Here is a 144,179-nt window from a genome sequence, read left to right as displayed (position 1 = left end):
ACCATGCGGTGGCACTATTCAGAGCCACGGGAGTGAAGGGAGAAGGGACCTCAGAACTCCAGGTGTGCAAAGGTTAGTCAGGAGGAGAGAGGCCCTGCTGGGCGCGTCCCCTGGAAGACAGCGTCCGTCCGCTTCCGGAAGTGGGCTGGCCCAGGGCTGAGGCACGAGTCTGGGGCTCAGCATTCAGGGAGACCCGGGAGCGAGGCCGCTGTCCGCCCCGCTGACCTGCTCTTTCTCCTTTTGCCCACTCCCAGTGGCCAACAAATGGATCCACGAGCATGGACAGGAGTTCCGCAGACCCTGCAGCCCACGTCCCTGAGGGTAGAGGCTTGGAGGAGAGTATCTGGTGATGCCTGTGGCTTTGCAGAGAAGCCGAAGCTAAGCGGGGTGGGGGGGGAGGGGACAGTCGGGTCACAGCCCGGGATGCAGCCCTGTCTGTCGGCTCTGCAGCTGGGTGCCAGGACCTGCTCTCCTGCAGGGGATGTGGGAGAATTGCCATCACTTATCCTCAGGGCACGAGAGCCTGAGCAGGATGGGTGATCCAATAGAGCGGACATTACAGAGGGAGAAGTTTCTGGAGCCCAGACCCTCCCTTGGCACCAGGCCCTCTGTCTCTGGCCATTCTGAAGCTGGCCCACAGTGGCCCTGAAGAGACCCGGAGGACACCCCCTGCAGCGGGCCCCCCGCCTGCCTTCAGAGCCCGTCTCCCGTCTGGCTTCTGAAGACCAGCGAGGACCCTCTCAGGTCAGGACTGTACCTCAGATGGCTTTTTTTTCTTTTAAGCAGAAAGCAACTTTTAAAATATAAATATATTTTTTATACAGTTCTAAAGTATGCTTATGAATTCTTTTCTTCAACCAAGAATATTGTTACAGGGGCCAGAGAGATAGGACAGTGGTCAAAGCAAGTCTTGCCTTGTTTGTGGCCAACCCAGGTTCAATCCCCCGCACCTAAAATGGTCCTCTGAGCCCCACCAGAAGTGATCCCTGAGCACTGCTGAGTGTGGCCCCCTCAACTAATAAGGATATTGTCACATTAAACACTGATTGAACAAAGCCAATCGTACCATTTGGTTTATGCTCTAATCTCAGTCTGGCTCACGCCCACCATACCCCTTCCTGCATTCTAGACACAGGACATTCCGCAGATTCCTCACACATATGATACACGGACTCGTGAGACCCTTCCGGTTCCTCAGACACATGCCATTCTTTCGTCCCTCATACACATGTCACTCATGTGGTTCCTGAGACACAGGTCATTCTAATTTTTCCTCAAAGTCAGGAAGCTCATTGCCTTCAGGCTCAGCCCTGGACCCCTGCCTTTGCGCCTGCTGCCCTCACCCCTACTTTGCCTGTGTTATCTTCCTCCCATCCTGAGTCCACATCACTTCCTGACACCCACCATCACCCTCCACCCACTTTCTCTCACATTGACCAATTTCATCTCCTTTGTGATTTTCTCCCATTGAAGTGACTATCCCTGTGAGTCATGGCCATTGCCCTCCCGGCAGGTCAAGTGCTTTTGCCCCCAGTAAGGGATGTCTGTCGATGCTTCTGGCTTGGCCCCATCACACCATTGTCTGTATTTGTGAATCTGCCTGAGACGCACCTCAGTGCTGGGCTCCCTGTTCTCCCTGGCATCCGCAGCAGGAAGTCTGATGCAAACACAGAGGCGTTCAGCAGATGCCCTTGGATAATGGATGAGAAGGCGTCCTTTGGGCATCTATCAGAGGTCAGGTTTGCAAAGCCAGAGATCGCGAGAAAGGTTTGTGCTCAGTGAAGTGGCTTGGCTGGGTGATGTGTGTGTTTGAGGACGGTGCAGAGAGAACATTCCCGATGACGTGGCTCAGCTTCATCAGCCCGGCCGGGCTGTGCCGCCCTCACAGAGAAGCCACAGCTCCAGGGCTGGGTGGGAGGGGCTGGGCTGCCTCACTCCATCCCGCCCGGATGGAAGCAGCATTTCTGCCGCAAGGATCTGAAGCCCCCAAGGATGTCTCGATGCTGTACTCTGACACTCAGTGTCTCCCGGAGAAGCCTCTGGTCAAATCTCCAGCATTTGTGTTGAGTGACCCAGGATTCTAGAAATAATCTTACTTGAATGTTACCGTGAAAAAAAAAAAGTCCTTTTTTCCTCAGAATTCTTCAGCTGAAACCCCGGTAATAAGAACACAAACAGACGTTTCTGAACATTTGCCTCTCTTAGGTGCTATCTCAGGGAAATGAGTCACTGCGAGTGAGTGGCTGAGAATTGAGGAATAAATCCCATCCTGATAGGGAAAGGGGAGAAAGATATGGGCCTCCTGGGAGAGGCTGATGACCAGGGAAGGTGACTGTGCTCCTTGTACCGAAGGGGCCTTCGGTAGTGTGTCACCTACCCCTCTGGGTGTGGCTGCCACCTGTGGTCTCCTCATGGACAAGGGTCCACTCCTTGCATTTGCTCTTCTGCTAGTACCTACGCTCACAGCCTTCTACAAAGCAGCAGTATTTGGGGGCAGCAAGCAAGCTGCCTCGTCCACCCGCAGAAGGAGAGGCCCTGACAGACAGCTGCTGTCTGTCTGCTCCCTTCACAGATGTGGGAACGAGCAGTGTGACAGAGAATTCCATGATGGACACTTGCGAGCCTTGTGTCAGTCATGTAGGGATTTCATGCTCCTCCTAACCCCGCCAGGGGAGGGGAGGAGAGGAGAGGAGAGGAGAGGGGAGGGGAGGGGAGGGGAGAGGGGAGGGGAAGGGAGGGGAGGGGAGGGGAGGGGAGAGGAGAGGAGAGGAGAGGAGAGGAGAGGAGAGGAGAGGAGAGGAGAGGGGGGGCTGGAGCAATAGCACAGCGGGGAGGGCGTTTGCCTTGCACGTGGCCAGCTCAGGTTCGATTCCCAGCATCCCATATGGCCCCTGAGCCCTGCCATGAGTAATTCCTGAGTGCAGAGCCAGGAGTAACCCCTGTGCATCACCAGGTGTGACCCAAAAGGAAAAAAAAGAAAAAATGTGGACACTGGGAGGAAGAGGAGCACCCGCAACTTAGGTGGCTGAAAGGGGGCACAAGCACCCCGAGGAGGGCGGGGAGCTGCTCCCCCGGCCTGGCGGGCAGAGCCCTGCTGAGGCCAGAAGTGGAGCGCTGCTCCGGGGCTGTCGTCCAGGGCACAAGCAGCTCTTTCATAGAGCCCCTCAAAGAGCCCCTGTTTGGGCTTGGCTGCCCCGGTTAGGAGAAGGGGTGAGGGGAGGGGGAGGTGGGGGGTGTTGGGGCCAGTGGCCTGCAGGTTACTGTCCACTCCGAGATTGAGGCAGTCAACCCCACACTGGGGATGGAACCCACTCTGGAGCCCACTCTGCCAGCCGTTTTAGTTCCTCTATCATCTGCCGAATCAATGTCTGTCCCTCTGGCAAAGGAGGAAAGGGGCTCTCCGAGGAAATAAGAACACATGTGCCTGGCTGGCGGCGAGAGGCGGGGCCAGGACGAGGACAAGGCCATCTCCTCTCTGCTGCTTCCAGCTGATCTGTCCCTCAGAGTTTCCTCGGTACCAACTGGCACAGGCTGGCAACTCCTGGCAGGTACTGCTACCGCCTGGCACTTTGGCACTGCCCGGCAAATCAGACCTGTCCTTAGTCACTCTGAGGAGTCTCCCTTGCAGGTGGACCAATCATCAGCAAGCTAGTGACCTTCACTTTCACCTTGTCCTCTCAGACCAGGCCTAGAAGCAAGCTTGGCATAGGCTGGCATGGGGCTGGCACAGGTTGGCATTGACGGCATGGGCTAGCACATGTTGACATATGGAACCACCTAGTAGATGCTAGGAGCTCCTACTTGGAGCTGCTGTCTTGGTCCACACGTCCGTCCCTCAGTCTCATCTCTTCGCTGCACTGGCCTGGGTGTCAGCTGGTTTGTGTTCCAGTGTCACCTGGGGGGACTGGAGTGATAGCACAGTGGGAAGGGCGTTTGCCTTACATGTGGCCGACGAGGGTTCGATTCCTCCATCCCTCTCGGAGAGCCCGGCAAGCCACCGAGAGTATCCTGCCCACACGGCAGAGCCTGGCAAGCTACCCGTGGCGTATTCGATATGCCAAAACAGTAACAAGTCTCACAATGGAGATGTTACTGGTGCCCGCTCGAGCAAATCGATGAACAATGAGACGTCAGTGCAACAGTGTCACCTGTGGCAAACCACCTTCCTTATCACCTTCCCTTTCCTCATCTGTCTGCCCTCCCCACTCCAGGGATGGGGAGACCTCAGAACGATACCACTTACACTAAGCGTCAGGGCCAGCCATTATCCTGTGGCATCATCATTGATGGGCGGGAGAAAGCTTTCTCCCCATCACGCGGTGACCACTAGGTGACTGTCCTCTCCTCCAGCTGTCAGTGGCCAGTTGTGGGGTCGACTAAGGTTCTGAGGCTGCTCCTGGCCAGGGCCGGGGCTTTCTAGAAAATTGCTGTGAGAGGAAGCCAGCTCTAGGAACGAGAGCCGCTTGTGTTTACCTAAGGCCTTGAGCCCCACACGCACGGCTGGGAATGTGTTGATTCTGGCCCTGTTGAGGCTGACTGGGGCCAAGCGCTGGCTTGGAGATGAACATTCTACCGTGTGGCTGCCTTCTGCCTTTTCTCCTCCTGCCGTCAAACTCACGGTGCTTTTCCTTGGTAAAGTCTTCACCACTTGACTCCCCATGACAGGTCCTTGAACATGGCTGAAGGGTCCTGGGCCCTCATGAGCCAAATCAGATCCATCTATCCTGTTCATTGCATTTCCAAATTACTGAGCCCGCCCCATCTGGCATCCCTGAAGCCCCTGTCCTAGGAAAGTGGACCTTTGGCTTTTCTCAGGACCAGTGCATCTTACACCCGTGCCCCAATCCATTGACATGGGATACCAAGGGACTTTTACATCTGGGGAGGGGGAGAAGGAGGTCTGGGGATTTAGCCCAGGGTCTCACACAGGTGAGGCATGTGATTTGACACTGAACCACATCCTGAGCTCTGTTATTGTTTTTGCTTTTTGGGTCACACCCAGCGATGCTCAGGGGTTACTTCTGGCTCTGCACTCAGTGCTGACAGTGCTCGGGGGACCATAAGGGATGCTGGGAATTGAACCTGGGTCGGCCGCTTGCAGGGCAAATGCCCTACCCGCTGTGCTATCGTTCCAGTCCCTTGTTATTGTTTTTGGACCACACCCAATGGTGCTCAGTGTAGGGGGTGGGGGTAGAATTCCTGGAATTGAAATGGGCCCTTGTCCACACTGGTCATGTGCTTTTTCACTTAAACCATCTCTCTAGCCTACTGCATATATTTAATACATGCATGTGTCACACAATAAGAAAGACATGGAAGGAAGGGTGCCCACCCATTCAGGATGAGGTTGGCTTCTGAGAAGTTATGGTCAGTGGAGCAGTACCCTTGATTCTTATTTTTTCTGTATTCACACCATTTCCTGTGTGACTTTGCATCTCTCCACACTAAGATTTAGACTAATATTCCCCCTCAACCCAAATCCGGGGAACATATTTATTATTAAAGCAGGCAGATAGATATGGGCATGATTGGGGACAGTGGCCAGCAATGTGGGTTAAGAACTACCTCCAGCTCCACCCTGAAAGCACAGAGGCTGGAATCCCATTGAGATGCAGAAATAAGGCTGCCAGCAAGAGCCTAGAGGCTGGATCCCTTAAAGAGACAGAATGTCAAGATGAGAATATGAGAGACCACTTAAGCTTCTAAGAAAATCTTCCCAGAGACAATACCAGAATAGGAATCTATCTATTTAGAAGGCACCTAGTGGGGGCAGTTACAGAAAAAAGGAGAAATAAGAAAATAACTTGGGGGGGGCTTAGGGTGGGGGGGCTAGGGGCGTGGGGGGGTTTGGGGTGTGAGGGGGTGGGGTGGAGCTATACTGGGATTCTTGGTGGTGGAATATGAGCACTGGTGAAGGGATGGGTATTCGAGCATTGTATAACTGAGATTTAAACCTGAAAACTTTGTAACTTTCCACATGGTGACTCAATAAAAAATTAAAAAAGAAAAAAAAGAAAATAACTTGGCGGGGAATGGAGAGTGAGCCCAGCAGGTTGATCACTTTCCTTGCATGCTGCCATCTAGGTTCCCTCCCCACCATTTACAAGGTCCTTTGAGCCCTCCCAGGAGAACTTCAGAGCATACAACCAGGAAGAACCCCTGAACACTTCCAGGTGTGGTCTAAAAAAACAAACAAAACAAACAAACAAACAAAAAACCCATAACGCTAATTTAGCAAGGACGGTGCCACATTCGCTTCTCTGGGGTTGCCCACCCCCCCAGGGATATATGCACACTACGGTGTCTGTACTCCGGGAAAGCTCATGTTCTCCTTGAACACGCCTTGCCCTTTCGCTCCCTCATGTTTCCTACATAAAGATGTTTTATCTCTGTGTTGTTCTCCTCCCTCAGATTGTCTCTGTGAGGTTGGACAATGGACCTGGACAGCTGATGAAGCTGGTCAGGTCTGACTTCCCTTTTCCTGCACAGAGCAATTCTTCTCTCCATCCTGAGGCCATGGGCCCCGGGAGATGGGGGGACTGGTTCCTGCACAGAGGAGATAAAATAGACCTCACGTGCAGCTTAGCAGCTGCCCAGCAGAGGGCAGCAGAGTCCACACTGTGCTTTGCTCAATGCTTGACTTGACCAGTTACTTTCATGAGAGAACAAAGTGGGTGAAGCTGGGGGCAATTACTCTTTCCCAGGTTAGTACCTCCCTCATTCTACACTTCACCCAAGGCACATACATCACTTGGTGAGAAATGCAAGAGTCAGGTGACCCACAATTCTCTCTTTAGTCGTTAAAATACCACTGTAGGGTGCTCTGGTTCTCATTTGGTGCCCTGACCAGGCATCTTTTGGGAGCACCTTGCACTTGCCTGCTGGGACACAGCAGCAGCATCCAGCCCAACATCCAGCCCAGCCTAGGCCATGGCCAAGTAACACAAACCAGCCAGACTGGACATGGAGCGCCATCAGCTAAGACCGGAAGAACCAGCCACCTGACCTCAGTGAAAATGGCCAAACTACAGACCCGCAAGACAGATGAAGAACTGTTGTTTGAAGCCGTCACACTCGGGGAGTATCTGTCTTGCAGCATTGGTTGAATGATGCATCTATGACCAAGCTCCCTATTTCAAGCTCTTAGGGATGGGCGGAGACTAGAAAAATGGCAGCAAACTGCTAAGTCTGGGAAAATGGTGAGAAAATTGATAGAGAGGATGAAAAAATGATTAGCTGTGTTTTGAAATGGCAATTACAATTGACCACAATCCCGTGCTAACTTGATGGGAGAAAATCTTTTGAAGACGGGTTTAGCTAAGGAGCTCTGTAGAGAAGAAGAAAGTTTAAAATCATGGATACTTGACCTGTATGAGAACAGGTGGGAGACTTGGGGGAAATTGTGAGGGGAAGATCACACATTGGTGGTTGACACACCAAAGTAGTTTTATCATTAACAAGTTTATAAATTATGGTGTTCATCTTTGTATGAGGGAAACATGAGCACAAAAATGTATAAATCTGTAACTGTACCCTCACAGTGATTCACTAATTAAAAATAAATAAATTTAAAAAATAAATTAAAAAACCCCACCGTATTATAGAAGTGTATGCGGCAATTATAGACACTAACCAAATGTTAATGCAAGAATAAATGATTGAATTTATTTAAAAAATTATGGTGTTCAAATAAAGTAAAAAAAATTTCCGGGCACAGTATCTAGTCCCCACGCTGTGTGGGAAACTGTGGCCACAGGCTGAGTGCAGAATTGCTCTTTGCGGGTTTCTCGGTCCATTATCTTCTTCACAGAGAGAATTTTAGGATGAGACTAATAATAAAATAAATTATCTGTATTGAGGAAGTATGAGGGAAAGTGAAACACACTGGAGAGACCCTCGGCTTCTCAGTGGGGGTAGGGCGGACTGAGCGTACTTACCCCAAGAGGAGGTTTGGGTGAGTCCCAGATAAGGCAGCACAGCCCATCTGACATTGCCAAGTAATGTTTTCTTTGGTTTACTTCTGCGTTTCCATTTTAAGCCATACCTGGCAGTGCTCAGGGCTTACTGCTTGCTCTATGCTCAGGGACCACTCCTGGCAGGCTTGGGAGCCACGGGGTGCCGTGCCCCAACCTGACATGGCAGCATGCCAAGTTGCCTTACCCACTATACTCTCTCCAGCCTCTTGCAAACTGAGTCTTGTAGATTCCCCCTTACAAAAAAACAAAAAATAGCTCCCCACACTTATGTACAAATAAAATTGTGTTAAGGTATTTTCAAGGGAAGTCCTTACAAGGTTGGGAGGTCTTTTTTGCTATTCCCAGCTGAGCCTTCTGTTGCTGCTCTCTGGGCTCTGCCTCAGGGCTGTGCTGCTGGCAGTCTGATTCTGCATCTCCAGGGGACTCCAGCCTTCATGCCTTTAGACTGTGGCCAGGCTTCCCTCCTTAAGCCACGTTGCCAGCCCCCCTCCCTAGACCATTCCGCATCTACCCATCTGGTTTAAGAGTAATAAAACCTTTCCAGAATCAAGGTGAGGGATACAGAAGTCCACCTCTTATTGTGAGAGATGCAAAGTCCCACAGAGAATGGAGTAAACATGGAAACGAACAAGAATCCTGGCTGTTCTCCCATCCACCTTGACTCACAGGGACCCAGCCCCCTGCTGAGAGTGGGGTATGCCCTTCCTGCCCACACCTTTCCTAGTTTCTAGTTGTCTGTGTAGGAACCCCAGAGTGGACTGGGAGACGCTCAATGGCAGGACGCTGCCTAACGCAGACCCGGCCCTGATCAGTCCCAGTGCTCACACCCACCAGCACTGCTTTCTACAGTGCTGTAGACAGTTTCCAGTCAGTTTTTATGGTTTTAAATATCCTTTACACACACTAAAGAGTTTGTGCAAAGAACAGATGTCAAGAATAAGATACTTTTGCTCCTAAACCACCTGGAAGAGAATTTTGACCAATGCATTTGAGTTATGAGACTGACTGGAGCGATAGCTCAGAGGGTAAGGCATTTGCCTTGCACTCGACCGACCAGGGTTCAATTCTCTCGGAGAGCCTGGCAAGCTACCAAGAGTATCCTGCCCACACTACAGAGCCTGGCAAGCTCCCTGTGGCGTATTTGATATGCCAAAAAAAACAGTAACAAGTCTCACAATGGAGACATTACTGGTGCCCACTTGAGCAAATTGATGAACAACAGGACGACAGTGCTACAGTGCTACAGTGCATTTAAGTCATCCCATGTTCCCTTCTCATGCAATAGTCACCACTCACCTGCAGTATCCAGTCACTTCCACTTAAAATTTATCCATTTAAAAAAATTATCCATTTAAAAAATTCGTTTATGATAATTTATTACATTTAACATTTCAATACCAATCTTGCCACCGTTGTACCTTCCCGCCACCATTATTTCCAATTAACCCATCCACCCCTCATCCCTGCCCCTATAGAAGGCACTGAATTTATTTTATACTGCTTGTTACAAATAATTTGCTAAAATGTTCAAAAATGTTTCCTTAAAAGAAAGTATATGAAGATTGTTTTATCACACCTGGAAGCCTTGTATAAGAGAATACAACATGTTGTTTCAGGTTAAACCTTGTGTGTTTCTATTTTCTTAATCAACATGGATGACCTTCTACTTTACATCCCATCCAATATGGTGTGCTACTCCTGGGTCAGAATGATTTTTAAAAACAAAAATGAAAAATGAAAAAATAAAAAAAATTAAAATTCAAACATTCTTTACTGTTTTACTAATGTTTTGTTTCCAATACATCATGGTTACTTGTCACTTGTCATCCCGTTGATGTTCGATTTGCTCAAGTGGGTGCCAGTAACGTCTCCATCCATCCTGTCTTGTGCTAGTGTAGACCAATGATATCTGCTCGCTCCAGGAACAGGAAGAGCCTCAAACTATTCATTTAGGATTTTGACAGAGAAGTCTGACCATCTAGATGGTGGGCGGCCATGCCATGCAGTCTTTTGACGTCCCGTGGAATCCAGTTGGTAACAGCTCTAGTCCAGCAGTCATCTCTGAATCGCATTACGTGTCTGGCCCATCTGATTTTTGATGCCCTGGCAAATGATACAAAGTCCCTGATTGAACTCTGGATTCCTTCTCTCACTTGAGTGAAACATGATACTTCTAGCATGGCTCTTTTGATTCCTCTTTGGGATACCCAAATAGCGTTCTCATCCTGTTTGCATAGGACCCAGGTCTCTGAGGCGTATGTTAATGTGTTAAATTGAAAGAAATTATATTGGGTTAAATGGTTGGCAGCCCACTCCTGACTTTTGTAATCTCGCTTTGTTCTGCTTCTGTAACCATGCTTATGCCCCTGAACTGTATATAACAATGTACTATGCCTGGGTCCTGTCACATACATCCTGACATCTGCCTGTCAGTTGGGCTGGTGTTCACGTACGTGCCTAAAAGATAGGGACCCACTAACAGGAGGAGTTCCTGAGAACAAGGAGCCCAGATGAACAAGGAGCCCAGATAGTGACTCCGGTCCCACGGCTCAGCAGATAGTGACTCCGGCTCAGCAGATAGTGACTCCAGCCCAGCAGATAGAGACTCCGGTCCCACGGCCCCTGATGCAGAGCCCAGATAGCAACCCCGGTTTCACGGCTCTACAGATAGTAATTCCTGACGCAGGGCTCCGGACACTCGGATCCGGAGATAGTGGCTCCAGACGAGGCTACGTGACTAACGTGACTGGCCCAGAGGACTCAAGCCCTATAAAAAGGCTGCCCTAACTAGCACAGACCGCTGCATCCACTTGAGGTGCAGCCCCAACATGTTGGTCTGAATAAACTTTTTCCTTGCAAGAGACTGCCCGGCTAGCTCGTCTCTCTTTCTTGCGGCCCCAGACCCAACAAATGCAGGAAGAACGGTGGAGTCGAAAATATGTGCCATCCTCCAGTGGGTAGGGCGTTTGCCTTGCATGCGGCCGACCCGGGTTCAATCCCCGGCATTCCATATGGTCCCCCAAGCACCGCCAGGAGTAATTCCTGAGTGCAAAGCCAGGAGTAACCCCTGAGCATCGCTGGGTGTGACCCAAAAAAGCAAAAAAAAAAAAAAAGAAAAGAAAAGAAAATATGTGCCATCCTCTTAACCACTTCTTTGACGCTCTTGAAGGCATTCCATGCCGCTCTCTTCTTCCTGTGCAGTTCTGGTGCCAAGTCGTTCCTCATGTTGAGTTCTCGACCCAGGTACACATAGCTGCTGCATTCGGAGATGTTTGTTCCATTGAGAGCAAATGAAACGTCGGGGACTAGTTCATTTTTCATGGACATTGTTTTGCTGAGATTCAGCTGCAGTCTGACCTTTCCACACTCGCAGTCGAAGTCGGCCAGCCTTCGTGCTGCTTGGCTAATGTTTGGTGTTATGAGAACAATGTCCTCAGCGAAGTGGAGGTGGTGTAGTTGCCAACCGTCTATCTTCACTTCCATTCCTTCCCATTCCAGTCATCGCATGATGTTCTCCAGGGTGGCACTGAAGAGTTTCGGTGAAATGGTATCACCCTGCCGAACCCCTCTCTTTACATCAATGATCACTTCCTTGTAGAATGGTGAGATCCTGGTGGTGAATCCATAATACAGCTCACAGAGGATCCTGAGGTACTGAGTTTGAACGCCCTGTTTGGCTAGGGCTTTGTGACCGCTTCAGTCTCAACAGAATCAAAGACCTTCTTTTAACTGATGAACGTTAGACAGAGCAGCACCTTGAACTCTCTCGAAACTTCAGTGACTTTGGTCACTCTGTGGATATGGTCAGTCATGCTGAATCCTTTTCAGAACTTGGCTTGCTCTCATGGTTGTTCTTCATCTAGTGTTCTGCCTATTCTATTCAGGATGACACGAGTGAAAAACTTGTAGACGACGGAGAACAGGCAGACTGGGTGATAGTTGCCGATGTCGTGCATGTCTCCCTTCTTATAAAACAGAACGGTCCTGCTGGTTTTCCATTGGGATGGAACCTTGCATTGGGACAGGTAGAATGTGAAGAGCTGAGTCAGTGTGTTGACGAGTACTGGCGGCATATTCTTCAGGTGTTTGGATCTGACCTTGTCTGGACCGGGTGCTGTACGTGTCTTTACCAACGAAATGGCTTGTCGGATTTCTGAAGGTAGGATGTTGGGAACAACATATCCATCCTGAAGAATTTGGTATGTGGGCAGATGGATGTGGCTGTCTAAGAAGTCGTGAATAATCCTCTCATGTCCAGTGTTTAGATTCAGCCTTCTGGAACTGTGAGTTACCATGGATGGTCTTGGTCGACATGATGAACTATATACATCATGGTAAGCAGATATAAGACAAGTACACTACTAAGTTTTATATGCTGTTTGTAACCAAGTTAGGTATTCACACATTTTACCATAGCTGCCAAAACTAACTTGAGCTCTATGACTTAACAAATATAGGAAAAGAAAAAAAGGAGAGTCTGTTGAGTACATTTCACGAATGAGATGACCCAGTCTGTGAATAACTTCAAGTTCCGCATGTCCAGTGTAATTCAGCAATTCAATACTCGTTCCCCTCAGAGGGAGTAGGGGTGTGGGGGCTCCTGCACCATCACCCCAGGAGACAATGGGCAAAGGGGTCAGAGCAACCCATGCTCTGGCCCACTCTAGGAGGGGTCTGGGGGCCACCAGGGCAACACCAGGACATGGTTGGGAGCCCCTGAAGTACCAGCACAGAGCTAGGGCCGAGCCAAGCACCGGCTCCCCCAGCAGGTAGCCCAATGGCTTATAGAGGGGAGGGGGCGGCTGGGTCCGCACATAAAGTTGGGAGAGTTGCAGTCCGGGGATGGGGTGGGGCCCCCCTGCCCCCCACTGACCTCCAGTGCTCAGGTGACCACAGGGCACCCAACACAGCCTGGAGGCAGGGCTGAGTGGAGGGGAGGGCCCTGTGCTGCTCTGACAGCCCTGGCTGCTCCCAGGGAGCCATCCTGGGGGAGGGGCTCTGGGCCCCAGGCAGGTGGGCAAAGGGCTTCCTCGGGCCCCTCCCAGGTCTGGAGCCCAGCAGCATCTCCGCCACCTCCTCCAGGCCACAGCGAAGGCGTCTCTCCTCATCCAGTTCCAGAACCAGAGTGCTGACCTTGTGTGTCAGGCCCAGGTGGACGTCCACCTCGCGGCAGTCACTCTGGGCCGGGGCCTGGAGCCTGGGCTCCCCCGGGCTGGCCTGCAGCCCCGTGTCCTCCTCCTTCAGGGCGCACAGCCCGTCCACGAGGCAGCAGCGCTCCTGGGTCAGCTGGGCCAGGCTTCCCACCAGCCGCTCCTCCCCTCTGCGCTGGCGCCCACTCCTCACACACGGGGCCGGCCCGGCCAGCAGCAGCAGCGCCCTGAGGCCAGCAGGGCAGACACACCTGCAGGGGCAGCCCACTGAGTGGACACCGGGGCCTCATGGCCCCTGGGGGCGGCAGCATCACCCGCTTTCTGAGAGAAAAGGCCAGAATCGAGAGCCACACAGGACAGGACAGTCCCTCCATGGCTCTAACTGCCCACAGGGACCAGCCAGTCACCATGGACACAGACCTGCCCCGGAACCCAGCAGCACCGACCATTCTGGATGGGCCAAGTGCTGTGGTCTGTGGGGGTGGAAGGAGGGGCAGGAGGGAATGGAGTGGGATTCCCCCATGGGTGTCCAGTGTCACCTGACCCTTAGAGTGTCATTCGAGATGAAATTGTCCCAGCACATGGAAGCCCCTGGAAGGGCCCAGGAGAGAGCCCAGAGGGGCAGTGTGGATGCTGGTGGCCCAGCTTCCACCCCATCATTTCACATTCTCCTGAACACTGCCAAGAGTGTCCCCCAAACACGCAGCTGGTGTATCTGAGTACAGAGCTGGTGTAATCCAGGTGTGGCCAATAACAAGCAAAAACTGTAAAACCCAGTGTTGCTTTGGGGCTATTCCTTCGCTGGGTGCACAGGGAACCATATGCAGTGTCAGTGTCCCCCGTGCTCTCCCTCCCTCTCTCCTCCAACACCATTTTGGGCTTGGGTTTTGGACTACATTCCTGCATGTACCTCTCAGACTACGTAGTTTTGTGGATCAATACCACATGCATGCAATAGGCACTAGTTCTTTTTTTTTTTTTTTAGGCACTAGTTCTTTGAGTCAGAAATCTCCTCTTCCCCTGAAAACAGAGATTTTTATTGTTGTTGCTGTTTAGTTTATTCTTTTGGGTTTTGTTGCTTATTTTGTTTGGGCGACGGGTAATGGAACCAAGCGCGTCATACATGTAAGGCCAGCACTCTACCTCTGAGCCAGGGATCCTGGGTCTCCATTTATTGTTTATTAACAACTTTATGTTGGCTGCCCTGTACCCATTAGACACACGCTCCATCTCAATGACTGTCTCATCCAAATTATGATTTCAAGATCTGCATACTTTAATTCAAAAAAAGCCTCATTGTATATTCTTCTGCTTCAAAATGTTGCCTCTTGCTGACTTCAACATCATGTGAAAACTCTAGCCGTTTCCCATTTCAAGCCTCTTTTTTCTTTTTTCTTTTTGGGTCACACCCGGCGATGCACAGGGGTTAATCCTGGCTCTGCACTCAGGAATTACTCCTGGTGGTGCTCTGGGGACCATATGGGATGCTGGGAATGGAACCCGGAACCGGTTGGCAGCGTGCAAGGCAAATGCCCTACCTGCTGTGCTATTGTTCCAGCCCCTCAAGCCTCTTTTTCAGGCAATCAGTGTCCCTTAGTATATGGGGTTTTTCTCAAAGCTGGTGATTAGGTTTTGACCCTTGACCCGAGAAGTGGCTTCTATCATTTCCTGCCCCTTCTCCCAGGTGGCATTTATCCCTCTTACTGCCAGATGTTTGCTCGTGTGTCTCTACTCTTGGAGAAAAGGACAAAGAGAGAGAAAGAGGCCATCTTCCTCTGCTGCAGGGACCATGCGCTGCTCCTGGCACCAACAAATGTCAGTAACTGATAGGGAATGCAGGAATGAATTTGGGCTCTTAGATCAAAGTGAAGGTGCACAAAAACTCATAGTCTAGGTGGAAGGCATGTAGCTAAATATATGGGTAGATAGAGGAAAAATATAGTTACTCACTACTAAATAATAAGTGCATGAAGATGGTGCATGAGAGTTAACTTCCCAATTCCATTCAGAAGGGAATGCTTCAGAATGCCCTGAAAAATCAAAATAACTACCCAACTTTCTTTGAACGAACATGTGATTGTCAACGTTGGTGATAATTTTGTTTTAAATTTTCATAATATAGTGAGACATTGTCTTAGACATGATTTATGGTCCCCTATCTAGATTATATGTACTTATGAAAAAGTTATGTGATATGCTTTTATAATAGACTTTAAGCAAACATTACTTCATTCTCTCCTCATAATTAGAGATAGTATATTACAATCTTGTATCATGGGCTCTAAAGGCGGACAGACCTGGGTATTATTCCAAAACAAATTAATTTCATATTCTATTTTGCATTAATCCTTCAGGAATTAATACTTCCCATATGATGAATGTTGTCAATGGAGAAACAAAATGTGTGTTGATGAGAATAATATTCTACCTTAAAAAATGACTCTCTCCCTACCATGTTCTCTGTCCCAGGGGGCCTGGTGTGCAGTGACGTCGACAGGAGCAGCCCCTCAGGAGTCCACAGCCCAGGGCTTGTCTGGGCTGTAATAAGGGACCTTGGAGACAGTCCCTTGCCATGGACATTCCAACCTTCTCTCTTACTGACCCAATCACAGTTCCAAATAGGTATAAGGATACCTTTAGAAAGCCGCAGGGTCTTCGTGTCTGTCTGCAAAAAAGCCCAAAAGAAGGACCAGTGACTGAGGTTCTGTGAAGGCCAAGTTCAGGTTTCCTGCTGCCAGAAGATCCACAGCTCCATAATTGGGGCTGGATCAAGTCCAACGATGACTGAAACGAAGCTCATCCGGGTGGCTGTGGGGGTCACACATATTCTGATCACAGGGCTCTGGAGAATGACGGACACTGCATGCCTGAGAGCTTCTGAATTGCAGCCTCTCCAGCCCTGCTCCCCTCCCCAGCACACACCACTCCGGCCCAGGATCACTCATCCTATGTTGTCTGGTTTAATACCAGTGGAAAACAGTACAGGATATGGAGAGCTCTGGGTCAACTGAAAACTGAGTGACCCTAGACCCAGCAATTCCACTTTGGGGTATCTACCCCCAGGACAAAAACCTTTCATTCAAAAGGATGTAAGCACCCCACTATTCACCGAGGCACTTAGTACAATAGCAAAGATTTGGAATCAAACTAGTTATTCAAAAACAGATCAGTCGACCATGAAGATGTGGTATAAATATACACAATGGAATATGACACAGCTGCAAGGAATGATGACATCAGGCAATTTGCGGCAACATGGATGGAACTGGAAAATATCATGTTAAGTAAAGTAAGGCAGGAGAAGGACAAGTACAGGATGATATTACTTATATGTGGTACTTAGAGTAACTGGTTGAGGAAAGGCAGTGGTTTTAGTGACAGGTGCCTAGATCACCCTTGGCCCCAGAGAGTAGGGAGATGAAGGACAGGAATAGAGTGAAGGGGAAAGGGAGAAGGGACAGACAAGAAGCTCTAGGAGAAGGGGCCAAGGGGACTCAGATCCATGGTGAGGCTAAGGAATGATAGAGTAAAATATTCAGAGTCAACAGCACTGAATTTGTGAGACCCAAATTTTGAACATCAAATTTAAAAGGTGCTTAACCAGATGGCAGGTTGGGACTGGGGGTCGGGGGTTAGAAGAAGGAATCTGGGAACACGGGGGGAGAGGAAAGTTGACACTGGTGGCAGGATTGGTGATGGAACATGGTGCGTCAAATATCCAACTATGAATAACTTTGTAATTCATGGTGCTTTAATAAAATAAAATTTTGGAAAGTGAAAAATAAATAAATTCTGCTTTTTTAACACACACACACACACACACACACACACATACACACACACAGGATAATTTTGCAAACCTTGCTCCCTGAAAACAGAGGATGCTCTGTTAGGTGCAATAAGCCAGTCACGAGACATTTCCCCTAGGGTTTCCCTTCCAGGAGGGGCATTGAGTGCTCAGCTGCATACAAACAATGATGGGATTGACTGGGAGAGAGCTTGGATGGTTGGGATGCATCCAAGCAGGCCCAAGGACCTAAACTGGATTCCTAGTACATGAAATCCTGCACCTCATAGGCAACCATCAGCAGCCACGGGCTGCACCTTGGTGCTGTTACCCTGACCGTTAGGCTCGTTTGCATGGCTGCACTGACGCTTACCTGGAGTGGCCCCCAGGTCCTATAGAACTGCCGGGAGACCTCCATCCCCTGCAACCCCCAACTGAAAATAAAAGTTGGAGGTTTTGTTATTTTTTTGCTTTTTGTTTTTGAGTTTGGAGCCAGAAAGCTGGCAGTGGCAAAAGCTACCCCGTGCATAGCACTCAGGGTCTCTGCTTGGCAGTGCTCAGGGAACATAAGCTGCGGGGGTTGAAAAGCCACAATTTTGAATACAATTCCGGAATTTAAACCGTTAAGATAATAAGGCTCCAATATTAAAATAAATAAGTATCAACAATCAATTGTGGGGGCTGGAGCAATAGCACAGCGGGTAGGGCGCTTGCCTTGCACGCGGCCAACCCAGGCTGACCCAGGTTCGAATCCCAGCATCCCATATGGTCCCCTGAGCACCGCCAGGGGTAATTGAGTGTAGAACCAGGAGTAACCCCTGTGCATTGCTGGGTGTGACCCAAAAAGAAAAAAAAAACAATCAATTGTGTTGAGTCCTTGTCTGGGAATGTATTAAGTGTTGTTTGCCGTCAGAGGAGTCGTGCGGCTGTATACGCCCCGACTCGGGCCAGAGACTTCAGGATCAGAGTCCGGGTCATTGTCTTAACGTGGTGGTGGCTGTGGGAGGTGATCCTGGCTGCCGAGTCATCCGGAAGTACGGGGAGTTGGAGGGCGGCGAGCCAACCCTACTCCAAACCACGCCGAGGTCTCAGCCTGGGCAAGGGGACCTGAAGTCACGCACAGATCAGCGTCTCTGCAGAGAGTATCCATGTAGTGGCGGAGTCGAGGCCGTGGCATGGTGGCAGGGGCAGGTGCGGGTCTGGCCTGCCAGCCTCCTGCGGCACTCTGGGCCTTTCAGCCGTGGGAACCAGTGAGTCCATCAGTTTTAGCTGATGTTGATAATTTCACATGGACAGTTCAGTTAAAATCATGGTGGGGATTTCTATGAATTTGATTACAATTTGGATTGTACCCTATATTTTCAATAATGTTCTTAAATTTCTCTGTCTCTGTCTCTCTGTCTCTGTCGTCTCTCTCTCCACACCCAGTTACTTTGAAATATGAATTCTTGGGTATGTCTCAGATTCCAAGGAGTTCCTTTGTCTGGGGTGTGCTAGACATCACTATACACTCCAGAAGTCCTTATGAAGTCATGTTTCAGTGTGATAAGGTGTCTAGGTTGCAGTCTTCTTATAAGAAACCTTTCCTGGTCCAAGGGTTAAGATACTTTCCTTGCAGCCTCGTTTTGACCCTGATGATCCCTAGTACCCTGAGGTTCCCCAAAAGCCTCTGAGCACTGCCAGCTGTGGCCCTACAGCCCTTCAGCCCTGCAGGGTCCGAGCTGCATCCTCAGCCCCGCAAATGGTGCAGTAGCTGAGGGTCACCAGCAGGGGTCTCTAGGCCTCCTGAGCACTCCCCGGAGGATCCCCGCTAATAAAAACACAAAGCCTACAAGGCCTCAAGGTGTGGAAAGTTTAAGGGTTTTTTTTTGTTTTTTTTTTTTTTCTAGGTTTCTTTGGTCGTGCCGGGAATCAAACCCAGATCTGTATACATGCAAAGAGAGTGCTCTACTGCTGAGCTGCACCCCAGCCTCGGTGAACTTCTAGTTTATAACCTAAGTCCTGCAAATTTCTCTTCTAATTATTTTCCTTTTTGGGTCATACCCGGTGGTGCACAGGGGTGACTCCTGGCTCTGCACTCATGAATTACTCCTGGCGGTGCTCAGGGGTCCTTATGGGATGCCAGGGATCGAACCAGGTCACTTTTCTCTCTAACTCACACTGCTCGTCCAGTTCCAATGTTCATCTATTGATATGATGACAATGTGATCCTCAGTCCACCATCAGAGTCATTCCTGAGCACAGAGCCAAAATGGTCCCTGAGTAATGTTGGGTGTTTGTTTTCATTATTATTTTTAATTTCTGCTTGTTTGTTTTTGGCCATATCTGGTGCTGCTCAGAGGATGCCTCTGGATCCAGGGCTCTGTGTTTGGGGGTCACTGCTGGCAGTGTTGAGGAAAGTGTGAGGTGATGAGAGTGGACCTCGGGCCACCAGCATCCACACTGTCCCTGTGAGTTCTTTCCTTGGCCCTTTGGGAGGCTTTCATGTGCTGGGACAATTTCATCTCGAATGACACTCTAAGGGTCAGGTGACACTGGACACCCATGGGGGAATCCCACTCCATTCCCTCCTGCCCCTCCTTCCACCCCCACAGACCACAGCACTTGGCCCATCCAGAATGGTCGGTGCTGCTGGGTTCCGGGGCAGGTCTGTGTCCATGGTGACTGGCTGGTCCCTGTGGGCAGTTAGAGCCATGGAGGGACTGTCCTGTCCTGTGTGGCTCTCGATTCTGGCCTTTTCTCTCAGGAAGCCGGTGGTGCTGCCGCCCCCAGGGGCCATGAGGACCCGGTGTCCACTCAGTGGGCTGCCCCTGCAGGTGTGTGTGTCCTGCTGGCCTCAGGGCGCTGCTGCTGCTGGCTGGGCCGGCCCCGTGTGTGAGGAGTGGGCGCCAGCGCAGAGGGGAGGAGCGGCTGGTGGGAAGCCTGGCCCAGATGACCCAGGAGCGCTGCTGCCTCGTGGACGGGCTGTGCGCCCTGAAGGAGGAGGACACGGGGCTGCAGGCCAGCCCGGGGGAGCCCAGGCTCCGGGCCCCGGCCCAGAGTGACCACTGCGAGGTGGACGTCCACCTGGGCCTGACGCACAAGGTCAACGCTTTGGTTCTGGAACTGGATGAGGAGAGACGCCTTCGCTGTGGCCTGGAGGGGGAGGTGGCGGAGATGCTGCTGGGCTCCAGACCTGGGAGGGGCCCGAGGAAGCCCTTTGCCCACCTGCCTGGGGCCCAGAGCCCCTCCCCCAGGATGGCTCCCTGGGAGCAGCCAGGGCTGTCAGAGCAGCACAGGGCCCACCCCTCCACTCAGCCCAGCCTCCAGGCTGTGTTGGGTGCCCTGTGGTCACCTGAGCACTGGAGGTCAGTGGGGGGCAGGGGGGCCCCACCCCATCCCCGGACTGCAACTCTCCCAACTTTATGTGCGGATACAGCCACCCCCTCCCCTCTATAAGCCATTGGGCTTCCTGTGGAGGGGAGGGGGTGCTTGTCTTGGTCCTAGCTCTGTGCCTGGTACTTTAGGGGCTCCAAACCATGTCCTGGTGTGGCCCTGGTGGCCCCCAGATCCCTCCTATATTGGCCAGAGCATGGGCTCCTCTGCCCCCTTTGCCCATCGTCACCTACTGGACATGTGGGACTCTGTTATTCACAGACTCGGTCATCTAATTTGCAGAAATGTGCTCAAAAGACTCTCCTTTCTTCTTTTCCTATATTTGTTAAGTCCTAGAGCTCAAGTTAAGTTTTGGTAATTCTGGTAAAGCATGTGAGTACCATATTTGGCTACAAGCAGCATGTAAGACTTAGAAGTATACCAGTCTCATTATCTGCTTACCATAATGTACTGGAATGAAAACCTTAATAGAAAAATAATAAATGTTGTTTGACTTTTCAAATTAAAAGTTTTTTGTTTTTAAAAGTCATTCTGACCCAGGAGTATCACACGACATTTGATGGGATATAAAGCAGAAGGAAACCAATGTTGATTAAGAAAATAGAAACACAGAGGCTTAACCTGTAACAATATATTAGTATTCTCATATTGAAAAAGCCTTGTTGCTTTTACAATACCAATGCTGTCACCATTGTACCTTTCCACCACCATTATTTCCAATTAACCTACCCACCCCTCATGCCTGCCCTATAGCAGGCACTGAATTTCTTTTACATTGCTTGCTACAAATAATTCGCAAAAATATTGAAAAAGTTTCCTTAAAAGAAAGTCACCCTGGCCCCACGGCTACACAGCACCATTAGCAAGGATCACTTTTACGGTAGAATATTATTCTGCTGGATAGACATTTTCTTCATTCACTGATAAAATTGATTCTTTGGGAAGGATTAATTTCTGAAGGATGACTGCAAAGTAAAAATATGAAATTTTGGGGGCAATTATCCAGATCTGTTTATGTTCAGAATCTATGGTGAAAGATTGTAACATACTGTCTCTTACTATTAGAGACAGAAGTAATTGTTTGCTTCGGGTATATTTTTTAAAATATTATGTAAGTTTTTGTTATAAGTATTGTCACTGTCATCCTGTTGCTCATCGATTTGTTCGAGCGGGCACCAGCAACGTCTCTCATTGTGAGACTTATCGTTACTGGTTTTTTTTTGGCATATCAAATACACCACGGGTAGCTTGCCAGGCTCTGCCATACGGGCGCGATACTCTCGGTAGCTAGCCGGGCTCTCTCAGAGGGGTGGAGGAATCGAACACGGGTTGGCCGCGTGAAAGGCGAACGCCCTACCGCTGTGCTATCGCTCCAGCCTGTTATAAGTATTAGTATGTAAATATGTTTTGGTGATAATGGCAATAACATAAAGAGACAGATATACCAAGTTTACTGAGTATATAAGTGTGACCATAACTTGTTCATAAGACAATGCCTCACTTTATTAATAAAATTAGAACAAACCTATCACCACCTTTGAAAACCAGATTTTCATTCAAAGGAAGTAGAGAATTCCTAGTTACTAAACTTTTAAGGAGCAATCTGAAGCATTCTTGTAGTACCCCCTATGGAGATGGGGAAACTAACTTCCTATCACCATTTTCATGCATTTCCTATTTAGCAGTGATTATCTATCTATCTGTCTGTCTACCTAACCATCCATCCATCAGTCCTCCACCTAGATTCAAGTGTTTGTGCACCTTCTCTTTGTTCTAAGAGCCAAAGCTTCACTGATGCTTCCCCTCAAGCATTACTGATATTGGTTGGTGTCAGGTGCAGTTCTTGGCCCAGGGCTACAGCAGGGGAGCAGGACGGCCTCCCTCCCTCTGAGCCCTGTTGCTTAAAAGGCAAGACAGACCAGCTAATAGCCGACAGCGACACTGATAGATGCCACATGGGAGAAGGTGCTGGAAATGAGGAGGGCCACTTCTTAGACCAAATCCCAATGACAATTCTGAGGAAAAAGCACAGCTCATCGAGGGGCAATAATTGGCCAAAACAGAAACAGGCAGCAATGGAAGCAGTTCAGAGTTCTGATTTGACACTGAAGTCAGTAGGAAGAGGAGATTGATGGGTACTGTATTTTGTTTGAATAAAAGTATGTGTATTGTTTGCCATAGGGGCAGGGGGAGGGTGGGGGAGAGGGGGTATACCAGGGATATTGGTGGTGGGGAATGTGCACTGGTGGAGGGATGGGTGTTTGATCATTGTGAGATTGTAACCCAAACAGGAAAGCTTGTAACTAACTCTCTCATGGTGATTCAATTAAAAAAAAACAACACGTATGTGGATCTTGAAATCATGACTTGTGGCAGGAGACAGCCACTGAGATGGACCATGTGGTGCATCATGGACAGCGAGTTCTGCCTCCACCGAGCTGGTGGGTATGAACAGAGGCCCAGGGATGCTGGTCGGGGAGAGCACTCGCCTTGCGTGTGTGAGGCCCTCTCGTCTATTTTCAGTATTGGAAACAAAAACCACCAAAACAACCAAAGAGCAACAATAAAAGTCCTAGTGGTCCTAGGGGCTGTGAGAGAACCCAAACGGCCAGAGCACATGGCCCGCATCTGGAATTGGACACAGGCAGTACATGGTCCATGGAGCACTGGGCAGGAATACAGCCCAAAAGCCAACCCCCAAATGGGGAGTGGAGGGACGAGGGACAGACAGCACGGGGACTCCTGACATGAAACATGGTCCTCTGTCCACCACCGGAGGCTACAGCTGAGCAAGGACCCAGGAGTAGTTCTGAGTAATTTTGAGGGTATGTTTATGTTTTAATTTTAATTTTTTGCTTTGGTTTTGGCCACATCCGGTGCTGCTCAGAGGATACCCCTGGCTCCATGACTCCGTGTTTGGGGTCACTGTTGGCAGTTTCAGAAAGAGGGGAGATGATGAGGGTGGAGTCCAGGCCATCAGCATCCACATTGCTCCTCTGAGCTCTCTCCCGGGCCCTTCCAGAGGCTTCCATGTGCTGGGACAATTTAATATTGAGTGAAAATCTAAGGGTCAGGTGACACTGGACATCCATGGGGGAATCCCACTCCATTCCTTCCTGCCCCTCCTTCCACCCCCACAGACCACAGCACTTGGCCCATCCAGAATGGTCAGTGCTGCTGGGTTCCGGGGCAGGTCTGTGTCCATGGTGACTGGCTGGTCCCTGTGGGCAGTTAGAGCCATGGAGGGACTGTCCTGTCCTGTGTGGCTCTCAAATCTGGCCTTTTCTCTCAGGAAGCGGGTGATGCTGCCGCCCCCAGGGGCCATGAGTCCCCGGTGTCCACTCGGAGGGCTGCCCCTGCAGGTGTGTGTGCCCTGCTGGCCTCAGGGCGCTGCTGCTGCTGGCCGGGCCGGCCCCGTGTGTGAGGAGTGGGCGCCAGCGCAGAGGGGAGGAGCGGCTGGCGGGAAGCCTGGCCCAGCTGACCCAGGAGCGCTGCTGCCTTGTGGACGGGCTGTGCGCCCTGAAGGAGGAGGACACGGGGCTGCAGGCCGGCCCGGGGGAGCCCAGGCTCCAGGCCCCGGCCCAGAGTGACCGCCGAGAGGTGGACGTCCACCTGGGCCTGACGCACAAGGTCAACGCTTTGGTTCTGGAACTGGATGAGGAGAGACGCCTTCACTGTGGCCTGGAGGGGGAGGTGGCGGAGATGCTGCTGGGCTCCAGACCCTGGGAGGGGCCCAAGGAAGCCCTTTGCCCACTTGCCTGGGGCCCAGAGCCCTTCCCCCAGGATGGCTCCCCGGGAGCAGCCGGGGCTGTCAGAGCAGCACAGGGCCCTCCCCTCCACTCAGCCCAGCCTCCAGGCTGTGTTGGGTGCCCTGTGGTCACCTGAGCACCACTCCATCCCCGGAGTGCAACTCTCCCAACTTTATGTGCAGACCCAGCCGCCCCTCCCCTCTATAAGGCACTGGGCTGCCTGCTGGGGGAGCCGGGGTGCTTGGCTCGGCCCTAGCTCTGTGCTGGTATTTCAGGGGCTCCCAAGCACATCCCGGTGTTGCCCTGGTGGTCCCCAGACCCCTCCTATATTGGGCCAGAGCATGGGCTCCTCTGCCCCCTTTGCCCATTGTCACCTGGGGTGATGACTCAGGAGCCCCCACACCCTCCACTTCCTCTGGGGGAGAACGTGTTTGAATTGCTGAAATCCACTGGATATGCAGGACTTGATATTATTCACAGACCGGGTCATCTCATTTGTGGAATGTACTCAACAAACTCCTTTTCTTCATTTTCAAATCTTTAAGTCAGAGTTCAAGTTAGTTTTGGTAACTATGATAAAAATGTGACCAGTTAATTTGGTAATATGGCATAAAGTTTGAAGTCACATTACTAGGTAATACTAATGACATTACCTGCTTACCATGTTGTATTAAAATTTGAAACTATTTAAACTAATTAAATTCAGTTGTCTCTTCAAAATACAAAATGTTCTGTTTTTGAAAATTGTTTGACTCCTGGGGCTGGAGTGATAGCACAGCAGGTAGGGCATTTGCTTTGCACGAGGCTGACCCGGGTTCAATTCCCAGCATTCCATATGGTCCCCTGAGCACCACCCAGAGTAATTCCTGAGTGCAGAACCAGGAGTAATCCCTGTGCATCACCAGGTGTGACCCAAAAAGCAAAAACAAAAAAATTGTTTGACTCCCTGGGTGCACATTAGAGAAAGCACAACTAGAGACAGGCAGTGTATCGGGAAATGGCTGTGTACAGCAGTAAGTGATGAGTGTTTGAAGAGGAGGGAACACAGGAAGACCAAACTGCATCGGTCAAAATTCCTTCCCTGTGTGGCTAGGAGTAAAAGTGTCTTATTCTTTACATGCTATAATTTATATCAAATTCTTTAGTACGTATGAAGTACATACTAGAACACTTAAAGATAGAAAAGTGATAGGAAAAAAACCCACTTTTTAAAAATAGGACCATATTTGGCAGTGCTGGAGGAAAGAGCTTGGAAGTGGGATGAAATATGGGATTGAAACCAAGGCCTTGTCCACATGAAGTGTGTTTTCTAGCACTGAGCTGACTCAAAGCCCACTCTGTATTTGTCACACATACATTTGTTACATAATTATAAAGATGTGGAAAGGAAGGATGTACACCAGCTTCAGGATGGTTGGCATCTGCTGAGTTATGGCCAACGGAATGGTATTTAGGATTCTTATTCCCTCCTGTATTCACACCCCCTGGTATGTGACTTTGCGTCTCTCCATACTGAGGTATACTCTATTACCCTTGCTGTGAAGTTTGGGAAATTGCATTACCTTGGAAGTAGGCAGGTATTTGGGGGAATGAGTTGGGGAGGGTGACAGGCAATCTGGATTAAAGAAGTTCATCTGGCACCAGCCTAAAAGCATGAAAACTGGAATCCCCTTGAGATACAGAACCAGCCCAGAGGCTGCATCCCTGAGAACAGCAACAAATGGCGAAGATGAAAATAGAAAAGATAACCACTGTACTTACTAAGCACTTCTCCTTGAAAATACCCCCACAACAGACTTTATTTCAGTACTTATTTTTTTAAAATAACTTTTAAATTGAATCACCATGAGATACACAGCTACAAAGTTGATCATGATTGGGTTTCAGTTATAAATTTTCCAACACCCATCCCTTTGCCAATGCACATTTCCCACCACCAATAATTATAGGTCTTACTCTACATAGAAAAACCCAGTGGGGGCAGTTCGGAGTCGGGGGGAAGCCATAAAACTAACTTTTCAGGAGGCTGGGAGCACGCACAGAGGGTTAGGTGCTTTCTCTGCATGCTGCCAAATCCAAATTCAACCCAGCCATCCCATAGGGTCCCCTGAGCTCTGCCAGGATTCTTGGACCCCCAAGTATTGAGCAAGAAGTAAGTCCCAAACACAGCCAGGTGTGTCCTCAAAGACAAATTAAAAAACTAGCGTTGCAATGACAGAGGGATGTATTCCCTAGCCTGGGATTTACCCACATCTCAATGTGGGATATGAATCTCTGCTGTCTCCTCTGCGAAACCTCATGTTCTCTCTTGAATGTGTTCTGATCCTTCTCTCCCTCATAGTTCCTGAGTAGAGCTATTTTTTATCTCAGAGTTATTTTTTATTAAATTTTCTCCGAGAAGGTAGATGATGGACCTGGAAGGCTGAGTGGGGGTCTGGACTGCCTTTGTTTTAGCGCAGTTCCTCACTCCAGCCTGCCAACTTCCAGGGAATGCTGGGGCCTGGCTCCTGAGCCCTGAAGGTTCAATGGACTCACGTGTCGAGTAAGGGCTTCCCCCTAGGTGACACTAGTGTCCACACTGTGCCCCCCATTACTTTCTTGGGGAGACAAAATGGGTCAAGCGTGGAGGCACAGCTCAAGGGCTGAGCTACTGAATATTGAAGCAAGATAGCAAGAAATAGCAAGAGATCTATCACTCCTTCTTGCTTCAGCCTTGCTTGTCTGCAGCTCTGGTTTTGATTAAGGCACTACTCAAGAAACCCAGCTAAAACAAAAAAAAGCTTAAAATTTCTCACTTTGAGGACTTCTGTATCCCTTTTTCATGGGTTTAGATCCTCCCAGGCCCGGGGACCCCTTGTGATGATTTCTTAGTCAACTACACCAATGGTTAAATGTGAGATTCTGACACGGTGCTGCTCAGGCCCCATGGGGGTGGGTATTACCCAGCCCACCCCAGTGATTCTGGAGGTCTTTAGGGACACAGCCAACAGTGCTCAGAGACTTCCGGATTGCACTTAGTGGTTTGCATGGAACCATGTGGTACCAGGGATCAAGACAAGTCAAGTCCATGCAAGAAATGTGCCTTAATGTTGGGGACTGTTCAGGACCCTGAACAAAAGAGGACCCCGAAAACTTTACCCTGGACAAACCAGAAAATTCCATTACCAGCTTTGCATAACCTGAGGCACAGGTGCCCTTGTGACAAAGGAAATAGCTAAACTCAAGAAGTAAAAGTAGCCCAGGGCAGGTAACCACTAGACCCCAAAAAGCCCGTAGAGTGCCTTCCTCTACACTAAAAGCCTTGTGCATTCCTCCTGACAGATGCTCCTGCCAGATAAACCCTTGCCTTCCTCTCCCCACTATTTCTCAACCTACTCTTGGAGAATGTTGTAAGCCCACCAAAGTACACCCCGAACCTTTCCTTATTTGGTCTGAGAAGACACTTCCCTGATGATTGACAACTTATGTACCAACCCCCTGCTAAGAAAAGTATAAAACCAGCATGGCTGTTAATAAAGTTGCTCTTGATCAGCATGTGTCGTCTTGAGCCCCCTATTTATTATCCTCACTAGTTTTATTTCAGATCGGGACGGCTCTTAGAATCCAACCAATTAGGAGCGCTTTCCACTGTTGTCTCTCCACGGGCCGGAGAGATCTCCGGGGGAACGCGCACCTTAACTCTTGTACTATTATTTTTCCACTTCCAGAGAAGTTTCTTATAGAAAAAAAATACAACCTAGAGATGTTATCACATTGAAAGTGCAGCTTTATAAAGACTTCTGAAAGTGAAGTCGGCACACTGTCAGCCAAATGAAGTTCTTGGAATCTTATCCAAGAAGAAGAGAAATTTCAAAGTAACTGATAAGGGAAACAGAAAGAGAAGGAGAAAGAGAAAGAGAAACAGAGAGAGAGGGAGAGAGAGATCAAAAACAGTTATGAGAATCATTTGGAGTATGAAGCAGACTCTAGTCATATTCAGGGAAATTTCACAAATATCTAAAATGAATTGTCCAATTCCATCCTGGACTAAGAAAGATGGAAATGATTCAGATTGTTACTCAGCTGCCAGCCAGCATAAGCCACATCTACAAAAGCAGCCAAAGAAGGTGATAGTCAAGGAAGGATGGTCCAGAGGTAAAGCCAAGAACTGAGCCATGAATAGCTGAGTCATTCCCTGGAATGAAGGAAGAAATATTCCCTCTCTTGGGGCGGGGGCATTGGACAAGCCTTGTCTGCTGTGGCCCAGAAGTGCAGTCTGAGGTAATCATCAGCCTTTCTTGATTCTCATTCAAGGCTGAAGTCCATTCAGGTCCTTCAACCTGTCTCTGTAGGAAATATGGAGGATGCACCTGGCTTTTCTTTGAATTCATAGGTGCCATGATCAAAAATATCATTTGTCCCGTCACCTGGGTTTAGAGCTGATGACACAGTGGCAAGTCCTGTAGGGGAGGTGAGCTTGTTTGGCCGAGGGGAGGAACATGAGTGTTGGTGGCAGAGAGGCAAGTGTGGGAAATAACACAGATGGGACACAATTTTTCAGTCCTCACTGAATCAAGCCCTTTGAGTTGTGACTTTACAGCAACTTCTACAGATGAATCAACAAAGGGTGCCCCGTCAAATGAGCCCTACCTGGCACTGGGATATGCTCCAACAGTGGGGGCATATGTCTCCTGTTCGATTCCTCTAACCAGTGTCCCCTGTCCCTCACAGGATGGGGCCCCAGAAGCCTCCGACAGTGCTGGGGTGCTGCTGGTACGCCTGCATTCCTGGGGCCCTCCCTAGCCGGTGAATCCTCCATCCTAGCTGGTGAATGCAAGGTTGGGCTCCTGGACCTCCTGGACACTGCCTCTGGCCCCATACTGAGACACCTGATGAGACAGTACAGGAGAGGAGGCTGAGTGCTCAGACAGGGGCTTAGAAGGAAAAACCCACAGAAGGACAAATGAGACAGTGTTGGCAAGGTTTTGAGTACAGGAGTGCTGTGTCGGATTTTCTTTATACTTTTCACTGTGAGCATTTGACTAAATTGTAGACTTACATTTACAATTTCTCTCCTCTCCACCCAGCCCTAGCCCAACCTCTGGCTGACACCCTAATTGTGATCTCAGAGACCTTGAGCTAAACTGCACACATTTCACCAAGCCACAAAATAGCCCACCTTCCCCACAGGCCACAGTGGACACTAAATGTCCACTTGCCAAGCAGTCCCAGGGTCCTGGCTGCTGCTGTGAAGCCCCAAGCCAGCCTTAGAATCAGATCAGGAGTCATTTCAGGTGGGAGCAATAGTACAGTGGGGAGGGTGTTTGCCTTACACAAAACGAACCTGAGTTTGATCCCCAGCATCTCATGTGGTCCCCTGTGCACCGCCAGGAGTGATTCCTGAGTGCAGAGACAGGAGTAATACCTGAGCACCACCATGTGGTGGTTCCAAAACCAAGAAGAAAAAAATTGTGAAGAGTCATTTCTATACAGTAAGACCCAGAGTCTGGCAGACAGACCCAGGTGGGACAACCCAACTCCCAGAACCTCATTGTGGTTCCATTACCCCAAAATCACAGGCTTTATTTTTACTCATACTTAATGTACAGATTTCTCCACCATATCCTATTGCATCAGAAGGGGATTTATTTCATGGGGCGAGGGGGAGCAATATTGGCAGCACTGGGGGCTTACATGTGGTGAAGGGAGAGTGATGAATTATGAGTAACTATGAAGATTTATATCACTGTATCACTGTCATCCCGTTGCTCATCAATTTGCTCGAGCGGGCACCAGTAACGTCCCCATTGTGAGACTTGTTGTTACTGTTTTTGGCATATCGAATACGCCACAGGTAGCTTGCCAGGCTCTGCCACGAGGGCGGGATACTCTGGGTAGCTTGCCAGCCTCTCCGAGAGGGATGGAGGAATCGAACCCTCGTCGGCCACGTGTAAGGCAAACGCCCTACCTGCTGTGCTATCACTCCACATGAAGATTTATAAACTTTAAAAAATTTTAACTGATATTCTATGGTTTACAATGCTATCAGTGATTCACCAGTATACCGACCTCCCTCTTCCAATGACCTGAATACCTCTCCCTCCCAACCCCTCCCCATAACTCAATTGTGTGGATATGTTCCCTCATGAAAGTTATTTGGCCCTTTATTGCTACCCTGTGGTGCATCTTTAAGTTCCACATATAAGTGATGTCATTCTGTAAGCATCCTTTTCCTTCTGGCTGACTTCACTCAGCACGATATCCTCTAGTTTCATCCGTGTTGCTGCAAATTGCATGATGTTGTTCGCAGAGCTGCATAGTATCAAACTTATGAAGTTCCTAATGAAGAATTCAGCAAGCATGTCTGTACACACAAAGGCTCAAGCTTGATGGCTTTAGTGGGGGAAGTCAGGGGTGAGAAAGAAAACAAGTACAGGCTAAATGACTTGAATACAATTTCCAGAGAAAGATGACCTGCCAGCTGCTGGGAGGAGGAGAAGCCGGGAATGCAGCTCTGGTCTGAAAGACCAGAATCGAGTTTTTCAGTTTCTGAGGGAGCACTGGCCTTGGGATATGTCACTGAGGAAAAATGAATGGTTACAAGTGCCTTGTTGGTACAAACATTACCTAATTCAGCCTCTCTGGAAAAGAGTATGGAGATTTCTCCAAAAGATAATATTGCACTGTAGCACTGTCGTCCCATTATTCATCAATTTGCTCGAGCGGGCACCAGTAATATCTCCATTGTGAGACTTGTTACTGTTTTTGGCATATAGAATACGCCACGGGTAGCTTGCCAGGCTCTGCCATGTGGGTGAGAGACTCTTGGTAGCTTGCCAGGCTGAGAGGGACCGAAGAATCGAACTCGGGTCAGCCACGTGCAAGGCATACGCCCTACCCGCTGTGCTATCGCTCCAGTCCAACCAAAAGGTAATATTAGAGCAATATGACCTGGAAATTCCTCTTCTTGGCATCTCTCCACAAACACAAAAACAGTATTTTGAAAAGATATAGGAACACCAACATACACACTCCACATAAACAGTGGCCCAGCTAGGAAGCTGTTGTTTTTTAACCCCTCCTCATTACATCTACAACAAAATACAGGAGTTCATGAAATAACTTGTTTTGTTCATGACTGTTTCTTTATATTGATAAGAAAAACTATACCAACCAGTATCAGAGCGAACAATGCCATTCAAGGACTTGGTATCTTATGTGTTGTTTCACATTTAAAGTAAAATCTCTGGGGGCTGGAGCGATAGCACAGTGGGTACAGCGTCTGCCTTGCACGCGGCCAACCTGGGTTCGATTCCCAGCATCCCATATGGTCCCTCGAGCACTACCAGGGGTGTTTCCTGAGTGCATGAGCCAGGAGTAACCCCTGTGCATCGCCGGGTGTGACCCAAAAAGCAAAAAAAAAAAAAAAAAGGAAATCTCCAAGATCCCACATACATAACTGAGGACTTACTGTACCTACGACCCTTCTTAGCTCTACTGAACAACAGTAAAATGGAGACAGGCTACAGTAGTAAAATGGGGACAGGCTAGGTGAATATGGGGCTAATATGGTTCTCAGAACATTCCAAGTGGACGGGGAGGCCAGGAGTACAGTGCACACAACCAGCCCCAATCACACTGACCCACAGACAGATGGTTAATTTGAGGGATTTCCAAGCCTTTAGCTTTTTGTTATGTTAGCTAATGTTAACATCGGCAAATTAAGTCAACTGCAAGAGAAAAATAAGATGGAAAGAATGTTTTCTCCTGGGACGTTGATGAACCAAGAAATATTTATTGAGTACTGGGCTAAATATTCACTTAGGCTCAAAGTTGATTCTTTGAGCAGAAATTTCAAGAATATATTTCATTTGGGTAGCAAACTGAACTCCCACAGTCTCCAAGATAATAAAATGTAGGCAGACGCTCATGCATATGAAGAGACCTGTTTATTACTGATAATACTTCACTTGGCTAAAACCACAAGAAATTCACACAGATACTTAAAGTGCAAATTCTCACAGGCAGTGCTTATGTTACACATCCTGGTGTTTTCATAGGGAAAAAAAATGAGATGTTGACAGAAACAACTAAAATAAGGGCACAATTTTGCACTACTGATATATATTAAAACAATTAATTCTTAACTGCACATATTTCATCTGGCATATTCAATGATGTAGAAACTGTTCATTTTAGCCGAGAAGGCCTCACCGTAGAGATGCAGACTGCTGTTAGAGGAGCTCTTAAAAGATGTGATGAGTCATAACACTGGACAAAAATATACCCAATAATATCAAATTAGTCGTGACTCGCTATGAAGGCAACACTAGCAGGCTCAAAATGGCACTTTTACTAGTGATCTGAGGTTCACCTTTTTCCTTCCCAAGCCTTCTTGGCCAATGCCTTGCTTTGTGTGTTAAATACTAGGCACTGCACACAATTTCTAGAAAGGAATATGTTCAGTTGTTGTCAAAGATAAATGAGTATTTAAAGTGGGAGTGCTTCATAAATATTATTTGCTGTAAATTTTAGTAATGAGAATTGCTTTTATAAAGCTGAATTAGAAAATTTATGTTTGGGTTGGTTCTTAAACCATTGGCTTTAATGAAGTCCCTTGTTCTTGCTGCAACCAATTAAGCACTCTCGTAACACTACTGGTGTAGTAAGTGGTCTGAATATGCATAGTAAGCTTTGTTCCCTCCTCTCAGGGAGCTGAGAGTCGGTATCCTGCTTCAAGGAATGCCAGTACATACAAGAGAACAGACTGACCGATGCCTCTGATGGTATACTATAAGGGTTGATTGTAGCCTGTTTGTACTTTCGAAGGTCAACTTTTAAAGAGCAGGGGCTATCCTAGATACTGCCATTTCTCCTTCTCACCTGAAGATCAGTGTTCTTCCTGGGATACGCATCAACTGAAGGGTGCGTGGGAAAGAAAACTAAGAGGCCCTGTGACAAACACTGGGTTCCTGTTTGAAAACATCTTTTTTTTTCTTTTTTGGGTAACACCCAGTGATGTTCAGGGGTTACTCTTGACTCTGCACTCAGGAATTACTCCTGGCGATGCTTGGGGGACCATATGGGATGCCGGGGATTGAACCCGGGCTGGGCAGTGTGCAAGGCAAATGCCCTAGCCGCTGTACTATCACTCCAGCCCTGAAAACATCTGTCTTAAGGGAGACTGAGGCATCATTTTGCTACGAAGCCATTCTTCTGGAGAATGTAAAAGCCAGTTGTATTTCTAAGTCAACCGAAATTGTCCTGTGAAAGAGAGACACCTCTGATGTCACTATCGGCCCCCCTCATCACCTCGTTAAGTCATGCTCCTTCGCTTCAGGGGGAGGCAGGCGGAAAAATCTGACACAAAATTGAGAGATGTCACTTTCGCCCTGATCTTGGGCACTGTACTTATGTATGCTCTCTTTGAGTTCCTAGTTATGAATTACCAAAGAGAAGAGGTGGCTTAGAGACTAGAATAGTATAGAAAGTAATTCAAAGTAATCAATGATAAACACTAACATTTTAAAGACTCTTGTTTTTGTAATTAAGACTTAAGGGACAAATTTCATGAAAGAAGATTTCCTCATATCTTGTGCTCCGGTGCCCCAAGTATGCTAGCCCAACCAGCCATTCATTTTGGTTAATAGGACTCTTTCCTCATCAGTTCCTACAGAAATTTCAGGAAACAGGTAAATTATAAAAGCCCATAATAAATTAACATATGGTAGTATCCAGAACAGTGTATTTGAAATTATTTCCTACAATGTCTTAAATAATCTCACAACAATAACAGAAGAACCAGGAGTCTATACACGAACATAGTTTAAAGCATTCTGAATGAATCCAGTAAAGATTTCTTCTTTATGAGGTAATAGGACAAAAGTTTTCACAGTAACAAAAAGTGGGGTCACCTAGGCAAAGAGGGAGGTAGAGAGAAAAAGGCAAAAAATTAAATTTATGTAATTGGAATTTGGATTTCTTGAACATCACGCACGTCAATGGAAAATATCTGAGATAAATACCAATAGCAGCAGCTCATCTCCATTCAACGCCACTGAGTATCTTTGTTGCATCAATTTTGGAAGCTTAAGATGTAGGAATTCTACTTCTTATACAAAGATTTTCCAAAAAATTCAGTCTTAGAACCTCTGCTTGAAGTAACTACATCCAAAAACCAATACTTTATATCTTAAACAAATTCCTCAAATGCCCAATAAAGCTATACAGATCCTTTAAGATGAACAAAACAGTGTTCAAGTCTCACTTAATTTGCCAGGATAAATTAAAAATAACATCCAAGGGGCTGGAGCGATAGCACAGCGGGTAGGGCGTTTGCCTTGCACGCGGCCGACCCGGGTTCAAATCCCAGCATCCCATATGGTCCCCTGAGCACGGCCAGGGGTAATTCCTGAGTGCAGAGCCAGGAGTAACCCCTGTGCATCGCCAGGTGTGACCCAAAAAGAAAAAAAAAAAAAAAAAAAAAAAAAAAAAAAAAATAACATCCAAGCAGGCCTTTGTCTGCTACACTCATATCTACTATACAGCATGTACAAAACTATCTTGTGAGCTAAACCTTCCTGATATGAAGTGGAACTCAAATGCTGCTTTAAGTGCTCTTTAACATAACATCTTTGTTCCAGCCTGAGTTTTGAAAGAACACATATTGGGAGGAAAAATTTAAAAGCCATTTACTCTATTAAATTTTTTCTGTGTGTGGTTTTGGGGCCACACTCAGCAGTGCTCCAGGCTTCCTTGTGGCTCTGTACTCAGTGATGGCTCCTGAGGGGCTTAGGGGATCATGTGGGGTGCTGAGAGTCCAACCCAGGTACACTATATGCAAGACCAGTGCTCTACTCGCTATGCTATTGCCCTAGCCCCTACCATTAATATTTCTCATTTAAATTTTTGTTTTGTCTAATTCTTTTATTCTGTCTTCACTGGATACAGAGTAAAATTTGTCATCTTCTTTTTATGAGTTCTTCAACGAAACTCTCAATAACAGCTTTCTTAAACAATCTCAACAGGTTTCTCCACTGGAGTTCAGTGACCTCGATTTTTTTTTCCTTACAGGTCTTATTTTTATCTATCTTGTGTTATCTTTGCTATATCCTCTCGCCAGTTCCACCTGACCCTAAGATAGACTACCCTATTAGGAACTGAATCAGTAAGAGGAGTACTTTTTCTCACTTCCTGAAAACTAACCTCTTTTTTAGTGGCCGTTAACAAAGGAAGACAATAGTTTGAGGGCCCATTTATCACAATAATATGTAGGCAAATGGAAACAATTTGCCCAGAGCCAGTTTATTCTCTGGATCTGGGGTAGGAAATTTTCCCTTCACAGGAGCATTTCCTGTGCGACCTTACTGACCGACTGCCCTTTCTATTTTTGGTTCATTTCTTTCTCAGGGATGCTTTACTCTTGTCCCACTAATTCTTTCCCTGCTGCACCCCCCCCCCCCCCCGCCGCAGGCTGCAGAAAATCCCAGTTTTGGTTTATATGCTCAGTAAGAATGGATTCTTTCCATGATATTGTTCTTAAAGAAAAAGATAATCAATGCATAGGCCAAAGTGAAACTTTCTGGCTAGTAGCTCTTTCTCCTGGTAGTCTCAGGTTATATCAAGGTATCTGGTAGGTGGGTGTAGGCAAGTGTCACGTTAAAGACAGGGTAGACACCATGGCTGGACCCAAATGATTTCCTACATGTATCCACTTTGGGAACACCAATAACATTCTGTTCATTTTAACTCTGGACTTTAGAATTTTTGAGTTAAGTATTTATGTTTTTAATACTGTTTCACCTTGAACACTGAATGACTTCAGTGTTAACGTTCTATCAAAGCATTCAAATAAAGGTGTTGTCTTTATAAGACAGAACAACAGTCATGACCTGGCTTTGGTTAAGTCTGAATGGGTTATTATATGGTTTTAGCTCCATTTTACTCTTTAGTTACTGTTTCATAGACACTAAAACCGGACATACATATTTTTATATATAGTATTGTTCATATAGACCATTTACTAAATTATAATCCACAGTCCTAAAAGCTAATACATAAAAAAAAAATTCTACCTGTTTCTTCTTCAGTGCAAAACCTTTGGAAGCAAACTCATTCAGAAATATGTTCTACATTTAGTGAACACTATTACCTAAATAGAGTCAAATATAGTTATACATGATCCTGCTATCAGATGGCAGGGAAGGAATGAACACATTAACAATAGTGGTAATATAATCAATTAAAAACTATATTTGGATTATATGGGTTCTACGCAGGTTAGTTGATAGCTGCCACTAATAAAATTATGGTTTTAAAATATCTGAAACCATTAACACTTTATTACTTGTTAGAAAATAAATTCTCGAATATTAGTTATCCTCCATAGGCAATTTTTTCAGTATGATTACACCCAAGGCCTTGTTATTATTGCCTCTTAACTATATCAGAAGAAATATTTTGTGAGCTATACAGTACAGAATGTACTTTACTCATCTGAAATTCTACACCAACCTGAAAGATACTAAACTGGGCTTTAAAGTTAGAACATGCAGTGTTGGTGTTTATAACACCTTAAATCTGTTAGTTTCATTTTTTAGTAAACCTGCCATCACTTCATCTAATAGAGGAATAAATACACTTATACACTGTCATTCGAAAGTTAGATTTTTGTTTGGTTTTGCTTTTGTTAGGAGGCCACACCTAATGGTGCTCAGGGCTTACTCCTGGTTCTGTGCTCAGGGACCATCCCTGGTAGTACTTAGGGGACCATATACGGTGCCAGAGACTGAATCAGGGGCAGCCATGTGCAAGGGAAGTGTTTTAACCCCTGTATCATTTCTCCAGCCCCTGAAAAGTCAGACTCTTTATAAACTCAGAGCTTTCTTTCTGTTCAGATTTTTTTCCTCAAAATTTATGATAAGTGACACTTAATTCTATTATGAAAAGTCTTAACTACAGTTACCTTGAGCTGATTTTATTTATTCATTTGGGGTCACACCCTGTGGTGCTCAGGGACTACTCCTGGCTCAGCACTCAGGTGTAACCCTTACTGGAGATTGAATCAGAGTTGGTTATATGCAAGGCTAGTATCTTACCTCCTATACTATCTTTCAGGACCAAGCCTACTTTAAGATTTTTTAAAAAAATTTATACTTATGATTTTAAAATCAATAAATCTGTTATGGTGGGGAAGCACCATATAGTCTGAAAGATTTTCCTTAGCTGTCTGACAATTAACTGGTTAAATTAGATTCACCACTGGAACACTGTTTGGATTCACACCAGGCCCTAAGAAGGCACTGAGAAATTTGACAAGAACAAAGCCACTAAGGAGGTGCCACTGCTGTTTCATGTTCAGGAAACATCAGAATTTTAAATGCACACATTTGAATATTGTTCAGCACATATGAGACACTTACACTAAACCAAGAGCACCTGCAAGAGAGTATACTGACACCATGTATCATAGTGTGCCCTAAGCTAGAAATGCTAACTACCCTAATTCAAATACTACAATCTGTAAATTAACACTTGCGATGCAAACAATAACACTTTTATACAGTGAAATGGGAACAGTATCACTTATTTGTCCATTTTTATAGACTAAATTCCTTAACTATATAACTATAACATTGATCTTTTTTTTAAACCGTGCTATAAACAATGATAAGAACATGGATGTAAGCTTAATCATACTTTAATACGAGAACCCACTTTTGCTACTGTTTGGTTTCTGTGGAAGGAGGAAAGATGTGCTACCATAATACTCTTAATGCAGTGACTTTTGCTCAAATGACTATTGGGAAAATAATGAATTCTTTCACTGCAGACCACATTATTTCAAATACGCAGTCTGTTTAGTCAGCCAACCAAAAAGAAATAAAAATCAAAGGAAACAGACACTTGTATAGATGAAGAAGAGGATGCTAACACAAGTTCACTTTCCAGAGTTTCTGCTTGCTCTGTGCCACGTGCCAGGGCAAAGTACCGCCACCGTTAACATTAAACAGAACGCCAGGACAGTCCATTTTTGCTGGGCTCAAGAAAATTCTCGATGAGAGCGTCAATGAGTTTCTTCAATTCCTCTTCTAGTAAGGCAGTATCACTGAAGAAAAAGATGAAGAGTTTTCAAATCCTCACTTTTCACAGCTTTAAAATTTCTTTAGTTATTATGTTTGGAGAGCATATATCTGATGGAGTAAATTTAAGCAACTGATAAAAACAAAAGACCAATTCACTCAGTTAAAATAGAACAAAGCCAGGGATAGAACAAAACTAAGGGCTACAATGACACCCAAAGAAAATGCTACTATCATAAACTGAAGTTGCCCTGCCCTAAAACCAGTCTCTGAGTAGGTGACTTATCACCATATATCCTCGGCCAACATCAGGCGGTTCAATCACTTAGAACACCAAATCAAGGAATTAATATGCAACAGTTTCCTGAAATACTTTGAAGAATCCTCAGGATGGATATTGAAGGATGACAGAGCCTAACTTTCAGGGGGCAGGGAGCTACAATGGGAAGAATGAAATTAAAAAAAAAAAATTAAATAAACAAGTAGCACTGTAGCACTGTTGTCCCATTGTTCATCAATTTGCTCAAGTGGGCACCAGTGACGTCTCCACTGTGAGACTTGTTACTGTTTTTGGCATATCGAATACACCATGGATAGCTTGCCAGGCTCTGCTATGCAGGCAGGATACTCTCGGTAGCTTGCCGGCTCTCCGAGTATAAACTTCAAACATTTTTTACCTGGAGAACTGCTGCTGCTCAAGACATTTGTCAGAAAAGCCTTTTTACAACTCCCCCTAACTTCATTTTGATTTATTACATACTTGTTTAGGGGAATTTGGGACCACACCAGGTGGTGCTCAGGGTGTCCTCCTGGCTCTGTGTTCAGGGATCACTCCTGGTGGTATTTAGGGTAGCAGGGTAGCACAGAGAGTGAGGAGCATCAGACGCAGTCGGTCACATGCAAGGCAAATGCTCTCCCCACTGTACTCTCTCTGGCCCCTAGCCTTTGTTTTAAACCAAATATAGCACTACCCAGCTTGGCATACTCAGAACTTTGTTCTGAATGACTTTAAGATGTCATCTATTTCCCGCCAAGGAAATAAAACCTATCCTTAAACGCAAATATTTAGCAAAATGCAAAATAATAAACTTTGGGTTGTAAGGGCTATTCTGAAAATTCTTCTATTATTTACTGGAGTTACATTTGCACAAACTCTGCTAACACTAAAATCCCTGGGGCCAGAGAAATAGTACAGGGGTAAGGCGCTTGCCTTGCATGTGGCCCCTAGTGCAATCCCTGGCATCACATATGGTCCCCTGAGCACTGTCAGAAGGGATCCCTGAGTACAGAGCCAAAAGGAAGCCCTTCACATTGTTTCTACTCGCCATCCTCTACGTGCCTTCAAAAAAAAGAACAAACAAAATGAAACACCTGTGGAATTGTGTATAATAAAGGGACAAAATGTATGGCATATAAGCTCTATCTTGATAAAGCACGCACACGCGCGCGCACGCACACACACACACACACACACACACCTTAAAGTTGAGTCTCACCTCTGGTCTGGTGATGCGCACATCTCCGCATAATACTTGATCTTTGGTTCTGTCCCACTCGTGCGCAGAGTAGCAACACAGCCGTTTTGAAAAGTGAAAGTGATCATCTGGCTGTTTTTACTCACAGGCAGCACCTAGGAAAAATTATAACAATTGTTGAATTACACTTCCTGTCTTTTCACTTTTGTTTGGTTTTGGTTTTGGGGGCCACACCCCGTGGTGCTCAGGGATATTCCTGGCTCTGCTCTCAGGAATCACTCCTGGTGAGCTCAGGGGACCATATGGGATGGTGGGAATCAAACCTGGGTTGGCTGTGGAAGGTAAATGCCCTACCCTCTGTACTATCTCTCCAGCCACTGGCTTTTCACTTTCAAGAGCTGTACAACACGTGATGCTGACATGAGGCATCCATAGTCCACCTCCAAAGACATGTAAGTGGAACTGTGGTTGCCAAGATCTGGGGAGAGGGAGAGGTGGGAAGATGCTACCTGGAGACAGTTTCAGTTTTGCAGGATGAAAAATCTCTGGAGATCGAGAGTCCTAAGAATCGAGATAAAGTTAATACTACCAAGCTACATTCTTCTGAAGGGCCTTGATGGTAAATTTTCTGTTAGACTCTCTGTTGTTTGTATTTAACCACAATTTTAAAAATAATTTTAAGGAATTATAAATATAAAACATTACATATGTACTAATTCAGAAAGGATTAATTTATGCAACAATTACAATAGTACAAGCACTGATTATATAACTTACAAATAGGATCTCTGGGTCTTAACAATAATCCCACAAAGCAAATATTGCTGCCAATTTATGGCCAAGGCTCTCAGCAGCAAACCACCCACACAAGGCGATCAGCTCAGAGGTAGAATCTGAAGTGGAAGCAAGGGCGACCAGCCCCCAAATTCAAATTATCTACATCTGGTGTGTGGGGAAGGGAAGAGACCCCAAGCAGTACTCAAAGGGTCTGAAGGCTACTCCTGGCAATTTTTGGCCAATCACTGTTGACTTGCCAATATTCCCATGGGACTCAAGTGCAGAAATGCTGTCTCTCTCCTTGCTGGGTCGCCTGTGTGCGTGTGCCTGTTGGCTCCAAAGCATTCTGATGTCCCAGGGGTGACTACTGGTATGAAGTAGAGAAGAACTTTGGAAGCCTTTGACACTGTGCGCCCTTAGGGGACATTGTATATCTCCTGAAACACTGTTGCATGGGGAACAGCCAACGGAGCCCTGGGAACCATAAGGATCAGGAAAGGGAGTTAGGGAAAAGGCATCGAATAACAACTATTCTGAGCACAAGCCCTTACAGAAATAGGAAGTTTCAGTATTCTGTCAGGCGCTCCTGCTGGGCTGCCTGTGGCACACTGCTGATGGAAGGGCACGGGGCGGGCACAGGGCGGCAGCAGCAGCTCCTGAGCTGAGGCAGGAGCTTGGAGGTGACAGCTGCCAACGGCGGTTTCACAGGCTGTCACAACAGAGAGGTCTGTACCCCACTTAGAGAGAAACCTTGAGACAGACCACCCCCCTGGATATGACACGGGATTTGTCAAAGCACCCACAGCACAGCTGCCTTTGGTTTCCTTTAAAAATGGAACAGAATTGGGGGCTGGAGCAAAAGCACAGCGGGTAGGGCGTTTGCCTTGCACGCGTCCAACCCGGGTTTGATTCCCAGCATTCCATACGGTCCCCTGAGCACCGCCAGGAGTAATTCCTGAGTGCAGAGCCAGGAGTGACCCCTGTGCATCGCTGGGTGTGACCCAAAATGAAAAAAAAAAAAAAAGGAACAGAATTGTACTATAAGGTTTTGTCCCTACACAACTGTACCCACCAAGCTTAGTACATTCAAGTACTTTCTTTGGGGCAGTATTAATACAGGTACACACACAGATACTGTTTTATATATTCTTAGCTCATTTGAAGAGAAGCCATGTATACTGTAAATGTGCTAGTATTCAGAATGACCAGTAAACAAGTTTAAAGAAATAGGAAGGGAGGGAGGGAGGGAGGGAAGGAGGGAGAAAGGGAGGGAGAGAGGGAGGCAGGAGGGCAGCAAAAGGTTTTTTATTCCTCTTCAACTATCTCACAAAAGACAGGAGCAGACACATGCATATGTGCACATACACGGAATAGCAACAACAGGAAACTGATCCTTGCTGATGGGATGGATGTACACAAATTGAGTACGTGCAGCATCCTAAATCAGACAGAAAGTTTTCCAAAATATAGTATGATCTACATTCTGGAGACAGCACTGTTTTGTTGTTGTTCGTTTGTTTGGGGGACTAGAGTTGGCGATGCTCAGGGGTTACTCCTGCCTCTGCACGCAGGAATCACTCAGATCACATGGGATGCTAGGGATCGAACTGGGGTGGCCACATGCAAATGCCCAACCCACTGTATTAGCACTTTGGTCCCTCCAGAGCATTTAAGTATTGGTTGAGCACGTAGAAAGTAGGAGGTCCATCAGAAATGGATCCTCCACACAGGGCCCAATGCTAACATATGATACAAAGTGATTAAGGACTTGGGGGTGGAAGCTCCATGATGAAACCTCAGAAGATAGATCTCTGAGGTTTCACTGATTTGAGAAGTGATGAGGGCAGGATCATTGTCACTGGATTTTGAAATGATTCTGGAAAACAAAAAAAATCAATGGAACCTCTCCTCCCACTGCCCTATTTTCAAGAAACTCTCAGCTGAAATGTTGACAATTTCACTAAAGGTTGCATTTACCATACTATGAATTATTATTACAAATTTCTAATAACTTTCTCTAAAGAGTAGAAACTTACTGATTTCTTATCAGGTTGGCTGCTGTCGTATCCGGTGGTAATGTCCCGTATATGCAATATTGCAAATGGCCCGCAAAGTTTTGGGTATTCTTTTGGAGAATCAAAATTACGCAGTCTTTCAAATATACTTTTGATGGTAGTTGGATCATAACACAAGAAATACGAAGTTTTCGAAATGTGATAGCCATACCTGCACAAACATTCAAAATGTTAGAATCAGATTTCACCAGCCTTTGGGGCGCTTAAGCCAACTGGTATTTTGCAGAAAAGGGCACTTGCCTCAAAACTGACTTAGAAATCTAGAGTGGGACCACAAGATGAAGAACCTAGCATGTGAGGCTCCTCATCGCAGAACTTACTTCTTGTAAACCCTAACCAGCTGCTGTGTCAAGGTTGTGTTCGTGGTTTCCAGGTAAGATGCCATCTCAGCAATGACGGCAGCTGCACTCACCCCATCTTTATCCAAAACCGAGGTTCCACACTGAAAACCTGGGAATTAAACAGGCTCTTGAAGAAAAGAGGAAAACTTACAACAATGTCATCAACTTTACATTTTAAATTTAAAAGGGGAACAATAAATGAAATTCACTGAGAGCAATTTAGAGACCTTTTGTGTTTCTTTCCCCAGCCCCCACCCCTGCACCCCCCATGAGAAATGCATCTCTCTGCTTCTTTTTGACAACTCAAAAAGTGAACTGAGAAGACAAGAATTCCTCTTTATAAAATACTGTGTGTTTTTAGGTGCTATGGCCAGATTTCAAAGATTTTAATATTAACTACATACCAATAGATTCTTCAAATGCAAAAAGAACTTCTTTCCCATTTTCCAGGAGGTCTTTTATTCTACTTCCAATCCATTTAAAACCTGGTAATGTTTCCTGAAATGTAGAGATCACTCTAGTTACGTGACTCTCATAAACACATATTAAAGAAAAAAACCCTGTCATTAAATGTACATAACATTTAATAATGGTCTGCATTTATCTTTGGTTTGCAAAGATTTTTACAGTGGCAAACTTAGTCACAAAATCAACATATACATGAAGTTCATGGAAACAAATTAATGGATTCATCAGCCATGACAACACTGAGCAAATTAATAGTTTACACCAAATATAGTCCAATACTTATAACTGGTGATGTACAAAGTCACAAAAATACACACATATATTATGATTATCATTACCAACCTTTGTAACATGCGTTTTACATTAGTATTTTTAAATGGTCATAAAAATCTGTACTTAAAACAGATGTTAAGGGGAGTCTATAGGTTTGCCTAAGATTATACTCTTGTAAGAGAGCCAAGAGTCAATTATACTGCTTCTCAGAAACTGCCCCTTAAGAGTCATTATAAGTAATATGAAAGTGCCTTTAAAGATTGAGATTCAGTACTTGAGTAATCAAAGCCTTTTAATAATTTATTTTCAACACTTTTGCAACATATGGCCGAACTCAGTGTACCTTATTACAATAACATTGTGGCCAAAATGATATCATAATTCTTTTATCATCTGATTTGAGAAGGCATGAACTGTTTTAGAGACAAAGCCCAAAATTTCCACTGCTCCTCTTTCCCAACAAAAGACAAGGAAGAAAATGTTTAATAGTAGCCTATACAGGGGGCTGGCGCGATAGCACAGCGGGTAGGGCGTTTGCCTTACATGCAGCCGACCCGGGTTCGATCCCCAGCATCCCATATGGTCCCCTGAGCACTGCCAGGGGTAATTCCTGAGTGTAGAACCAGGAGTAACCACTGAGCATCGCCGGGTGTGACCCAAAAAGCAAAAAAAAAAATAAAATAAAATAAAATAAAATAAAATAAAATAAAATAAAAATAAAATTTGCTTTAAAAAAAAAAATAGTAGCCTATACAATCATCTCCCCTCTTATGTGTTCATGATACATTGTTCTTGTCACAGCCACAAACCATTAAAATACTAAAATTATTGAGATGCAGAACCTTAACCTTGAATAAATGTTACCTTGAAAAAATGTTTCATTTCTTCTGCCTTGTTATTTGTGTTTTAAATGCTGAAACTGAAAGCTCTGGCTCATTAAGACAACTATCATTTTCTTTTACTCCACCAAGACTTAAGCTCTTTGGTACAAAGCCCTTAGCAAGTGTAAAACTTGACTATGACTCAGAAATAAAAACAAGCCTCAGAGGTTGAGCATTTTCACAGAGAAAAGCAATTTAACTAGCATCTGTGCCAGCAGCTGCACCATGGTCAGCTCCATTGCTAAGACTCATAAAAGCTAAACAGTCAGAGTCTCTGTGGGTCAGTATAAAATTATTGGGTCTTAATTGCAATTGAAGTGACTACTGAAAGCTTAAATCTGAACCTGAACCCAAATAAGACTGATGACAAATACAATCTTCTGGAATACCATTTGTGTGACTGATGTGATCGTCTACAGCCAGATTTTCCCAGAAGAAAACCAGAGACTGGAATATAAAATAATAAACATTTGTGCAGTTTTATTGAGTTTTTTAGTCTTTGGGACACAGCCGGCAATATTCAGAAGTTACTCCTAATTCTGCACTCAGGAATCACTCCTAGCAGTGCCTGAGAGGATACCAGGGATGGAACTCGGATGGGCCATGTGCGAGGCAAGTGACCTACATGCTGTACTATGGTTTCAGTCCCATCATTTGTGCAAATTTATTTTATTTTATTTTTTCTAATTGTGTGTGTTTATATTTTTAAATGAATCACCATGAGATATAGACATAGTTACTTACAATCTTTCATGATTATGTTTCAGTCATACAATGATCGAGTACCCATCCCTCCACCAGTGCCCATTTTTCACCACCAATGTTCCCAGTAGCCCTCCCACTACCCCCACCCCATCCTGCTCCCCTGCCCCCCACCTCTGTGGCAGGCACATTTGTGCAATTTTGAAAGAACATTTCCCTTAGTTTCAGAAATTTATGTTCAGATAATTTGGTTCAAGGTCTCTAAGCTACCTAAAAGATTAAAAACAAGTGTTAACAAAGGTAGAAAAAATGGGAAAATTACCAATAAAGTAAAAAGTTGTTTTGGTGGGAAGATGGTTTTATAAAAATAGATTTAGGAAAGGAGAACATAGATATTATCTATTCTTACTTCAAAATGAAATCCTTCCTTAAGTGCAATTGCTCTCAGAATTTTAGACGAGACTGTCGTGGCCAGCATATAAATGTTCTTCACATCAGCAATTCTGGACTTATTTTTCTTCCAGCAATCAAACATCCACCACCCAAACAAAGCGGCCAATTCGTTCCCTGTGAAAACTTTCCAATGACCACTGCAGAGAATAAAAACTGAGGTTAAGACCTCCACAACTTCTCATTGAAAGTTCTTGACTTCAAATTTCTACTCTTCTAATAGGAAAATTCAAAACCAAACATATGTTAAATAAAATGTTAGGAAACATTTATTATGACTTTTTTAAACTGACCAGAAGTGAGCTTAAAGTAGGATGTTAGAAATGTCCTTTGAAAAAATTATTGCATTATTATTCTCCTACCTAACAAGAACAATTATTCTTGTCACTAAAAAGAAATGAAATAATGTGAAGTAATGGCTATGCTGCAGTGATTGCTGTGAAAAATAAAAAATCACATTATAATAAGTGCTTCATATCAACATAGTGTAGACCTTAAATTTATATAATGCAGTATTGAAATACATGTAATAAGTATATAGAAGGGATAGGGGGCCAGCGAGATAGCTCAAGAGAACAAGCACAGGCTTAGCCATGTCCGTGGCCCTGAGCTGGACCCCTGCATTCACCCCTCCACACCACTGGGTGACGCTGTTGGCTCCCGGGCACCAGTAGCGGTGAACTTTGTCACAAGTGGCCCTGGACACCCTGCTGGGTATGACTCCTTTCAAAAAATGAAACAAAAAATAAGAGATGAAAGAATGTCCTCTCAATACATGGAGAGTTGCCACATTATAATGGTAAATACACCTCAACTAAAGGACCAGGAAACAATTCTCTGGATGAAGCAGTATGTTAGGATAGCTGCCATTTTAAACATTAGTATTTTCAGTGCCAGGGAACTAGCTCAGGGGCTGGAGCACCTGCTCTGCATGCATGAAGCCCTGAATTTGATCGATGGCACTGTATCCCCACCGGCACCAAGCGCCACTGGCTACAGCCTGGTGGCACTGAGCAAGGCTTGCCTACCTACTGCCAGGAGTGGCACTGGGGCACCATTAGGGACTAGGGCACCTTCTCCCCTTAACACTGTCAAGGAATATTGAAGGACAGGGAGAAATGCTCATGGTATTATGAAAAATTTTCACAAGTGAAAATAACATAAAATGGTGATTATTAAGATGACTTTTATGGAAACTATGTCTTTAATATTTTGAGTATAAAAGATAGGAAGGAAATGCCAAAATATCGACATGAAGAGTGTGCTTATACACAATGCAAATTTTCTTAATAAAAAAAAAAACTATTTCCAAGGAGCCAATAACACTTCAAATCAAAATGGTTTTTTCAAAGTCTTAAGCTTTTTAATCAATAACAGGTTCTATTTACTTCTCCTGGAGTTCTGCCACTGCCAGTCGGTCTGCATCAGGATCTGTGGCTAGCACTATCCGGGCATTTTCTTTCTCTGCCAGTCTCAGAGAAAGTTCCTGAAAGAGTGACCCAAAAAGCTGGATTGTATTAAAGATGTTAAATTCGGTGTTAACATTCTAAATGTAGACACTATGTGAGTGATAAGACTGTAGAAGGAATTTAGTTGGGCTAACTTTAAAATAAGAATCCTGCAAATCACTTTATCAACCATAAGAGACTCCGAACACAACAGAAACGCAAGGCTTCGACATGATCGAAAAGAGAAAAACTAGTTTGGGTTCTTGTAATGACCTTGGGATTATCAATGAACTCCACCTATTCTGATGAATCTGACACACAGACAACACTTTAAATACAGGGGGAAAGTATATACCAGCACAGATTCTCCTTCCTCAGGATTTGGGCATTTAACCGTAGGGAAGTCTGGGTCAGGATCCTTTTGTTCTGGTACTGGAATTGGAGGCTTAAAACCAAATGCTTGAAAAGCCAACTGCACGTAGTCATGCCCAACCCCGTGGAAAGATGTATGGACAAACTTCAAGGTCGTCTTTGAATTCAACTCTCTGTGGGGGGAAAAAAAAATCAACAGAAAATGTGTTAAAGTGACATTCTGAGAAAGCCTCATCCTCAGGGTTCGGCCAACCTAACCCACCCGGCATGAAAGCTTCCTTCAAGTTATTAGCTACTGGTCTCAGGAACCCTGGATAACATAATCATTATTTTAAGATTTTGAAGAGGCTGCCTAACAATGACTTTCTAATTCTACTATTCCTTCTCATTTATTAGCTGAAATTTGTCTTTTAGAAAACATTTCTCTTTCATCAACCGCTTAGCTAATGCTAAAATTCAGTTCAGCCAGAAGAGGTAGGAATACTTAAGAGAAAGACTTCAACATTTATCAATTTCCAGACTACAAGATTGCCTAACAACTCCCAACTTCATTAATGCTTCATTGGTCAACGAAGAGCTTTTGTAGTATTGCTACCGTAGGCTTTTTAGATCTATGTGTTAGTAAATGCCAGTGATTATTCCTTTTGGAGTCCAGCTCATGGCAGGAACCCTTTAAGTGGGTTCCTGTATCTCTTTCATATGACCATGATATCCTGTAGGATTACATAGCTTCAGGTAGTTCAGGTTTATTGGGTTACTCCCGTCACAGGCTCCCATTCCTGTGTTTATTTGTAGCTTCTTTCTTAGTGTTCTGTTAACTTGTAAATAATGTTTTTCTCTTCTCCTTGAATCCTTTGCATAGTTTATTCAGAGCAAGTCCTTTTTGTATGGACAAAGAAAGACATTTAATTGGCCTTGAATATTATTAATTCCCGGGCATCTGCTTTCTTGACTGTAGCCTCAGCTGCCCTTACTTCCTAGCATCCCCAAAGCAGGGTCCCGACGTGGGACAAGACGGACCCAGGGCAAGCGGTAAGTTATGTGCTACCCTGGCATCGAGATGGGCCTGGCCAAAGTGCCTCATTCTTAGCTGTAAGTTAAGAGTCTGATCATGGACAAGTGCTGTCATGATCTTAAAGTAATGATGAGACTAGGACCCTGCTAGGGATAGGAAAGACTAATCTGGCCTGGGCACTGTAGTCTGAGATTGAGATGACCCCAGGAGAGCAATTCTAAAAGTTTAATGAGTCTCTTGCTATGCCCATACAAAACTCATATGTTTGTTGAACAAGGAGAAGAGAAACACAACCATGGGATTTCATCATTGATGGGTCCTGCTGAAAGCTTGAATTGTTACATTGTAGATTCCAGGCTCTGGCCCAGCCTGGTCTTTGGGATGTAGATTTCAGGTGCTGCCTAGTTTGTAATTGACAATGTAGATTTCATGTGGCAGCCCAGCCCAGTCTTTGGTATGTAAATCTGAGTGCTTTTCAGCCCAAGGAAGGCTTGGGGTTTGGTTCTATATCTTCTTTCCGGAGGCCTAGATTACTGGCCTGCAGATACAAGAGAATAATGTCGCCTCAATGTTCTTCCTGTAATATCTTTCGGTGCCTTTGTATTGCACCATGAGCAAAAAGGGGGGGAGGGGGAGGGGGAGGGGGAGGGGGAGGGGGAGAGAGACATGGGGAAGGAGAGCCTAGAGAAAAAAGCGCGGGAGCTGGGAGTGCGGGAGATGAAAGTTTAAAGATTGAATAAACAGTAAGAAGTCAGCAACCAACTGGGTCCTCATCCTTCCATCGCCTTTCCTTGACCACCGGCCATCCTGTTCCAGTCCTGGCGACCTTTAGTTTTTTACAATATCCTAACTAGTATTTTGTTTCTGGGGGCTGGGGAGAAGATATCCCAGGATCTCTACACTCTGTCCCAATCTTTGAATCATCAATTTCTCCAAGAAGCCTAGTTTTTTGAAATTTAGAAACTCAATCTTATTTTTAGGGATATTCAGGGTCCTTTTCTAGTATTTAAAAGTAGGTCAATGAACCATAATTTCACAAGAATATTTCAAACTTCAAATTTACTTTCTTTGATTTCATAGCCTTTTTCTTATACTAAAACCTTAGTTCCTAATGACATTAACATAATTACTCATTTGGTTATATATATGAATCTATATTTGTATCTCAATAAAAACATTAATATTACTTTTAACAGTAAGTCCATAGAATTTGGACTTGAGTATCCGTAGAATAGGCTTGAGTATCTTTGTAATCCTTTATCCTTAGGCTATTTCTCACTAGAAATGTACAATAAGTAACTATATTTTGAAGTTAGCACTGCAGCACTGTCATCCCGTTGTTCATCGATTTGCTGGACAGGGCACCAGTAATGTCTCCATTGTGAGACTTGTTACTATTTTTGGCATATCGGATACTCCATGGTAGCTTCACCAGACTCTGCTGTGCAGGATTTTGAAGTTACTTGAAGTTAATTATTTTCTGTGTCATTACCTCCACACTCATGTACAGTTAGGCTCATTTGTTTAGGCTCATTTGTTTGTTTGCTTTTGCCTGTCCATATACTGTTTCCAAAACAAAATGGCAGAGGGAAGTCAATGAGCTGGATATATGCTTTGGACACAGGATGCCTGGGTTCAACTCCTGGCACTGCATGGGCCCCCAAACACCACCGGTGGTTACATCCCTGGCCCTAACACTAAGTCAGGAGTATCTAGCCCCTGCGCATCACAAGGTGTGGTGAAAACCAAAGCAAAATAAAACTGCATCTGAGAAGCTGGAGAGATGGGCCAAGCACATGCTTTGTTTGCATGCCGGGGACCAGGGTTTGATCCCATTACCACATGATTTCCCCAAGCAGAAAGCTGGGAGTAACCCCTGAGAACTACTGGGTGTGGCTTCAAACTAATTAAAAAAACAACAATAACAAACTGCAGATAAGCAAAGGTAGAAAGATTTAAAAAAGGGGGCTGGAGTGATAGCACAGCGGGTAGGGCATTTGCCTTACATGCGGCCGACCCGGTTTGATTCCCAGCATCCCATGTGGTCCCGTGAGCACCCCCAGGGGTAATTCCTGTGTGCATGAGCCAGGAGTAAACCCCTGTGCATCGCCGGGTGTGACGCAAAAAGAAAAAAACAGAAAGAAAGATTTAAAAAAAAAGGACCAAGTCTATTCAGACTTACTGAAACTAGCAATGATGCTGTGTACTTCTTTCTCATTTTCAAAGACACTATTAAGAGGTTAATGCATGTACCTTTCAACATAAAATATGCTAGAGGAAAAATGCTACACTTTTATTGTAGGACAGGAAAAATATTTTTAGTAAGCCAGGATACTTTTTAGAACATTTTAGCTATTTATTAAAAAAAAAAAAGTCATGTTACAATATAAAAATAAAAATTTAGAGGAAATCTCCCAATATTACATATCCTAAATATATAATTTAGCTATAATATAATGAACATATTATAACATTACATTAATATTTTAGACATATAATACATTATATAATTTAATAAAAATATAATTAACATAACTTTTAATTAATAGTTTACAATTCCCCCATCAAATTGTATAATCCATTGGATTTTATCATATTCATAGTTGTTCAATCACTGCCATAATCAATTTTTGAACATTTCCATTTTTCCCCTAAAAGAAAGTTCTTCTCCTTCTTTGCATATCCAGTGGTTCTCAGGGCTTACTCCTGGCTCTGCACTTAGATATTATTGATAACTGGGCTCAAGGGACCATATAGGGTGCCAGGGATTGAACCTGGGTCATCCATGTCAATGCAAATGCCCTGCCCTCTCTCTGGCCCCCAATGCGAAGTTTTGATGTTTGGCTTCTTCACTTAGAATAATGTTCTTCATGTTATAGTACGCATTGATACTTCATTTCCTCTTATTGCTGAGTAATATTTCTTCATATGAATATATCACATTTTATTCATTTATCAGTTGATAGATATTTGGGCAATTTCTACTTACTATTATAAACAATTATTTGGTCTATTATTTCATTTCTCTTTTTCCTTATTTTCCTTACTTTTATTTTCTTTTGAGCTACAGCATTAATTCAATGAGTGGTCAATACATTTTTAATCCCATTTCTTTCCCTTAACGTGTTCACCATTAAGGTAACATTGTCCCTTACTCCCTTTGGGGTACCTGTAGAAGCAGATCTTTTTCAGATCTTCCATGTACTTCCTGCAGATGTCCTGCAAAGGATCTCTCTTCAGGGGACTGGTGTCCACTAAATTATCATTCCAGGACCCATTCCAGGGTTCCACACATTCTTCTATACACTTCAAAATTTCTTTGTCATGAGGAGATGTGATCTGGGTGCCGGTTTCCCAATAAACCTAGAGGGTGGGTAAATACAGCAGCAATTGTCGGAAATGTAGGTTAGATGTTTTACTAACTACAAGGAGATGTAGATATTTAAGCTCGTGGAGAAGTACAGCGAGGCAGCCCAGAAGAAGATGTCAACACGGAGCCGGCAGCCCAGAAGAAGATGTCAACACGGAGCCGGCTACAAAAGTACCAAAAGGTACTGGTGGTAGTGATTCCATAGGGGTTCTTCAATAAAATGACATTCAATTAAATAACAGGCTTTCTTATCTTTTGGGAAGTGCATGTTCATGATAAGAGAGTATAAGCAGAACATTGGCATATACCATAGATACAATAATCACCTTAGGTCTTGCACTATTTACTAAAGATAATGGAACCATTTAATATCCACTTAACTTAATATTACAAAATTCTGGCATTATAAAACATTTGTTACGCAGTATAAATGAAATTATTTTTCAGTGACAATGTGGAATAACAAGTCACTTTATATAAATACAAGTCACTTTTATTTAAAAATATAAACTAGAAAAAAAATTAACAGGGTAGTTATTCCATTTATATTTCATAGATGTGTTTTCGAATATACCGAGAAATATATAGGGGAAGGAGCAAAAAAAAATAAAAAGATAACAAAGATGTAGTTAATACAGAAAGCTATAAATTCTGTGACGGAAATAAGCAAGGATACAAATGAGCAAGGCTTTATATACAGATGGCCACAAAGAGTATCATGCTGAGTGAGATGAGTCAGAGGGATAGGGATAGACACAGCAGGATTGTACTCATTTGCGGGATATAAAAAACATGTATGGGACTAATACCGAGAAAGAGTAGAAATGAGAGACAAAAGACTGGTCCATGGTTGGAAATTTTGCCACAAAGATGGGGCTGGGTGATGGAGGACATTTAGGAGAAGGGACCACTATAACAATGACAGTTGGAAAGGATCACTCTGGATAAGAACAGAATGCTGAAAGGAGGAAAAGGGATATACATGATAACCTTTCAGTATTGGTACTGCAAACCACAGTGACCAAAAGGGGTGAGGGGAGGAGGTGGGATGGGGGGGGGGAGTGGGGGAGAAGGAGGAGGGAGAAGGAGAGAGAGAGGGAGAGGAAGAGGGGGAGGGAGAGGGGGAGGGGGAGAGGGGGAGAGAGGAAGAAGGGGGGAGGGGGAGAGGGGGAGAGAGAGAGAGAGAGCGCGCACCTGTCAGAGGCGAGCTGGCGGGGTGGGGGACAGCGGGAAGGAAGGGTGGGAAATGGACACTGGTGGAGTCATGATGGAACACTGTATGACTGAAACCCAATCAAGAACAACTTTGTAACTATGTATCACACTGTGATTCAATATATATAAACAAATGAGCAAGCAAGCTTGGGAGAGTTAAGGAAGAACAATCCAAACAGAAGCAAAAACAAACACAAAGGCTTAGGGTGGGCCAGGACTTGAGGTGAACAGGAGAAATAGGAGGGGCAGCAGGGGGAGTGTGGCCCTGAAACACAGCACAGGAGAGGAATGAATGAGACAAGCCTCAAGAGGAAGGCAGGGGACAATCCTGCGGTGTCTCCTGCAGAATACTGCGACCAGCTGAGCCTACACACAACTCATACTTGATAACGTCCAAAACAGAACTAGCCACGCTTCTTCCTTTGCTCTGCCTGGTGTCCTACCTATCCATTAGAGCACGCTATGGCCAAAAGCTTAGATTCCCATTACATCTCCTTTCCTCACGCAACAGAGCTCAGTATGGAACCTTCCTATGTAAGAAAAAAAAAAATCCAAGATGATGGGCCAGCCGCCCAGAAGCCTTAAACACCGGCTCCGCACTGTAGGGATCTCTCTGTTTGCCCCACCAGAGATACTCTCCAGCCTGGTCACCTTCTTCTTTGGCACAGAGGCATCAGGTGGAGATAGGAAAGTGGAGACCCTACAGTTCCTGCTTCTCTTCCTGCCACCAGTGACTCCTCCTCCGAGGGTTTGCTTTAATATGACCTCATCTCTGAGATGGTCGAAAGGACGGATCTGGGATACGATGGGGAAATCAACGGCAGGAAGATACCAAGAGTAAAAAGACCAGTGAAGGGACTTTTGTAACAACCCGTGTTCCAGAGCAATGGGGTCCCCTGGGGCTACTCCATCCTCGAGGATCAGCCTCAGTACTTTACCCTTTCTGTCCTTGATGGAGTCATGCACCCCAGTGTGGAAAGCAGACTCAGCACACAATTAAATGAACTAAAAGAAGTAGGAGTGATAGCGCAGCAGGTAGGGCGTTTGCCTTGCACGCAGCTGACCCGGGTTTGATTCCTCCGTCCCTCTCAGAGAGCCCGGCAAGCTACTGAGAGTATCCCGCCTGCACGGCAGAGCCTGGCAAGCTACCCGTGGCATATTCAATATGCCAAAAACAGTAACAAGAAGTCTCACAATGGAGATGTTACTGGTGCCCGCTTGAGCAAATTGATGAGTAATGGGACGACAGTGATAGAGTGAACTGAAAGAAGCAATGGTGAAGAATTCAAGCTTTACCTTGTACCCATTGTCTTCTTTGCGGTTGTGGGATGCCGTGATCATCACGCCGGCAACTGCTCTGAGCTCCTGGACTGCATACGGCTGAAAAACACAGGAACGCCGTAAATCCCGTCTGCTTCCAAGCTACATACACATTCAATGGAACACTGTCTTTGATTAAATAATAGGAAAAGACATTTGGATATAAACTGCCTGAAGCCCCAATTGTCAAACCCCTGGTTTGGGAATGAGACTCATTTCTAGAAGGTCATCAATAGCCACCGAGTTGGTAGGTTTTTATCTCTGTAGTCTCACTGAACTATCCTGTATTATGATTTTGTTCATTTAACAAATATTTAATGAATGCCTAATACATATATGAATATATATATGACAGACATTCCACCAGAATATGGAGATATAAGTGATGAATATAATCAAAATGTTATAGCTGGCAGTAAATTTGGAATGTTCCAACCTGGGCTTCTTAAATCTTTTCCACTTATGACACCTTTGTGTCATAAGTGAAAATTCAACATGGGTAAGTACTTCCAAAACCACTTTGAATTCACTGATGTTGAGTTACTTTTTGGCTGTGGTGCATTCAGAAATCTTCCACGGCTGCTGAGCTATTGGTGATTCCACTGAATCACAGCCCACACTGTAAAGAAGCTAGATCTCCATCCACTCCACATTTTAGCTATAAACACTAAAAATGAGCTCAGAACAAAGTTTCTTTTCCTTTGGTCTGTCACATCACTTAGTACAGAACTATATGCATGGCAAAGATTAGAGTTATAATCAAATAATAAAAACTTGCTGTAGTTTGTACCCCCTTTCCTTATTATCAAAGATGAGTCTGACTTTTTTTTTTTTTTTTTTTGCTTTTTGGGTCACACCTGGCGATGCACAGGGGTTACTCCTGGTTCTGCACTCAGGAATCACCCCTGGCAGTGCTCAGGGGACCATATGGGATGCTGGGAATCGAACCCGGGTCGGCTGCGTGCAAGGCAAATGCCCTACCGGCTGTGCTATTGCTCCAGCCCCAGATGAGTCTGACTTTCTAAGGTTAGGGAAGTAAAAACCATGCTGGTTGGGCCAGAGAGACTGCAGGGATAAGGTGCCTGCTTTGCATGCTGCTGACCCTTGTTCCATCCCCAGGACCACTTAAGGTCCCCTGAGCAACATCAGGGGTCACTTCTGAGCACAGTCAGGACTAGCTCCTGAGGATGGCCGAGTGCGGTCCACAAACAAACAAACAAACAAAAACCCAACACTGGCTGAAAATTTGTAGTTTAGATAATATGACAACACCTCAGGGGGGACATTCTTTGGGTTTTAGGTGGACCACTCATTACACAGACATTTGTGTGATGAGAAGCCCAGTCCCCCTGACTGGACAGAACTGGTCTATCATGGACACTGTGTGGTGGAGCCTCCTTGCCCGAAAGCCATTGCAAACTACAAATAAAATTCCGCCAATGCTTCTTCCCATTTCTGCATTTGGGTATATGATTCTATATGTCCACTGTTATGTTCATCTGCCCATTCTAACCCTTCTCTGTCATAAAGATGGATATTTTTCCTGAGAAAGGCCTAAATATGTATAGACTTGTCATCCTAACTCTGCTTTTTCTTGAACCAGACCTCCACTTCCCACTCTGAAGCTTGCTCTTTCTGATGCCTTTGCTGGCCAGATTAACGGCCCAATTTGTATGTTGTTCTCTAGCCAAGAAACCCTTCTTTTCTACTTAGCCGTCTGTGATTTTTGGATGATAGAATTCTGCTTGAACAAAGAAATTTTCCCAAGAGCAGTAAACTGTACAATCAATAACACAACACACTTACTACAAAAGGTGTAGGAACGTATCTTGAAAAAAGGTACACAGGAACATCTTTGGCCAGTAAGACAGCAGCAGTGAGCTTAGCAAGTCTAAAAGAGAAAGAGAGCTTTCACTTAGACCTAGGCTGGCCATTTAGCTAGCCAAAACAACTTTCCACAGAATTATAAAGGTCTGATGTGAATATAGCTTAGCTACAAAACCCTGAGTCCAATCCCAACCACTGTGACAAATGAAAAAACAAAACTTTCATATTATAATTGTTATGAATATATAGTAGCCAACTGGTTGTTTTAGCATCATGCTCCAACTTAAAATCACTAACTAGAGGGGCTGGAGAGATAGCACAGCGGGTAGGGCGTTTGCCTTGCATGCGGCCGACCCGGGTTCAAATCCCAGCATCCCATATGGTCCCTTGAGCGCCGCCAGGGGTAATTCCTGAGTGCAGAGCCAGGAGTAACTCCTGAGCATCTCCAGGTGTGACCCAAAAAGCAAAAAAAAAAAAAAAAAAAAATCACTAACTAGATCTGGAGATGTGACTTAATGGATTGTATGTGGTACATATGTGGCCTTCAACCTCTGGAACCATCTCTACCCCCAACACTTTCAAAGGAACTTAAAAATAAACAGAATTGATTTTTCTGAAGAAAAGATCAATTTCTTCCTCCTTTCTTATTTATCATATGGCAATTTTCCTAAGAAATAAAACATGTCAAGGCAAAAAAAGCAAAGAAGGAAGAAAGTGCAATGAGACTTTGATAAAAACAGCACGCAAAACTACTCCTTAAGAGAAAATATCATGGGCTGGAATGATAGTACAGTGGGTAGGCATTTGCCTTGCACGTGGCCGACCCAGGTTCGATTCCCAGCATCCCATTTGGTCCCCTGAGCACCGCCAGGAGTAATTCTTGAGTGCATGAGCCAGGAAGTAACTCCTGTGCATCTCTCGTCGGGTGTGACCCAAAAAGGAAAAAAAAAAAGAGAAAAGATATCACTGTACAATGATTAACGATTATCTAGGTGTAAAAACAACCTTCATCTAATCAAAAAGGACTTCAATGAGAAAACACAAATCGTATAATCACTTTTGTCCTGTGTCTTTGCTAAATGTTAAAATTATAACATAAGTTAATGTCATTCCAAGTGCTAATTCTGAGTCTTTAAAAGACCTGACTCCTTCCTGGCAAAGCTAAGACTTCTCTTGGAAATGCTCCATTTCTGCTCTGTGAGCACATTCTATTTGACCATTCCCTACTTCCAAAATCCACGCTGGATAAAGATGCCGCCATCCGGCGGGGCCTGGGGACCCATCTGCACGGTACCTTTGGCTGCTGCAGCTGCTCGTCACTTGGCCCCGGGTGTCGTACCCAACGACAAAGCCTCTCTGCTTGAAATCCGAAAAGCATCTCTCCAGGTACTGGTACATGCCCTGAAGCAGAGCCACAGGGAAGATGAGTCCCGACCCACACTTTTCACGACATCAAGCCTCTTGATTCTCCTGGCTTCTCAGGCTCCATCTTTAAGTCCATGCTTACTAATGTGAGACCAATACTGTTCAGCTCACAAATGTGAGATGACAAAGATGTATTTCTGGAGTTTTCAAATACCACAGAAATGTCACTTAATGTAGCCATTAAGTCCAATATGACACATAAGACATTAGGGGAAATAGAAGATGGGACAAGAGAGTCAGCTCGATTTGAAACAAAAAAACCAAAAACACTGTTAGAAGAGCCAAACTTTTCCCTGCCTTAAGGCCCGAGAGAACAGAATTTGACCATTTATTTCCTTTCCAGGTCATAAGACTCGAGAGCTAATTAAATGATTTGACTTACTCATGACACAAAATTAAAGTCAGAAACAAAAACCTTCACTAGAGCATTTCTTTCCACCCTCCCTCCATCCCCCCCTTAGTTGTAGAGGGTGTGGAATGAAGGGTGGGGATGTCCCATAAACTTGGCCATTGTGCCCACCAGTAGTTCTGTATTTCAGCCATCGTGCTGGCACACCCCAGGCTGCAGTGGACCAGAGACTGCATAAATTTGTTGTGGCACAGGGCTCACAAAGGGCAGCATGTGAGGTGGTGCCAGGAATCGAACTCAGACCTGTCAGCGATGCCGGGCCTCATCCCTAGTCTTGCCACTAGAAAATCTCTTAGCCTGGTCGATCCTATTTATAATTTCTTGTTTTGAGGGTTGGGGGCAGGGTGGGCCAGCAATGCTCTGGCCCTGTGCCATGGTACTTGAGGGCCACCAGGTCTTTACCCAGTAGTACCAAGGGGCTCAGTTGGTGCACAAGATTGAACTCAGAGTCCTGCACATATGGGGTGTATGCTCTACCACTTAAATCATGGCTCTGGCACAATTCATAGCAGGAAACTTCCCCACATTCCTGCATTAGCCTGTCACTTTAGAGAATCCCCTCAGGGCAAAGCTAGATGGTTTATGGTATCAATTAAAGTAATGTCTGAGAGATGCTCTAGTCCTGAATTAGTTTCGGTATATGGTACATGCATTATTGGCCTCAAAAGTAAAGCAACTTCGGGGCTGGAGTGGTAGCACAGCAGGTAGGGCGTTTGCCTTGCATGCTGCCAAACCTGGGTTCGATTCCCAGCATCCCATATGGTCCTCTAAGCACTGCCAGGAGTAATTCCTGCAGAGCCAGAAGTAATCCCTGTGAATTGCCGAGTGTGACCCGAAAAGAAAAAAAAAAAGTGGAGCAATTTCAAAAAGTAAGGATGAGTCACTGAGAAGTAATCAGTTTCTAAAACAAGTTGCAGTAAATTGGGGAGAAATAATACAGGCTGCATCATATCACACACTCCTCAAACCTTTCAAAGGAATATACAGAAAATATGGGGAAAGATTTTCAAATACTGATTAATTTTTATTAATAGACATAACGCCAAAATAGGTAATAAACTTCTTGAGTTTGTTTCTTTATGCTAATTGGGCATGGTAAATCCATTTTCCTGTTTCAAATGCAAAGTAACATTGTCACTTTGTGAAGCATCAGAGGTCATCGAAATGACCCAATCAGAAAGTTAGTCTGTGACATTAAAAATACATCATTTCCAAGTTAAATCCTAAATAAGAGCTTTGAGTCAGAACTTATTTTTTTTTACTTCAAAGAGATCACCTTCCCTGGCATATAAAATTGTTTTAAAGAAAGATACTATCTAATTTAGAAAGGGGACAATAATGATTAAAAAGCAGATCACATACATAATGCTTTATACTACTCACCTGAGTCGACTGTATAACTGTTAGGTCGTTAATATAGCAAAATCCTGCCCCCATAGCTGAGCGAAGCCCTGCAGTTCCAAAAGTCATACGGCAACAGAGACGATCTCTCAGCTCCTTATTCATCCCATTCCGCAACAGATTTTCAATCTGCTCTTTTGTTTTGGGATTCTATTAAAAAGAAGCAGCAACAATATTAAATGTAACCAAGATCACAAGCAGAGTTCTACCGGAAACTCTGCAGTGGAGGCAGTAAGTACTGTGTACTCATCACACCTACATCTGCAGCAGGGCTCCAGATGATACAATACCTGCCACTAAGTTCCCAGAGGAGCCAAGCCCTACTGAGGAAGATGTAAGTAGCTCCCATTGTCAGATTTGACTTTAAAGACTAAACTGAGGGCCAAAGAGATGGTATAGCAGATACTCTCTCTTTGGTCTCCTTGCTTGTTATGCACACGGCCAACCTGGGTGCGAATCCAGAGCACACCAGTGTATAGCCCAAAAAAAAAACAAAAAAAAACCCCAAGGGGCTGGAGCAATAGCACAGCGGGTAGGGCGTTTGCCTTGCACACAGCCAACCCGGGTTTGATTCCCAGCATCCCATATGGTCCCCCGAGCACCGCCAGGGTAATTCCTGAGTGCAGAGCCAGGAGTAACTCCTGAGCATCGCCAGGTGTGACCCCCAAAAACAAAAACAAAAAGAAAACAACAACAACAAAAACCAAACCCCTGAGTTATGGAAGCAAATGTAAAGTTCTAGTGGAAACAAAAAATAATTCATTGTTTTTTTTGTTTTGTTTTGTTTTTTTGGTTTTTGGGTCACACCCGGCGATGCACAGGGGTTACTCCTGGCTCTTCACTCAGGAATTACCCCTGGCGGTGCTCAGGGGACCATATGGGATGCTGGGATTAGAACCCGGGTCGGCCGTGTGCAAGGCAAATGCCCTACCCGCTGTGCTATCGCTCCAGCCCCAGTCTTTTTTTTTTTTTTTGGTTTTTGTCACTGTTTTAAAGTAAATATAGACACTACTACTTTGATGCCATCAAAACATGTCTACATAAACATGAATTCAAATAGCCAGATAATCTTCATTTAGAGTAAAAAAAAAGACATTTAACTGATTCTAAGGAAAAATTGGACTCTAAAGTTCTTAGGTGTTAAATGTGAACTTTGCTAAGAATGAAAGTGAAATTCACCAAATGTGGCTTAAGAAGCAGCGCCACATAGGAATAATAATGAAAGTAAGTTTCCACAGCCCAATGGTTAAGGTACTGGCATCCTAAACCAGGAACATTTAAATCCTACCTGGGGTACCAAAAGAAAGAAAAAATATTTTCTATATATCATTTATATGGATCTATGTAATCACATGTACATCTATATGCATACACGCATGTGGCCATGCACCAACATGCCCCTCACCCACATGCTGTTCAATGACCAACTGTATATAACTTAAAAAATGATTTTTTGATTATAGTAGAACTTAAGGTAACCAGTATCCATATCATACATAAATTAGTGGGAATATATGGAAATTGTGATTGAAGTAATTTGCTTACATTATACACACACACACACACACACACACACACACACAAATATATGCCATAGGCATAGAAATCTACACTGTATCACTGTCATCCCATTGCTCATTGATTTGCTTGAGTGGGCACCAGTAACATCTCCATTGTGAGACTTGTTGTAACTGTTTTTGTCATATCAAATATGCCACGGGGAGCTTGCCAGGCTCTGCCATGTCGGCAGGATACTCTTGGTAGCTTGCCGGACTCTCTGAGAGGGGTGAAGGAATCGAACCTGGGTTGGCTACATGCAAGGCAAACGCCCTACCCGCTGTGCTATCGCTCCAGCCCAGGAATCTACACACACTAACAAATATATAGCCTATGTAAAAATGTAAATTGAAGAGGCTGGAGAAATAGTACAGTGGGTAAGGCACTTGCCTTGTATGTAGCTGACCTGGATTCAATCTCTGGTACCCCATGTGGTCTCCTGAGCCCACTGGGAGTGTTCCCTGAGCACAGAGCCAGGAGTAAGCCCTGAGTACCACATGTCACCCCCAAAATATGAATTGAGAGAGAACCCCAAATAATAATCCCACACAGTAACCCTGGGCTACTATCATATTATTTCAATGTCTAATATACCACTAGATTTGATACAGAGGTCAAACAAACTGGGAGGATATTAGAGTTAGAAACTAGACATTAAGAATAAAAATTAAAAAATCCAACAAACCAGGGGCTGGAGCAATAGCACAGCAGGTAGGGCGTCTGCCTTGCATGTGGCTCCCAGCATCCCGTATGGTTCCCTGAGCACTGCCAGGGAGGTAATTCCTGAGTGCAGAGCCAGGAGTAAGCCCTATGAATCGCCAGGTGTGACCCGGAAAAAAAAAAAAAAACAGAAAAGACTGGAAAAGCTGCAGTACTATAAGTGATCCATGGCAACATCAGAGTTAGCAACAATGAAACTGGAATCGTCTTTTGTAAAGGGACTTCACAGCAACTCTCAACATTTAAACTGCCTCTGTCTTTTGGCCCATATATTTCTCTGCCCACAGCAATCACTGAACAAAAAGATTTATTCCTGGGGCCGGAGCGATAGCACAGCGGGTAGGGCGTTTGCCTTGCGCGCGGCCGACCTGGGTTCGATCCCCGGCATCCCATATGGTCCCCCAAGCACTGCCAGGAGCAATTCCTGAGTGCAAAGCCAGGAGTAACCCCTAAGCATCGCTGGGTGTGACCCAAAAAGCAAAAAAAAAAAAAAAAAAAAAGATTTATTCCTATAGAATACTCATGACAGTATCTGATAAGAGTATTCACAAGGAATTAAGATGTAGAAAAGGGCCCCAGCAACACCATGCTAATATTAGATGTCTAAACAGGATCTGAGGATTCCCGACTAAATCTCACAGGAGATGCATGCCAAGGAGCTAAAATTCATGCAAACACTTATCCCTGTAGCAAAACCTCCAGGGTGCCCTCGGGAGGCAGGCAGGCCAAGTACCACCTTGCTGAAGGTGCAAGGTGCACCTCACTGCAACCATGCCCAGGTCTCAACTCCGCCACTTCACGAATACTCTCTGCAGATGCCAATCTGCGAATAATTATGGGTACCCCAGTACCTGGGCTGAGAACTCTGGTGTTTCTCAGAGTCGGGGTGGACAACCTCCGCACACCCGTACTCTGGAAGCCCTGGCAGTCCACCCACCTCCCAGGTCTGCCACCATGTCAACTCATGGGCCCAGACTATAGATCCTAACACCTCTGGACCACGGGACACCTCCTAATTCCTCAATACTGAAATTTCAGTGGGAGCACACTAAATTACACGGGAAAGTAACATAGAAGCCCACTGAACTCAACAAAGAGAAACAACACAGATGGCTCAACTAGCAACAAGCAGTTAATAAATTCTTAGGCAAGGACTTAACAACTCTGTGACGAGACGTGACAATTCTCACATAAAAAATGATTTTTATACTTGATTTTAATATTGCAGCCTTATTATCTAGTCAATTTCAACTCTTGAGTTGTATCACATTGTGGCTTTTGTCTACATTAAAATAAGTTTAAAATTCAGAGAATTTTTTGAAAATAAACAGGAGTTGAATACAGATTTGTGTGATACTAAAGCCAATTCCATCTCATTATAAATAAAGTAATTGTGAAGGGCAGGTTAACAATGCTTTTAATAATAACAATCACTCCTGATTACAAAGCAATATTCCTGGGCTGGAGAGAGTCCAGGGGTCAGGTGCTTGCTGGCATGGCATGTATTCGACCCCGTTTCCATTTCCGCCACTAGATACAATGGGTCCCCTAAACGCTGCCAGGAGTCAAAGCCTGAGCACCATCAGAAATGACCCAAAGCTCACCCCACCCCCAAATTTTTTTCTCATAGGTCAATGAACATGATTCACCAGACACAAAGGCTATTAGGTTCAGAGTTTCATTGCTCGGCATGTAAAGCAGGGCCCAGAAACCCCATTCTCTATTAGGATACTGCACCACTGCACTAGTACACTGGATTGCCAGTTAGTTCATCCCTGTTAGTACATTGCAACAAGCACATTTGGAATTCCTGATTCTGAACAAGTCTATAAATTAAGATAAAAACAAAAATGGGAAAAGAATTATGATGCATTAGATATAGTATGGCAAAAACAGTTGATTATAGTGACAGGCATGGGCTTTTTTTTTGGGGGGGAAGAAAGGGGTATACCCAGTGGTGCTCGGGCCTTACACCTGGCTCTGTACGCAGGGATCACTTATGGCAGTGCTCAGGGGACCATATGGGGTACCACAGATTGAACCTGGGTCAGCTGTGTCCAAGGCAAGTGCCTTTCATGCTGTACTGTCACTCTGACCCACAGAAGGCAATTTAAATCTTTTTAAAATTCAAACTTTGCCCTGTTTCCTAAGCAGGCATTCAATTAAAAGTTGACGCTACACTTACAGCTATAACTAAGAGGCGATCTATCTCTCCATCACATATTTTCCATTCAGATGATGAAATCACACTTATATCTTATTTACTCTTAAAAACCTTCAAATAATGAGCTTCCGTGCCTGACCTGGGCCAGATAAATGGGTCACAGCTCCTGACCGGCTTCAACATCCCAGGTGAGGCTGCCTCTGGCTAATATCCTGGGCCTGTTCTGAAAGTGGAGGCAAAGCCCCTTCCTTCTGGCGAGGGCCCAGCAGCCATAAACAGGTCACACCACAGCTCCTGAAGTAGCCGCACAGGAGACCTACTCAGCAAACGACTTGCTGCTCACGGCAACGCTTCCCGGCACTTGGTGAGGACCAACAGAGAAGAAAGCGTAAGGGCAGCCTAAGCCCTCAGCATCTTCAGGGGTCTAACAACAAAGACTGCTCTGAGCACAGCAAGAACATCAGAAAACCAATGGGGAAAACACAGAAGCCCACGACGCTCGATGAGCAAGAACCGTATCGCTGAAGACATAACACCGGTAAGCCCTCAGACGGTGTCTTTAGTGACACTACGACGAGGATGTTTAATGAGCTCAAGGAAATGATGGCACAGGTAGTCAGCAAAGCACAAGAACGTGTTTAAGAGTCAAAATGAAAATTTAAAATAACCAAACACACACACACACACACACACACACACACACACACACAATATCAGGGAAATCAGAGGTCGCGCCTGAGGTAGAAAAGTATAGAAAAGTAACTAATTTCGGGGCTGGAGCATTGGTGTTCGCCTTATACATGGCGGACTAAGGTTCCATCTCTAGCATCCCATATGGTCCCGGAGCCCACCAGGAGTGATCCCTGAGCACAGAGCCAGGAGGAAGCCCTAAGCACTGCTGGGCATGACCCCAAAACAAAGACTCCAAGAAAAGCAACTAATTCCTATTATATATTTGTGTTATTGTTTGGATATTTTATTACTCTGAGAAACCACCACTATGTGTACATATGAATACTTTTTACCTCACAAACTTTTTGTTGTTGCTTTTGGCCCACACCTGGCAATGCTTAGTGGTTCCTCCTGGCTCTGCACTTGAATTACCAGGGGCAGGCTCAGGGGACCCTGTGGGGGGCCGGGCTGGCTGTGTGCAAAGAAAATGCTCTACTCACTGTACTATCACTCAGTCTCCTTTCACAGACTATTTTTTACCACCAATTTCTAAGATTTTAATCTCAGGGCCAGATTCGATATGACAAAAATAGTAACAATAGGGTTCGTTCTCCTGACCCTGAAAGGCCTCCAATCGTTGGGAAAGACCAGTAGGTAAAATCTCAGGGCTGAGTGTAATAGAGACGTTACTGGTTCCCCCTCGAGTAAATCGATGAACAACGGGATGACAGTGATACAGTGAATCTTGGGGCCAGAGTGATAGTATAGTGTGCAGGACATTTGCCTTGCACACGGCTGACCTGGGTTCGATCCCTGGCATTACCATATGGTCCCCCAAGCACTGCCAGGAGTAATTCCTGAGTGCAGGGCCAGGAGTGACCTCTGAGCATTGCCATGTCTCTCCCATCCCCCCAGAAGACTGCCAATTTTATGGAAGGAGTTGGTGTCTCTGTTACCAATCATCCATAACATTTTAATTAATTAAAATTTTTTGTTTTGGGACCACACAGGAGAATGCAGGATACTTGTCTAATTTATAATGGATTACAGGGTAGCCGGCAGTCGACCTCCACTACCCAACCACCGCCATGCTCTGGGCCACTTTCCACATGCTCGGGCTGAGCCTCGCGCACGTGAGCGAACATATTCCTGGACACATCATAAGACATTCCTTACCCATTTTCCATAATTACCACACCATATTTGATGGGATTCAGACAGTAGGCAACAAATCATAGAGGGAAATATATATATATATATATATATGTGCGCCTCTTGGAGAGCCCGGCAAGCTACCGAGAGTATCCCACCCACACGGCAGAGCCTGGCAAGCTCTCCATGACGTATCCAATATGCCAAAAATAGTAACAATAACAGGCGTCATTCTCCTGACCCTGAAAGAGCCTCCAATCGTGGGGGAAAATGAGTAAGGAGAGGCTGCTAAAATCTCAGGGCTGGGATGAATGGAGATGTTACTGGCGCCCACTCAAGTAAATCGATGAACAATGGGATGACAGTGATACAGTGAAAGGGTAAAGAGCAGAGTCAGGGAAAGCTAACTGGATAAACTAGCATCTGGATTAAAAATGAGCAGAAATTGGAGGGTGGAGTGAGGAAAAACTTGGGAGTGAAGAAATCATGATTCAGTATTAGTTTCATTAAGTTTGAAAGCATGTCATTACTTCCCTGACTAATAGCTTACTCCGAGTTACCAAGGAAACGAAAATTAAAACAAGATCCACATTTGGGCTGGAGCGATAGCACAGTGGGTAGGGTGTTTGCCTTGCACGCGGCCAACCTGGGTTCTATTCCCAGCTTCCCATATAGTCCCCTGAGCACCGCCAGGAGTAATTCCTGAGCATCACCAGGTATGACCCAAAAAAAAAAAAAGTCAAAATTTGGGCCCTAAAATGCTATTGAAAAGTATGAAAACTCTTAAGCCTTGGGAGATAGTGCTAAGGGCTGGAGCACGCACCAGGCCCCAGGTCTGACCCACAGGTCTACAGCCTGCTGAGTAGGCAGCAGTGTGGCCCTGGGGGACCCCCAGCCTGCCAGGTGAGGGCAGCACATCGCTGAACCCAAGCACAGCCAGGCCAGGAACTGCCCGGAGTATCTGCATCCCCCCACTGAGGGAGCACCCCTCCATATGAGAGCACCACTGAGGAGCACCGCCCCAATGAAGCCCGAGTGCCAAGCAGGGAGATCTAGTCATGACTACAGCAGGGCTAAGACCTCACTCCGAGTTCAGCGGCTTCGAGCCATCAGCAGGGACTATCTTCTGGTTGTTTCTACAGGTCACAGCCTGGGATTAGGGCCTGCTCTCTGATCTTTCTGGAGGGGATGCTGGCTGTCAGCTGGGACTGGGCAGGGGCTGTCACCTATTGGGCCAGGCTCCCTTACAATATTCCACGGGAAAGCGTCTCCAGAGTGGGCAAGTCAGGTGAAACTCGGTGACCCAGCCGGAGTGCTTAGGAAGCTGCACTTCCACAGCACTGTGTTTACAAGACAGTTACAAGGCTCTGCCGGGCTCCAGAGGACGGAACTGCCTCTCAACCGCAGCGTCCCAAGGTTTCAGTGGAAGAACAGCGTGTGGGCTAGGACCCGGCAATTCCACTCCTGGCATCTAGCCCCCAAGCACAAAGGCATCAACTCGGAAAGACAGATGCACACCTACAGCTCTCTGCAGTGCCGAGGACCGGAGTCAAGACCTGAAAACAGCCCAAACGCTCAGTGACAGAGGAGAGGGTAAAGAGGTTGTGCTTTATATCCACAAGGGGATGCAACTTAACTGTAAGAAAAGATGCAATCTTGCCTTTGGCTACAATGCGGAGGGCGTGAGAGGGCATCATGTTAAGTTAAATAAGCTAGAGGAAGGAGGACAAATAATGATGCTCTCGATCCTACGTGGGACATAAAGAAACAAAAAAAAAAGGTCTGGACAGTATTTAATGACAACACGCCAATGTACCTTGACGACAGAGCTGAGGTTATCAACTGGGGGTGGGGGGTGGCCAAGGAGGAGGAGGATTAGAGGTGACATAAGGACAGTGGTGGAGGGGCAGCCACTTAACCTCAAAAATGATAAAAAAAAAAGAATTTATTAGAACCTCTTAAGTATGTGCTCAATATTCTAGAATTGAAGGATTTTGGCGGAGGAGTCCAGAAAGACTGTACAGGGATCCATGTGCCTGCCTGGCGCCTGGCCAACCCCAATTCAATCCCCAGCACCACATCTGGTCCCAAGTACTGCCGAGTGATCCCTGATCAGAGAGCAGAAGTCAGCCCTAAGCAACACTGGGTGTGGCCCAAGCCTCCTCCACCGACCCATGCCCTCGAAAACTCCCTCAAAGACTGCTTAGCAAAAACAAAACAAAACAAAAATAACTGTCTTGCTGGAGCCCAAAGATAGAGTAGATTCTCTCAAGTATTTAAGTTGACAGAGAAACACGGAGGGACGTGGCCACCAGCACACCATCTGCGGTGAAGCATGTGCTCAGATACAACCTGCAGGACCGCTCTGGGAGATAAGGCTGGACACACAGAGTCGAATATATGGAAGGCTGAGTACATAAAGGTGAGTTTTGTACGTAAGACTGTGCTCTTTAGGGAACGACAGTTGAGAAGAAAGATTGCCGGGTCTAGTAATGACAGACATCTGGGCAACTTTCCTACAATGACTAGAAAATAAAATACAGGTTTTAAAATCTGTCTGAAGATACTGAAGACTCAACTTAGTCAGGAATCTCCAATTCGGGGGCTAGAGAGGTAGTACGGAGGGTACGGATCTTACGTTGGTGAACTGGGCTCAATCCCTGGCAGCCCATATGGTCCCCAAGCTCGGCCCAGGAATGATCCCTGAGCACCACCCATCAGACGTGGCCCATAAACAAAAACAAAAAATGAATTGCCAATTCAAGATCCGAAAGTAGGGGGCAGTGCAATAGTAAAGACCCAGGTTCTATCCCTGGGTCCCCCAAACTCTGAGCACAGAGCCAGGGGTAAGTCCTGGGTGTGGCCCAAACCACCCCCCATCAAAAGGAGAAATTAATACATTTCAGTCTTATTATTGCTTTCTTAGAAGACTTATAAACTTCCTTATATAAAAGGTCTATATTTATATCTCTAGAAGGGTCTCCAGGCTACCTTTCACTAATCTAACCCATTTCATCCTAATTACATAGTGAAGGGAAATTAATCAACCGAGAACCAACAGTCCAATCCCAATTACAGTGAATGCAAAGGTTTAGAAGGGTGGGATCAGGTGACAAAAGGGCACAGAAGCTCAGCGCCTTTGAGGTTTGGGATCCTCCTTATCTGAGCCTGACTTTGTGCACAGGCTGAAAAGTGAAACTAACGACCTCAAACAATTCTTAGACAGATCAAGAAACTTTTTACATGAAAGCATCTAGCTCCTGCCTGGCATATGACCACTCAATAAATACTGGTTTAATTTACCTTCTTAAGGCCACAGCTCTCCAACACCCATCCGAGACTTGACTTAGAGAACAATCTCCTCATTGTTCTCGGGCACCCACTCTTCGGTTTCACTTCCCCGATCAGTTTCATTTCCCATTTTAATTTGCACTGGCCATCAGTTCTCTGCCCTCATCCCAGATCTATTCCAATCCTGCTTAACCACTAGGGCCCAGATCAAATTCTACTGCTTACATGGTCTTCCTGACAGAACGTATTTCACTCTCAAAACCCACACCCCTCCTTTGGGAAGCCAGTATTGTTGGTGAGGTACCTGCAGACCTTTACCTGCATATACAAACTAAGAAGTGGTTTTGCTTTACCTCCTTTTAATATGTATAATCATGCAATTATAATACATACATGATTGATTATATGTGTAAGTATAAGATATTTTACATGTGTGATTACACATGTATATATCATACATATGTATTATGATCACATATGAACAAATACCTATTTGTATATGTATGGTTATGTACATATACACATGTATTAAATACATATGTATTATTATCAAATTATAGATATTATAATGTACATGTGTGTTCATACAATAATAAAATTGCACATGATGTTTTACAACTTTTCTATTTTTGGTTAATATATCTTGGAGGTTTTTCCATACCTGTAGATACGTGATTTACTTCCCCCTCATTTTTCCTTGCATAACAATGAAATACTCCAGAGGGAATATGACATGAGAAAAAGACCCACAAAATTAGATCATGGCTTAACACTGGAGAGATTTAAGTGTTAACAAGGAAGGTTCTGGTTAGCTGAAATCCAAAAGGCCTTTGTACCTGAACAACAGAATACATTGAACTTACATTCTCACATTCTCTTGGGCATTAAATATGATTTTTCCTAGCTTGGTTGGGTGTGGCCTAGTTAGTCTCCACCGGCACCAATTTTTTGCTCCACTACCTCCCAACACCAGAGGGCAGTATATTCACCACTAATGCACAGAGCACTTAACTAAGGTGAGGGGAGGGGAGAAGGGGAGGAGAATATTCCTGTAGTAAAAGCTGTACCACATAACTAATGTACCTTTTACTTTGGGGAAAAATATTTCTAGGAAGAAAAACGAAACAGACATATGAAGTAGGTTATCAAAAACAAACAAACAAAAAGCAAGCAACTAGCCAGGGCTGTAGAGCGCACATTATGGGCTGAACACTTTGCATGGGGGAGGCCTGGGTTTCATCTCTAGCACTGGATACCCCGAGCACCAGGAGTAGCCCCTAAGCACAGAGCTGGGAGAATCCCTGAGCACCACAGGGTGTGGCCTAACCTCACTGCAAACCAACCAACCAATCACCCACTGCAAACTCAACACACTCCCCTTGTGGGGCCGTCGACAAGGAAAGATGCAAGAAATCGGATGTGGATTAGACAGCAAGAAGCTGTGACCATCTGAGCTAGTGAAACAGATTATTTCCAATTCTTCCAGTGTATCACATAAATAAAACCTTCCAGTGTATAAAAAATTAAAAGAGGACAAAAATTAAGTTAATTTTTTAAAAATTTAAAAAAAAAATTTAATTTAAAAATTAAGTTAATTTTTTAAAAAATTATATTCTCCACGCTCTCAGATTTTGCAAATGGGAAGAAAGGGAGATATAGCGGGAGTAGTGTTAGATGAGAAATATATGCAAGCAGACTTTCTGATAGTCTTATAGTAAAAATGAATGTATTAAACACAAAACTCCTTGATATAAAAGGACAGCAGCCAAAGAGATGGTACAGTGATCCCTGGCACCCCGTAAGGTCCCCCCAAGACCACCAGGAGTGATCTCCAAGCACAGAGCCAACAGCAAGCCCTGAACACAGTTGGGTGTGTGGCCCAACCTCCCCAAATCACTAAAACTCTGGATAGATGAGAGTTTCGTGTGTGTGTGTGTGTGTGTGTGTGTGTGTGTGTGTGTGTGTGTGTTTCAACCTAAAACAGGATATTCCAAGTTACTTCGGGTTTCAATTTTAATTTAAACAAATAAAAGAACAGAGATTTAGTTGAAGATGAAAGACTCGGGCACTTGTGTCGTCTGAGAATTTATTAAGCTGACAGTAAAGAAAAAGACTAAATCTATAATGCAAAAGAAAGAGGTCAGTGGTCACTGATGAGTGGATGAGATTTCACTTCACTAAACTTCTGAAAGATATTTAGAAAGAAATCAGCATGAAACACTGCACAAGAAGACAAGTTTCAATAACACTTTGTTCAGAAATATACATCTATCTACATGTTGTTTCAACAATCCCATTTGGTATAGATAGCTAAAAGAAGTTAGTTTTTTGTTTTGTCTGGGGCCACACCCAGCAGTGCTCAGGGCTTATTTCTAGCTCTGTGCTGAGCCTCAGCTGGCAGGCCTCAGGGTGGTGTGGGGGACAGAGTCAGGGTCAGCTGCATGCAAGGTAAATGCTGTACTATCTCCCCAGCACCAAAAGAGAGCTCTTGAGGCAGTATTTATATACTCATTTCCATAGTAGCACTGTACATGACAGAAGGTGACCACAAACCACTGATAGATGGAGAAACAAACTATGACACATACAATTCAATATTAAAAACAGAAATTTGGGGTTTGAGACAGTAAAGGGGTACAGATGGCACATGCCTTGCATACAGCCAATCCCTGTTCTGTCCAACTCCAGGTGCAGCCCTGGAGGTTCTGGGGCACCACAGGGATGACCCAGGTTATCCCCAGCCCTAGAGAACTTCAACAGTAACACAGTGAATAGTCAGTTGGCCAAGAATCGCTGGGAGGGGCCCTGGGGCTCCTGAGAATTGCTGGGAGGGGCCCTGGGGCTCCTGAGAACAGCACGGGAGTTACCTCCCCCCCAAAAAAAAACAAACAAACAAAAAGGAAATCCTGTCATATGCTACTTGATGAAACTGGGGGACATGATGTTGAGTGGGAAAAAAAGGCAGTCACAAAAAAGACAATTACTATGACTGCACTTCAATGAGGTTTCTAAAATAGTCAAGGTTAGAGGAACAGAAAAAATATTGGTAAAACATGGGTGGGGGAACTGGCCCATATAAGAGGACAGTGGGACAGTTTCAGAGGTGCAAGATAAAAAAGTTATTTTTCATAAAACTCAAACAGACTTTGTTACTCAATTGTACGCCTTAGAACCACAATGAGAAAAATGGAATCTTGTGGCTTGTCATCAGGGCGATCCTCAAAACAGAAAACCATGGAAGCACCTAGTTAAGAACACATCTGAGCAATGAAGAACAGGAAGTGGGCTTGGTCAAATCATTTCCTACTCTGCAGGTCTACCTGGTCTTTCCACAGGGTATCAAGAGCTAATGGGGTTGGTTTGGGGGGGGGGGGCAGTTTCCCCTCAGGACCCCCCAGCCCCCAGCCTGCTTCTCTGGCACACTTTTCTTCCCCCATTTTCTTCCCACACTCCCCTTCTCTCTTTCCTTTAAGGCACTCTGGTTTGCAGTGCTATTACTGAAAGGGCACTGTACATTTCACTTTACCTCCTTTCAGCATTCAGTTCTTGTCCAGAGTGATCATTTACAGCTATCATTGTCATAGTGGTCCCTTCTCTATCCTAACTATGCTACCCCTCCCCCTTGGTGGCAAACTTCCTACCATGGACCAGGGCCCATGGTATGACTTTTCTTTTTAAAAATGTATTCTGTTTTCCTTCCCTTTTGCATGCCACTTGTTTTTACGCAAGTTGATTTCTTGACTATTCGCTGCCATCCACAGGTCCTTCTGGGAAGCTGGCACGGGTTAGCTCGATGTGTACGTAAAGGCATGCGTTCCATCCGTCTGCTGTGTTTGAGAGCTGGGCTTACCGTCCTGCAGAGTTCCTTTGTGCTAACTGCACTATTTACGCTTTGCAGAGGGCACAGCAAGTCAGTAGTATTACCAAAATATGGGAAGGGCAGTGACGAGAGGGAGCTGCCATTTTTGACTACACGCACTTGACAGGAGATCTGTGTATGGATTCCCATGCTCCCCTTCCCTTTGTCACTGTCACTGTACTTAGGAGGAGGGGAGCAGGTGTGACAGACACCTGGCAGTGGAGTGCTCATATTTAGCTCACGTGTCAAGGTGCGCTGCTCGCTCTCTGCCACGGTGCTCACTGCAGGCTATGCTCCTTGGGGGTCCTGGCCCTGCTCGCTGGAGGGTGTACTCGTTGCGGTGCTCACAGGCCTGGGTTACAGAGAGCTGGATGGCTTGTGCTCCTGGGATTGTGGACAGCAGAACAGAGACACCAGGACTGAGCTCGGAGCACACCGCAGCACCCAGATTTGAAGCTGAGAGCGCTGCGTTGCCAGGGAGACATTCTAAGCCACCGAGCCTCTATCTAAAAATCAAGAAACAGCAGTACTGAAACCATAATGCCCAATGCAGGGCAGGGGGAGAGAGAAAAAAAGTGCCTGCCACAGAGGCAGGCTGGGGGACGGGGTAGGGGTGGAGGGAAACTAGCGTCATTGGTGGTGGGAAATATACACGGGTGGAGTAATGGGTACAGAATATTGTATGACTGAAACTCAATCATGAGCAGCTCTGTAACTGTAGATCTCACTGTATCACTGTCATCCCGTTGTTCAGATTTGCTCAAGCGGGCACCAGTAACGTCTTCATTTGTCCCTGTTACATGCTAGTGTAGCCCAACGGCGTCTGCTTGCTCCAGGAACACGAAGAGCACGTTCTTATATCTCAACATGACTCAATTAAAAAGAAAAGAAAAGGGGCCGGAGCGATAGCACAGCGGGTAGGGCGTTTGCCTTGCACGCGGCCGACCCGGGTTCGATCCCCGGCATCCCATATGGTCCCCCAAGCACCGCCAGGAGTAATTCCTGAGTGCAAAAGCCAGGAGTAACCCCTGAGCATCGCTGGGTGTGACCCAAAAAAAGCAAAAAAAAAGAAAAGAAAAGAAAAAAGTAAAGAGAAAGAAATAGCATCTTATTTAGTTTTTTCAGGGCCAAAACAGGGGGCTACTCCCAGCGCTGTTAGACTCAGTAGCGTGAGTCTGATGGCTGAGGGCTTGAGCCAAGGGCTGCAGGCTGAGCTGTGCCGAGGACATCATGCACACCCAGCAGAGCTGGGGATGGGGGCGTGTCGTGCCAGGAGCTAAGCATGTGCTCTGCCCCTTTGAGCCACATACCTGAACCCTATCCAGGAGAATAAAGAAAACAGCTTCAAACGAGGAAACTGAGGGTGAGAAGAGGCCATCAGGAACAGTGCTCTCCATCCTGATCCCTTTGGTATTGTATTTCTATCACGAGTGTATACTTATTTCAAACATAAGAAATCTGGAAATAGAATGTGAATTTTCTTCTTGGGAATAGAATCCAAACTCTCATTTATATGTACTAAATTTCATGGCCAGACAGAGAAATACAGTTGCCAAGGCGACCAAAGCAATGGCTGAGCAACAAATTCAGGTCTGTGAAAAAAATCCCACGGCAGTTTATTCTGCAGAATCTAACATTAAATCCTAGTTTTTGACAACAGCCAATCACATGCCTGCTTTCTGTCTGCATGTTTTTTTTTGTTTGTTTGTTTTGGGGGCCACATCTAGTGGTGCTCAGGGCTTACTCCTGGCTCTGTGCTCAGGGATCATGCCTGGCAAGACTCAAGAGACCAAATCAAGATCAGCCACATTTGAAGCAAGCATCCTACCTGCTATACATTGTACACTCCTGCCCTAATAACATGAATTTAAAAAAAGGTCTCTGAAACTTGATGATATCTAGCATTTTCTAAATATTCAGTCTATTACAGGAATGAGAAAATTGGGGCTGCAGAGAGAGAGAGAGTGCAGTGGGCAGGGTGCCTGCCTGCAGCTGACCTACCAGCACTGCATGTGATCCCGCCAGGAGTAATCCCTCAGCACAGCCAGGTGTGGTCCCCACACCAAACAATGACAACCTAGGTTCTAGTCCCAACTCTACTACTGAAAAGTCATTTGTCCTGAGCCAGTCACCTTCCTTTCCTTTGTTATCCCTGTCCCCCTACCACTCCATGCTGAGAGACTGATAATGTTTCAAAGTTTAGAATTTATACAAATAAATATTAGTGTAACAAATGTTAGCAATATTTCCCAGAATTAATAAAGCCATGCATATTCTGTACGTCCACTGAGTAAATACCAAATTAAAATATTTATTTAATGTGCTAGAGCAGTATTATAAAAGTTGGCTCAAACTAGAGCTGGAGATAGTACAGCGGGGAGGGTGTTTGCCTTGCACTCGGCCAACCCAGGTTCAATCCCAGGCATCCCATATGGTCCCCTGAGCCAGCCAGGAGTAATTCCTCAATGGAGAACCTGGAGTAACCCCTGAGCATCGCCAGGTGTGGCCCGCCCTCAAATAACAGAGAAAAAGTTGACTCAAACCATGTGGCAGATTTAAGTTCTGGTACAAAGTCTACGCTCAACCACAAATGGATAATTTCCACAACTCCTTTGGGCCTCTACACAATGAAACTGAGGTAAAATCAACTTTGTAGAGATGTCTCAAGGGGGCATTTTTGAATCACACAATGCTGTTTTTTAAAAGAGACTTTGTCCACCCCTTTGCTGCTGATGATATATTTTTTCTGGAAAAATTGACTTAGCTCTGAATGTCTGAACATCACTCTTAAGTTTCCACCCACTATTTTCAGCATTTGTCTTCACAACCCTAATGTAACCTACTCTTTTACATTCTATTCTTTCTCCATACAGACCTATCTTCAGAGACCCTCATGAGGCCACCCACTATTTCTCAAAATGCCACAGTTAATTCCTGTCCCCACACTGATGCCACGAGATAGCTGTTGTTCTAGCATCTGTCCCACATCCTGTGCCATAGCCTGCCCATTCCCCACTGTATCCTCTCTTACACCCAAACTTCATGCCTACATCTTGAATACAAGACTCCCTCCATCAAATTAACACCTGGACTGAAGAGATACTAGAGCAGGTTGGGTATTTGCCTTGCCTGAGATTGATCTGGGTTTGATTCCAGCACCCCAGATGGTCCCTTGTCCTGCCAGGAGTGATTCCTGAGTGCAGAGCCAGAAGCAAGCCCCTAGGACCACCAGGCACGGCCCAAAAATTTAGGGGTGAAAAAATACTGACAGACGATCAGAAGCAGAAATGAATTTTGGTTTCAGAGAAGCTTGAGATTTAAAATCTGTCAAACTCATCTGTTATTTGAGAGAATGCAGGAAGACATCTAAAGAAAGAAGTTCGAAGGAAGGAGGGACTTTAGGCAGGACTAAACGGCAGTGATAAAAGAGAATGATCACTGTATTAGTTAGCTGTGCATTGTTGGACTTCATGTATTTATTGAGTTTCAACAGTAAATTATCCCTTCTATCTGCCATCAGTTCATGTGATTTTCTTGTATGATCAATAAAATTCTTCGGATTTTTGTATAACACTCCCAAAAGGAAAGTCTTACTTCCATTACCCAGAAAATGCCTTGACTAGAAACAAATCCATTGAGTTATCATATCTATGCCACAAATAATGAAGATAGCACCCTGAACGCAGACGTTAGTTTGCTGGCTTTGAGTGGGGTGAGTCCATGTTGAGGCAGGGAGAAATTCTTGCAAAGGTTCTGGCTGCAGAGAAGGCCATGCCAGGGAAACCCCACCGAGTCACCCCCCATTGTTATCTCAATGAACATCCTGTCTTGCTGAACTGATTTTTGCAGGGGAGGCTCCCCAGAGGTGCTGCAGGAGCACTGGGGCCACTCCTAGTTATTCTTGACCAAGTGGTGCATCATAGTTGAGAGCTTGGGATGGTGGGGGGTGGGGGAGAGGTTTGCTACCAGGGCCCTGGGGGGGACGGGAACATGCAGATCTTGGGAATAAACTCAGGGCCTTATGCATACCCAGCATGTGCTACTTGAGCTATGGCTACTTTCTTTTTAACACTGACACTTTTATTTATTGGAGGCTACTAGGACCCAGTTGGTCTCTATATGTATATGTCTTTCCAATAATTTCTCCACGAGAGAAAAATGTTCCAAAAACACACATTCGAGTTTCTTTTCATCTCTGTTTGACAATGATCCTGTACTCCATGTTGGCTGTCTAAACTTAAGGAATTCTAAAGGTCCAAGACAATACTTTGAAAAAAGTGAAGACAGCAAGGTACACCATCCCACCAAGGTGAAAACAGCAATTTGGGTAACTGGAAAACAGCAAACTGCCTCAGATTAGTAACTTATTAAAATATGCCTGATCAGAGTCATTAAACAGGAGCAGCATTTGGTAGGTTGCTTTTCTCCTTTAAATATTAATCACACATTAAACTTAGTTTCTTCATACTAAAAGGCTATATATATGTTGTCAACATTCAATAAATGCTATAAATCAAATTATTTTATATTTGTGCAACCTGAAATTCAGTGCCCTGTGCTTATGTTTGCACTTTACTAAATAAAGGTCGTTTACTTCTAGCTTGCTAAGAGATTTTATACATTCTCAATAACAAAATAGTGTTTCATTGATGAAACAATCATTGATAAAAATGATGTTTGATCATTTTCTATATTCATATATTTTTTTAAATAAATTTATTTATTTTTAATTAATGAATCACCATGAGGGTACAGTTACGGATATATACACATCTGTGCTTATGCTTCCCCCATACAAAGTTCGGGAACCCATCCCTTCACCAGTGCCCATATTCCACCACCAGTAAACTCAGCATCCCTCCCATCCTCCCCAATCCCATCTCCCCCCCACCCCACCCTGTCACTGTGGCAGGGCATTCCCTTCTGTTCTCTCCCTCTAATTAGCTATTGTGGTTTGCAATAAAGGTGTTGAGTGGCCACTGTGCTCAGTCTCTAGCCCTCATTCAGCCCGCAACTCCCTTCTCCCACATGGCCTTCGACTACATTATAGTTGGTGATCCCTTCTCTGAGTTGCCCTTTCCCCAGAATGTGAGGCCAGCCTCCTAGCCATGGAGTCAACCTCCTGGTAGTTGTTTCTACAATTCTTGGGTGTTAGTCTCCCACTCTGTTATTCTATATGTCATAGATGAGTGCAATCTTTCTATGTCTGTCTCTCTCTTTCTGACTCATTTCACTTAGCATGAAACTTTTCATGCCGATCCACTTAAATAAAAAATTTGTGACCTCCTTTTTTCTAACAGCTGCATAGTATTCCATTGTATAGATGTACCAAAGTTTCCTCAACCAGTCATCCGTTCTAGGGCATTCGGGTTTTTTCCAGATTCTGGCTATTGTAAACAGTGCTGTGATATATTCATATATTTTTATTACAATCTTTTACTTTTTAATGCAGACATTTAAGCAAAATCTAAAATATTTTTTTAATATAAAGCCAATATGCCCTTTTTTAGGATAATACACACTTCAATACTTGTATAGGCCTATTCAGATTTTCCTCTTAAAATTTTCATAATTCTCTTCATTCTTACTAAGTTTTACATGAGTAGGATTTACCTATTTTGTATAACTTGTATTAGCACAGAATATTAACATTAATTTTAGAATATATTTTTAACAAAATATAAATTTTGGAAAAAATGAAATAAAATTTTGAAAAATAATTTAGCAACTTACACTAACTTACAATTCTGTGGGATTTCAGATTAGCTATATTAATCTATATGTGTGTAGGTGTCTCCACCTCTACAATTAAAAAAAAGAAAGATCTCTTCCATATGCAGGATAAAAGTAAATATAGAAAGGGAAGAAAAAATGGTCAAAAGTCATTGAAACTCAAGATTTTGTCTACAGAACTGAGCTTATTGGGGGTGCTATTTGGGGTTCTTAGGACACTGGTGGAGGGAGTGAAGTGGTCTCCTTGGTGATGCTATTGGAGTAAGCATGAAAATGCAATTAACAATAACTCCAGTACCTCAATAAGAGGGCTGGAGCGATAGCACTGCAGGTAGGGCGTTTGCCTTGCACACAGCCAACCCGGGTTCGATTCCTCCGCCCCTCTCTGAGAGCCCGGCAAGCTACCAAGAGTATCCTACCCACATGGCAGAGCCTGGCAAGCTCCCCGTGGCATATTTGATATGCCAAAAACAGTAACAAGTCTCACAATGGAGACGTTACTGGTGCCCACTCAAGCAAATCGATGAACAACAGGACGACAGTGCTATAGTGCTACCTCAATAAAAAATGGTTAAAGTTGGGGCTAGAGCAATAGCACAGCGGGTAGGGCGTTTGCCTTGCATGCGGCCAACCCAGGTTCGATTCCCAGCATCCCATATGGTCCCCTGAGCACCTCCAGGAGTAATTCCTGAGCGCAGAGCCAGGAGTAACCCCTGTGCATCGCCAGGTGTGACACAAAAATAAAAAATTTTTTTAAAAATGGTTAAAATTTTTTCAGTGCCCCTAACCTTGCCTAGCTAACTTACACTGTGAATCTATAGTAAATATACCTTTGTTTATCTATTAAGCGCACTCTCCCTTATTAAAGATGCAACCACACAGCTGCTTCATCTTTGTATCTCCCACAGGCTTCAGTCAGTGCCTTTTGTGCAGAGCCCACATTAAATATAAATTCAGAATTTCTCTTCTTTCTCTCTGGGGATATGACTCAGTGGCAGGGCACTTGCCCTGTATATGTGAGGTCCTATTTTCCCTCTCCAGTATCGCACGGTTCCCCAAGTGTCACAGGGAGTGAGTGACCTCCATGCAGAGTCAGGAGTCACCCCAGAGCACACCTGGGTGCATATCAAACCCATAAAAATTAATTTTATTTTCTTTCAGTGAAGGCTCTCCTTGCTTTTCAGACGCACCCCTTCTTCTTACAAAGTTTCCACTGACCATCCCAGTCCACAGGTCACATTAACTTTTGAACTCCTATAAAACTGTTTAATTGCCACCAATATTATAACTGTGTTATCTTTATGTACACGTGCATAAAGATTATCTTATATTTTTGTATATCCCAATAATATATTGGCAAGCATGGCCAATTAACACTAATTAATTCAACCAATCTTTCCCAAAGAATGAGAAAAAGGATATAGACAAACTGGAACCTAAAAGTGATCTCATCCCTGGCCATGAAAAACGCCTATTGTTGAAGGGCCAAAACCCCTGACATGCATGATGATAAAAGTAAATTGCACCAGAATTCTCTAAATGGTCTCGAACTTCCCAAGTCTTCCTCATTCAGGGAGACCTAAGTGCCTAACCAATGAAAGCAGATGGCTTGAAACAAAAAGTAATAATAAATTATATTACACTTACAAAGCCAAGATTTCACTTTTTTTTTTTTTTTTACCTAGTTTTCCCTGCCGAAGACATTTCTACAGTGTGCAGTATCTACCATTCTACTGGGAGCCAGCCTTGTCTCTCTTATTTCTATTAGGCTTCCTTCTCCCTAATGGACCAAAAGGAGCAATCTTTGAATCTTCACTTCCTTGATATCCTTCCACAAAAGGAACTATATTCATTGCAGACATTTCATAAAAACCAGCAGAAGAGCTCTCAAGTCATTGGCATTTTACACATCTTCATGGCAATTAGTGAGCTTAACCATGGTATTTGCACACCCATTTTCAATCTATACATTTAAGTCAATTCAAGGCCATTCTATATACAATACAAATATAAAATACCGGTTTAAGGGAACAAGGGGGTTAGTTCTCTAGTAAGTATCTCAATCAGAACATTCTGTTAGAGTCTGCCTACTAGAGCTGAAGACAAAAAAAAAAAAAAAAAAACAGAGATGGGTCACTTGCCTTGCACACAACTAACTCTAATTAGAACCCTGCACTGTATATGGTGCCCGAGCCCCACTAGGAGTGATCCCTGAGTGCAGAGTTAGAAGTTCTGAGCACTGTTGACTGTGGCCCCCGAACAAAAGAAGAGTCTAGCTATGCCAAGTGGGGTCTCCAGGTCAGCAACATCCCATGAAGACCACTCTGAGGCAGAATCTCAGGCCCCACCAAGGCCTCCTAAATTAGATTTTCCCAATTAAAGCTACCCCAGGTGATCTCTAAGTACTTTATAATTTGAGAAGCCATAGTTTCCAATTCAGACAGAAGAATTAGAATGTATAAGGCACACCTGACCAAGTAATCCTAACTCACTGTACCTGATAATGTGTGGGTCCTTCTCTGCTACCTGAAGGCTTGCTGGCAGCAGGAACCCTTTCTCTCCCATCACCAGTATTCCCTGGGCCTAAAAGAACCTGAGATATGACCCAGGGCTCAGTAACTTTTTGCTGAATGCATGAATGACTGAGCAAAGTAAAAATAAAACTTTTTCCGGAAAGCTAATCTCATAGAAAATTCCTTTGTACATGATTTCTACATACGACCCTACTTCATTAAGTTTGGTGTTAGCGATTCCATTCAAGATCAGCCGCCTTCCCTCCTTCCACAATGCACCTGACAAAGCTAAGGCTTAGGGCTTCCACAACGCATCTGACAGCGCTCAAGCTAGTCTCTCTGTTGGAGACACGGGGGGGGGGGGGGGGGGGGGGGCGGGGGGCTTCCTTAGCAAGTGAGGTGGCTGCATGCTAATTCTGACTCTCAGAGACCCGGTCCCTCAGCTTCCACAAGATGAAATCACCACCCCCTGAAAGGGGTGGAGGGGACAAATGGATAAAGCAAAACCCATTCCGAATCAGGACATCATGCCACACCCGGACACCGGGCTTCTTTGAGCTGGATACTTCCAGAAAACAACTCTCAGACAGGGAAATCGCACCCTCACCTTTCTCCCGAGCAGAAGGTGATACTAGAAAAGACCGAGGAGGGATGAATAGAACAGCGACTGCCTAGCGAGCTAGGGACAGGAGGAGGAAACCCGGCAGAGGGGAACGCCAGCGGCTAGCGGAGAGGAGGATGCCAAAAACCACTTAGAGGTCTGCAGAGCAGGAAGTCCAAGGAGAGGATCGGGGAAAGGAAAATGCTCTAAGCACTGACGATGGTGAAGATTAATTGTTTTTAAGAGCCATGACATGCACAAGGAAGGAGGGGTGGGGAGAGGAAGGGAGGCTGCAATTTGGCGCACTGCAAAAGGAAGCCACTGCAGACGTCCCTGCCCAGCTCAGCCTGCCCAGGGGAGGCAGCGCTGGCATAGGTGGGTGACAACGCCCGCCGTGGCCTGAGCCATCTCCTCTGCAGCCTCCGGGGCGCGGGTGGGGACGCGGGGAAGGGCGTGCCGTCTGGGGGAAACCCGAGGGCGGGGCGCGCGGATGCGGGGCTGGCCGGGCAGGTACCCACCTTATCCCACCGGAGCCACTGCCCGATGGCCGTGTCGAGCTGCGGGTCCCCGGTGTGGTACGGGGGGGCGTGGAGCACGTTAGAGTTCATGTCCCCCTCCGCCTTCTCAGCCATGGCACAGCGACGGGGTGCGCGGGCCTGGGGGGCCCGCGAAGACGCCGAGTTGCGGGGGGCTGAAGGCGCGCTCACCAGGGTCCCGCTGCCCCCTCTTCAGGGCAGGGCATCGGGGGCCGACCGCAGGCAGCCCCGGGCACGCGGGAGCGGGCTGGTTAGCGGCTGTCCGCGCCCCGGCCGCCCGGCTCCGGTCTCGGGGCGCACGGACTGCGGCAGTCCCAGCACGGAGAACAACAGTCCCAGGTGCCGGGTCCCCGCTGGCGCCGCCGCCGCCCAGGCCCCGCCCCCGCCGCGGCCGGCCACGCCCCTTCCCGCCCCCGCCCGGCTCAGGGTCCGCGTGCGCGCGCGTGCGTCGGGGCCCGTGGGCCGCGGAGACGCTGGCGGGCGGTAATTGGCGGTCGGCGTACTGTATTTATAATTTTCTCGCCCGCGTCTCCTTTTCTCCTTCAGCCGCCCCGGACCAGCACCCCGCCGTGGGCGCCCGCTCTGCGGCTCCCGGGCGCGCCCCCGCGCCTTCGGCCCCGTGTCCGAGCCTCGGGCTGGGAGCACGCGCCTGGCGGGAGGGCGCGCCTGTGGGGCCCCGCAAGGCCTCACGGAAACTGTAGTTCTTTTCATTCGCGTAGGCCTTGGGCGATCGGCACAGAGACTACAACTCCCGACGACTCCCGTTTCTTCCTTTTCTCAAAAGGGAAAGATCTGCCTCGAGGCTATTCCCTACGGGCATGCCCTGCCCCTGTTATTCGGCTGTGTGGTCTGCCGATTAATTGAAGCTGATGCGTTAAGTAGTATTCATTTAGTGCGTTACAGTTGACGAATCGCATACTGTCCTTTCAACCGGAGATGAGCGTGATGCACCCCCTTTTTACGCACAAAGAAGGAATTTCCTCTCTTTTCAAAAGGAAAGAATTGTTAAATGATGGAACCTAGGTTCTAGCTTCTTTCACATCTCTCCTAGCAATTCTTGCTGGACTGCAACAGTGACTAGAAGGCAGGGAAAGAAAACAAGATGACTGAAAGCAAGAAGTGGCAGAGGATATTTAATCTTAATATAACAATGTATGAACGTTATTATGAGAGATCCAAAAAGCAATGTTAAGAAAGATACAGCGAAACAAAGATCACTGAAGCAATCATTTCTTCTCATTTCTCATTTTCTCAAAATAGGAATGCTCTTTTTTTTTTTTTCAAATCTGGGAGATGCTGACATAAGAACTGGACTATCCTGAGTTTTTCCTGAGATCTCAGTATTGGGTCTTACAGGGAAGCTACAAGTTTTGACCAGGTACATTACAACTCTTAACCTTACTCAGCTTGTTTGTAAAAAGGATATAATATTTGTATCGTGATGGAACAGTTACCTGATAAATGGCTTTAGAGCTCTTTGAGGCTCATAACTGAAAGATCTAGTAAATTCAAAGTATTATTTTCTTTTATTTAAAGGTACCTTTACCGTAATAAAAATCCGAACTACAAGGAACAAAATAATTGTCCAGTTAGCTCCTAATTCATAGCTTGAGGTAAATATTTGGGGGGTTCCTTTATGAAGTCAGCAACTTCTTTTAATCACTCCAGGCAAAGGAAACAACCATATATCCTGAAAAAGAAATTAGTACTTCTCTCTTATTACATTTATTTTGAAGACCACTATTAATGATATATTGGTCTACTCTACACTAAGCATTATGCTAGGAGCCAATACTATCAGAAAGTATATCAAGTAACCATTCCTTTCAAAAGTAAGATCTGTCTTCTGTGACAGGATATATGCAAGAAAAGATTGCCAGACAAAGGCTGGCGATAAAAACCTGTTAAGGACTTTAAAGTCAGGAGCTCAGTAAAGCAGCAAATGAAAAGGTACTAGAGGAAAATTCCTAAGTTGAGAAAAAGGCATTTCAAGCTCATAGATCATTGGTTCTCAAATCTCTATAGGGGTTTATTTAAACTGTATATTCCTCTGGCACAAGGGATAGTAGGGTGGGTAGGGCACTTGCTTTGCGTGCAGCTAGCCTGGGTTAGATTCCCAGTACTCCATATGGTCCTCAGAGCCCCACCAGGAGTGAGCCCTGAGCAAAGAGCCAGGAGTAAGCCCTGAGCACTGCTCTGTGACTCAACCCCCCTCCCCCCCAAATGTATATTCCTGTGAAATGTTCCATAAATTCAGAATCAGTACATAGTGACAGGGCCTATGTTCCAACACAGCTAATAAGTATCTATTGGTTGTAACATAAGTGGCCACAATGCTGCTGCTCTCACTGTGTGTTTGGAGACTCAGGGAATTGTGCCCTCCCGCAGATTATTTAAAAACACAAAATGTCAGGACCTACTTCAATTCTGCTGGATCAGAATCTATATTTCAACAAAATCCAATGATAACTTACAGGCCTATGAAAATTGAAGGAAGAGTTTTTTTCAAAACTATTTTGTATGGGGCTGGAGTGATAGCACAGTGGGTAGGGCGTTTGCCTTGCATGGGGCCAACCCAGGTTCGATTCCCAGCATCCTATATGGTCCCCTGAGCACCACCAGGAATGATTCCAGACTGCAGAGCCAGCAGTCAGCCCTGAGTATCGCCAGGTGTGACCCAAAAGCCAAAAAAAAAAAAAAACTATTTTGCGTATTTTTAACATTGATTTACATCACTGCCTAAGTTTTAGGAATGCTTTTCACACCTCTTTAAAAGTACATATCACATCTATCACCCAATGACAAATCCCTCCATGACAATTTATTGGACCCTCTAAACCCTTTGTATATTCTCCCATTTCGCCTGAAAAACTCAATCCATCAATCCAAATGCAAAACTTGGTTTGAGTTTGGTTTTATCTATTCCCCTTGTTTCTTTATATCCTTCATGTGAGTGAGATCACCTGTATTTGTCTTTCTCTGACTTATTTCGCTTATTTTCTCCATCTGTGTTGTCACAAAAGCAGCAAGACTTCATCTTTTATTGTAACTGAGGATTATTCCATTGTAAATATAAACTGCAATGTCTTTATACACTAATTCATCATGTGTACTGGGTTGTTTATGTATCTTGGCAATTATAAATAGTGCTGCAACAAATACAGGAGTACATATATAATTTCAAATTAATATTTCTATATTCTCTAAATGGATACCTAAGGAGGTATTGTTAGATCATATGGTAAGTGTATTTTTACCATTTTGAGAAAACTTCATACTGATTTCCAAAAAGACTAGACCAGCAGTTTCCATTCCCAGTAACAATGTGAAGGGCTCCTTTTATCTCCACACCCTGGCCAGCCCTTGTTTCTGGTCTTTGTGATACAGGCCATTCTCACAGGTGTGAGGAGATAGCACATTGTAGTTTTGATTTGCATCTTCCTGATAATAAGTGATCATGAGCTTTTTTTTCATGTTGGCCAGCAGTAATGGTATTTTGGGACAGGCACACCCAACTCCACAAGTGCAACTCCCAGCTCTACTCAGTGGCTGCTCCTACCGTGCTCAGGGGACCAGACTGTGCCCGGGGAAACCCCAGGCCTCCTCATGCAAAGCATTTGCTCAGCCTCCATGACTATTTCTTGGGCCCCACCAGTGTGTTATCTCTCTCCTCCCCCACCTTTGTTTGTTTTTAGGGGGTTCCACACTTAGAGGTGCTCAGCACTTACTTCTGACTCTGCAATCACTCACTCTTGGCAGGGCTCAGGGGGTCATATGGGGTGCCGGAAATTGAATCAGGGCTGGCCATGTGCAAAACAAGCTCCCTGCTTGTTGTTCTGTCTGTCCAGCCACCCTGCCATTAGTATATTTTCTTTGGAAAAATGTCTATTGTCTCTTCTATTTGTGTGTGTGTGTGTGTGTGTGTGTGTGTGTGTGTGTGAGAGAGAGAGAGAGAGAGAGAGAGAAAGAGAGAGAGAGAGAGAGAGGGTTGAATTTTGAGTTCTTTATTTACCTTGGATATTAACCCCTTGCCTGATGTATGAAGTATTCTCAACCATCTGTGGGATGTCTTTTTATTTTACTAATATTTTCTTTCCATACGCAGATGACTACACAGTGGCTTTTTAAGACGATTCTTATTCAGTGCTGAGAAGGAATGATAAATCCACAGAAATTTCAGGAGATGGAATTAAACAGGAGAAGAATAAAATCCAGGAGAAATCCAAGTGTAAATTTAATTCCAGAGTTAACCGGCCCTCATACCAACAAGGTCATGATAGATATAAACTAGTTCTCAGACTATTTACCCAGGTGTCTTTAGTTTGTTGCAGAAATTGAAAGGTAACCACGGAGACCCAGAATTCAAGAAATCTGACAACAGTATCTAAGTGTGTCCAGAAGAGGGAGCATAATAGTTTTGCTGGTCAGGTAAAGCTCAGATGCTTTCATCTCTGTGGGAATTTGACTAAGCTCTCCTATATTTTAATTTTATTTGCTAAATCTAATAGCCCTAACTGTGGTCTTATTTTCTTGAGCTATCTACATGTGTGTGTATAAAACCTAGTACTTTAGGATCTTAATATAATGATATGTATAACTTTCTTTTCAAATGGTTTAAAATATTCTATATTTACTTATACAAATATGTAATATATACAAATGTGCATAAACATATAGTCATATAAGTAGCAAATAATGAAGGAAATGGAGAGAAATTTTGATATTATAATAAATTAACATTTAAAATTTAATATTCACCTACCATTATGATAATATTAGAATATTATCATAATATAATTACTATATCATAATAATATGATAATAATATTGGGATATGATATCTCATATTAAGGATATGAATAGTTTGTGTTATTTCAAAGGTTTCTACTTTGTTTAAAATTATTTTCAAATGATTTGGGGCTGGAGCGATAGCACAGTGGGTAGGGTGTTTGCCTTGCACGCAGCCGCCCTGGGTTCAATTCCCAGCATTTCATATGGTCCCCTGAGCACCGCCACGGGTAATTCCTGAGTGCAGAGCCAGGAGTGACCCCTGTGCATCGCCGGGTGTGACCCAAAAAGAAAAAAAATTTTTTTTTTCAAATGAAAACTGTAAAGAAAAAACTCTGGTGTATAGGAATTATCCATTCCTTTAAGGTTTGAAAAATCTAGGAGCTGCAAAACTCTCATTTTATCAGTTTATCATGAAATTATACTTTCAGCACTATTTTGGGTTCTCTGATCCACCCATTTTATATGAAATGGGGAACAGAAAGCATTGATTCATGGAAGTTTCACTCCCATCTGTTGCCCAGGGTCCTGGTGATCTCTCAAGACCTGATAGGTTTCTCCATACAAACCATTCTTAAACTCTGGTCAGGAAACCTGGTTGAGTTTACAACCCACAAAGCCTCTCTCTAGGTTTTCCACATGCCCATTCACTCTAAAATTTTAATTTCTACAAGTGCTGCCACCAAATAGAACTTGGGACTCTTTTTCTCATCACCCTCCTATTTGAAGACTTAAATTCTTGACAACTCTCTCATTTTGTTCCATGAGTCTTCTGAAAAGAGAAATATTTTCTTGTTGCTCAACAAAGATGTTTAGCAGAAACCCTGATGAACTCTATGGAAACAAACAAAATAAATGAGGAAAGGAATGAGCTTGAAAACAGCTTTCTACTTTTATCCCTATTTCATAGAATCTTGGCAGAGACAAGGGGAGACAACAAGAAATAAAAAGAGGCTGTGTGGGGCCCCACTGGTGGTAGCCCAGTAAGTTGTGCACTTGCTTTGTATGTAGCTGCCTGGGATTTGGTCCCTGATACCACATACAGTGCCCTGAGCCCACCAGGGGTGATCGAGGAGCTGAAAGTCAAGAGCAAGTCCAGAGCACCACCAGGTGTGGCCCCAAACAAGAACAAAATAGGAAAAGGGAGAGATCACCAAGGGTTAGGAGAAGCAAGGCAGAGAAGCAAGGCTCTGAGCTGAGGGGCGTCCCTTGCCAACTCTGGGGACATGCAGGATTGTTGTCTGACAGGGAGTGAGTGCCTCACCACAGTTCCAGAACCGTTCATCAATATGCAATCCACATATTAAACAATTTGCCCGTTCATCTAGAATTGCAGGACAGCACTCCGTTCATGTTGTGGCATCAGGATTGCAGTTGTGAGCACATGCTTGCAAGGCATGCATTCTAAATCACCAAGCTACTGCTTTGGGTCCTAAAGTATCACCATCTTAAGAATAGTCATTCTTTTGATCTATGAATATAGGATGCTTTCCATTATAGATCTTCCTTGAGATTCACTATCTCACTGTCACAGTCATCCCATTGCTCATTGATTTGCTCGAGCGGGCATCAGTAACATCTCCATTGTGAGATTTGTCGTTACTGTTTTTGGCATATCAAATACGCCACGGGTAGCTTGCCAGGCTCTGCCATGCAGCCAAGATACTCTCGGTAGCTTGCCAGGCTCTCCAAGAGGTGTGGAGGAATCGAACTTGGGTCAACTAAGTGCAAGGCAAACGCCCTACCCGCTGTGCTATCGCTCCAGCCCTCCTTGAGATTATTCAACAATATTTTGTGGGTTTTAGAGTATGAGTTTTACTCTTCTTTTGTTGGATTTATTCCTAAGTATTCTCTTCCCTTTGATGCTATTGTAAATGAAATTGTTTTCCTGATTTCTTTTTTGTTTGGTTTATTATATATAGAAATATGACTGTTTTGTGTAATGACTTCATCCTGCTACGTTACAGATCTCATTTTTCAGTTTTGTTCTTAGTGAATTTATTTGGGGCTTTCTGTATATGAGATTATGTCATTTCTAAATAGTTTTATTTCTTCCTTTCTAGTCTGAAAGTTTTTCTTGGTGAGAACCTTCAGTACAACATTGAATAGAAGTGAGAAAAGAGCAGGCATCTGTGTCTTGTTTCTTTTTCAACATAGGATATTATCAGTCTCTTGCCATTTAATATAATGCTGACTATGGGACCTTGTCACTGTATCTCTGTCATCCCATTGCTTATCGATTTGCTTGAGCAGGCACCAGTAACATCTCCACTGTGAGACTTGTTGTTACTGTTTTTGGCTATCGAATACACCATGGGGAGCTTGCCAGGCTCTGCTGTGCAGGCGAGATACTCTTGGTAGCTTACCGGGCTCTCTGAGAGGGGCAGAGAAATCGAACCCGGGTTGGCTGTGTGCAAGGCGAACGCTCTACCCACTCCAGCTCCGCCCCCCCATAAATTCTCTTTATGTAAATGAAGTTCCCATCTGTTTCTCATTTGTTAAGCTTTTTTATCATTACAAAAAAAAAGCAGAGGCTGGAGTGATAGTACAGCGGGTAGGGCATTTGACTTGCATGCAGCTAACCTGGTTCGATTCGCAGCATCCCATATGGTCTCCCAAGCACCACCAGGAGTAATTCCCGAGTGCAAAGCCAGGAGTAACCCCTGTGCATCGCCGGGTGTGACCCCCAAAAAAAAAACAAACAAGCAAGTAAACAAAAAAAAAATGGCGTGGTCAGAGAGATAGTACAGCCAGTAAGGCACTTGCCTTGCATGCAGCTGACCCAGGTTTGATCCCCACCACCACATATGGTCCCCCAAGCACCTCCAGGTGTGAGTGATGTCTGAACCCAGACCAGGTGGAAGCCCTGAGCATCCTGGGTGAGACTCAAAAGCAACAACAAAAAAGTAAGATTTTTCATACACTTTACTTATCTATCAAGACAGTTCACGAGTTATGTTTTTTTACTATGTTTCTATAATATATTACATTTACTTTTATAAGGTAGGCCAAACTTGCTTGCTTTCTTTTTTTTAATGTAGGAGAACTGCTACTTATTCAATCTTGCTTTCTAATTGGTCATAGTCTGTCATTGCTTTTATATATTGCTAGATTTGATTTGCTAGTATTTTTTGAAAACTAATTTGTCTAAATTTGTAACAGATTGTGAACTGTGGTTTTTTTTTTTTTCTGGTTTAGGTATCAGAGTTTAGGTATCAGGGCTGGACACATAATGTGATTTAGAGACGACCGCTGGACTAGAGCTATTACCGACTGGATTCCACGGGACGTCAAAAGACCGAGTGGCCGCCCACCTACAAGATGGTCAGATTTCTTTGTCAAAACCCTGAACAAACGGTTTGAGGCTCTTCATGTTCCTGGAGCGAGCAGATACAATTGGGCTACTCTAGCATGTGAGAGGGACGAATGGAGATGTTACTGGTGCCCGCCCCGCTCGAGCAAATCGAAGATCAGTGGGATTAAACGTGATACAAGTGATACAAGGTATCAGAGTAATCCTGGCTACATAAAATAAGCTGAGAAATATTTCTTCCTCTTAATTTTTGGAAGAATTTTCACTAATTCTTCTTTAAATATTTGATAGAATTCAGTGGTAAAATGAACAGGGTTTGAATTTGGTAAGTAGTTTCTGGATTTTTAACTCAATTTCTTCACTTGCTATAGATAGTTTTATCTATTTCTTCTTTAGCTTATTTCAGAGATTTATTTGTGAAATTTTTCCAAATTGCTGGTGTCATTTAATTTGTGGAAACACAATTACTTAGATCATTCCTGTCTCATCATTTTTCTTTCTGTACAGTCAGTAGAGAGTCCATTTTTCTTTCTTTAGTCTGGTAATTTGAGTCCTCTCTTTTATTATTCCTGATTTAGTTTGTGAAGATTTTATCAATTTTGTTACTCTTTTTAAAATTTTTTTCTTTTTTTTTCTTTTTGGGTCACACCCGGCAATACTCAGGGGTTACTCCTGGCAGTGCTTGGGGGACCATATGGGATGCTGGGAATCGAACCCAGGTTGGCTGCATGCAAGGCAAGCACCTTACTAAAAATGGTGGTGTTTTTTTAAAGCTCTCCCACTTATTGTGTCAATCATTAAGTATGTTGACAGCCATTGTGTATTAGATGGGAACATTGTTCCTATAGCCTATATGTATTCTATATCTCACCTATATAAGCTTTCTTTCTTTTTTTCTTTTTTCTTTCTTTCTTTCTTTCTTTCTTTCTTTCTTTCTTTCTTTCTTTCTTTCTTTCTTTCTTTTCTTTTCTTTTTCTTTCATCTATTTATTGCTTTTTGGGTCACACCCGGCGATGCACAGACGTTACTCCTGGCTCTGCACTCAGGAATTACTCCTGGCAGTGTTCGGAGGACCATATGGAATGCTGGGAATCAAATTCAGGTTGGCCACGTGCAAGGTAAATGCCCTACCCGCTGTGCTATTGCTCCAGCCCACATACAAGCTTTCACATCAGTTCTCACCTATGTAGTTTCTCCTCATCTTGCATTTGTGGTCTGGCCCAATCGCCAATTGCCAGGTGGAGTTCGAATAGGTGAATAAACCTGGCTCTCCCTCTAACCTCTCATTGTTTGCACCTGTTTCTTGGTCAGATTTCTATAACACAGCATCTGAAATAGTGATCTGTTTCTCTTGTCTATAGTTTTTGCTAGTTCTCTGGGAACCAAGCTCCTTTGTGAACCTTGTGTTGGTGCATATTATACATATTTGACAATTTTTGCGTGTAAGAATAGATTTAAAGTTATAATGAAAGTTGAGTTTGGTTTAACAGAGAATCTGCATTTGCATCTGCCAAGTGTGAGCCAAGTTCAACTACTTTAAGGCTTAAAATTCTCAGGCACCTCTGTGACTCTTTAGAATATACTTCCATGTGAAATATTTTCTCATCTATTTCATTCTCATCTTGGGTGTACAGTATTACCATATTTGGGGGTCCAGCAAGTTACAAGAAGTTGCTCCTATTAGACTCACCTTCTTAAAGACCCTGGTCTTTTTTTCTCTCTCTCTCTTGTCCATAAGCATTTGAAATCAAGATGAACAGTTTCCAGATTTCCAGACTGGCAAATTTCTCAAGGTTGAAACCACATTTTGCGGCTTCTTCTCTCAGAGATATTTTTCCTCAATTTTTGCCCTGATAATTTGTTTATTTATTCATTCATTTATTTTTGGCTTTTGGGGTCACACCCAAAAAACTCAGGGGTTACTCCTGGCTCTGCACTCAGGAATTACTCTGGCAGTGCTTAGGGAACCTTATAATATGCCGGGGATCAAACCCAGATTGGCTGCGTGCAAATGCCCTCTCCTCTGTGCTATCAGTCCGGCCCTGCCCTGGCAATTTCTTGCTGTTGTATCACCTTTCTTCTGTAAAAGTTTTTTCCTTTGAATTTTTTTCTTTCAAAAAAAAAGAAGGAAAGAAGAAAGAAAGAAAGAAAGAAAGAAAGAAAGAAAGAAAGAAAGAAAGAAAGAAAGAAAGAAAGAAAGAAAGAAAGAAAGAAAGAAAGAGAGAGAGAAAGAAAGAGAGAGAGAGAGAGAGAGAGAGAGGGACGGAGGGAGGGAGGGAGGGAGGGAGGGAGGAAGGAAGGAAGGAAGGAAGGAAGGAAGGAAGGAAGGAAGGAAGGAAGGAAGGAAGGAAGGAAGGAAGGAAGGAAGGAAGGAAGGAAGGAAAAGAATGGGGCTGGAAAGATAGCACAAAGGACTGAGAACATTGCTTTGCATGCAAGAGGTCCAGGGTCCATCTCTAGTGAAGCACCATCAGGAGTGGCCCGAGAACACTGCTAGGTGTGACCCTCCCCCCCAAATTATTGAAAGTAAAATTATGGGCAATGTACTGTCAATGTTTAGCAAATTTGATTTCCAAAATATTGAGCTTTTTTTTGGGGGGGGTCACACCCGGCAATGCACAGGAGTTACTCCTGGCTCTGGCTCATGCTCTCAGGAATTACTCCTGGCGGTGCTTGGGGGATCATATGGGATGCTGGGAATCAAACCTGGGTCAGCCACATGCAAGGCAAACGCCCTACCTGCTGTGCTATCGCTCCAGCCCTTGAGCTATTTTTTTATTAATTAAATTACACATATAGTCTTTTCAGTCCTGTCACAGTAGTAGTAATATGTTTGAAAGCCTATCTTTTTACTTATATAGCAAATAAGCTTTGAGGCATATACAGAGCATGACAACCATGTAGCACTGTAGTACTGTCATCCCATTGTTCATCGATTTGCTCGAGTGGGCACCAGTAACATCTCCATTGTGAGACTTGTTGTTTTTGGCATATCAAATATAATACACCACAGGTAGATTGCCATAATACGACACAGGTAGCTTGCCAGGTTCTGCCATGTGGGTGGGATACTCTTGGTAGCTTGCTGGGCTCTCCGAGGGAGACAGAAGAATCGAACCCAGGTCGGCCACATGCAAGGCAAATACTCTACCTGCTGTGCTATCACTCCAGTCCATGGTTAACAGTACTATATTGTATATTTGAAAGTTTCGAAGAGTCCATCTTAAAATTTCTCATCAGATAAAATAATATAACTGTATAATGGTGGTAACTGTACTATGTGGTGATCATATATAAGAGTCTTTATTAGAGATATATTTGGAGAACATTTTCTCCCAGAGTTAAAAAAAGTGTTTTTTAGCCAATCTGCCGTATTCAGGGTTTACTTCTGGCTCAGGGATCGTACCTGGCGATGCTTGGGGGAAGATACATCATGCGAGGAATTGAGCCAAGGTTGGCTGTTTTCAAGGCAAATACCTTACCCTCTACACTATCTCTCCAGCCCTAAAATGTATTTTTTATTGACTTTAACTGCAATGACCAGAACATCCTTAATATTGCTTAAACAGAAAACAATTTGGCCTAACTGAGAATCTAATTAATGTCACTGAACCATAACTTAAAAGCGGTCCAAATGATACATTTAATGTTAAGCATATTTTATGACTACTCTGGAAATTGAACATATTGACTTACGTATCTGTGAAAGGAAGAAGAACTAGCTCCAATCACCTCTGGATCCTGACAAGAAGACTCATTCTCCATCTTTCCACGCCAGTTTCTCCTCAGTCTTTCCTATGAAGGTTACAAAAGAAAATAGTTATGACTACACACAGCTCAGGTAAACATCATCCTAGCTAGTAACATAGGAGGTATGGCTCTGTTTCCATAGATACAGACTTCAGGGGCCCATGAAGTTCTGTATCTATTGGATTCTGTATCTATTCTGGTGCAGGAGAAAGAAAGAACGATGTGATTGGTCCCTATAAGAGTCCATTATGAGTGGATATTGAAGGTTAGGTTTCTGTTACCGGAAGAAAGGAGAAAGGATCACTCAACAGAAAAGAGAAAACACAACCATATTGATTTGGTATCTCTTCCCCAACTTTAAACATGCTATTTGCCATCTGCCAGCCCTCGATTTTTTATGAAATATTTTAATTTTATTTGTTAAAATCAATTTTATTTGTTCAATAACTTTATATCATGTGCCATGTATTGTACCATCTCTTTTTCTAGGCAGCAGGGATAGAGTTTTGGACCACTCACAGCCCCAGAGCCAGACAGCATGAATCATTAGCTCTTGGAAGGAAAGAGCTGTCAGGTCCTCAGCATGGGCATTTCAGACATGCCAGGAAAGAAACTGATTTTTCCTCTTAAAAGAAAAATGTTAACTAGTTTTGCATTGTTTTGAAAGGTTAAAGATAAGTCCTACCACTTTTAGTAAGCATATACTTTAATGTAGAACGGTTTTGTATATATACCTTTCTAAACTTAAAAATCATGATATATCTCATATTTATTTGTTCTAAGCCACCATTTTCCAAATACATATATATTTTTCTGTATACTAGATAAGTATATTTTGAAAAAAATCACATTGCTAGCTAATTTATCAGGATACTGGTACTGTGGATGCTAGATAATTTTAAAATGTCTCCTTCTCCTCTATTCTTATTCTGCCTTTCTTATTCCCCCTTTCTTATTTCTTTTTTTACATGCATTTATTATTTATTTCTTTATTTTGTCTTTATGGGTCATACCCGGCAATGCTCAGGGGTTACTCCTAGCTCTTCACTCAGAAATTACTCCTGGTGGTGCTCAGGGACCATATGGGATGCTGGAGATTGAACCCAGGTCAGCCATATGCAACGCAAATGCCTTACCTGCTATACTATCACTCTGTGCCCACTCCCCCTTTCTTATTTCTTATTCCTTTTTTCTTATTGTAAACAAACTAATCACCTGTAGTCAAATTTCTATCACTAAACAGTATTTTGTTTCCTGATGAAATCCAAGCTCCTCCTTCAATTAGAATAAGCAGAGGGGATACTGTACTGTAGCCAAAGGGAAGTAGATCTGTTGAAACCAGAGACACTATGAAGAGACACTATGGTTTTATGATGCAGGAATTCTACCTAAATTCCTGGAAATTTGGGGGATTAGAAGAAAATTATATCGTTTAGATTCAATCTAATCAGCAGGTCTGGAGGATGAGGGGGACCCCCACATAATTTGGGAAGGAAAGGAAGAAAAGAAAGAAAGAAAGAAAGAAAGAAAGAAAGAAAGAAAGAAAGAAAGAAAGAAAGAAAGAAAGAAAGAAAGAAAGAAAGAAAGAAAGAAAGAAAGAAAGAAAGAAAGAAAGAAAGAAAGAAAGGAAGGCAGGTATTATTTTCTGAGGTTTTCATTTACTAAAAAATTCTAAATCACAAACTGAAACAAGTGAAACATACATACAAAATATACATAATCCATAATTTAGTTAGGAATATCAGTGAAGAATGAAATGCTTCTCCTACCCACCAAGTGGTAATGGTTGCATTCAGGTAATGGTTGCATTCAGCGACATGTAGTGAAAACCAGACTACTGCAGCCTAAGAAGTAATTTTTACTTTTCAAATAACAAGTCCCAAGGCAGATCGTCCAGTGCAAGTCAAAAATATCATCAGTGTTCAGCATCCCTTTTCCTTCCTGCTTGGCCATCCTTAAATGTGGTTCTCTGCTTCCGGTCAAGTGATGACTGCTGGTTCTCCTTTGCCTGTTTGCATTAGGAAACCGGAAGTCACTGCTGTCTCCTGACAAGTGAAAACACCAACAAACGGAAAAATCCACACCCCTTCCTGGTGCCCTCAGAAAAGTGAGGTCACAGTGGACACTCCCCAACTGGAGAGACAGAGAGGCCTTTAGATAGAATCCCAGATTTCCAGAGCCACACACAGATGCCACACAAGGGTCAGAAAGCCCAAATTCATTGCTGAAGGTTCAGTGAGCAAGCTTGAGAGTCCAGATCTGCTAATCTGCAGAATAGTCAGTCATATGGGACTGTGGGTGTTACCAAGATTACCTTTGAGACCATAGCTAAGCTCCTCAGGTGAATACTGAAGAAAAATCCCCAAAAGGTTCTGTCAGGGGAGAGGGGAGTAGCCTTTTGAGATGGCCAGAACATCTGTTTTCTCAACGAGGTGTGTCTCAGGAGAAGTGACTAACTAGACTTAAGGGTTTAACTAGAACCCAAGCTGCAGGATTTAAAAAGTCTAACTTTCCTAAGAGAAGGGAAATACCCAGGGTTGGAGAGATAGTACACCAGGTAGGGAGCTTGCCTTGCACACAGCCCACCCAGGTTCCATCCCCAGAATCCTGTATGTTCCCCATAGCCCCCCAAGGCTGATTTCTGAGTGCAGAGCCAGGAGCAAACCCTGAGCACTGCCAAGTGTACCTCCCACCCCCAAAGAAGGGTAATATCCAACCCTAGGTAGCTCTAGCTATCCACAGGGGAGAAGGAAATAAGCAACGTCTGTTCCTTTAGACATCCTGAAGAGTAAAGAAGGGTCTAAGAAGACTGAACAATATTAACGAAATTCCTACTTCAGAGGTGTAGCTCATTAAATGGCAGTGCCTAATCCAGAAAAAACAGGAAATTTCTTGCACACCTTACTGTCACATTGCTAAAGGCCTATTGACAGGAGTTCTTTTACCTGACATATCATGACCTTCCATCCTGAACAAATGAGAAAATGTGGCACAGAGGTAGAGCACATACCTTGAATGAAGCCCTAAATCTGATCCTCAGGGACAACAACAGAAGAAAGAAAGAGAGAGAGACAGAGAGAGAGAGAGACACAGAGAGAGACAGAGACAGGGACAGAGAAAGATACAGAGAAAGAGAGAAAGGAAGAAAGAGAGAGAAAGAAAGAAAGAGAAAGGAAAGAAAGAAAGAAAGAAAGAAAGAAAGAAAGAAAGAAAGAAAGAAAGAAAGAAAGAAAGAAAGAAAGAAAGAAGGAAAGAGAGAGAAAGAAAGAAAGAGAGAGAAAGAAAGAAAGAGAGAGAGAAAGAAAGAAAGAGAGAGAGAAAGAAAGAAAGAAAGAAAGAAAGAAAGAAAGAAAGAAAGAAAGAAAGAAAGAAAGAAAGAAAGAAAGAAAGAAAGAAAGAAAGAGAAAGAAAGATAGGAAGGAAGAAAGAAAGAAAGAAAGAAAGAAAGAAAGAAAGAAAGAAAGAAAGAAAGAAAAGAGAGAAAGAAAGAAAGAGAAAGAAAGAAAAATTATACAGCACAAGGCATAGTAAATGGCAAAAACATAAACATCCCCCAGTTTATCTATTTATTTATTTTCAATTTTTTATTAATGAATCACCGTGGGGTACAGTTACAGATTTACAAACTTTCATGTTTGTGTTTCAGTCATACAATGATCGGGTATCCATCCCTCCCCCAGTGCGCATTCTCCACCACCAATAATTCCAGTATCCCCCACCCCACCCCGCCTCTGTGGCAGGGCATTCCCTTTTGTTCTCTCTTTCCTTTGGAAACACCCCCAGTTTAATGGAATAACAAAACATGAGAATCAGATTCAGATATAATAGGAGGTAATAAAATTATTAATGGAAAATTAAAAACACTGATTTGTGAACTAAGTCCTATAGTGGATAAAGTAGGTAGCATGCAAGAGCAGATGGACATCGTAATCAGAGAGGTGATTCTAACAAAGAATGGGAGAAATACCAGTGACCCAGGACACTATAAAAAACATGAAGAATGCTTTTGTTTTGTTTTTGTTTTGTTTCTTTTTGTTCTGGGAACCACACCCAGCATGTTCAGGGCAGACATGGAGAAAGTCTTTGATGGGCGTCTTTAAGCTTGAGAAGACAGCAATGGAAAACAAATTATCAAATGCTTTCTTTTCAGCAGGTCGACTTTAGGGGGGAGAAACTCCAAATCAGTGAGTTTTTTGTTGAAATATTGAATGTAATCAAAGTAAAGTGAAAGTAAAGTGAAATGTACCAGTTACACATGTGGGGTGGAGGGCAGGGGAGGTGGGGGGAAGGGAGGGAGGTATACTGTGATTCTTGGTGGTGGAATATGTGCACTGGTGAAGGAATGGGTGTTCGAGCATTGTATAACTGAGACTTAAACCTGAAAGCTTTGTAACTTTCCACATGGTGATTCAATAAAAGAATAAATTTTTAAAAAACAACAAAAACAACAACAACAAAAAAAAACCTATCACCTCCCCGCCAAAAAAAAAAGCTTGAGAAGAAACTTCCAAAGCTTAAAAGCAAGAGAAAAAAAAAACAAAAAAACTAAAGACAAAACAAAAAGTAGAACTTCCAAGAACTTCCAAGAACCAAAAGCATAGCAAACACTGTCATGGAAGGACTAAAAGAAGAAACAGTCCAAATGAATATTTTACACACAAAAACCCCCAAACATTCAGAACAAGAATCACTGAGGATCTCTCCAAATTAATGTCAGACACTACTTCACAGATTTAGGAAGTCCAGCAAACACCAGGCAGGGTAAGTTTAAAATCCCTTACACTGAGGTCTGTCATAGCCAAATGACAGAAAAGCAAAGATTTAAAAAGAAATCTAAAACAACCCAGAGGAGAGTCATCTTACCTACGGGGGAGCAAAGGTGAGAATTACATCAACCTTCTGGGGCCAGAGAGATAGTAGAGTGGGCAGATGCTCGCCTTGCATGAGACCAACCTGAGTTTCATGCCCGACATCCCATCGGATTGTCCCATTGGTCCCCAGAGCATCACTAGAAGTGGTTCCTAAGTGCAGAGCCAGGAGTAACCCCTGAGCATCACTGGTTGTATCCGCTTTCCCCTTCAAAAGAATTATGTCCAACTTCTTTCCCCAGACCAGACAGGTTGAATGAAAATTAGAAAATATCTAAATTTAAAAAGAAGGGGAAGAGTGGAGCCAAGCGCTAACCCTGAACTCTGCAAAGTTCTTCAAAAGTGAAGGAGGGGCCAGAGCGATAGTTCAGTGTGTAGGGCTCTTGTCTTGCACGCAGCTGACAGGGGTTCCATCCCTAGCACCCCATATGGTCCCTTGAGTCCCCCAGGAGTGATTCCTGAGTGCAGAGCCAGGAGTAATCCTGAGCACTGCTGGGTTGTGGCCTAAAAACAAACACAAAAGTCATGGAGAAATAAAAACTTTCTCTGACTAACAAAAGATGGAAAGAATTATTGCCAGTAGACCTGCCTGTAGGCATTTTAAAACGCTTTGCTGGGCCAGAAAGATGCACACAGGAGCCCAGCCTCCAAGTGGTCCCGGCCGCCGAAAGTCATGCCCTCGACCCACCCTCGGCTCCATCTTGCCACATTCAACAGAGAAGTAGCCAGGCATTCTGGTGAGCAACGCGGCCGGAGAATGCTCCGGACCCGAAATGGGGCCAGCAACACCGGGGATCCAGACGGAGGCGGTGCAGCCATCACACCTTCTCCAGATGGAGCCCCGGCGACTCTGAGCAGCAACTAACACGGCTCCGGGATGCGGGACTGGGACACATCCGAACTGCGTGGCCGCTAATGAAAAGGCACGACCTTTAGAAAAGGCACGACCTTTTCTAAAAACTGAAAACATACAATCTTTTAATGGAAAACTAATCAAATGCTTCCTTAGTAGGGCTGTCTTTCTTGGGGGGAAACTCCAACAACAATAGTGAGTTTTGTGTTGAAATATGGAACGTAATCAAGGTAAAGAGAAAATGAAGTGAAATTCATCAGTTATACATTTGGAGGTGGGGGGCGGGGGCGGGGGGTATACTGGGGATTTTGGTGGTGGAATATGGGCACTGGTGAAGGGATGATGTTTGAATATTGTATAACTGAGACATAAACCTGAGAACTTTGTAACTTTCCACGTGGTGATAAAATAAAAATTAAAAAAATAAAAGTTTTATGTGTATCCAAAAAAAAGATGCACACAGGGTTCTTTGGATATTTTCAATATGTTAATTCATATTTCAAATTACTGGGGTGTGTGTTGTATGTGCGATGCGGGAGGTATTGACAAGCAGGGAAGTGCTAAACATATGACAGGGATTATATGGAAAATCTCTATACTTTCTGTTATAATTTTCCCCTGTGAACCTAAGGCTGTTAGTATAATATATATATATGTTATATATATATATAATTCACTGTACTACTGTCTGGAGTGATAGCACAGCGGGTAGGGCGTTTGCCTTGCATGTGGCCGACCAGGGTTCAATTCTTCTGCCCCTCTCGGAGAGCCTGGCAAGCTACCGAGAGTGTCTCCACCGCTCAGCAGAGCCTGGCAAGCTGACCTGGGTTCATTCCCAGCATCCCATCACTGTAGCACTGTCATCCTGTTGCTCATCGATTTGCTCAAGCAGGCACCAGTAACGTCTCCATTGTGAGACTTCTTGTTACTGTTTTTGGCATATCAAATATGCCATGGTTAGCTTGTCAGGCTCTGCCGTGCGGGCGGGATACTCTTGGTAGCTTGCCCAGCTCTCTGAGAGGGACGGAGGAATCAAACCTGGGTCGGCCGTGTGCAAGGAAAATGCCCTACCCGTTGTGCTATCCCTCCAGCCCCCATTTTATACTCCTATATATAAAATTAAACAAAAAATTCTGACTACCTTAGCATTGCACCTGAATTCTATGCAAGATGGAATATAGGTACATTTTAGTCTTATCTGCCAGCCACAGTTGCATGCATGCCTTCTTTTATTTTTTAAATCAGAACAGTAATTGCTTTTTTATGACTCCTACAAAAAAAGATGACTCTTTTTTAAATACTTTTTCTTTTTTTTAATTTTTAATTTTTTAATTAGTGAATCACCGTGAGGGTACAGTTACAGATTTACACATTTTCATGCTTGTGTTTCCCTCATACAATGTTCAAGCACCCATCCCTCCACCAGTGTCCATTCTCCATTGCCAATGAACCCAGTATCCCTCCCACCCCCCAGTCCCATCCCCCCACATCTCACCCCACTCTGTGGCAGGGTATTCCCTTTTGTTCTCTCTCTCCTTTTGGGTGTTGTGGTTTGCAATAGGGGTATTGAGTAGCCATTGTGTTCAGTCTCTAGTCTACTTTCAGCACGCATCTCCCATCCCGAGCGGGATCTCCATCCACATTTTACTTGGTGTTCCCTTGGGCTGGAGTGATAGCACATTGGTTGGGCTTTCGCCTTTCACTCGGCCAACCGGTGTTAGATTCCTCTGCCCCTCTTGAAGAGCCCAGCAAGCTACTGAGAGTATGGAGCCCACACGGCAGAGCCTGGCAAGCTACCAGTGCGTATTGAAAAACTACCCGTGCGTATTGAAAAACAGTAACAATAAGTCATCTCAATGAGAGACGTTACTGGTGCCTGCTCAAACAAATTGATAAGCAACGGGGATGACAGTTCCCTTTTCTATCTGAGCTACCTTTTCCCCAGCATGTGAGGTCAGCTTCCAAGCCATGGAGTCAACCTCCTGGTATTTATTTCTACTATTCTTGGGTGTTAGTCTCCTATCTCTTTATTCATTTATTTATTTATTTATTTATTTTTAATGAATCACCGTGAGGTATAGTTACAGACTTATAAACTTTTGTGAGTACATTCCAGTCATACAACGATCAAATACCCATTTCTCCACCAGTGCCCATTCTCCACCACCAATGTTCCCAGTATCCCTCCCGCCACACCCCCATTCCCCTACTGCCTCATGGCAAGCATATTCTCTTTCACTCTCTCTCTCCTTTTGGGTGTTATGGTTTGCAATACGGGTACTAAGTGGTCATCATGTTCAATCCATAGTCTACTTTCTGCACGCATCTCCCATCCCAGTGAGCACTCCAAGCATCCTTTACTTGGTGGTCCCTTCTCTATCAGCATGTAAGGCCAGCTTCCAAGCCATGGAGCTATCCTCCTGGCCCTTATCTCTATTATTCTTGGGTATTAGGATGATTCTCTTTAAAAAAATTACCCTGTGCATTTCAATCAATTTAATTTTATGCAATAATTATAATCAGGGTCCAGAGAGATAGTTCAGTAGGTAAAGCATTCGCCTTGCACACGGTTGACCAGGGTTTGTTCCTCAGCACCACGTATGGTCCTCCGAGCTCTGCCAAGTGTGATCCCTTGAGCACAGAGCCAAGAGTAAGCCCTGAGCACTATTCAGTGTGGCTCCAAAACAAAACAAAATTGTTCCCAGCAATGCTTATTAGAAATTGGATAGAAATTTGGTAGCTGGTGAGAAACATCTACTGTTATAATGTCTTGAAGTTGGAGCTGGAGTACAGCAGGTAAGGGGCTTGCCTTGCACATGATGGACCCGAGTTTGAACCCTGTCACACCATAAGACACCCCCCCAAACCCAGTCAGAAATGAATGTCCAAAACCAGGAATAAGCTCAGAGCACTGCCAAGTATGGAAAAAAAAAAAGAAAGAAAGAAATGGAAGAGTGTTTTAGAAGCATGTAGCAACAAACTGAATTTGGCTGGTTACAACCATAATTTCTTTTACTGTTTCTCATAAAACTTTTTTTGTAGAGCCAGAAAAATAGTACAGTGGGTAAGATGCTTGTCTTGTACATTACCATCTCCATTTCTATCACTGGACCACAGATGGTTCACTGAACACAGCCAGGAGTAACCCCAGAACACAGAAACAGGAATAAATCCCGAATACCATCAGGTATGGCCAAAAAACCCAAAAATATTTGCATTGTGGATCTGGAGTAGAGAGTGTGTCCATCATGTTGAGACCCTGGGTCCCACCCCAGGGTCCCACAATCATGGCTGGGGATGGGCTCCCCTAGCATACAGCTTGTAGTATATACCAAACCCCCAAACCGGAAGTCTTTCCCTGGATGGAATCAGGAAAGATTCCTCTATTCTTCAGTGCAGAATTGGGCTATCCTCAGTGTATCACTCTTGTCCTCATATTTATGAGGGAGGCCATCATTTCCCACAATCATATCTGAATAAAACTGTGTCTGGGACAGAAAAGCAATGTCTCTTTTTTTATTAACCTGAGAAATATCTTCCAGAGTTCCTTGGCGACTTTCTGCTCCCTGCCAACTGCACAAATGAGATGCATGCTAATCAACCCCGGGAGAGGAGAATCAGATGCATGCCTGATCAACCCCAGGATAGGAGAATAAGGGTTCTGGGAGCTTCCATCTGCCTCCACCCTCTCCCAGAGGGGCTGAGGCTGGGGAGCCTGCAGCAGGAGGGGGGAGGTGACTCCCAAGGGGAGCTCTGCCAGCAAAGGGGGGGGAACAGGAGAAAAATGGCATATGGAGAAGCTCCAGTAATATCTGGTGAAGACAGAAAAAAAAAAAAGAAAACAGTAGGAAAAATTGGAGAGGGGAGAGGAGAAGAGAGTGAAAAGAGGGGAGAGGAAAGGACAGGATAGAGACAGAATTTCACACGCGCATGTGATTCTCTTCCCAGCTCTGCGTTTCTTCCCTGGCACCTGTGTGTAGCATTGGTGGCCCCTGAGCATTGCCAGGCAACACCAGAGTGTCACCCACAACTAAAAATATGGAGCTGGAGAAGGCCACTGTAGAGAAAGCTGCTTGACTTTCTTTGTACTTATGCATTTATTTTTATTTTATTTTTTTCTTTTCCTTAAATTGGATTCTACCAGTTAGACAGCACCTAACTGCCAGCATTCCAAAGAAACCAGCAAGAACAAGGCACCTAACTGCCAGCATTCCAAAGAAACCAGCAAGAACAAGACCAACCTGCATGAAAGGAATTTTACTTTGTGGCACCTGCTCATGACCATTTTGCCTTGTGAGACTTTCACCTGCCCATTATTCGTTCAGTTATTGCCTTACCTTTCATTTTCCCTCTGGAAGAACTCCTCCCCCTGCCCCCAACACACTCTGTCCCTCTGTCTCTGTCTCTGTCTGTCTCTCTCTCTTACTCTCCCTCTCTTACCCTCGCCCTCTTTCTCTTCGGGACACACAGATTTTGAATTTCTAACCTAAACCTGTGCTTACCAAATTGCAGTTCTCTACTATTCACAAGCAGATGCATTTTGAATCTCCCCTAATCTCACTCTTCTCTTCCTAAAAGTTAACAAGTCCAAGGGTTGGAGCAATAGTATAAGTAGGGTATTTGCCTTGAAAGTGGCAAAGCCAGGCTCTGCCGTGCGGGCCGGATACTCTCAGTAGCTTGCCAGCCTCTCTGAGAGGGACAGAGGAATCGAACCCGGGTCGGCCGCGTGCAAGGCAAACGCCCTACTCGCTGTGGTATCCAGTCATGTGAGTAAGGATGGGAATGTGCAATTGGACAAGTCTTGCCTTCAGTCAGAGAAGCAGAGCCAACTCTGAATAGATGATCATTTCATAACCTGATATGTGAATCCACTGTTGATATAAACTGGAACTAGACATCCTTGTTCTCGAGAATTATTTATCTGCCCCATTCTTTAAGGTTCCATGTGACAGAATTGTCTAAATATGGAAGGGGAAAGGAGAAAGCTGTGATGGCATTTGTGTATCCGTGTTCACTAATAAAAGCTCTGTTCACAAACAAACAAACAAACAAACAAAAGAAAGTGGCAAACCTGGGTTCATTTCCCCTGCGTCCCATATAGTCCCCCTGTGTCCTATATGGTCCCCCAGCACCTTATATGGCCCCACAGCACTGCCAGGAGTGATCCCTGAGCATTACTGATGTAGCCCACAAAAACAAACAAACCAAAAAAATAGGTTTTCAAGTCTGATGGCCCATGTGGCTCAGTGATAGAGCACTTGCTTGGCGAGGATGAGGCCCTGAGTTCAATTTCCAACATCATATGGTGCTATGGACTGGCTGCTTTATCTAGATGGGGGGAACAGGTGGCACAAATGGGATTTAGGGCCTCAGGCATGCAAGTCCAGAGCCCTACCACTGAACCATACCCCCAGCCCTACTTAGAGCTTTCTTTATCATCAAGAACAGGAGAGGGTTTGTCTGAAGAGTAGAATTTCATCAAATGCCTTTGGGAATCACTTTTAAAGTTTTCTCAGGGGATCTTTACAAACCTGAGGCAATTAAAGACAGTGCCCTGGCAGCTGGCAGGGAACCTCTTTAAACAGGTTGAGCTGGTTCCCTTCTCCTTCCCCTCCCCCCAGCTCCTTTCCTTAATAAATCCAGTTAGCCAGTTAAAATTAATCACCAGGATAGTAATTTGTTTCTTACAGGTCCCCAAGATAAAGAGACCTGAAGTGGTTTGGGCCAGTCAGCTGGGAGCAGCTGTGAGTTTGAATGTGGTGGATCTCTGAGAGGCTGCTTTCTTGGCACCTGGCTTTGGGTTACCATGACGACCGGATTGCTCAGTGGGAGAAAGCAAGACTGTTGGGGCTGCTGGTCTGAGAGGAGGAGGTGGAGTTAGAACAGGTGTAGAAACATGGGTTTAGGCCAGGAAGCAATGAGATGGGGGTAGGGAGGGGTTCTGCAGTGGGGAGTCGGGTTTGTAGGGAGATGGGAGGTGATGCTCTGATTGGATTCCATGATCTCCTCTGGGAGAAGGGATCTGGGGTAGAGCAGCAGACGGCCCTGGCAGGCCCTTCACACCAGAACACCAAGCAATGGTGGAAATGTCCTTTGTTTTCAACAGGGCTGGCAACTGGGGTGTTTGGGGGGAGGATTGGGATGGGGGGAGGGAGAAGGGGGAAGGGAGGGGAAAAGATTGATTTATTTCTTTTAGAGAGAGGTGTTTAGGCCACAGAAGGGCTTTATTCCTTCCTCCTGGCTTTGTGCTCAGGGATCACTCCTGGAAGTGCCTGGAGTCAAACTCGGGTTGTCCGTTGCAAGGCAAGCCCCTTAACCCCTGTACTATATCTCTGGCCCCAATTGCTAATCCTGATTCCATGTAGAATTAGGACAGGGCCCTCATGAGAACCCCCTCTCTCCCCCCATAAGAACTGAAAAAATTTACAGCTTAAAAATCGATGATGAGTCATTTGACCTCCAGGACCTATTTTTTAATGAAGCACTGACTTGAATGAGGTCATGCATTTATTTGAAATCTGCCCCTTTGTTTTACTTCCTCTATTTCCCAGACCTCCTGTTGTTGAACCGGGAGGCTGTGAATAGTAACCTTTGAAAGTGCATTTATTCAGGTTCCCAGTGCCAAGTCATTTGAGCAGTATAATCCTGGCTTTTTATGATGTTACTTTTCCACTGGCACCCAGGTTTTTCTTTCTTTATTTGGGGGGTCACACCCAGTGATGCACAGGGGGTACTCCTGGCTCTACACTCAGAAATTACTCCTGGTGGTGCTGGGGGACCATATGGGATGCTGGGAATTGAACCCAGGTCAGCCGCATGCAAGGCGAACGTTCTACCTGCTGAACTATCACTCCAGCCCCCAGGTTTTTATTTCTGAATGTTCTGTCATCTCTCTTTATTGCATACTTAAATTACAAATATGCAGGGGTTGGAGTGATAGCACAGCAGGTATGGCGTTTGCCTTGCACATGGCCGACCCGGGTTTGATCCCCCGCATCCCATATGGTCCCCTGAGTATCGCCAGGAGTAATTCCTAAGTGCAGGAGCTAGGAGTAACCCCTGTGCATTTCTGGGTGTGACCCCCCAAAATTACAAATATGCACAGAAGAGGTGAATTTTATTACATGCTGCCGTGATGAGGTTATGTTCTGACTGTGCTCTCAGACCACTGGGGGAAATCACTTCAAAAAGACTGGATAAGTTCTACTTCAAAAGAGTTTGCCAATTAAATTTTGGATAATAGGATGCCTAACAGTAAATTCTTTGACCCTATCACATTTTAAAAGTTACTTCTTAGATATATATTCATTGTGTGTATGTGTTTCCCTATTAAGAATTCATCTGCAAATAGTCAATTAAAATGATAAAAAAAAAGTCAAAAATGTCTGTATAGCAGCCTTTCCTCTATTTTATTATTTCTTTTGGTTTCTTTATGTCCTACTAAAAATGATTTCAAATTTGCTGGATCACATTGATGATTCACACTGACTGCACACTGAGATATGTCTGCATGGCGGAGTAGCCTGCTCATCTGCTCTCCTTCCTCACCGCCTCAACCAGCTGCTTCTCGCAGAACAACCCTGCTTATGTAACAGTCACTTACTCATTTACTTAATATCTGCAAGGTCCAGGACACGACTGTAGACATTGCAATCAGTGTTAAAAGAGAAAAAAACAACACTCCACCGTGGAGGAATGGATGTTCGATCATTGTATGACTGAAACTCAAACATGAAAGTTTTGTAACTATCTCATGGTGATTCAATAAAAAAAAAAAGAGAGAGAAAGAAAGAAAAAGTAGTGCATTTTATGTTATTTACAGCGGATAGGCCTTGCATGTGGCCAACCCGGGTTCAATTCCTCCTTCCCTCTCGGAGGGAAGCTTGCTGGCCCCAACTGCTAATCCTGATTCCATGTAGAAGTAGGACAGGGCCCTCATGAGAACCCTCTTTCTCCCCCCATAAGAACTGAAAAATTTTACAGCTTAAAAATTGATGATGAGCCCTCCGCTGAGATGTGACCCCGGGGGCCATACGCATGTGCGGTTCCTCTGCAACTGCACAAGCGTGAATCCAGACCCAGCTGAACCAAATTCAACATGGGCAGCTACTTGCAGAATGTCTCCAGCCTGAGAACAAAGCCGCGACCCCATGCCCGCCCAGGAGGGGAAAGGTATTTCTCTCTCTCGCCTGTCCCTTCCCGGGGATGAAGGGCGTGGGGACCGCCATGTTATGACGACCACAGATGGGGTTTACAAGCTTGCAATGATCCAATATCCGGAAGAAATCTTCCCTGGACTTACTTGTTAAAGTACAGAAATCCAAAACCTCATTTCCCTTCACAACAGGTCTGACTCTAGTGGGGTGCTCCTAACAATAATGGTGAGAATTGTGTTGCAATATTGAATGTAACCAAAGTAAATAGAAAGTAAAGTGAAATTTATCAGTTATAAGGGGGGGCCCGGGGGTGGGCGGGATGGGAGACGTACTGTGTTTTTTTTTTCCCTTCGGTGGTGGGATATGGGCACTGGTGAAGGGATGGTTGTTTCAGCATTGTATGACTAAGACTTGAGCCTGAAAGCATTGTAATTTTCCACATGGTGATTCAATAAAATAAATTAAAAAAAAATCGATGATGAGTCATTTGACCTCATCAATTAGCTTCCATTAATTAGGGGCCAATTAGCTTCCCCGCAAGCTACCACCCGCACGGCAGAGCCTGGCAAGCTACCCGTGGGCATATTCGATATGCCAAAAACAGTAACAACAAGTCTCACAATGGAGATGTTACTGGTGCCTGCTCGAGCAAATTGATGAACAATGGAACGACAGTGCTACAGTGTCTTAAATGCTACAGTGACTTAAATGTAGTTTTTACACTGTGAAGTGTGTGGAATAAGATGAGCCTGGTCCTAAGAGGGGAAGACAGAATATGTTGAGGGAAGAAATTTGTGGAGTGATGGCAAATAGGGAAGGTGTATCCTTGTTGTTCCCACCTTGCTCCTTCTTTGGGCCAAGGCTTCTCCTAGCACATCTCCCTATTCCTTATTGGAGTGCGAGCTGCAAGCTTCATGTCTGCAGAGGTTCCCAGTTTATTTGTTTTCAATCATTTTAGTTTGCTGCTGCCTGTTCAGCACCAATAAAGCCTGGTAACGTATTGATGCTAAGCATTGGGTTACTAAATAGATAAATGTACGAGTCAAATGATAACTAGCTGTAAAGTTAAAGGTGTCTAGTCTTCTAGAATGTCATTTAGCGCATTTCCCCTCCCCTTAGATCTTATCCAATACAATTGTCAAACCTTTCAGTTTCAAAATCGTGATTGAGCTGGCATACCTCATATGTTTCACAGGTAGTTTTGGTTTGCTATTGACTTCTGCTTGTGTCGTTTTCCTTCTGGGGAGGGGGGCTCTCAAGCACGACTCAGGAAGTCCCAAGGGCCCCCTGCTAGCATTCTTGGCCACCTTGCAGGTATTTCACTGCACAGCCCTGAGGATGTGGTGCTGCCTTGGCCCTGCAGAGCCACTGATTCCCCAGGCCACCCAGCTGTAGCTGTGCGTGGAAGCTGCAGGACCACACCCACCGTGCTGGGTGGGGAGTGACTTCTGAGCTGTACCCGGCAATATTTGGAGGGGCCATATGATTTGGGGGATCAAAGTCAGGTTGGGGCATGCTAGGCATGGGCCCTAACTGCTATACTATCTTCTGATCTTTCCCATTAAAACAAACAAACAAACAAACAAACCTGGTTGTCCCTCTCTTATTGTAAGAGCTCCTCACATATTCACAATCACAATCATAATATCCCGTTTATCCCCGATTTCTCGGGCAGGCTCAGTAACATCTCATTTCGTCCTTTCCCTGAGATCTTAGAAGTCTATTTTGACTTGGCCCTCCTAACGATGTTGCACTGGGGGCTCTTCAGGGTCAGGGGAATGAGATCCAGCTTGTTACTGGATTTTTGCATATGAATACACCATGGGGAGCTTGCAAGGCTGTCCCATGGGGGCAGGAAACTCTCAGAAGATTGCCAGTTTCTCCTAGAGGGAGAGGTAGGCTAAAGATAAGTCTCTGGATGTTGACCACTGATGGGATTACAAACACCTGGGTTCCTCTGCCGGTACCTTCATGCATGAGGCCTGTCCGAACGTGTAGAGAGGGGCCTCCAGCATGGCTGCAGCTAGGTTCCGGTGGTCTTTGGCCGCTGGGAGCTCTGCTTGGGGTGGGGAGGGAAGCTGGAGCCCATCCCCTCCGAGGGGCCCTGGGGAAGACAGCCAGGCGTGCGGACAAGAGACTCTCTGCCTCACATATTAAGGAAACCATTTCTTTGGCTGGCATATATTGCAAATATTTCTCGGTTGGTCATTTTTTGGCTTTGTTTATTATATTATGTACTATGTATTATTTTAAATTTTGATAGTCATCTATGTAAACGTTTTCTGAGTTTCTCTTGGATTGTTCAAGAAACACCATCTAATGATTTCTCTGATTACTTTAAATTTTGGCCTTGTTTGGTTCAGGGACCTGACCTGGCAGTAGTTGAGAGTTATTTCTGGTTTTCTACTCAGGGGTTGCTCCTGGTGGTGCTGAGGGCCCCCTAAAATACTACAGATCTAACCTATGTCTGGATGCAAAACCTGCACATCAGCCTTTGGGCTATCTCCCAGGACCTTGTTTATTTTGAGACCAGATGGTGCTCAGATTTTACTCCTGGCTCTGTGCTCAGGATCCACTCCAGCGGGGCTCAAGGGACTGTATGTGGTGCCAAGGATCAAACTGAGTTGGCCATGAGCACAGGAAACACCTTAACCCCTGTTCTATCTTCCTGGCCCTTCCTGGCCATTATTTGGCATTCTTACACACACATATAGTTAAGGAATATATAGGGTCTGCACACCTGGGTTCCTATACCGGTTCCTTCATGTGTGAGGCGCGTCTGAGCATGTGCATGAGGGACTGGGGCTGAGATCTCCAAGCCTGCTCAGATCAGGATTGGGCCTCCTCCACCCAGATGCCCCATTTTCCAATAGCTAGGCAGTCACATCCACAAACTGCCCCCAGCCCATGTAATCCCATCACAGCCAAGATCCAGAGACTATAAAACAAAATTAAGAGTATTGGATTAAATATAATCCTCAATTTATCATAAACGTTGTTTCAATGCCAAGTCCGCTTGCATCTACTCATCTGCACTAATAACAGCAGATATTCATGAAGCTGCCATGGAAGACAAAAGCAATGTCGTAAATCTTCTTATGTTTTCCATTCTTTCGTCTCTCCCTAAAGGCACCTCTCCTCCTCGAGGGCTGGAGGCCCAACCCAGGGCCTCATGTCTGCAAAGCTGCCCTCCACCACAGGTCTAAATCCCTAAGCCCTGGCACTCACCCTCTTGAACTTTGTTTTTATCATTTTTTGAGGAAAGGGGATATCTTGTTACATATGTTTTTTTAATTTATTTAAGGGCTGGAGCGATAGCACAGTGAGTAGGGTATTTTCCTTGCACACAGCTGACCAGGGTTCTATTCCTCCATCCCTCTCGGAGATCCTGGAAAGCTACCGAGAGTATCCCGCCCACATGGCAGAGCCTGGCAAGCTACCCGTGGCATATTTGATATGCCAAAAACAGTAACAAGTCTCACAATGGAGACGTTACAGGTGCCCGCTCGAGTAACTCGATGAGCAATGGGATGACAGTGATACAGTGATCTTTAACTAAATTGTGTCGCATTAATATGGACAGCCCAGTAGGAGCACAGCAAACTAGATGGGAAAGTGGCATAGAAGCCCACTAAGCTCAATAAGCAAAAAGCATAACACACCAGGCTCACCTAGCAACAAATAGCTCGGTAAATGCTTAGACAATGACCGAGGACAATAACCCCATGGTGAGATGTAACATTTTTCACAAATTTTCTTTCACTGAAGTATTTTTCAATGGTTCCATTAACCATTTATTTGTAACACATTTCATTGAGTACTATCAGGAGTGACCCCAAGAGCACAGAGGTGGGAGCAATCAATTCCCAAATTCCCAAATATAAGATCAATAATTTTGTGCCTGCTAAGGGGGTAGGCTTGGGGGATGGGTGGGGAGCTGGGGACAATGGTGGAGGGAAGGTCACACTGGTGGTGGGACTGGTATTGGAACAACTGATGTGAATAGTTTCTAAACCAGGGTGTTTAAATAAAGTTTAAATAAATGAGAAAAAAATAATGACAATAGGAATAAGGAAAAACTGTTTTTTGTTGTATTTTGTTTGTATGGGGTTATGGTGGTGCTCAGAGGACTCAGTGCACCCCTGGTATTGCTCAGCCAGCTGTGCGGGTTGGATGGTTTTGTCTTGGGCCTGGTACTACAGAAATTTGAATTCCAGACTCTGAAGTTGTTTCTTTGGAAGCTCTTCCTTCCATTCTCGAGTTGTCCTAGCAAACAGGCAAGTTACAGGAATGCTGTGGGTGTCCAGATCTATTTGCATTTGGTTTTCAGTTATTTGCCAGGGAGCCTTGGCAGGTTGTGGCATATGACCCAGCAAAGTTCAGAGATAGGCTATGCTTCAGTATTAGTTGATCTAGTAGCTTAATATGGTCATCAAAGGCCCAGTCAACTCTCTAAGATGTCAGCTTCATTCTGAGGCTGCCTTTCTCCACAGATCTAGCAGGAAACTCAGCGGATTCCAGAGACTCTAAAACTTCAGAAAGTGTTTCCCCTGAAACGCCCAACAAGTTTCTCTTTGCTTCTCATTGTTCCAAATTGTCACAGCCCATCTCTGAACCAATAATCATGGCCAGGAGGTGAGGTTATGAGGTTACGCTGATTAGTATCAACCTGCACCTTAAACCCTTCCTCTTGAATCTGGGTGTAATCTGGGCTCCACAGTGTAGAGGAGGGGAAGAATGACAAGCTAACAACAATTTGGAAAGCTACCAAGAAAAAAAGGAACAGATATTTGGAAGAGACAACCGAAATAGCTTTTATATCTTTTATACTTTCCTCTTATTTTCTCTTTTTTTTAAGTTATTTTCTCTTAAACTATTTTATGCTATCTCTTTTTTGTCTTGAAAATGTTTGGAAGCACATAGGCTAAGTGCCTTGTATGTACACTGATAAACCCAATTTCATCTCCAGCACTACATAGAGTCCCTGAGAACAGAAGCAGGAGTGATCCCTGAGCACTGCTAAATAGAATCGTAAAAGGAGAGGGGGGGAGGGCTGGTAAATTATACTAGGAATCTCTTGATACTAGTGCCGATTCTGCCATTTCCTAGCTACATGACTTTGGGTATGTCACACAAGCCATCTAAAGCTTAATGTATGTTTCTGTAAAATTAAGACAAATAGTACTTGAATAATGAAGGTTGCTGGGAGCTCAAGAGAGATGGCAGATAGAAAGCACTTTGTCACCTCTCAAGGGCTGAGCAAAGGTGAACTCTCCTGATTAGCTGCAGCTTTGTTCTTGCCCTACCCTGGAGATTAAGTTGCTCTTTTAGTGAGCAGTTACACCTCCCCTTGAATCAGAATCTCTAAATTGCTAACAACCTCCCTAAAGGTTTGATCACCTTCCCTTTCCATAAGCAATCTCTCTGAGTTACTACGGGTCAAAGTTGGAATAAATTAGAGGTTTACTCCTTGCCCTGGAAAACAATCAAGATGTACACAGGTCATCCTAGTTCCTCTGAAGGGGCTTATTAAGGACCTTCTTGAATGTCTTCAACTGTGCCTGATGGGAATATGAGCAAAACAACATGAGTGTGAATTATGACCCTGCACCCTTGAAAATTAGTTACATAAACATTTATTGTGCTACTTGCAAAGCATTATTCCAACTCCTGTCCCCCAGTTTCCTGCATTTGCTGTGATAAAGAGGAAATCGTTAACGGAAATGATTATAATGAGGCAGGCGGGTAGATAGGGAAGAATAGGCAGAAAGGTAAGATAGGTCAGGATCTAGGGCAGGAATGTTTCTTACCAGGAGGTTCTCTTGGGCCTCGTGCTGGGACCCAGCACTGAACGAGAGAAGCTAGGTCCCCAGGCCTGGGTTTTTGGGTAAACCCACCTTTGAGACCCAGTGAAGAAGAGAGGGGTTTTTTTTTTTTTTAATTTATTTATTTTTAATTAGAGAATCACCGTGAGGGTACAGTTACAGATTTATACACTTTTGTGCTTATACTTCCCTCATACAAAGTTTGGAACCCATCCCTTCACCAGTGCCCATTCTCCACCACCCGTAAACCCAGTGTCCCTCCCACCCTCCCCAATCCCATCTCCCCCCCACCCCACCCTGCCACTGTGGCAAGGCATTCCCTTCTGTTTTCTCTCTCTAATTAGCTGTTGTGGTTTGCAATAAAGGTGTTGAGTGGCCGCTGTGCTCAGTCTCTAGCCCTCATTCAGCCCGCAACTCCCTTCCCCCACATGGCCTTCGACTACAATGTAGTTGGTGATCGCTTCTCTGAGTTGACCTTTCCCCGGAAAGTGAGGCCAGCCGAAGAGAGGGTGTTTTAAGCACCAGAGGACTCCTCTCTTCAGCCAACGCTTTGCCCCATCAAAATGGGGAAGTTCAAGGGCTAAGTATGGGACTTCCTTAGTCCAGCACTCCACGGCCAGCTCGGAAACTTGAAGCCTATACTTCCAAATCTTGTTTGCTTCCCCATCACCCAACAGTACCTTCCTGTTTCTTTGTTCCAAAATTTCTCGTTTTCCACAACACAGAAATCTCAATAGGGACTATTTGGGAAACACATATTACATTACATATTGCCATCCAATTGTGTTTTGTACACTATGGTAGAGCTACAAGAATATACATGGTTCTATTGCATATATGTGTGGAAATACATGAAGGCTCTTCATTTTATTAACATTTTAGATCTAGTTAAGAAGACACAACATATAACTCAACAGATGTAAAAAACAAGGAAATATGTTTAGTGCCAAATGAGTGAGTTAGACCAATGAGGCATTGAAAATAATTTATTGCTAATGATGAAATCCATTTTGGCAATGATTTGCTTTTACATAATAAATTAGAGCCAATTACAAAAATAATAAAGACAGTCTTCTTTATGTTTTAATATTTTATCTTTAAATTGGGGAGAGAGGAGTAAAATTATGTTCAGCAATGATCCACGGATGGAAGCTTGCCACAGGTGGTGGGCGGGGAGGGCAGCTAGAGTAGAGAAGGGGCCACTATGACAAAGATAGTTGGAAATGATCACTCTGGAAGAGAACTGAGTGCTGCAAGGGGTAAAAGCATAAACATGACAACCTTTCAGTACCTGTATTTTAAACCATAGTGCTCCAAAGAAAAGAGAGAGGCAGAGAGAGAGTGAGAGAGAGAGAGAGAGAGAGAGAGAGAGAGAGAGAGAAATGTCTGCCATAGAGGCAGGCGTGAGAGGAAAGCTGGGAACATTGGTGGTGGGAAATGTACGCTGATGGGTGATGGAACACTGCATGACTGAAACCCAATCACAAACAACTTTGTGACTGTGTATCTCACAGTGATTCAGTATTTTTTAAAAATTATATCCAACCAGCCAGAAATGACAAACTGTGGATAAAAAAAATTTATTTGACATTAGCTGTTAAATTACTCCTCTGTATCTCTGTTAGGAAAAAGGCTGAGACCATTACACGCAGAATTTAGGAATCTCCTCATATCAGCGATGGTTGATGGCTATTGATTTGGGAAAGTTCTGTAATGATGAGAGCAGAGCCATAGTCTGAACCAAAGGATTTAAGCAGATGGGAGAGAGATTTGGGGGCGTGGGTGGAAGAATTCATTACAGGCCCCAGAAATGTCAAGTTTCTTTATGAGTTAGAGCAAGAGAAACACTCATTGCATAAACAGTTATTACTTTCTTTTTATTTTGGTGGAGGGGAGAAGTGTGGGCCAGACCCACTTGTGCTCAAGGATTACTCCTGGCTCTTGTGCTCAAGGATCACTTCCGGTGGTGCTGGAAGCCAAACCTAGGTGGGCCTGGTATAAATAAAGAGCCTACACCCCTCTCTAGCCCCCACACAGTTGCTATTATAGACAGGGGATTTTTTTCAGGTCCTTGGTCTCTATAGTATCTTACTGACAAAAAACAGAAGACAATTTGAATTACTTTTATAATTTTCCAGATAAGGAAACTGATCTCAGAAGCAAAAGATGAAATTGCCAGAGATGAATGAGCTAGGAAATTAGTACAGCCAGAAATTCTTTTCCGCTCCTCAGGCCAAGTTGCTCTCACCTTCTGGAAGATGAGCGGCCAAATGCAAGGTGCCCCACCAAGCTGGACATAACGAGGCCCAGAAATCTCCTGCCCCGCTAAGCCTCCAGCTGAATGCAAAGTGAGCTCCAGTGAAGCCAGCCCAGGCAACCCAGCTAATTCACACCTGGTGAGAAATGATGCCTTGCAAGGATCTGTGAAGCTGCAGAGTGTGAGTCTCGCTACTTGAACAGTGAGACTTTGACACTAGGTTTTCCTTATTCCAAAGCAGTATCTTGCCATAACAGAAACTATGTTTTTGTCATTGATAATGTAAGAATGCTAAGTAAAATAATTTAGTTTCTAGAATCTGTAAGTATAGAATTATGAATTCTATATTTTGGAGGTTTTTTGGGGGGTGCAGAATTGGGGGGACCTTCCATAAGGGCTGGGGGATAGCAGGGCTCCATACAATGGTGCCAGGGAAACCAGGAAGTGCCTGGATTGAACCAGAAGCCCTGTGTGCTCCAGGGATGCATTTCTGCCCTTTGAGCTACCTCCCCAGACCTTCCTTTGAAGTCTTAATAAAATTATATTTCTAGTTGGATGACTCCAAGGCATATTTGTATAATAGAAGGAGTCCAGTCTAAGTCAGGTACAAGGTTGTTCTTGAGAAAGTAGTGAACAGAAGAGTCAGTGAATAGAGCAAGAGCTGAGTTCAAATCTTCACTCAGTCACTTTAGAGCTTTGTGACTCAGAGCAAGACATAAAACCTCTCTATGTCCAGGTATCTCCATAGCTAAAGGTAATAATGGCAAAAGCTTCCTTCAAATGTGGTGGTAAGACGAAATGAGAGAATGCACACAAAAACTTAGATTATGGACTAGGGGCCAGAGTGACAGTACAGTGGGTAGAGTGCTTGACTTGCTTGTGACCAGCCCAGGTTCGATCCCTGGAAACCCATATGGTCCCTTGAGCACCATCAGGAATGATTCCTGAGTACAGAGCCAGGAGAAAAAAAAAACAAAAACAAACATAAAAACACACACAAAGTACTTAGATCTTGGACTAGCTCACAATGGGCAAACAAATTATGAGCATCATGTAGGCTGAGGAAGACCCAAGGCAGACATCTGGGCCGCAGCTGAGGAAAGGCAGTGTTTGACTCCGATCCAGATACCTGCCTAGAGCATCATTCAAAATCTTTCAGTCTTGGAAACTTTTGTGGGTGAACTGCTGATTTTATTTCTTGCCACTTCATATGAGACGAAAAGAAGTTTATTGTTTTATTAATACAGTGATTACGGGCACAAGGAATTCTCTCTCATAATAACCCCTTGAGAAATCTTCATAATGTATTCAACTATACATTACACCATGTATTCATAATGTATTACATAATGCATTCAACTATACAGTATTCACATCTTTTGTCATTTGATCACTACTGTGCAAATAATTAGGAGTCAGGAGTTCTAGTCTTTCATTCAATAAATATTTATGCAGCATTTGTTTTGCACTAGGCTCTTGGCCACCCCCTGGGAGATACTATGGGGCAGGAATGGTTTCTGTTCTCAGAAATTAAAATTCAGTGAGAATAGAAGCAAAATAACCTTTGATCAGGGTGATCAATGTCTTGTTGGGTGAAGTATGTGGTGGGGTGCTCTGAGTACTTATAGAAGTTGTTCCTGACCAAAATTGTGGATCAAATTAGCCAAATAAAGCCTATTTTGTTCTTGGATCAAAAGGTAGTGCAGGGATAAAGGTGCTTATCTTGTACAAAGTCAACCCCAATTTGTCCCTCGGGTTTTGGAGGTTTTTTGTTTGTTTGTTTGTTTGTTTGTTTGAGGTTTTGGGGGTCATACCCAGTGATAGTCAGGACTCCCAGTTTGATCCTTGGCATTGCTAGAAATAACCCCTGAAGACAGAGCCAGGAATAAGCCCTGAGTACCAGTGGGTGTTCTCTGTCCGCCCCCCACTCAATTTTTTTTCATTCTTTACATAAAGTAAACTATATGGGTTTAAGTTTAGACTTAAGTTGCCCATTCCCTCCATATAGAACTTGAGATATAAGTTCTTACACAGAAGAGCCTGGCAAGCTCCCTGTGGCGTATTTGATACGTCAAATACAGTTTTGTTCCCCTGACCCTGAAAGAGCCTCCAATCGTTGGGAAAGACGAGTAAGGAGAGGCTGCTAAAATCTCAGGGCTGGGATGAATGGAGACGTTACTGGCGCCTGCTCAAGTAAATTGATGAACAACGGGATGACAGTGATGACAGTGATGACAAAGTGAACTATATGGGTTTCTGAGATATAAGTTGGAATTAGCCAATGCTGTATCTATTTTGTTTTTTGTGTTTTGGTTATTCTGGCTTTTTTTGAGAGGTCCTGAGGGTATGGGTCTGGGGGGTGGCACAAGGCTTACTCCTGGTTCTGTGTCAGGCACCACTCCTGGCAGGACTCAAACAACCCTATGGGATACCTGGGATGGAACCTTGCTGACCATATGTAAGACAAGCACCCAGCCTGCAGTATTGTCTCTCAGGCTCTTAAGTCTCTAAGATTTTAAATGTTTAGATTGATGCCATAGACAGGCATCATAACCAGAGTCAAATGCTCTCTCTATCCTGTCTTTCTGGGCCCAGTGAATGTTTTTAATTTAATTTTTAAAAATGTTTTTCACAATAATTTATTACATTCAATATTCCAACACCAATCTTGACATCATTCCACCATTCCACCACCATTATTTCTAATTTTCCCACCACCGCTGAAAAGCTGCCCCTAAAACACATACTAAATAAATTTTTTGTATTGCTTTTTGAATAATCTGCTAAAAATGATCTAAAAAGTTTTCCTTAGTGGGAAATATGTGGAGAGTTGTATCTTACCCTGGAGCCATAAGGCCCTTACATAAGAGGTTACTAACATGTTGTTAGAGGTTGCCCCTTGTGTGCTTATATATATGTGTGTGTGTGTGTGTGTGTGTGTGTATGTATATATATATGAGTATGTATATATATATACATATATGATAAAAATATGTTACCTTCTACATTTCACCCCATCAAATGTGGCGTGCTACTCTTGGTACATCAGTGGGCAGAGTATGAGATGTCCCCTCGCCTCAAATGCAGCCATAAGCTCCAGAAATTCTAAAATTTTAAATAGGGTGATACAGCTAGAGTTAAAGTTTTTGCTGCATGGTGACTTTGGGGTGCCTAGACATCTCTGTGGTGTGTTGCTCTCTTTCTCTCACGAGCTTTATTTCTGAGCCTCTGGATCATGGCCGTTAATGAGCTTATCTGGCGTCAGAAGCAGTCCAAGGGTCTTACTGCCAGTCTACCAGAAGCATGGGGAGGTGGGGCGGAAGTTGCCCATTCCCTCCATGAGAGCCTGGAGATTTCGCCCACCAAGCCCGCATACCTGAGTTTTTCAGCAGACTCATACTCATGGATGGGGCTCATCCCGAGCCTGTGGAAATCGACTGTGAGCATGGTGGCAATCGAGTTCTGGTCGTTTTTGGCTTTTGGGGTTCTGTGAGGGCAGATGGAGGAACTCACCCACCCCGCTCTGGGGTGCCACAATGAGACAGCCTGGTGAGGGTCTGGAGGCATTTCTGGAGGCATTTGATCTCTTTCTCTTCAGAGATTTATTTGTGAGTCTCTCACAACAGTGGCTATTATGTCTCAAGTTTTGTCACAAATCAAATTGAGCTGGCTTAGAATGAGCCTGTGGTGGAGTTGAGAGAATGCCACCTAAGGAGGGAGTCTATGGCATAGTTCTAAACATCTCAGAATCTTGGAAACTTTTGTGAGTAGACTGCTGATTTTTTTAACCTCTCTATATCAGAAATAAAGGATTTTATTACAGTGGTAACTGGTAGAAGGAGTCTTTTGGAGGAACAGAGTGATAGTACATTGACTAGCATACTTGCCTTGTGCACAGGTGACCTGGCTTTAACCCTCAGCATTCTATACTGTCCCCTGAGCACAGAGCTAGGAGTATGCCCTGAGCATAGCCAAGTATGGTGCCCAAACAAAACAAATAAACAAAAGACAAAGGAAAAGGGAGACCTTTCCACATAATAATCCCTTGACATTTATATAATGCATTCAGCTATAGAGCATTCACATCTTTTGTCATTTGATCACTACTGTGCAAATAATTAGGAGCTCCAAGTTCTAGTCTTTCAATAAATATTTATGCAGCATTTGTTTTGCACTAGGCTCTTGGCCAAGCCCTCGGAGAGATGATGGTGCAGGAATGGTTTCTGTTCTCAGAAATTATAACTCAGGGGGAATAGAAACAAAGTAACCTCTCTTCAGAGTGATCAATATCTTACTGCATGAAGTGCTCATAGGGGTTATTCCTGACTCAGATTGTGGGTCAAATGAGCCAAATAAAGCATATTTCATTCTGAGACCAAAAGGTAGCACAGGGATGAAGGTGCTTACCTTACACACAGTCAAGATCCTTGGCAATACCTTGAATGATCCCTGAACATAGAGAAAATAGTAAGGTCTAAGCACTGTTGGATATGCCCCCTTTCCACCCTATTTTTTTCTTCTTTAAATAAAGTGAACTATATGGATTTCTGAGAGATGAGTTGAAATTAGCCAGTCATGTCTTGTTTCTTTTGTGTGTGGTTTTTATCTTTTAGCTTTGTTTTGGTTTGGCTCCACAACTGGTGATGTGCAGGGCTCACTCTTGGCTCTGTGTTCAGGGATCACTCCTGACGGGGCTCAGGGGATCATATGGGACCTCCGGGATCAAGCCCAGGTGGGCCATGTGCAAAGCAAGTGCCTTACCCACTGTACGTTGCTCTAGCCCTGGCTCTTTGGCTTTCGGGGATGGGGGAGGGTAGGGACAGAGCGGAATTGGGCCACACCCAGCTGTGCTCAAGGTTTGCTCCTGATTTTGTTCCAGCAAGGGAATTTGTCTTACTCAAACCCACATACTAATAGAGAGATATCAGTTAACTTGAAGTGTATACATGCATGCATCAGGGATCACTCCTGGCAGGACTTGGGGAACAATACGTGGTGCCTGGCATAGAACCTGAACTGCCGTGTGCAAGGCAAACACCTCACCTGCTGTGCAATCTCTCTGGTCCCAATGGATGTAATAGCTGAAGTTTTGCCACAAGTTCAGATAAGTTTGGTTCTAGACTGTGCTGTGGTGAGGAGGATGGGTCAGACATCAGAATTTCTTTCATAGTAGTCAAGGTTAAGCAGGTAGTTAATTGGGATAACTGCACAGTAATGTAGGAGAACTGCCCTCTAAGAGATATAGGAAATAGGAAAACTGAGCTACTGTTAAGAGATAACTAAATGGAAATATAGGAAAATTGGCCTAGAGAAGGCTTGTTAGGGAGCCCACAGAGAGGAAATATGGTGAGATTAGGGGATAGTTCATACTTCAGGTCAGAAGTATATAAAATTTAAAAGAGTAAAAAATAAATTAAAAAGTAACACCAAGTACCAAACGACCTGCAGTCTGAACTTGAAGCCAAGGCCGCACGCATGTATGTGTACATTTCAAGTTAACTGCTATCTCTCTATTAGCATGTGGGTTTGAATAAGACAAATTCCCTTGCTGGGACTGGTTGCTCCATATGAAAACCTAGTGACTTAGATCAGACTGTTGAAGGGCTTCAGAACAGAAGCGAAAGTGGACAGAGCCCAGAATCCCTGAGACCTGTTTCATTTCCGTTCCAGTTCAGTAACCTTGTTATTTGAACTGCAAGTTGGCCGAAGCAGGAGCGATCTTGGGAGCTGATACTGAGAGGGGAAGTTACCAGCTTCCAGTTCTGGGAAGGGAATAAACCTTCCTTGACTTGGTGACTTGCTTCTTTTATTATTTACAGACCGTTTGCCAGTAAGGCAGGCTATGTTTTTCGTTTTCATCCTTCTTTCGGGATAAGAGAAGATGGAAATTGCCATTGTTTTTGTTCTCCTGCCTCTGTTATATAGGAAACTCAGGGAAGAAAGAAAGGAAAATAAGCCTAGAGGGAGAGAACCAAGCAGAAACCAAGAAAGAACAAAGCAAAGATAAATAATTACAAGTGGCAGCCTTTCCGGTGTCAATGTGGGAATGATTTTTAGAAAAATCTGCAGAAGACATACACTGTTTGGTCTGCCAGAACCCTTCCTTTCTTCTTAGATCAGCAACTTTTCTGTGAAAACCTAGATTCCTGGGGCAGGGGTGAGAATGCAATGGTAGCGCATTTGTGTTGCATGTGGCGTATCCTGGTTTGATCCTGGCATCCTATATGGTTCCCTGAGCACTTCCAGGAGCAGTTCCTGAGTGTAGTAAGCCTCGGGTATTTCCAGGTATGACCCCCCCCCAATAAAACATAACAAAAACCTCAGATTCCTTAGGCTACAGTCATAGGAAGGTGTTTCCTTGCACCCGTAGCCAACCCTACTTTGATCCTGGGCACTGCATATAGTCCCCTGAGCGTCACCAGGAGTGATCCCTGAGCGCAGAGCCAGGAGTAAGCCCCCAAGCACTGCCAGATACGTCACCCCCCAATAAAAACAATAATAGCAAAACACCCCAGATCCCTCACTCCTCTCAGGTAGTTCAAATTGCAAATCACGATATCTCTCACTGTGGCACAGAGAAAGAAAAGTCACTCATTCAGGACAAGGGGAGCTTTTGCAACTGGGATAAAGGGAGATGCTCAGTCCTCAGGCAGTAAAACCAGGACCTCTTGGTTGCCATGGCCCTGTGCATGCAGGGAGCCAGGCTGTGGTTGCTGAGAGAGAGAGGAAGGACGAAGGGGCGGGACAGAGGGGGAGAAGAAAAGAAGGGAAATACAAGTCACCTTGTGGCATCAGTGTACCTATTGTTAGCTGTCTGGGAAACCCAACTACAACTTTTCCCTCATTACATAAAGCCTTTAAACATTTGGAGGTTTCTCTTCCAAGTAATAAAAAAAAATATATTGTACCACCCAGAAGTACTTAGTTTTCTTTTGGAGGAAGCTACATACTATGTTTAGAAATAAGCAATGGTGATGTCTGAATGGTAGAATGCCTAAAGACTCATTTTTTTTTATTTTATTTTTTTTTAAAATTTATTTATTTTTAATTAGAGAATCACCGTGAGGGTACAGTTACAGATTTATACACTTTTGTGCTTATACTTCCCTCATACAAAGTTTGGGAACCCATCCCTTCACCAGTGCCCATTCTCCACCACCCGTAAACCCAGTGTCCCTCCCACCCTCCCCAATCCCATCTCCCCCCCACCCCACCCTGCCACTGTGGCAAGGCATTCCCTTCTGTTTTCTCTCTCTAATTAGCTGTTGTGGTTTGCAATAAAGGTGTTGAGTGGCCGCTGTGCTCAGTCTCTAGCCCTCATTCAGCCCGCAACTCCCTTCCCCCACATGGCCTTCGACTACAATGTAGTTGGTGATCGCTTCTCTGAGTTGACCTTTCCCCGGAACGTGAGGCCAGCCTCGAAGCCATGGAGTCAACCTCCTGGTACTTATTTCTACAGTTCTTGGGTGATAGTCTCCCACTCTGTTATTCTATATACCATAGATGAGTGCAATCTTTCTATGTCTGTCTCTCTCTTTCTGACTCATTTCACTCAGCATGAAACTTTTCATGCCCATCCACTTGACTACAAAATTCTTGACCTCCTTTTTTCTAACAGCTGCATAGTATTCCATTGTATAGATGTACCAAAGTTTCCTCAACCAGTCATCCGTTCTGGGGCATTCGGGTTTTTTCCAGATTCTGGCTATTGTAAACAGTGCTGCGATGAACATACATGTGCAGATGTTGTTTCGATTGTACTTTTTTGCCTCTCTGGGATATATTCCCAGCAGTGGTATTGCTGGGTCAAATGGGAATTCAATATCTAATTTTTTGAGAGGAAAGACTCATTTTTTAATCTCTAGATTAAAGCGCACACTGATCCCCTCCTAAAAAAAAAAAAAAAAAAAAGAAAGAAAAAAAAAGAAAGAAATAAGCAAGGGTGTTCCTGAGCCTGGACTGCTCACAGGTTCGACCTGCTTCTCTGGAACAGCTCCTTTCTCCTAATGCTCCTAATGGGTTCAGTCTCTCTCTCTCTCTCTCTCTCTCTCTCTCTCTCTCTCTCTCCTTTCTTTTCACCTCCCTCCTACCTCCTCCTCCCTTCTCCTCCTCCTCCTCTCCCACCTCTTCCATATCCTCTTCTCTCTATCTTTCTCTCTCTCTTTTGCTTTTGGGTCACACTCAGCAGTGACCAGGGCTTACTCCTGGCTCTGCACTTAGAGATCAATCCTGGCAGTGCTTTGGAGACCATATGAGGTGCTGGAAATTGAACCTGGGTTGGCCATGTGCCTTACCCACTGTACTATCTCTCCTTCCTTCCTTCCTTCTTCCCTTCCTCCCTCCTTCTCCTCCCTCCTCCCTCCCTCCCTCCCTCTCCCTCTCTCGCTTTTTCTTTCTTTCTTTCTTTCTTTCTTTCTTTCTTTCTTTCTTTCTTTCTTTCTTTCTTTCTTTCTTTCTTTCTTTCTTTCTTTTTTTCTTTCTTTCTTTCTTTCTTTCTTTCTTTCTTTCTTTCTTTCTTTCTTTCTTTCTTTCTTTCTTCCTTCCTTTCTTTCTTCCTTTGCTCCCTTTCTCCCTCCATGCTTTACTCCTTACCTCTCTATGTTTTCTTCCCATCCTTCCTTCCAGCCAGTTCAAACTAGCTGTTTATTTCCCATTTACTAGTCAAGCGACAGAATTCCCACACCAGAGCAATATTTAGCCAGAACTCCATGCTCCTCCCGCCCTCCTTAATACCGCAGATAAATGGTTGGATTCGTTTCCAATGCCTTGTAGTGAGGAAATAGACACACGTATTTAAATACCAGGGCTCTGGTATGCAATGCAACTAGTCCAGCCTCTGCACCATCTCCACAGCCTGGGTTTGCTCTTTGAACACAGCTCAGCAGATTTTGCCCCATCAGGGTCTCTGCCACCATTGAAGTGGCACCTGCTATCCCTGCAACCTCTATCTCAGGGTTACCACAGATCACGAAGGCCAGCATGTTGTCCCCAAAGGAAACTGCTCTGAGGCTTCTCCCTGTAGTTGTTCCTCTGAGATGGTTTACTCCCGCCCTTCCTCCTAGTACCAGAGTCATCGAGAACAGGGCCCAGGAGCTGGAGCAATAGCACAGCGGGTAGGGCATTTGCCTTGCATGTGGCCAACCTGGGTTCGATTCCCAGCATCCCATATGGTCCCCCAAGCACTTCCAGGAGTAATTCCTGAGTGCAGAGCCAGGAGTGATCCCTGTGCTTTGCCGGGTGTGACCCAAAAAGCAAAAGCAAAAACAAAAACAAAAAATCAGGGCCCAGACCAAGGAATCCTTTTCCCTGATCTATTGGTGATTTTAATGATCCAAAGCAAGACCATTTTCTTTTTTGAATGGGCGGGGGTTCACATATAGAAATGCTCAAGGCTTAGGGCCCTACTCCTGGCTCTGTACATGGGGATACCTCTGGAGGGGACTTAAGAGATGTGTGGTGCTGGGGATTTGAACCTGGTGGGCTGTGTGCAAGGCAAGTGATCTACCCACTGTACTACCTACCCAACCCCAAAGAAGGACTATATCTTTTTGTGGGTGGGGGTGGTTGTGAGGGGACTACACGAAGCTGTAGTCAGGGCTTACTCCCCACACTGTACTCAAGGGTCACTCCTGGCAGTGCTCAGGGAAGTATATGGTACAAGGGATTGAACTCAGATGGGTAGGCAAGTGCCATACCAGTGGTACTATCTCTCTAACTCCTACAAAACTATTTTTAAAAATCTATCATCATCGGATTCACTGGCGAATTCTTTCAAACATTCCAAGAAGACCTGTTGCCAATTTTCCTCAAGCTTTTCCAGGAAATTGAAAAAACAGGAACTCTCCCAAACAGTTTCTATGAAGCACACATCGCCCTAATACCAAAAGCAAACAAAGACACCACTAAGAAAGAAAATTATAGACCAATATCCCTGATGAACACCGATGCGAAGATCCTCAACAAAATACTAGCAAATAGGATCCAACAACTCATCAAGATCATACACCATGACCAAGTGGGATTCATCCCGGGGATGCAGGGATGGTTTAACATCTGGAAATCAATCAACATAATCCATCATATCAACAAAAGTAAAGATAAAAACCATATGATCATATCAATAGATGCAGAGAAAGCATTTGACAAGATTCAACATCCGTTCATGATGAAAACTCTCACCAAAATAGGATCCAACAACTCATCAAGAAGATCATACACCATGACCAAGTGGGATTCATCCCGGGGATGCAGGGATGGTTTAACATCCGGAAATCAATCAACATAATCCATCATATCAACAAAAGTAAAGATAAAAACCATATGATCATATCAATAGATGCAGAGAAAGCATTTGACAAGATTCAACATCCATTCATGATGAAAACTCTCACCAAAATGGGTTTTGGAGGAACTTTCCTCAAGATAGTCGAAGCAATCTACCACAAGCCTACGGCAAGCATTATCCACAATGGAGAAAAACTAAGGGCCTTTCCTCTAAGATCAGGCACAAGACAAGGATGCCCACTCTCACCACTTCTCTTCAATATAGTACTGGAAGTACTTGCGATAGCTGTTAGACAAGAAAAAGAGATTAAGGGCATCCAGATAGGAAAGGAAGAAATCAAACTCTCACTATTTGCAGATGATATGATACTATATCTAGAGGAGCCCAAAGCCTCTACTAAGAAACTCTTAGAAACAATAGACTTATACAGTAAAGTTGCAGGCTACAAAATCAATACCCAAAAATCCATGGCTTTCCTATATGCAAACAATGAGGCAGAGGAAAGGGACACAAAAAAAGCAATCCCATTCACAATCGTGCCCCAGAAAATCAAGTACCTCGGAATCAGCCTAACCAAGGATGTAAAAGACCTCTACAAAGAAAACTATAAAACGCTACTCCATGAAATAAAAGAGGACATGAGAAAATGGAAACATATACCTTGCTCATGGATAGGGAAAATCAATGTTGTCAAAATGGCAATACTCCCCAAAGCATTATACAGATTCAACGCGATCCCTATAAGGATACCCATGGCATTCTTCAAAGAAATGGATCAAGCAATCCTAAAATTCATATGGAACAACAAACGTCCAAGGATAGCTAAAACAATTCTTGGGAAAAAGACGATGGGAGGCATCACCCTCCCCAACCTCAAACTTTACTACAAAGCAGTAACAATTAAAACAGCATGGTACTGGAACAAAGGCAGAGCTGTAGACCAATGGAACAGGGTGGAATATCCCTATACACAACCCCAAATGTATGACCATCTAATCTTCGATAAGGGAGCAAGAGATGTGAAGTGGAGCAAGGAAAGTCTCTTTAACAAATGGTGCTGGCACAACTGGACAACCACATGCAAAAAAAATGGGCTTAGACCTTGACCTGATACCATGAACAAAAGTCAGATCAAAATGGATTAAAGACCTCAACATTAGACCACAAACCATAAGGTACATTGAAGACAAGGTCGGCAAAACCCTCCACAATATTGAAGATAAAGGTATCTTCAAAGGTGACACAGAACTAAGCAATCTAGTAAAAACAGAGATCAACAAATGGGACTACATTAAACTAAAAAGCTTCTGCACCGCAAAAGATACAGTGACCAGAATACAAAGACTATCCACAGAATGGGAAAGGATATTTACACAATACCCATCAGATAAGGGGTTGATATCAATGGTATATAAAGCACTGGTTGAACTCTATAAGAAGAAAACATCCAACCCCATCAAAAAATGGGGCGAAGAAATGAACAGAAACTTTACCAAGGAAGAAATATGAATGGCCAAAAGGCACATGAAAAAGTGCTCTACATCACTAATCATCAGAGAGATGCAGATCAAAACAACCACGAGATACCACCTCACACCACAGAGACTAGCACACATCTAAAAGAACAAAAGCAACCGCTGTTGGAGAGGATGTGGGGAGAAAGGGACCCTTCTACACTGCTGGTGGGAATGCCGACTGGTTCAGCCCTTCTGGAAAACAATATGGACGATTCTCAAAAAATTAGATATTGAGCTCCCATTTGACCCAGCAATACCACTGCTGGGAATATATCCCAGAGAGGCAAAAAAGTATAATCGAAACAACATCTGCACATGTATGTTCATCGCAGCACTGTTTACAATAGCCAGAATCTGGAAAAAACCCGAATGCCCTAGAACGGATGACTGGTTGAGGAAACTTTGGTACATCTATACAATGGAATACTATGCAGCTGTCAGAAAAAAGGAGGTCATGAATTTTGTATTTAAGTGGATCGGCATGAAAAGTTTCATGCTGAGTGAAATGAGTCAGAAAGAGAGAGACAGACATAGAAAGATTGCACTCATCTATGGTATATAGAATAACAGAGTGGGAGACTAACACCCAAGAATTGTAGAATTAAATACCAGGAGGTTGACTCCATGGTTTGGAGGCTGGCCTCACATTCTGGGGAAAGGGCAACTCAGAGAAGGGATCACCAACTATAATGTAGTCGAAGGCCATGTGGGGGAAGGGAGTTGCGGGCTGAATGAGGGCTAAAGACTGAGCACAGTGGCCACTCAACACCTTTATTGCAAACCACAACAGCTAATTAGAGAGAGAAAACAGAAGGGAATGCCCTGCCACAGTGGCAGGGTGGGGTCGGGGGAGATGGGATTGGGGAGGGTGGGAGGGACACTGGGTTTACTGGTGGTGGAGAATGGGCACTGGTGAAGGGATGGGTTCCCGAACTTTGTATGAGGGAAGCATAAGCACAAAAGTGTATAAATCTGTAAATGTGCCCTCACGGTGATTCACTAATTAAAAATAAATAAATTAATTAAAAAAAAACTTCCTGGTATAGAGACTTACAGAGAATCAGAAGGTGTTTTGATAATGCTATTATCACAAATAATAGAAATAATTGCTACCGCCTTAGTTTTGCTGCAGTCCTTTCAAATGTGCACAGTTTATTTTAGATAGACTTTATGTAATTTTATTGTCTTTTGAATAATGTTGTTATGCATCTTCCACCCTTTTATTTAGCATTTCTTTTTATGTACGTGAGTCTAACATATAAATTGTCTGACTATTAGATTACCATTATTTCTTTTTTCCAATTATAACTAATGTTATAGTGAGCATGTACAAATATTCCATACATAATTTTTTTCCTTTGCAGTAAAGAAAAAAGCCAATAATTAAAACTGTGACAGCATTATTCCAAATAAATGGTATAGATTTTTATTCACCAGAAAAAAAATCTATCATCATCATCATCATCCTGTTGATCATCGATTTTCTTGAGCGGTCTCAGTAACATCTCCATTTGTCCTAGCCCTGAGATTTTAGAAGCCTCTCTTTACTTGTCTTTCCTAACGGTACTGCATTGGAGGCTCTTTCAGGTCAGGGGAATGAGGCCCATCATTGTTACTGGTTTTGGCATATGAATATGCCACAGGGAGTTTGTCAGGCTCTCCCCTGTGGACAGGAAACTCTCGGTAGCTTGCCAGGTTCTTTGAGAGGGAGATCTAGGCTATAAGATGTCTTCCAGGAGCTTTATTTTATAGTCTCTGGATGTTGGCCATTGATGGGATTACACAGTGCTGGGGGGCAGTTTCTGGGTGTGACCGCCTAGCTACTGGAAAATGGGGGATCTGGGCGGAAGAGGCCCAGTCCCTATCCGAGCAGGCTTGGAGATCTCAGCCCCAGGTCCCACACACCTGGGTTCCTCTGCTGGTTCCTTTATGCGCATCGTCCGAGTGTGTGGAGAAGGGCCTTGAGCATGACTGTGGCTGGGTTCCGGAGGTCTTCAGCTATGGGGGTTCTGCTCGGGGCGGGGAGGGAAACTCAACCCACCTCCTCCAAGGGGCCCTGGGGGAGACAGCCAGGCACGGGGGCAAGAGACTCTGTGTCGCTCTCTTCCAGGAGCTTGGTTTTATAGATTTAAAAATCTATATCTATATTTTTTAAAAAAAATTATTAAGGATCTATGATTTACAAAGTTATTGACCATTCAGTTTTAGGCATATATTTCAACACCAATCCCATCACCAGTATAAGCTGCCCTCTACCGGTGTTCCCATCCCCTCCCCACCCTACTTCCCCACTTTATCCCTGCCTGTCACTTTGGCAGGCACATTCCAAAGTTCCAGTGGTTGCAGCTGACATATCATGCTGCAGAACTGCTCTTGGAAGTGGAAGGTGGTTTCAATCCGTGGAAAGTGGCATAAACCCCAGCTACCCAGGCAGAGGACAAGTGGTCAGCCAAGGGTGTCCTCTCCCCGAACCCACCCAGTCCCACCCCAAGGGGTAGTTTTAAGTTACTCTTTTCAACACTCCTTTGGGGGAGGCAGGGAGGCTTGATTCTATCTATCTGGCGCCCAGGGTGTTGGAGAGGAGTGACTGGCTCAGAGTTCCATTGCACATGAAAGCCAGATCACCAGGGACCCCAGCAAGAGGCCAGTGAGCTGTCCACTCTCATGAGCTCTTTGTCCACTCACCCAGAATGTGGTGCTCATTCACTCAGCGAACATCACGAAATACTACCAGGCCTCTGCTAGCAGCAGCAGTCTTGGGTCCAGGAGCCAGAGCTGATACGGTTTCCAAAGCTGATTGATGCTGAAAGCTGATTGATGCCGTTATCCTACCACTGCCAGCCCACAGGGCACCTTCACGTAAACCAGGGAGGAACTAAAGTACCCTTTGCTCAAAGTACCCGTCTGATGGATGACTGCTGGATAATTGTCATAAAACTAGATAAACCTGGGGATAGTACAGTGGTCACTGTATGGATGTTTGCCTTGCATGCAGCTGATTGGGGTATAATTCCTGGCACCCCATATGGTCCACTAAACCCCACAGGAGTGATCCTTGAGTCCAGAACCAGCAGTAAGCCCTGGACACCACAGGATGTGGCCCAACCCCACCCCACTCCCCACCTCCCCCATCAAAAAAAACCAAACTAGATAAGCCTGTGATGCCAAAACTGCAACTGGCACCCCTGAGGTGTGTGCATTGTGCAAGCTGCAGGCCTGTGTGTGGCCCCAGTGTCTCCAGTGGAAATGACATCTATGTGGAGATCTGAAATGGTAAAGCAAGTTAGCTTAGCAGGCTCCCAAGCTGCAGGCTGAAAGGCATGTCAGAGAACTGGACCTACTGCCACACAAAACACCCACTGTTTATGTAGGCAGCACCCAGCCTGGCTGCTCCTTTGTCAGGTCAGGTGCCGCATCCTTCTCCCTTCTCGTCAGGATGACTTCCAAGAAGCCCAGAACTCTCTCTTCCTACAGGCCACTCAATCTTCCTGATCTATTTGATTACCACAGAAGAGGCAAAATTTCTGTTTCTGAGCCCTGACTCTCAATGGTGCTTAATTCAAAGGGAGAAGAACCCCCAAGAGAAGACCTGGTCCTCTCTAGCTGGACTCACCTGGATGGTACCACAGGCAAAGAGCAGGCAATCGTGGGGCCTTTGCCTGCCTGCTTGTTAACATTCCATTCATCTCCGGCAGCTGTTTTGTTGTGATGGTATTTGTTGTTTTGGGGACCACACCAAACAGTGCTCAGGGATGATTTCTGATTCTGTGCCCAGGGGTCACTCTTGACAGGGCTCAGGGGACTCTATATGTGATGCCTGGAAATTAAACCTGCGTCAGCCAAGTGCTCTACCCAATGTACTATTGGGCCCTGTTTTTCTTTTTACCTGAGGGCTTTTTGTTGTTTGTTTGTTTGTTTGTTAGAGTTTTTTTGCTTGGTTCGGTTTAGTTTGGTTTGGGGGCCACACTTGGCATTGTGCAGTGGTCATTCCTGGCAGTGCTGGGGGACCACAGGGAATGCCGGGAATCAAATCCCAGTTGGCCACGTACAAATCTAATACCCCATCTGCTGTACTATCTCTCCGGCCCTTTTTGGTTGTTTCTTTGTTTTATTTTTATTTTTGTTTTTTGGGTCACACCTGGCAATGCACAGGGGTTACTCCTGGCTCTGCACTCAGGAATCACCCCTGGCAGTGCTCAGAGGACCATATGAGATGCTGGGAATCGAACCCGGGTTGGCTGCATGCAAGGCAAATGCCCTACCTGCTGTACTATTGCTCCAGCCCCTCTTTGTTTGTTTTAAACTTAATGGAAGAAATGTTTAGAGGGAAGTATGGAAGCTACCAGCTGTTTATTTATATATGTATTTATTACTGAGTCACCATGAGATACACAGTTACAAAGTTGTTCATGATTGGGTTTTAGTCATATCATGTTCCAACACCAGTCCCATTACCAGTGCACATTTCCCACCACAAATATCTCCAGTTCCCCTCCAATGCCCACCCCTGGAAGCCACTATTCTATGGCAGGCACTTCTCTCTCTCTCCCTCCCTGCCTCTCTCTCTCTCTTTCTCTCTCTCTTTTATTTTCCTTTAGGCCCTGTGGTGTGCAATACTCTTACCAAAAGGGTATCATGCATATCACTTTACCTCCTTCCAGTCCTCAGTTTTTGTGCAGAGTGATCATGTCCAAGGACAGAGGAGAAGGGATCACTATGACAATGATGGTGGGGAAGGACCTGCTGTTCTTTAAATCCTTAAACAGGGCTGTCAAAAGAGTCCAGCAGGTAAGGTGTTCGCTTTGCTGACTTGGGGGTGATTCTTGAGCACAGAATCATAAATAAGCCCTGAGTTCTGTTGGGCGTGAGTTCTGTTGTGTGTGAACACCACACACAACAACAACAATAAAAATCCTAAAATATACTCCCTAGAGGGAAAAATAAATCCACCAATACACTTTGCTGAGCCAGCATTCTTCTCTAGGTGAAAATAGACCAAATGCAAACCAATGCAGGAGTAGAGATGGATTATTATTTTTTTTTTTGCTTTTTGGGTCACACCCAGCGATGCTCAGGGGTTACTCCTGGCTTTGCACTCAGGAACTACTCCTGGCGGTGCTTGGGGGACCATATGGGATGCTGGGGATCGAACCCGGGTCGGCCGCGTGCAAGGCAAACGCCCTACCCACTGTGCTATCGCTCCGGCCCCAGAGATGGATTATTTTTAAAAGAAAAAAAATAATGGAAAGAAGCTTCATCAGTGCTTTGGCAACATGAGTGGTGGTGGGGGGTGGGGTGGGGGTGGGTGTTGCTGTGTTAAAGGAACGTATGTATTGGAATCTCAGATCTTTAGAAAGAGCTGACAGATGGGGCTCTCTTCCTCCTCAGATGGTTTGTACCTTGCTGCAAAGTTCTATAAGTAGAACAGTCACATGCGTGATCAGTGTGTCTTGATCTTGAAATGGGTTCCATTTCAGAGATGTTCCTGGTCCCTGCACTCAATGAATACTTCTGAGGTTATCTTAAGTTCAATTGAGATACACTCTGTATGGTTTATTTTTGTGGAGGAGGGAGCATACCCAGTGGTGCTCAGGGCTCACTTCTGGCTTTCCATTCAGGGCTCACTCAAGAAGTGCTCTGGGGACCATCTGGGATGTTGGAGATTGAACCCAGTTAACTGCATGCAAAGCAAGTGCCCTTCCCACTGTACTATAGCTTTGGCCTATTCATATGTTTTATTTAAACTCTTTCTGGCTTCCCTCCTTCATACACTCCCTCTTTCCTTATTTTAGGGAAGTTGTTAAAATCTTACACTGCTCAAATAAAAGAATTTTCACACGGCTGACCTAGATCTGTGGGTTATAGCCCAGGAGCACAGGTCCAAGGAGCACTGAGTGACAAAGGTCAGCCAGGAATTCAGAGGCACAGCTTAGGTGTCGCCGCCAACCTTGCTTTCACCCACCACTGACACGATCTCGCTTGTCAGCTGATTAACTGGGAAGAGTTTTGACATGGTTTGCATGAGCTTGCTATTTTATCTCTTTAGCTGCAAAAATCTCTTTTCTTGTTCTTCCCTGTTTCTCCTTTCAAGCTCTGAGATTTGGACTCATAGCCAGGAGCCACAACAGGTGGTGAGCCTGAATCTTGGCACGAGGACTCTGGAGGGGTGGAGTATGGTGAGAGTCAGGCCACCAAGACATCAGAGACATTAGCCAGATCAGTTTCAAGGCCTCTGGTAACCTCTATGGCCAACTAAAGAACTCGCCAGAGACGCCTTCCTCCTGTAAGCATCCAAAGAGTGGCATTAGGAAATTTTAATGTCTCCTCTTGGAAGAGCCTGGCAAGCTCCCCGTGGCATATTCGATATGCCGAATACAGTAACAATAACAGGTCTCATTCCCCTGGCCCTGAAAAGAGCCTCCAATCATTGGGAAAAACGAGTAAGGAGAGGCTGCTAAAATCTCAGGGTGGGACGAATGGAGACGTTACTGGCGCCCGCTTGAGTAAATTGATGGACAGCGGGATGATAGAGATACAGTGATACAGTGAGCTCCCCTGGGGGCAGGGTTCCTTCTTCGTACACTCTCCCTGAGGTCCCAAAGGGTGTTTCTTTTCAGTACTGAGTGGGATGCAGTGTTAGCTCCAATGGTGGCTATTCCAACATGCCAGCTACTGACAGTAGTGATAAAACTCACTCCTAGGCATTCCACTGGACACCACAGGGCTCTCAGCGGTCATCGTGAAAGCAATACCTCAATTGATATTTGGCATAAATCTGCATAATCAAAGGCTGGGGGTGTGACTCAAAGCACTTGTCTTGCAGGTGTGAGGCCCTGGGTTCAACCCCACCACTGCAAAAGTAAATAAATAAATATGCATCCTAGGCTTCCCTTGGAGCTGCCATGAAATCAACGCATTCTGAATCAACGCAGGTGTGGACACGTCTAGGTTGGCTGGCCCAAGCAGCACACGGCTCCAATCTCCCACTCTGCAGGGAGGAGTCTGTGGCCAGCAGACTGGAGCTGCAGCCCCTTTAGGAAGGCCTGCCATCTTTCTCTGTGTAACCATGGTCTTTCTGTTCTATGGCTATTATAACTAGAGCCCAATTCTGCAGTCCGGTGTGAGGCTTCCCTGGCAAGCAGTTATGCGGACCCTGTCAGAACCACACTGCAGTCAGGGTGTGGCACCAGCTTCCTTCCTGCCCCTTTCACGAGGAGGGCGTCAGGCCTCTGCTGCATCTGCCGGCTCTCCCACCTCCCCTCTTCTTGCTCCCTTTGTCACTCATAAGTGTTCTCCTAAGAAACTCTTACTTTTGACATCCGTCTTGGCACCTGCTTCCAAAAGGACCCAAGCAAGCACTTTTTATTGTTGTTTTGAGACCACAGCCAGTAGTAAGGGGGGAGGGATTGTGACCCTCTGCTCTGTGATTGGGGAGGGGGCTGCTCTGAGCTGTATGTGGGAGCCAAGTTTGTCAGGGATCAAACGTGGGCCTCAATGATGTAAAGCAACTATCTTTCTGGTCCCCAAACAGGCACTTCTGAGCTTATCAACCCAGCTCACAGCATTTCTCATGAAAACTTTAGGCAACCTCTGGGAAGGAACTTAGCCTGAGCACAGGGAGGGAAGAGGCAATGTGGATGTACTAACGGGATCTTCAAAATCAGAGAAGTGAGTCAAAGCTCACCATTAGGCTCATCATGCAGATTTGTTTTCTGTCCTCTCTGTAGCCCAACCCCCAACCTTTCCCCAGGTCTATACTTCTTAACCTATGGAGGGAAATAGGGTCAATGAGAAGTCAGAAAAATATAGAAGAACCGCTTTATTCACCACTGTGAGTCCAGAGTCAGAGAGATAGCGCAAATACTAAGGCACATACCTTGCATGCAGTGACTCTGGTTTGATCCTCAGTACCATATCACATGATTCCCTGAGCACTGTCAGGAGGGTCCCGATTGCCACCATGGTGCCTTGGGTAAACTTTGGCACTGCAGGGCCGAGCAGCACCAGGTCTTCATACCCATTCACTGAACCACTGGCTGGGGTAGGTGAGAATCACAGGGAGGGGTCCCCAGGTCTCCTGAACACTGCTTGGAACAGGACCCTCGCCACCAACAATAATCCTGTGAATCAAAAGGGCCTAAATATCACCTATTGGAAGTCCATGTGCCAACACCAACAGTCGAGCACAGAGGTGGGAGAAAGTTTTCCTTTGCTCATCAGGATGAGTTCAGTATACTGGGAGCCCCAGAGGGATCAGTGTGTCTGGGAATCTCAGCAAAACAGCATGTGAGGATCACTCTGGGGGAACAGGTAATAGAACAGCCAATAGCCTTGCGTGTGACTCACTGGGTTCAATCCCCAGCACTCCATGTGTTCCCCAGACTCCCACTAGAAGGGATCCCTAAGCACAGAGCCAAAAGCAAGTCCTGAGCACAGACCCATGTGGCCCAAACTTCTCCCCCTCAAAATAGAGAAGCGGGGGCTGGACCTATAATACAGCAGGTAGGGTGTTTGCCTTGCACACAGCCAACCTGGGTTCAATCCCCAGCATCCCACATGGTCCACCGAACACTGCCAGTAGTAATTTCTGAGTACAGAAAACCAGGAATAATCTCTGAATATCACTGGGTGTAGCCCCAAAACAAACAAAGAGAAAGAGAGAGTGAATGAGAAAGAGAGAAAAAAAATCACCTGGACCCCCCAGAAATTAGGTTCTATGTATGTCTCATAGAACTTGGATCTTTTACTGACATGTAGAGCCAAGAATGTGCAAAAATGATACACAAATTTGAATCCCAGACATCCAGAGTTAAAAGGAACTATCAAGGGGCTGGAGCAATAGCACAGCGGGTAGGGCGTTTGCCTTGCACGCAGCCGACCCGGGTTCGAATCCCAGCATCCCATATGGTCCCCTGAGCACTGCCAGGAGTAATTCCTGAGTGTAGAACCAGGAGTAACCCCTGTGCATTGCCGGGTGTGGCCCAAAAAGCAAAAAAAAAAAAAAAAGGAATTATCAAGTCATCTGTTCTGCTGGCTTTCAAATTAGGTTTGCAGAATTCTCAAGGTCCTCGTGAGAATATGTCTACCAGTGAAATAAAAATGGATGGTAGTTCAATAAAGGGAGAGGTTAATTTGGTGTAACAGGGAAGGAATTGTACAGATGAGCTAAGCAGGCTAGGTCAGACGGCTGTTGAGCGGAGGAGCTGGGTGGGTACCATGAATTCCCAACATCATCTGCACCTTCACGTGGGGCTTTGGCTGTTAGCTATGTAATGTGGTAAGTGTGAGCAAATTCCTGAGGATGGGAGGAATTTTGGCATCTTGGAATATGTTTGCGTCTATATTCCTAGGAGAGGAACAGATTGTAATCGGCTCCTTTTGGATGCAACTGGATTGTGCTAAACAAGTATGCTCTTCCCAGAGTCTGGGTTTTATTACTTTTATTTCCTCAGGCTCACAAGTCAGCCAGGTCCGAGATGCCAATAGAAAGACCTATGGGAGGAATATGTTTGCTTCCAATTTAGACTAAGAACAGCCACACCCCACAGTACAAAACCTCTGTAAGTTTCCACTGCCCTGCAGCCATATAAAGGCAACATTTCAGGATTTCTAAAGGATGCTGAATATTCTCCTAAGAACGAATTCCATACCAAATGCTTTGGGGAATGTTCTATATTATAATCTCGTCTTGGCGATTCATGTTACACATAAATGTTTCTGAAGAACCCTGTAAAAGATGACTCCCTGGCCCGATCCACTGTTCTGCAGACTTGCTTACTGGTGGGAATATTTAGTCATGGGCTATGAACATCCTGCAGAACACACTTGGGAAATACTAAGGTGAAGACTATTGGCTGAGAACAAAGGAGGTCTGGACTGTGGTCCTGGTTCTGTTACTAACTTGCATTTTCCCCTCTTTGAACTTGAGTTTCCTCCTCTACAAACGAGGGTTAGACACAATGTTCAGGAGAGGAAGAGGTTGACGCTTACTTGCTCTGACACATTGTTAGACCCTGTGCTTTCAATGCCTCCACACGACCCGGGAGATAGCACAGCAGGTAAGGCATGTGCCTTGTATGCAGCAGACCCAGGCTTGATCCCCAGCATCCCATATGGTGCCCCAACCCCCATTAAGAGTGACTCTTGAGGGCAGATCCAGAAACACCACCAGCTGTGGCCCCAAAACCAAAATATAAAATAAAATATTTTTTAAAAGTCTCCATGCTAGGCTGAGTCCACTTCTGTGACCATCTTAAAATTCCTACATTTTCTTTCATTTCCTTTTCTTTCCTTTTCTTCAAATTTTGGTGGGGCTTGGGCCACACCCAGCAGTGTTCAACACTTACTCCTACTCCTTGTTGTGCGCTCAAGAATTATTGCTAACAGGGCTCAGGGGACTATCTGGGCTGCCAGGGATCAAATCCAGGTCAGCAGTATGCAAGGCAAATGCCCTACCCACTGTACTATCTTTCCAACCCCCTTTGCCTAATCTTTTCAAATAAGAAGCCTCATGGCTTTTTGGTTTTTTTTTTTTTTGGTTTTGGGGTCACACCCGGCGATGCACAGGGGTTACTTTTGGCGCATGCACTCAGGAATTACACCTGGTGGTACTCAGGGGACCATATGGCACGCCGGGAATCTCGAACCTGGGTCGGCCGCATGCAAGGCAAACACCCTACCCGCTGTGCTATTGCTTCAGCCCCTATGCTTTTATTTTGTACTGAGCCCCACAAATTATGTAATTGATTTTGAGCAGTTAAAAATAGAAAGCTATTTTTAAAAAACTGTTTTGAATCACCATGAGTTATACCATTACAAAGTTGTTCCTGGGTTTCAGTCATACAATGTTCCAACACCCATCCCTTCACCAGTGCACATTTCCTGACACCAATACTCCTGGTTTCACTTCCACACCTACCCCCTCCAAACCTGCCTTTATGGCAGACACCTCTCTGTCTCTCTCTGTCTCTCTCTGTCTCTGTCTCTCTCCTTTTTCCCCTTTAGGCACTGTGGTTTCAATACTGTTACTGAAAGGGTATCATACATATCACTTTATCTCCTTTCAGCACCCAGGTCTTGTCCAGAGCAATAATTTCCAACTGATAGAAAGATTATTGTCTATAATGTTATGTCTCACCTTCACATCAGAGTTTTGAAAAATGTTACATGTTTGGTGATGCATGTATGTGAAAGATGAGACTTGAAGAGCTTGAATAACTGGCTCTATGCGGTAGGGAGTCAACAGCAAGGCCTGGACTGGTTTCCCATCCTTTTGGTTCTAAAGCTTTTGCTTTCGCCAACTAGACCAGCTGCCAGTCAAGCATTCTGTGATGCTAAGATGCTTTTGTTCTTCAAATTGCTACTAGATCTGGGGCTGGAACAATAGCACAGTGGGAGTGGGTAGAGTGTTTGCCTTGCACGCTGCCGACCTGGGTTCGATTCCCAGCATCCCATATGGTCCCTTGAGCACCGCCAGGAGTAATTCCTGAGTGCAGAACCAGGAGTAACTCTTGTGCATCGCCAGGTATGACCCAAAAAGCAAAAAACAAAAACAAAAACAAAAAAAAATTGCTACTAGATCTATTACACTGTGCTAGTACCAGAATAACTTTATTAATATTATTCATTATCAGAGTCTAGATCAGGCCTCCTGGATTAATAAGTGAGGAACTAGATACCAGGGAATGAATGTCTATAGAAGTTAGACAAACCTGGAGTCCAGCCAGTCTAGTTTTATTACTTATTGGCCACATGACCTTGGGTAAGGAATTTAAATCACTTGACTTCTCAGTCTACCTCAGAGGCATACTGTGAGGATTAAATGAAACAATGCACTTGGGCTAGAGGGGTAGCACAGTAGTTTAGACACTTGCATTGCATGCAGCCAAACCCTGTTCAAATCTCCAGCATTGGACTAGAGAAATAGTACAGTGATGTTAATACAATATTAATAGTATTAACAAAGTTATTCTGGACACTTGCCTTGCATGCAGCAAACCTGGGTTCAAATCTTGGCACCACATTAGGTTCCCAGAGCCCTACCAGGGCTACCCATGAGCACAAATTTCCAAAATCTCCGAGCACTGCCAAAGGCCACACCTGAGCATAGAACTAGGAGTAACCCCTAAGCACCACTGGATGTGCTACCCCTCAAAAGATGCCCACAATTAAAATCATTAAAAAATAAAATAAAAAAAAAAGAAAAAAAAAAGTTAAAGGGGCTGGAGTGATAGCACAGCAGGTAGGGCGTTTGCTTTGCACGCGGCCGACCCGGGTTCTATTCCCAGCACCCCATATGGTCCCCTGAGCACCGCCAGGGGCAATTCCTGAGTGCAGAGCCAGGAGTAACCCTATGCATCGCCAGGTGTGACCCCCCCCCAAAAAAAAAAGAAAATAAATGAGGGACTAGAGCGATAGCACAGTGGTAGGGCGTTTGCTTTACATGTGGCTGACCTGGGTTTGATTCCCAGCATCCCATATGGTTCCCCAAGCATCGCCAGGAGTAATTCCTGAGTGAAGAGCCAGGAGTGACCCCTGAGCATCGCCGGGTGTGATCCAATAAAGCAAAAATTAATTAATTAATTAATTAATTAAATCACTGTCACTGTCATCCCGTTGCTCATCGATTTGTTCGAGCGGGCACTAGTAACGTCTCTCATTGAGAGACTTATTGCTACTGTTTTTGGCATATCCAATATGCATGGGTAGCTTACCAGGCTCTGCTGTACGGGCTCGATACTCTCGTTAGCTTGCTGGGCTCTCCAAGAGGGGCGGAGGAATCGAACTCAGGTCGGCCCCGTGAAAGGCAAATGCCCTACCTGCTGTGCTATCGCTCCAGTAAATAAAATGAAGTATTGCATTGCTTAACTCCTCAGTAACTTCTTAAAAGACTCCTATTTTATGTTCTGTCTCAATAATTTTCCTTCTGGCAGAGGGCATGATTATATAAACCTTTGAATGCAACTGGTTTATTCTCAACAGGTTTATTCTTCCTGAAGTCTGCTTCTCATTATGTTTTATATCCTCAGGCTCATTAAGTCAAAAGTCAAGCCAGACAAGATTTTCAATTGCGATAGCAGAACTTCAAATACTGGAACCCTCTTGCTTTGTTCCATAACAAGGGCAATAACATTTTTTCTTAACATTTTTATCATTCAAATCAAATGAAATTGATTTTCCCTCCTTCTGCTGTGTTGATGGGTCAACCAACTTCAGAGTTTTTGTGGGGGATGCAAAAATCCCAGGTTTACCCAATCTAGAATTCTCGGTCAGCCCACTGTCATGGCTCATTGTGCAGACAGGTGTGGTCCAGTCCAATGTCCATAGCCCCAGTGCTCAAGGAGTCTCCATCTGTACTAAACCTGACCACCAGGGACCAGAGCGAGGCTTCCAAGACCATTGGTTAGTGTTTGTGGTCCAGGCCCTGCTGCCATCACAGTCAGAGATGCAAAGAGTCTCCTGGGAGAAACCTACAGGCACTTCCCAGCTACCTGCTCTCTTCCTGGCTTCATAAAATTCAACTCTTTCCTTTATTCCTCAGTGCCTCCCCCTCCCTAATAACTCACTCTGCTCTTCAAGAATGTCTGGCTTGACTAATCTCGGAAGAGATGCTAAGCAGACGAAACTCCCAGGTATACTGGTCTCCAGGCTGAAAACTCTGGGACCTTCTCAGAGTTGGGGTGGGCAGCCCCCCCAAGTCCCACCACACCTCATAGCCTATAGCATATAAATAGCCCAGCCTCACAACTTCAGGACTAATCTCAAAGGACACCAACCCAAAGAATTGGCCCATTTCCACACTCTTGTAGACACCTCCAAATTTCACAATACTGACAGCTCAGTCACAATACTGACTCTTCACATTCCTGGAGCGAGCAGATACCATTGGGCTACACTAGCATGCAACAGGGACGAATGGAGACATTACTGGCGCCCGCTCAAGTAAATAGAAAATCAACAGGATGACAAGTGACAAGTGACAGCCCAGCAGGAGTGACAGACCAGTAGAAGTACAATAAATTAGATGGGAAAGTTACATAGAAGCCAATTATACTCAATAAGCAAAAACAATAACACAGAAGGCTCAGATAGCACCACACAGCTCCGTAAATCCTCAGACAATGACTTCAATGACACCAATGTGAGACATGACAATTTTCACAATTTTTCTTTTTCTGAACCATTCTTTGATGATTCCATTTGCCATTTTGTTGTAAGAAGCTATCTAAAGTCAATTATTTTGTGCCTGCTAAGGAGACAGGCTTGAGGGTGGGAAACCAGGGATATTGGTGGAGGGAAGAGCACATTGGTGGTGGGGTTGGTGTTGGAGCACTGAATGCCTAAAACAACCATATTATGAACAGCTTTGTAAACCACAGTGTTTAAATAAAGTTTTAAAAAATATTTTAATGAATATCTATGTTGGTGGGCTGGAGCAATATGGCATAGATAATGTGTTTACTTCTCATGCAGCCAAGATGGGTTCAATCCCCAGCACCCCACGTGGTTTCCCAAGTCTGCCAGGAGTGATCCCTGAATGCAGAGCCAGGACTAAGCCCTGGGAACTGCAGGATGTGGCCCTAAAATAAAACAAACAAATAAAAAAGAATATGTTGGGAAAAGACATTTTAATGTTTTCTTTTCTTTAACCTGCAAAGTGCTAACCAACACTTAAAAATGGTTGCAGAGCAGGCCAGGTATGTGTCTCAGCAGTAAGAAGTGGCCTTGGGTTTCATCCCTGGCACTGCAAATCAAATAAAACTGAAAGGACCCCTAGTCGCAACTAAATCTGTTTGACTTAACTTGGTTACAATGAGGGGAGCAGGGATGGGGTGGGAGTAGGGAAGTAAAATAACAGGGTAGACAAATCATGGTGCTAGTTCTCTGCATTTCTAAGTCAGACTTGTCATGGCTAACTTCAGAACTTTACAGTTCCATTCTTCAGAACTCCTTGTGAACTTGAGAGCAACAGTGAAAAACACAGACTCTGGCTGCCTTGATTCATGGGAATACTTTTCTATGGAATGGCACGGAGAACTCAGTGATGGGGTATTGGAATTGGTTAGGATTCTGACGCCCATGGGACAGGTCAAGAAAAGGACCAATGGGTTTTTCCTCTATTATGGGCATTGGTACTAAGTACGGCCAGGACAAGGATAATCTGGCTGTAAGCAGCAGAGCTGGTAGACCTGTAATGCCAGACCCTCTAGTGGCTAGTTCTAGAATAGCAAGTCTCTACCAGTGCCCGGCTGCTTTTGATTTAGCTGGAGCCATGAACTGCCTCCATCCATATTGGGTTATTCCATGCTCATATCATTACTTTCTCTGACTTTGGAACGGGCTCTGTGGAGGCAACACAGTTCTTCAGGGAGAGTGTTCTGTTTGGAAACAGACTAGTGGGGTGTTTCCCACTAGTCTGGGCTGGAGGCGGGGGAGGATGCCCACCCAGAGATTTCAGCCTGGAGATCAGTCTACCTGGGGAGTTTCGTCGACTTGGCATCTCTTCTGAGATTAGTCAACCCAGGCATTCTTGGAATGAGCCAGAAGGAGAGGCTAATTCATGGTGTTTTTTACCACTCAAGTGTTAAGGAGTCTAATGGGAGCCTGGGTCTGAGAGGACCCCTCAGAGTGATCCAAATTGATGCAATGGAAGTAGACCATTGTATTACTGTATCTGTGATCACTGGTTGTGAGCTGTCTCCAGGGAAGGATATAACTTTCGTGAGATGGTGCCTGTGGCCCAGATGAGATTCAATGGCTTGCTGTTAGCAGTCAGTAGCCAGCCTGGCTAGCAGCTAAGTGATGATGTGTTGGTCCAGATCTGGACAGAGCACCGCACCTCTCTCCACTCCTGGGAGTCTGTAATCACATTGGTGGGCCCCAAAGAACTTTGTACCTTTCTCTCGTTCAGTTGCTCTTTGATGCAGGAAAGAGAATTCTAGAAATAAAGATAAATTTTAACACAGATTCATGAGCCTGCTCTCAGGAAGTCACCTAGATAATCCTGGCTCGGGGTGAGCCAGCTGGTTCCATAATTAACCCTTAGCCATTTCTTTTACAAAATACTCTCACATTCACTTTGTTTCTCATGCTCAGGTGATGCTCATCACCTAAAATGGCGCTTATGACAACTGGGGACGCTCCTGGTGGTGTTCAGGGGACCAGGTTCAGTTGAACCCAGGTTCTGACACACACAAGGCAAGTGCTTGACTGCTAAGCTTCATTGCTGGTCTTGCATTCATGTTTTAATTGAATCAACTGAACCAAACTCTTTGTCAAATGACATAAGAAGATGGAATACTGGCAAGGTGGGAAGTACCATAGACATGGGAGAAGTTACACAGTGCACACTCAGGGATAATGTTGATACATTCCACCAAAACACACTTTAGCATCCAATTTATGGTCCCATATGGTCCCCTGAGCACT

General features: G+C 44.6%; 2 protein-coding genes and 1 long non-coding RNA gene across 5 annotated transcripts in view; 2 read left to right on the top strand and 1 right to left on the bottom strand.

Moving 5' to 3' along the window:
• The window catches only part of P4HA3 (prolyl 4-hydroxylase subunit alpha 3), a 47,233-nt gene extending 46,178 nt beyond the window's left edge, over positions 1 to 1,055 (top strand). Inside the window, exons 13-14 of one of the 3 annotated variants that reach the window (XR_008630759.1) lie at positions 255 to 744; positions 876 to 1,055. Coding sequence is in view for 1 of the 3 variants with exons in the window: in XM_004618190.2 (XP_004618247.2) it covers positions 255 to 319 (65 nt within the window). In the remaining 2 variants the exon portion in view is untranslated. Of the gene's footprint in view, positions 1 to 254 lie in introns of all 3 variants that reach the window. The other 2 variants (XR_008630758.1, XM_004618190.2) reach the window with 2 other exon arrangements.
• Positions 1,056 to 31,950: 30,895 nt separating this feature from the next.
• On the bottom strand, positions 31,951 to 82,710 carry PGM2L1 (phosphoglucomutase 2 like 1). Its single transcript, XM_004618189.2, has 14 exons — positions 82,122 to 82,710; positions 59,324 to 59,491; positions 57,401 to 57,507; positions 56,086 to 56,170; positions 54,256 to 54,339; positions 51,544 to 51,737; positions 47,343 to 47,532; positions 46,928 to 47,025; positions 45,499 to 45,679; positions 43,170 to 43,263; positions 42,745 to 42,874; positions 42,386 to 42,575; positions 39,594 to 39,727; positions 31,951 to 38,123 (listed from the first exon to the last, which is right to left on the bottom strand). The coding sequence occupies exons 1-14, from the start codon at positions 82,233 to 82,235 to the stop codon at positions 38,021 to 38,023; spliced, it is 1,872 nt and encodes a 623-aa protein (XP_004618246.2). The 5' UTR covers positions 82,236 to 82,710; the 3' UTR covers positions 31,951 to 38,020.
• A 289-nt stretch (positions 82,711 to 82,999) lies between these two features.
• LOC129405661 (uncharacterized) lies at positions 83,000 to 92,214 on the top strand. Its single transcript, XR_008630727.1, has 5 exons — positions 83,000 to 83,517; positions 86,245 to 86,567; positions 90,126 to 90,431; positions 91,262 to 91,358; positions 91,979 to 92,214. It is a non-coding gene; the product is annotated as an uncharacterized LOC129405661 (long non-coding RNA).
• Positions 92,215 to 144,179: the final 51,965 nt, after the last annotated feature.

The sequence above is a fragment of the Sorex araneus genome, chromosome 6 (genome assembly GCF_027595985.1).
Source record: "Sorex araneus isolate mSorAra2 chromosome 6, mSorAra2.pri, whole genome shotgun sequence".
Lineage (NCBI taxonomy): Eukaryota > Metazoa > Chordata > Mammalia > Eulipotyphla > Soricidae > Sorex > Sorex araneus.
The sequence above is the reverse complement of the archived record's forward strand: the minus strand, read 5'-3'. Positions and strand labels throughout refer to the sequence as shown.

Coding starts and splice junctions, on each gene's coding strand:
- PGM2L1 (XM_004618189.2), bottom strand. CDS start 82,235: ATGGCTGAGAAGGCGGAGGGGGACATGAACTCTAACGTGCTCCACGCC. Junction 57,508..59,323: donor CAGTTATACAGTCGACTCAG/GTGAGTAGTATA, acceptor GCTCTGCTTCAG/GGCATGTACCAGTACCTGGA. Junction 42,875..43,169: donor TGCATTTGAAGAATCTATTG/GTATGTAGTTAA, acceptor TTTAATTCCCAG/GTTTTCAGTGTGGAACCTCG.